At 37.0% G+C, this 144179-nt stretch overlaps 5 protein-coding genes, 2 long non-coding RNA genes and 2 pseudogenes across 10 annotated transcripts; 6 read left to right on the top strand and 3 right to left on the bottom strand.

Annotated features, from left to right (window-relative positions):
* Nucleotides 1-13693: 13693 nt before the first annotated feature.
* LOC147497829 (uncharacterized) lies at nt 13694-14982 on the bottom strand. The gene is made up of 3 exons (XR_015194153.1): nt 14910-14982; nt 14227-14464; nt 13694-14134 (listed from the first exon to the last, which is right to left on the bottom strand). It is a non-coding gene; the product is annotated as an uncharacterized LOC147497829 (long non-coding RNA).
* Nucleotides 14983-19402: 4420 nt separating this feature from the next.
* On the top strand, nt 19403-33723 carry LOC147497830 (paired amphipathic helix protein Sin3-like 4). Of its 3 annotated transcripts, XM_086560148.1 has the most exons (27): nt 19489-19628; nt 19759-19781; nt 19926-19970; nt 20067-20146; nt 20679-20834; nt 20952-21135; nt 21241-21339; nt 21481-21645; nt 21760-22102; nt 22263-22399; nt 23559-23634; nt 23724-23753; nt 23995-24254; nt 24354-24508; nt 24909-25036; nt 25145-25399; nt 26765-27197; nt 27276-27433; nt 27559-27644; nt 28531-29166; nt 29259-29359; nt 29589-29727; nt 29822-29974; nt 30098-30261; nt 30349-30460; nt 32446-32603; nt 33396-33723. In XM_086560148.1, exons 4-26 carry the CDS (start codon nt 20073-20075, stop codon nt 32581-32583), a joined length of 4182 nt encoding a protein of 1393 aa, XP_086416274.1. In that variant the 5' UTR covers nt 19489-19628; nt 19759-19781; nt 19926-19970; nt 20067-20072; the 3' UTR covers nt 32584-32603; nt 33396-33723. The 3 variants fall into 3 exon arrangements, with proteins under 3 accessions (XP_086416273.1, XP_086416274.1, XP_086416272.1); XM_086560147.1 differs by having other exon boundaries at nt 19403-19628; nt 26765-27433; XM_086560146.1 differs by having other exon boundaries at nt 19935-19970; nt 26765-27433.
* A 986-nt stretch (nt 33724-34709) lies between these two features.
* Nucleotides 34710-36372, top strand: LOC147497831 (uncharacterized). Its single transcript, XM_086560149.1, has 3 exons — nt 34710-34959; nt 35033-35099; nt 35232-36372. Exons 1-3 carry the CDS (start codon nt 34888-34890, stop codon nt 36095-36097), a joined length of 1005 nt encoding a protein of 334 aa, XP_086416275.1. The 5' UTR covers nt 34710-34887; the 3' UTR covers nt 36098-36372.
* Nucleotides 36373-48666: 12294 nt separating this feature from the next.
* Nucleotides 48667-49170, top strand: LOC147497832 (protein FAR1-RELATED SEQUENCE 5-like). Its single transcript, XM_086563023.1, has one exon. It carries the CDS (start codon nt 48667-48669, stop codon nt 49168-49170), a length of 504 nt encoding a protein of 167 aa, XP_086419149.1.
* Nucleotides 49171-50167: 997 nt separating this feature from the next.
* On the top strand, nt 50168-54564 carry LOC147497833 (large ribosomal subunit protein P3z pseudogene; annotated as a pseudogene). Its single transcript, XR_015195266.1, has 5 exons — nt 50168-50252; nt 50324-50455; nt 50592-50632; nt 50738-51952; nt 52734-54564. The product of XR_015195266.1 is annotated as a large ribosomal subunit protein P3z pseudogene (transcript).
* A 414-nt stretch (nt 54565-54978) lies between these two features.
* On the bottom strand, nt 54979-66325 carry LOC147497834 (aminoaldehyde dehydrogenase 2, peroxisomal-like). Its single transcript, XM_086563024.1, has 20 exons — nt 66098-66325; nt 65117-65370; nt 63929-65035; nt 63756-63835; nt 63210-63281; nt 62792-63087; nt 61972-62045; nt 61720-61800; nt 61489-61637; nt 60572-60664; nt 60354-60477; nt 60207-60260; nt 59422-59553; nt 58751-58870; nt 58366-58379; nt 58217-58275; nt 57838-57914; nt 57158-57270; nt 55728-55857; nt 54979-55634 (listed from the first exon to the last, which is right to left on the bottom strand). Exons 7-19 carry the CDS (start codon nt 62008-62010, stop codon nt 55851-55853), a joined length of 1062 nt encoding a protein of 353 aa, XP_086419150.1. The 5' UTR covers nt 62011-62045; nt 62792-63087; nt 63210-63281; nt 63756-63835; nt 63929-65035; nt 65117-65370; nt 66098-66325; the 3' UTR covers nt 54979-55634; nt 55728-55850.
* A 1234-nt stretch (nt 66326-67559) lies between these two features.
* On the top strand, nt 67560-68348 carry LOC147497835 (uncharacterized). The gene has a single exon (XM_086563025.1). It carries the CDS (start codon nt 67560-67562, stop codon nt 68346-68348), a length of 789 nt encoding a protein of 262 aa, XP_086419151.1.
* A 17281-nt stretch (nt 68349-85629) lies between these two features.
* On the bottom strand, nt 85630-92008 carry LOC147497836 (peroxisomal fatty acid beta-oxidation multifunctional protein-like; annotated as a pseudogene).
* Nucleotides 92009-110074: 18066 nt separating this feature from the next.
* LOC147497837 (uncharacterized) lies at nt 110075-112037 on the top strand. The gene is made up of 2 exons (XR_015195268.1): nt 110075-111481; nt 111747-112037. It is a non-coding gene; the product is annotated as an uncharacterized LOC147497837 (long non-coding RNA).
* Nucleotides 112038-144179: the final 32142 nt, after the last annotated feature.

Genomic DNA, 144179 nt, shown 5'->3' on the forward strand with positions numbered 1-144179 from the left:
CACACCTTGAATTTCGACAGAATTCGGAAAAACAATATTTGTTCTCGACTCTTCGATCTTCGAGGTGTGACACACTCTCAACTCCCAAAAACCCATAAACAGTTTAAATATGCGGATAATTTAAAAACCAGTAAAAATTTCAAATTAACAAAAGTCCTCTTCATTACAAAAATTAACAAATGAAAATGCAAATAACCTTATCTCAACTGAAAATCTATATCACCTCAAAGGAAAACAAAGCCTATCTTGAAATGCGACGCTAACGCAAACCGCAAGCAGCAACCAACCTTCTTCAACATGAAACCTGTCAAGACTTATCAACTATGTTCATTTAATGAACACACCCGATAAGCAAGCATGCAAATCGGGTCAGCATTATAAAAATGCTAGTGTGAGTAGCTCTAAAATACAACATATATGTATACATATATATACACAATCCATAAGGCAGTTAGTTCCTTCCCCGAGGCGCCTTAACTTTCAACGACTAAAACAGCATCCTTAAGTACAATAATTAAGGCAGGTAGTTCCTCCACTGAGGCACCTTAACTTCCCACTAACCACACAACAAACTATCGCATCATAAATAAGGCATGTAGTTCCTCCATCGTAGTTTTAGGTTCTAACTAAACAAATAACCAACCAAACATATTATATCCGTACTGCATTTCATGCTCAATAACAGAGTGGGTCGTCTCTACCCAAGTAATTAGTTTGACCCACCCTTATGCCAAACCATATACAATCATCTGTCTAAAGATATATCATTAACTAACATATTACCATAATTATATTATTTAAGGCTTTCTTTGCGTGTCCCAAAAACATCACGTCGTATCTATGTCTTACCTAGTTTCCTTGGCTACCACAATCGCTTCCCAACGCCGAACATGTACATCCACCTGTCTCCCCTTACATAATGAACCACTCCGTGCGTAACTACCCTGAGCGAGATGCCGCACACCAGGTAACCCTCACACGAAAGCCATTATGTAAGTCCTGCCATTATTCGGCATAAAATATCGCGCGTCTCGTTCTATTTTGCGAACGGAATAATCAAGCCACTATTCGGACTCGCCCGAAGGGCCATTCAGCTTTTTGAAGCGCCCGGAAGGACCAATCACATTACTTACGCCCGGAAGGGCCATTCAGATTCGAAACGCCCGGAAAGGCCAATCAAATTACTGCGCCCATACGGGGCAAATCACATGAGTTGTGGTAGCTAGGTTCTAGGATTTTTGTTACGTAGTTTATTCAAGTGTCATACATTTATGACTCATAATAATTCCACTATATCACGTGCAAGTCAAATACCTTATTGCACTAAGCCACAATCCCGTGGGAAATATTCCCCAATACTATACTACCTCATAGTAGCATCTCACATATATAATAATGAAGTGTTTATACATTTGTTTCTCCATAACTATTGCATTTAATATATATATCCCAACCTATTATATAATGTCACAATATCAACGTCAAATCTTAATTAGATAATGACAACCAAATCTATACAAGCTTCCACAGCATTTTTGCATTTGATTTGTCCATACAATTTACAACATAAAGTGTAGCACACTTAAACAGTCCACAGTCCACATTCAAATCCCAAAAATCTAAAGTCCATGAATCTAAGTCCGTATGTAGTTTAATACTCATAAAAACATATATATCAAATTCTTATTATCAGAATTTCCCTCTAGTTACGTGCCAATATTTATATGCTTTACACACTACTTACGTCAAATCTTAATTAGATAATGGCAAACAAAGTTATACAATATCGACAATATTTTATTACTATATTTGTCCATATTCTTTAATATGTGAAAAACTGGAAAAAGTCAGCATTCCACAGTCAACGGTCAAAGTCAAAGGTCAAAGGTCAACGGTCAAGGTCAAAGTCAACACGTCATGGTCAAAGTCAAACTATCGTTTCCATGTCCACTCATGGTCATAGCCATGGTTCATGGCTAAGGTCAAGGTGCATGGCTCATGGGCTCATGACCAAGGTAATGGTTTGGACCCAACTGGCCAAGCCCAAACCTTAGAACCCAAAAAGTCTAAATGTTGAAAGACCCATTTAGATCTCTATTTTAAGTCTTATGGACTGGCCCCGAACAATATTAGAAACTGGCCCAAAAACTTTAAACTAAACTGGTCTACAAATTAAAACAAAACCGGGCCCAACAACTTAAAACAAGACCGGGCCCAACAACTAATAAGCTAAGGCCTAAAAACCGAAACCCATTGGCTTTGGCCCAAGCCCAATCCCCAGGCCCAAACCGGTCATCTCCTTCCTCCAGCAGCCTCCACCACCATCCCAAATTTTGGCCACCACAATCTCCACCATCTCTCCTCTTCATCATATCGGTTTTGACCCAAATAAAAAACCAACCAACTTTCATAAACACAAAATCCTCAAATCATTCAATCTATATTTTTCTTCAAACTAGATCTAAAATTTTCCAACGGCATTAACAGCTTCTTCAAGCTTCAATCCGCCCCTTTCCAGCACCCATTTAACCAACAATAACCAAACAAATCTAACCTCACCACAAAAAGTTCAAACCAACGAACAGGAGGATGGGCGACGCCATTAACGCCTGTCGAAGCTTCAAGCTTCCAACAGTACTCAAATTCGGCATTCAATCCCCCACTAACCCACTACATTACCCCATCACCAACAATCCCTTCCAAGCCAACGAATTTAGAATCAAAACAACATAATTTCAAACCGCATCAGGACAGGCGACGCCATTACTGTCGGATACAAAGCTTCGACAACCCCATCCAATTTCAACAACCAACTTCAAATACTACACCCCCGACATCAATCAACAAATACAACACCAACTAACAGTTCAAAATAAAATCATAACACCCCATTATCACAAGAACGATCTGAGAAAACCATTGTTGAGCGAAATGAGGCATGAAAAAATGCATGAAACCTGTTTCTACAGTAAAACCACCTTTGTGTATATACGAGAAAAAATGCAAACTAACTACTCACAATAACAGTTTATATATATGGACAACCGACAGAATATATCGACATCGAACAGAACGAACTGGAAGAACGAGCAAACTTATATAGTTTGGACAGTAAATTCGTAAATGCTAAACAGACAAAAATTATATTTTTAGTAGTGGTGAGAGATAAGCTCTACTCACCTGTATTATAACCCGACAAATCCTTCATCGTCCGTACCGTCGCGCTCCCATGCTCTAGCAATCCAGCTTCTATTTCTGCCTCCATTTTTATTATTTTTTTATTATCTAAGAACCCTATTCTCTAGAACAATGTGATTATATACTTGGGTTTGAAACTCAAGCCCAACACAGACTCGGGCCCAGAAACCAGGCCCACATATCTCAAATCCAATCCAATCAAATATTAAATAAATAATTAAATTAATTAATAAATAAATAAATAAATACATATTTTAAATACGGGCGTTACAGTTATGGTGTGGATACTCTATAAAAAGATCAATGAAACGATTCCAAGCCTTTGAAAATGATTCATGAGGATTCTGTCGAAAGAAATAAATCTTGGAAAGCATTTCATCGGTCTTCAGTGGTAGGTAAAAATGTTCCATAAATAGTTGAACAAGTTTAGCCCACGAGTCCACAGAATTAGGCGCTTGGGCAGTTAACCAAGACGTCGCCTTATCGGCTAAAGTGAAGGGAAATACCCTCAGTTTAATTTGTTCAGCACGAACCCTCAGATGGTAGAATGTAGTAAGGACTTGGTCAATCCTACGCATGTGCTGATAAGACTTTTCATGGTCTAACCCATGAAAAACGGGTAACAAATTAAATATATTTGGGAGGATTTGGAAATCCCCCACTGGGTCTGATAGAACGATGCAAGATTTGGGGCTATCGTTCAAGGCTTTGTAAAAGTCAGAAAGATAAGACTCTCTTTCTTTAGCCATTATTTCAGGTGGTGTGTGTGGTATATTAGCTAGAGGTGTAGTGAGTGGTATACTAGAAAGGCGTGTTTGTTGATGTTGCTAGTTTATTACGTTAGGCGTTTTTCTTCGGCCTGACCTTAATTTCATGCAAGGCTAAGACCAATCTTAACTAAACACGACAACACTCCAAACAATCCTGATATGCTAGTATGAACCTCTAACAGGAGATGCGAGGTGTTTGAAGAAAGAAGTACCTGAATGCCTCCTTGCTTCGCTTATGAATAGCGTCTTGTATACATCGTTTCGTGTATATAACAAGTTAGAACACTGAAAACCTTGAAGAAATGGAAGTTTGAAACAAACCCGTGGAAATCGGGCGGTTCACCGGTAGGCTTGTCGTCGCGGGTCAAGCTGGAGTTCAGCGTTTGTAGCTGGTATTTCGAACTTAGCCTTTGTAGGGCGTGGGTTGTGCTCAGGGAAAAACTCAAGGTCCAGGCGCTTCAGTGCGGAGGGCGCTCGAGTTTTGCCTTGGCAAGGCGCGGGTCGCACTTAGCTAAAAACTAGAGTTCCGTTTGGGGCAGCGGTGGCTCAATTTAAAATTTGCCTAGAGGCGGCGTCGGCTTCCGTAATAATTCAGCGAGGAAAATTTTAATCTTTGAAACACGGACAACCACGGTTAGAATCAAACAAAGGGTGGGTGGGTTTTGGGACTTTGGAAGACTAACAATTCTAAAGAAAACAATACTAAAGGGAACTAAGATGGCGGGTAGCCATTTGATAAAACGTAAAAATGATATTTCTACCTACGAATAAATGATGAAATTCAAACGTAAGTAAAACTAAAACTTTACGAAGACTAATTTATCAAAGATTATTATACTCTGGAATCTATCGAAATAGAGTGGAGTAAAAGATTCGTTCCACTCCTAATTCTTTAGCATTCAAAGTTTTCTATATATTATCAGTCCTAGCCAAAGTTAATGAGAGTAATGGTGGGAATTTATACTACGATGTGAATTCAACTAACAAGATACGAATAACGAAATGACGGAAAATACTAAGGTTTGAATCTAGATAAAGAATTAGGGGGGATTGAATCCACCTTGAATCAAACTTAATAAACTAACATAGATTGTTGTAATCAAATTCTTATGTTCTTACGATAAGAATTGGGTGTTCTAATCCCTAATCATTCATGGCAATCTCTACCAACTAATGACTAGCATGTGAAGAAGTTCTACCCATTCTCATGACGAATCAACTACCTTCTAGAGTGGAATAGACTCTTACAACGATTCTACACTACACAATCAAGTTTTCATCATGGCTTCATCAAACCCCTCTAATGGAGGTTTAGCCTTGATTCATAAAACTATCATTTCTCATGGAATTCAAACAAGACATCATATAAAGGTTCTAACTTTACTAAATTGAACTAAATAATAATTCAAATCTAAATTAACAACTAAGAATCGAAATTAGATCTAAGTACTTAAATAAATCAAAATCGAAATTATGAAGAACTAACTATTTTATTGATCTAATGAATAATAAAACAATGATTCAATTAACTAAGTTCAAAACAAGATAATAAAAAGTAATTAATTTAATGTAAAACTAGATATAAAACTATGCTCTAATGGCTATTTGCTACCTAACCTAATTATTCTTAAGAGCTAAGTCTTGTGTGTTGTTTCTGCCCGTGTTGACTTTGACTTTTTAGTTTTGACCGGGCTTTTTAAAGGTTTTTTCTCCTTGAATCTTGGCCTTTAATCACATAATTTCTTAGCAACCAACCCTTGCTCCTTTATCTCGCCAAAGTGGCGTATTTCTGCACATAATTGACTTCAAAGCCTGAAATACATAAAAACACGTAAGCAGCATTAACTCTTATTTATTACTCGCATAATTGGTCTAAAAGTATTATTGTTAAAGGGTTAAAACTACAGTTTTTGGCTCTTATCAACACCTCTAAAGGATAATTTTCTCTCTCCTAGGTGGAAGTCTAATATGAGAGTTAACATTTTCTAATAGCCCTTACAATGCCACGTAAACTTCTTTCTCAATTAAAACTCTTGACTTCTTGAGAAACCTAAAGACCTCCAAATCGGCAAAACATTCTATATTGCCTCCGCTTATCTCTCTCTCAAGTCTCGATGTATATATAGTAAGAAATTGCAACTTGTATGTGCAAAAGGTAAGATAATAAACTATAGAAGATCCTTGAATTTGCAAGCTGTATATTGTCTATAGATAGTTGATAAGTATTCAAGAACATCAACACTTTGAATGGGCCCCAAAAAAAATAAAAATAAAAATAGTAGTGAGAATTAGTGTTAGTAGCCCTCCTTATTGTTGAATCTTGCATCCACCCCTACTTAGCTTCAAACAATAACTCCAGCAAACTTGGAGGTCAACCATGGGAATAGACAAACAGTTGGTCCTCCCGACCTTGAAGTTTGAATAGTCCACCAAACACAGAAGTCATTGGTTACATTTTTTTTAAGAGGCAATGTTTATGAGCTGGGAACTTTTTGATATAAACATTTACATGGGAGAGTATGCATAAACGTCTATTGGGATCCTCAGAAATTGTTAACCTTAACTCTTTAGAATTTTTTTATTTATCTTCACCACTGGTAATTGATAAGCACTCAAAACTGTAATATTAAACTCCATTGAGACATATACATTTAGTTAATTATATGTTTAATAATCATGAAATAAGTATATTTTCATACTTTTGCAGGTCTTTGCAGTAAATATGAAAATATTGGTTAAACCTGCGTTAAAGCACAGGGAACGATGTATATATGAATTATTCAAAATCAGCCATGTGAAGCTAAACAAAGACAGATCAAAGTCGGGGACTCAAACATGACAGAATCGAGTCAGAACGGGACTATGTAAAGAAAAGCTTAAACTTTTGAAGCTCATATCTCGTTAACTTGGACTCCGATTTCGGCAAGTAAGCTGCCCAGATGATCAGCACGACTAGCTCTACCGTAGGCTAGAAATTGCAGAATTTGACGTCCGACATATCACATGGACCCACTTTTCGGGCCCACAAGAAGAGATGAGTCATCAATCATGGAGCATGTTAAAACAAAAGTGCCAAATTATTGGTGCAAAGTTGATACCTTGCATGTAATTAATAATATTAGGTGTTAATAGTGAAAAAAAAAAAGCAATGTGTCACTTTGTTTTAATGTGGTGGATAAAAGTGAATTAAATGTGTGTGTGTGTTTTCACGTGGGATGAGGGGGATAATTCTAAAAGGAAGGAAAAAAACAAAACAAAGGGGGATGCACTCCATTTACTCTCTTAACTTCTTTTCCTTTATCATGCATTATTTGTTTGAGTTCCTTAGTAGGAGTAGGAGTAGGAGTAGGAGTAGGGTAGGAGTAGTAGAACTTCTTAGTTTAGTTTAGTTTTGGAGTTTTTATGAAAAAGTTTGTAATAGTTTTAATGGTAGAACTTTTTGTGCTCTTGTTCTAAATAAAAATCTAAACTTCTTAATGCAAGTGAGTTACTTTATTATTCTTCTTCTTCTTATTTCTCATTTTACATATCTATTTGCTTCTTTCATTTATATCCCTAGGATCATGAGCTAAAACCTTCCCTTTGTGGGGGGTTAATGATGCTCATGTGAGGGATAACCTTTGTGATGTGATTTTAGTAAGTTGTTTAAGAAGAACAACTAGACCTACATCTTATCCCAAAATGGTAGTTAGTGTAGAGTCTAGTTAGGAATCAAGGTGATGATCTTAGAGATAAGTCATTGCTTTGGTTCTACATGCTAGCAATATGAGCTTAGAGATGAGTCATAGTGTTAGGGATCAAGTTAATCTTATTTAGAACTTGTCTATGAGTTCAAGGAAGGTTAAGATACAAGAATCTAAAATCATACAATAGAGGTTATCTTCACATGAGGAGAACTAACTTTCTACACATATCTAGAAGTCAATTTTTATCTTTGTTTAGTTGAATGTTTACGTAACTTAAAGTTTTTAGTTTTTGCATTAAAAGAAACTAAGTAGTTAGTATCAATTAAACCATAGCTTAAAACTTACTAACTAGTTTTCTAAAATAGCAAAAACAAGTTGTAAGTTGTCTTAGACTTAGGATGGTTTGAAATCCCTACTCAAAGCTATACACACGAATATCGTGAGTAAGGAAAAATATTTGTATTCGCACTTTGTCAAATTAGATAATCAAATCTCTAACATACGCAAAGGTGAGCACCAGTAATGCATAACCGACGACAAAGAAGAATTCATCAATATTAGTGAAAATTATTGAAGATTTGCATTGTTTCAATTATTAGTTTGTTTGTTTACTTAAATTTACACAAAACAATAGTCAATTAAAGAAATTATATTATACGTTCAAAAATAGTCTAAACACTATGCTATTTGCATTAATTTTTGTTTAACATGTTATTGTTCCACTCAGTTCGACATTACATGAATCACACATTATAAAAGTGATATGTGAGGAGAGAGATTGTGCAAATGAAGCAAATTGTTAGTAATGTTAGTAGTGGGTCACTAGGTTTAGTAGCTTATACTCATAGGAGATTTCCATAAAAGAGCCATATGACCAAAACCACAACTGGAAATAGATGCCTTACCTGGACTGCATTGGAGCATAAAACACATTTGATTTTAATAGTGTTTCAGTATATAAACAATGTTTGAATATTAAGATTTATATACGCAAAATACATAAAAGATCTCCCGCATATGTCCGGGTTCAAAATCTAGTGATTTTCCTACAATAAACTACAACAAATAAAATATTGGGTGTCCTCTAATGTTCCTAAAACTAATTAAAAATCAAATCTTAGGAGCTGAAAGTCGAGTTATTATGTGAAACTAGCCATTTGGCCCGGCCTATGGCCGGACTTGCTACATAGATAGCTAATGACTCAAAAGCTTAAAGTCTATTTGAATAAATAATATATGTATATTGATAGCTAATAATTCACTACATACTTTGTTTGAAGGGTTTATGTTTTTCTATTTTTTTTAAGAGATTGCAATCAAAATACTATACACACACAATACTTGTATAGATGAAAAAATTCCGATTAAAGAATAAAATATCAAAGAGAATAATGGATTACATGCATGAGTAAATAAACCTATATTAATGGTACGTCGTTGGCATATATTCAGGGTTTAACTAAGAATAGGGAGGCATGTTGTCTTGGATTGCGGGAGCAATAGCATGTCGTCACTTTCCGGTAGAATTCTTTCAAAGTTTTAAAATCAAATAACACATCAACAACCATAGGCAATACCACCATCTTGGCAATCACTTTCTTTATGACCAACTATGAAGTTGATTGATGTTAATTTAATTTGTAATCAAATTTACATGTGCAATGATTTGGAATATAAATTAGCCAAGAGTGATGAAATCAATGCGAACTTTATTACAATCTGACGCAACTGAATGCAACTTATTGCAACCTTGGGCAGACCCATAAATGATACTCTGTGAAATGTCATATATTCTTCCTCTTAATTACAGTCTTACATCAGTTTACTATGTAGGCAGTAAACTACAACCAAGATATGGGCCATATACTACGAATCCATCATCGTTGTGAACACCCAACCTTCCTAGATGATCTGCTGCTTTGTTTACTTCTATGTGAACATTCTTGTAAGTAACCTCCTCCAAGAAGAAAGTAAACAGAACATATAAAATATAAAGTGCTTTGTATGGGTTGCTTCTACAAAAGATGAAGAAAAAAACTTTGGTACAAATATTAACACATTTGTATGTGGGTATGTCTTTTTCATACAGCCAGCAACATCAACTTCAACGAAGCATTTGCATATATTTAGTAACATTAAATTCAACAAAGCATTTGCATCCAATGGCACGTTCAAGATTGAAAGAAATCATAACACCAAAGTTGTCAGGCATGTAAAAGTCTCCTCCACCAATGCATGAACCACTACCAAGAACTTTTCGGCGGTTTAAGATCCAACTTTGCAATGAACTCTTTTCGTTGTCTCTCGCCCAATATATGAAAGTCCACTTACACATTTATCATGAGACAAAAGGCAAAAAAATATAAAATAAACTCTGAAAGAAAAGAAAGTTCAAAGAAACGGTGCATGCTCGAAATAGCACCAAGATGTCAAGACATTTCTCCTTGATTGGGCTTACGCAAGTGCTCTGTTTCGAGGATTGAAATCCCAAGGCAGTGTCTTTAAGTGGAGCTCCAAATATGTTGAAACAATCATAACTGGTACTTTATTGTTTACCTTACTGCCTTACTAAGGAACATGACACATAGTGGGCTAAGAGGTATGAGCCTAGCTGGGATGTCTTAGTTATCAATATAGATTCCTTAAGACCCTTTTGTTGATTGTTACTTATCTATTATTACCAATCAACAAATTGATCTGGTTCTAGGTAGAGACATCTTAGCATTTTGGCCCCTAGAGACCAAATCCCATCATCTCGACCACATATATTTGGTAATTTATGACATTTCTCTTCAAGTCATACTTTTTTAAGAATTGGAAGGAATATATTTGGCTTACCAATTCTGCCAATTTTTACAAATCCTTCTCGAATAGTTTTTTCACTATCCTTTAGTTTATATTGAAAAAGGATATATCAAATAAGTTAAAGCAGAAGATGTAATAGCAAAAAGAAAAGAATGCAATTACATACCATCGTCTCTTTTCAAGAAACTCATAGAAACTAAGATATAAAGGAAGCTAGTGAATTGAATTAAACAAATGGGTTGACCACCCCGTTTTCTGTTGGGATGAGATATTTCTTGTGTTTGGAGAATGAATTGCTATCTAGGGGATACTTGACTGATCTTGCCTAAATGGTTTGACATTTAAAACAATTTCTCGACCAGTTTGAAGAAATAAGCAATTGTAACACATATGGCATGTAATATGGTTCTCACATTACAAATAGTTCTACATATACCGCAAAAAGAAATATATAATACTTATATCATTCTCATAAAAAAAATCTCACACAATGACCAATTTTACAATAAAACATTTTGAAAAAATACCTAAGAGAAAGGAAAACACAAATATCAACATGTAGAGATTCTAAATTAAAGCATTTTATTACCTTTGATAACTTTTCGATTTGGCGCAGCAGCGATGACGATTCATTGAATCCCATAGACTCCACCATATGAATCCCAGGTGATGCACATCATCTTTAAGTTACCCTAGTTCCATTTCTGAGTTGATGGCCATGACTGCTGCTCCCAAAACCTGCTACATATATGCAGCACCACACTAAAAGTAGAATCTTGGTATCTCTGCAGCTCCTTTATCCTGTTCTTTGCCATCTCAAGCTCCTTTCTCGCTGCCGCTCCCTCTGCGATCTCTTCTTGAAGCTTTTTCCTCTCCGCTTGCAATGAATTAATGCTGATATTCAACATGTTGATCTCAACTATTTTGATCTTGAGTTGCCTTTGTAATTCCACAATGTCTGATTTCTGCTCCTTCAGACCATAGTATTCGAGTAACTCACCTTCGAGTTTATCAAATAGGTCTCTACTAATGTACAATTTACCAGAGGAAAGAAACCAAAAGCTCAGGGTGCTATGGTCAATTCAAGAAATCTATGGGAAAACCTATATCGTGCAAAATTTCTTTGCACGTTTCACAGGAGATTCCATTCATCAAGTAGTTCGATTCCCATTCATCTTGCACTCTTCGACTCCATTCACCTAGGGTAGGGTAGTATAAATATTACTCTTTCTGCTCCAAACAAAAAACAAAAAAACCTTTCGGAGGAGTTAAAATATTTTACTCAACATACTTGCACAGTCGTAGTTCATATTTACCTCATACTTTCAGGTGCCGGATTTTAGTGTCCTAATCAGAGGTGCTTGTGAATGCCTAAAACGAACTTTGGGGTCTAGATGAATAATCTGTGTCAAGTTGAGGGGCCAAAACTACCTTTTTTCTGAGTAATGTCTATGTTGATCGATCAACCAATATACCAAATAATCAATTTTATTCGAAATAATGAACATTGACAAAAAAAGGATTAAAAAATAATGTAAACTTGATGACCTAAGGAAATTGCAATCGCTTTCCTAACCATAGCTAACATTATAATTTTGTTGTTGATCTTGTCCAAATATTATGGACTTATTATATCTGTGGAGGCAGAGCGGACAATTGCAATGACAATAATCAATCCAAGTCATCTTCGCAATAGTTTAGCTGAAAAGAAATTACATTGTTTTCCCAATCATAGCCAACATTATAGTTTTGTTGTTGAAAGCTTCCTAATACGGACCTATCATCATTTGGAAGCATAGCCGGCATATTAGGATCGGTTTGTATCCATGTATTCCATAATGGTAATGCAATATCTGCATCTTTGAAATGAAACGTTACCGATTGAGAGGGCAAATAAGCAGTCCTATAGCATAGTTGGAACGATTTATGTGGATGATCTACTCTGACATAATCTACTTTTTTTACCATCTCATCGATCATTGTATGTTTGATTCTTGTTGTATGTTTGATCATCCATGACCTGCATTTTTTTTATTATAGGAATAAATTGTTTATTATAGGAATAAATTGTGTTGAGCACGTATGTCGTTGGTATATATATATTTCATAGGTTGAAGAGTCCATTTTGTTTTGTAATTTGAGTGTAATTAAAGGATGACTATGAGATAATGATACTATCCTAAAATATATAGTTATATCAATCTTATACGATTTTATTGCAACTAAGGTTAAGACTCATTTTTTTTACCAGTTATTTGAGATTTGAGTGTAAGTAGAAGTCTTCGTATTTTACATTACCTGACAATGGTCTTCTGACAATGCTTGCTTGGAGCGAATTATTTGATGAAGATCAGTGTCCATTAGTTCTGTTACAATGTAGACATCAGAAAATGCTCTGCGTATGGGTGGTGTTATCACATCTCTTATACCTATCACCTGTTTCATACACAATTTATTGGGACCAAAATTAACACACTGTACCTTTTGAATTAGATACGGATGTATTCTTGTTATTGTGTTGAAAATGATCGGGGAATAAGTTTTACGCAGAGTACATGCAACACCTCGTGCATTGATCCGGATGTGGGAGAATTGGAGAAAACATCAATACAATTTGGAAAACCGGATGTCAATCACCGGAGGCTTACGAGAATGTGATGAGACATTTGAGGGATACAACCAAAGCGTCCGGGGGATAATTGGGTATAACTCTTTCGTTAGGGTTAATACCAATTCAAACCTGAGACAATATTTGAGAAGCTAAAGGGTTGGTTTATCAAGAAAAAGAGAAGCATCTGCACCATTTATCCAAAGTGAATGTGATGCAAAGAAAATAACTATGGGCTTAGCTATCTGACATTTTCAAGGTAACTCCAATTATCAATCTGCAAGGTGTGTCAGCTGCGACAAAATTCCTAAGCCCAATCAGAAAGGACCTATGGAACTTAGGCGTTGCTAGGAAACAAAGCTGTTTTCGCGTTCACCTCCGTCATCTTCAAAGCAAGTCCTGCAAATGTCGTCTCCCACGGATAATAGCAATCAAGGCCAGTGAAGTAGTTTACAGAATCAAAGAATGCATAACTTAACATGATTTGCGAAACCTGCAAGACTATACCGAGAACTCTTATGAGTAGCAAAAGGTTAAAACACACAATTTCCAGATGAAATGACCAGGTAGCTATTACCAATTTACCATCAAGAAGAAAAATTGGTCATAGATGGGAAGTACTGCATACTGAACCAAATTATAGCCTACCCAAACATTGTTACCTACCTATTTAAATTGAACATAGTATAGTGTCCTACCCATCTAAATTGGACTACACATATTATTTGAGAACTACTCTTTCTTCATATTGAATTCAAGTACCATAAAGAAACAGGGGATCCTGCCCAGTTCTTATATGGAATATTTTTCCTTAAAAAATCGAGTGGAAGGTTGCAAAGGATAAATTTGAAAATAAGCATCATTTAGAATCAATATCGGCATTACATACACATACTCCAACCTTTCCACCTTTCCAACAAAAAACTTCGGGAAGCCTGTCAACTAATTGATTATATTCTTTGCTTGCTCTTGCCATTTCAAACTCAAATTTCGAAAGTTTAACTCAATCACTACCCTCATCTCTCCTTTCTTCGTGTTTTTGTCCACATCTATATAGGTGTGTTCCCCTGTAGATACCATACCATATACTCTTAGCAGATGACTCCAACAGCTCTCATTTTAATTACTACATAAATGCAAATATATATGCTATGTTTACCTGATGGAATATCTGGCGCGCTTGTCCATTTGGATTTGCAAATGGCACTATTGTTGTCTTGAGTGCTTCTTTCGTGGCTTTCCTGATCCTAGACTCCTGAGAATTAGTCCTACTTAAGGTTTACTATAAGAATTATCACCAAGTAGCCGCCGGCTTTGTCTTTGAAATTCCACCCTGTCAATTCCTCGAATTGCATCCTCGACATCTCGCTCATCATCCATATAAACAAAAGCAAATCCTATAACATAAACAAAAGGAAATAAAATCTGGTAGATACCACACAACTACCAAAGAGGAATAATAAAAAATCCAGGATCTCTATGTAACATACGGAATTACACAACAACAACATGAAAATGATAAAATAGTATACCTTTTATATACCTGACCAGGGGCACCAAAATTAAATCAGTTGAATAAATTGGACCCCTCTCTTATAGATAAATATCAAGTATATAGTGGAATATCACATTGCGATAATACTATTCTCTTAAGTTTCTTTGAAAAGCTTATTGGGTATGAGGCATACTTCTCGAACAAACAACCGTTAAATCAATCTAAATTGAGGTCCGAAAGGTTTACACCAATGCACTCCACAAAAAATAAACCAACATAAAGAATTCAAGGTGGGGTTAAATTCGAAAGTACTTATCGATAGAAAATAAGGAAAATGTCTCTCCTACCTTCCTATCAAGCCGCAATTCCAGTCATGTTTAAAATTTTCAGAAACTCCTCCCTTCTTCTTAGTGCTGCACTACATAGAAGCTCATTGTTAGGGGTAAAGGAACCAAAAAAAAGCTAAAGCTCTTATAGGAGTTATAGCCAGATGAAAAGTACATGTTCAAAAAACTTTCAATGTTTGAAGATATTAGGAAAGGAGTGAAACCATAGATAAGAAGGAGATCAAATTGGTATTCTCAGAAAAAAAAAAGACTCAAGTTGATGGAGGTGAAAGATGATCGACTTCTCAACATGCCCCAATAAATCCTTATATACTAAATGGCGAATACCTGGCATGAACACATGGATTCCAATGCTACTGCTTAGGTTTCAGATCTGGTGTGAAAACGCGGAGATCGATTTCTTAAGAATTTGTCGAAGATAATTTCTTTTAGGTGTATATCCATTATCGGTGTTAAGATCAACTCATGAAGCGTTGCATTCTTTATTTGGTTTGTCATGAAATAGACACAATGTGGAGAAGAGTGGCTTATCGATGTAGCATTCATCTCGAACCCCAAATTCCACAAAAACACTTTTATAAAATATAAAAACTTCAAAACAAAACAAAACAAAGAATATTTGATAAGATACCGCTCTTAATGATGTGTTGAAGCGTGGAGACACCACCAACCAAAATAACCGCATCGAATCAAATCTCTCTTCTCCACAAATTACTTTTGAAATGCATCAAGTTTCCTCGTTGAGTGAGAAATCTGTCACCCTTTTCCCCTCCACATACTTGAAATAGAAGTAACAACAAATAAAACCGATCTCAAATGAATCCAAGAAGATGATGACGCCACCGAATAAGAAGAAGATAAATTTGAAGTCTGGGTTCTTCTAATATTAAAAAAAAAATGAGCTTTTAGCTGTTACGTAAAGGACACGTTGATTACCGTATTGTTAAACTAAATAGAAATGTAAGGTTGCACTTGGTTCAGAGGGAATCAGCATAAAATAAAACAGATTTCATGGACGTCTGTAACATTTGTGTGTTTTGGTGCATTAGAAAAGTAAATCAAGAGCTAACTGTAAAATAAACATCATATCGAATCGAACTTGTTATCCTAAGGTCGATTGTGGGATTTGCTTTGTATTTCATGGTTCGAACCCTACAAATTTACCACCTCAACAGACGTGTACATCCTAACGTAGCATGTTCATTAGGCGTACTCATGAGATTGTAGTTCTTTGGTACCAATTACTTTTGAATTATTTATCTCAACACACTCACAAAGTCACAAAGTTGCTTACAAAGAAGCAACAACGATATCTGAATGGTAAATGCATCCAATGCCTAACTATCTCAAACATGCATGATGTCAAACACGATTGTGCAAAAGCACATGGAATTTCTTTCTTCGCACACACTTGCAATTTAGGTATAGGTTCCAATTCCAAGAATCTACGGGGAACTACCTAAAGCAGCCTGAAACCATCACAATATAACTTAGTTATTATGTCCATATTCTATCGTAAGAGAAAGATGACAAAAACACACCTCAACCGCTTCTTTGGCGTTGGATGATGATTCGAAATATCGGGATTGCCTTTTCCTTTCTTGGAAGTTGGTCTAATAAGGGGTCGCCATCCAAATCTAACATAAATTATGCTATATGGTAGGCCTTCTCCCCTAAATAGGAATAAGGAATTTAGTATATGGCAAGCTGCTCCTACGGCCACCCTCTTTTAGAGTTCTTTCGAGAAGTCATTGTTTGGTCTTTCCCTTTTGGGAAGTAGGAATGGCATCTCGAAAGGTGGAGTCAAGTGTGGAAGCTTTTCTGGTGATTCTTTTTAGTGAATAGATCCGATCGCAACTTCGAATATGGAATTAAAAGGGATCAAATAGAGCTAGGTTTTTCTTTTTTTTTGGTAAAGGTCGGTGTGGGGTTTTGATTTTGATGAAATGTTTTTTTTTATCCTTTTCTTTTATTTCATTTTGTTACTTAACAGTTCCAAAGATCAAGGCGTGAGTTTTTTTTTTTTTTTTGCCGAATCATTATAAAATCTGAGGTGCCCACCTAAGAGAAAAAAGGGGGCTGACGTGTTTCAATGGGAGCATTTTCGATCGTCCAAGATTAATGGTCTTTGATATAAAGATCCAATACAATACTCAAATCTCCTTTAACATACTACAAATAACCCGCAAAGTTTCTCCTAATAACCCTCAACACGGTATCGATTCCTCCCGTGCCTAAACGCGATAAGACTTCGCGAAAACCGCATTCCTAAGAGCTAACAAATCTTCCAACGCAGATTTCTCGTATCGTACTTTTCGGATAAATGTACCAATCTCATCAGCACTAACTTTCGATAAGCTAATACCCACAATTAAAACGGCGTAAATACTCACTTAAATTATTTCTGATCTTAGGTTCACTTAAAAATTGTCAATCCACATTGTTGAACATATCGATACACCGTCTTCTCTCATTAAGGTGGATACATCATCTGGGGTCAAGAATAACCGCCCTTTGCATTGCCATATTCGACATACTAACATTCCACATCATCGGCTCTCACGGCTGAGTCGCAGAGCCTCTTTATTAATTATAGTATAGATAAATACCATTATAGTTAAACACCACGATTATGATAGTATTTTGTATGCAGTCATCCATCCAATTAAACAGGCCAGAAGGGTATTCCATTTCACATTTCAAGGTTGAAGAGGAAATATTGGTGAGCAAAGACTCTTCCACGATTAATGATGTTATGCAATGTAATATAAAATAAGTAGAAACAATACCTTGTCCTGACCCCCCCACATCCCAAACAGTGAAGCAGATGTTCTTGTATTCGACAGTCTCCACATTGAAACCTGCAAATAATAATTTCACAAAGATTTAGATAATTTTTTGTATATTAACTTCCAGATTTTTAACTAACTGTTACATCTAAATAATAAACCTGAGCAATAAAGACTCACCACATTACGGGTGCGCAGTCCTTCCGAAAATAAACCTACATTGTTCCGTCCGGATTGTGGACTTCATGAATCTGTCTTCCCATTAGGTGCCACCTTATCGGACATATGTTTCAATATGTGGTCAAGAAGCCCAAGATCCCCAATGTAATTCGAGCCTCCATCCTCGATTACGCCATGTAATTGGCTTCCCAAGAACAGCTCCATTTGCCTTCAAGAGATATCCAACATCTTCACCTCTGCATTCTTGTACCTTCATCAAGAAAAAAATAATTTTAATCAGCAAACTATAAGCACCAAAACTAATTTAGCCTTTTCGCTTTGAAAATTTTGATGCCTCACCTTTGTTGGGACCACCTTCCATATGATAGCTTCAGTTTTTGCTTACCGACTTTGCTGCTAGTATCAAAGTTACACGTATCACTTGAAGACTTTGTAGGAATCTCAATGACTTTATCAACCTCATCCTCTCTCTTCCATAAATAAAGCTCCTGAACATCTCTTTTGAGGGTAAAAAGCAAGCAGTTAAGACTCATATTTTGGATAACTTCATAAGAAAACAGCTAAAAGGTGAAAATGTTCATAATTGGTAATAGGATTTTTGTTAATGTTAAAAAAATGAAAGCCAGTTTCAATTTTTGGTTCTTCTTCTTCTTTGGCGACAGGCACGACAGTTTCTTCAATTGCAACGATAGTTTTAGTACCATTTTCTTCCACCACAGCAGCAGATGATGGTCTGTGTCGGCAGATGGGTGGATAGAGAAGAATAAGAGAGAGGGTTTGAAGAGACGATTTTTTTTTGAGAGTTGGGAGTGTTTTGTAGAATTGAAAAAAGATGATAGAATGAGGTTTTTAACTATTTTGGGCTACGAAGAATTGAAATCGCCAAAAAAGAGCGTAGAATTGATTTTTTAAGGTAAAATCTGATGTGTCAGTATGAGAGAAAAAAAGGGGGTTGACGTGGGTCACTGGGAGCATTCTCAACTATTCAGTATTAATGGTCTTTGACTACGCTTGAAACCACTAGCACTATATATGAAATGCGCTCACAAATTCACAATCATAAGCCAACCCGTTACTCCAAAAATAGTATATAATTCTGGAAACAGTGGAGAACAAAATACTTGAAATCAATTTGAACGAAATCTATAGTTGTATCTCATTAAAAACCGCTACGAACATCAAATTTAGTCATAAACAACTAACAATTAATCAAATACCACAAACATAATAGAGATTACTGAAAAACCCTAGAGAGGAATGAGTGAGATTATTTATCTAAATATTTTAACACACACCGATATGCATGTTTACGCCAACACGGTATACGGTCATACACATTACATAATTGGAGCGGGAAACTACAACGTAAAACCCGATCCACGAATATGAAATTTACCTTAAAACCAACAATAACCCTAACAAAGCGTATTAAAGTTACCGGGGTAAAAAAAGTAAATAACCGTGTAATAATAATCCTACTAAAAAATCAAACATATATATATATATAATAGTTAGTCATTTTTTGTCCTTCTCCTCAAAACTCAAATCTCTTCTTCTTCTTCTCTTGTTGTATTCTCTCTCTCTCTCTCTCTCTCTCTCTCTCCTTCTCTTCTCTAATCACCACAACTACTACACCATTACTTCAATCTGTTACTTTCTATCTTTGCTTACTTGTTGGTTTGTGGTTTTGGACTTTTAGTTACTTACTTGATTGAAAAGAAGAATTTTAAAGTAAACGATCTTTGTTTACGTAAGTAATCTCATTCTATTTACAATTACTTTCGTTTTTGTTTCAACTTTGAAGTAATATATTCTAATCTAATCTAATCTAATCTAATCCAGTTTTATTTATTTATTTATTGTGCTTGTTTGGTGTTTAGTGAGAAGGATTGTTGTTTGAAAGGTAACGATCTTCCTTTGTTGTTTTCATTCTAGTATAGTTCGATTTTTTACTTTTGTAATTTGTTTGACTGTTTACTTGTAGGATTTGAACTTGTTAGAAATTTGAATATTCGTTGTTCGATTTTATTTATTTATTTTTTGGCAGGAATTGAAGTTGATGTAGTTAGATGAAACAGTTGATTTACCCCAGGTTAGATCTGTTGTTGATTTTTTTAAAAATATACTTCTTTTTTGTGTGTGTGTTTTTAGCGGTTATTGAGTTGAATTGTTTATTTTTTTTATGAAGTTTGATATGAAAAAGAGTAGAGAGGACATATACATGGGTTCTCAACTTAAACGACCTTCTACGTTTGCACGGGGCGAACCGTAAGTTATCTTAAACTCATTGGGAGTTGAATAGCATGTAATTAGTTTATTTTTATGTTGATTACAATTACAGTGTATTGCATTTGATTGTTTGGAATGTTGCGAGGATGTTTCGGTAGAGTGTTTTTCCAGCATTTAGGAATAGAGAAAATGTATTCATATTGGTGTCCATTACTTTTTTTTCTTCTATTTATTTGAGAAAGCATGCAATCTGTTTGCTACTAGTGCCTTAGTTTTGTTTCGGAAAAGTGAAATTTATATTATTGTTAATGAAGAAAAAAAAGTCAGGAGAGAAAAGAGAGAAAAAGAGGATATGGCCTTAGTTCACTCCAATATATATAGAAAAGAATAGGGCTTTACATGATAAAAAATTGCTAAAAAACCTCGGGAGATGTTCCTTAGAACTCTTAACAAGATGAATATTATTATATATATATTTTATTTTGTATGGAATGTTTACGGGTTTGGTCTGGGTTTATCTCTTGGCAGTTTTACTGAATTGACATTTCATATATTTTTCTGATAAATGAAGCTCTCGGCAACCCCAAACCATGGGAGACGGAGGTGCCCAAAAATTAACAACCACTGATGCCCTAGCCTACCTCAAAGCTGTAAAGGACATATTTCAGGACAGAAGGGACAAATATGATGAATTTCTTGAAGTCATGAAGGATTTCAAGGCCCAAAGGTGAAAATTTACTTTATCACAAGTTGCTTTCTTGAAGGTTTACCTTCTATGGCCCCATGACGTCTCGATTGACTTAGTTGCTCAATTACCTTTTTATTTTCTCTTTTGTTGTTTCAGAATTGATACCACAGGGGTTATAGCAAGGGTAAAAGATTTATTTAGAGGGCACCGTGACTTAATTTTGGGCTTCAATACCTTTTTGCCTAGAGGATATGAAATTACGCTATCCCATGAAGATGAGCACCCCCCTAAGAAGCCTGTTGAATTTGAGGAAGCTATCAACTTTGTAAACAAGATAAAGGCAAGTCTCTATTCCTTTTAATTTATAAGAGGTTACTGCCAGTGTTGAAATCTTCCAATTAATTGTTGTTGTTGTTGTTTTTTTTTTCTCTCCCTGTGCCTGCAGACACGGTTTGAAAATGATGATCGTGTATACAAAGAATTTTTGGATATTTTGAATTTGTATCGAAAGGAGAGCAAGTCCATTACCGAGGTCTATCAAGAGGTCATGTGAAACTGTGTTCTTGTTGCTTCCTTTTTGTGTTTCTTTGACATCTTAGCATTTGTTCATCTCCAATTTTTCAGAGTGATTTCCTTGATCAAGCTTTTTTCCAGTACTAATGGTTAAAGTAGTGTATTATTGCAGGTTGCTATTTTGTTTCACACCCATCCTGACTTGCTTGAAGAGTTTACACATTTCCTACCAGAAACTGGTCCTTTCCATCATGGGACACCTGCCAGAAACCCTCTTCCTCCACGCCGGGATGATAGGAGCTCTGCTCCTTCGTCACGTCCAATGCATGGTGACAAGGTCATCTTTCTTTCCCCTTCTCTCTTTCATTTTTGCTTTCTTCTCAAGAAGTTTGTTATGGTTTTTTACTATGACTCAAGAAGCTTACTTTTGTTGATGTTCACTTTTATCCAGAAGGAACGCACTATGACATCCCGTGCTGACTGTGACCTTAGTGTTGATCGTGGTGAAACTGAGAATAAAACACTGATAAAATTGGAGGAGCAGCAGCGCAAGCGTGCTGAAAGAGATAAGGAGAGGAAGGATGATAAGGATCGGAGAGACCGTGATCAAGACGATAAAGATCTGGAGTACGAAAACAATAGAGATTTTAACATGCAACGTCCTTCTCATAAGCGGAAGTCTGCCAGAAGGGATGAACACTCAATTTCTGAGCAATTACACCATGGTGGGGAAAGCACTGTCAACTTTGGAACCATTTTGTCTCCATCATATGATGACAAAAATGGCTTGAAAAGTGAGTATGTTGTACGATTTGATATTATTCGCACATAGATGAAGATTTTCCCTATGCATTTTGTGGTTGAGACAGACCGTAATATGTGATATTCATCTTATATTATCCTTTTGCATGATGTTTTCAACCATGAATCTAGTGGCTCTTCATTTGATGGCAGATGTATACCAGCAAGAGTTTACGTTTTGTGAGAAAGTGAAGGAGAAGTTAGGCGATTCCGAATACTTCCGGCAGTTCTTGAATTGCTTACATATCTATAGCACAGAAATCATTACAAGAACTAACTTGCAAGTTTTGGTACGTCTTACATCTCCCGTGTTCTCAATTTCTTGTGTTTTTCCTGGCATGTTGTTTTTGTCAGGTTTTTAAACATGTCGGCATATGTATGTGTGGGCTAGTGCCAGCCCCTTCGCTCTCCCCCAGTGCCTACACCTTTAAGTGAGTAGACTGGTTTTACCTTCACATTTGAAACAGGTCACAGGTGTAGGCTAGTATTAGTTATGATAGAATTTGTGTGCACATGTACAGAGCCACAGAGCCCATATATTGTTTCATAGTTGTTCCCTGTTGCTGTGTTTTGCATTTAGGTGGAGTATGTTTTTTGGGATAACCCATTGTCCATGGTCACACATTTTATGAGTATAGTAGCTTGTTCATTTTCTAAGTATATATGCGACATCCAGATTTACCACTGTTGAGGTCCATGGGGATCTTAATCACTTTGTTTTTCAAATACATTTTAAGTGTCCACGCCTACTTGCTTATGGGATCTTCTGACTTCGTCGTTGTTGTTCGTTCCAATTTGTGCTTCTTAGACTAGCTAAATGAATTGTGCCTTAGAATTTCCTCCACCCAAGAGATTTTTATTGCTTAGATGCTGCCTAATACTGCGAATGCAGCAACTTATACTAGTGTTAGTATGAGGTTCCTTATTGATGTCAATACAGATATCATTATAGATGTATAGGGGAGATATGAGGACTAATGGTGCTCCTAGCTGTGGCGAAGTCATTAGGCTTTGTACCCTTGACTTTGATAGACCACCTTCACTAGTATCCACTACCAGATTGTATCCATTGGGCAGTGGTTACGAGTACAGGCTTCTGTTCAATATACGCAAGTATGTTGTGTCAGACTTTGTAAGGCAACAAAATGAAAGTACAAATTTAACGTACACACAAAGCAATATATGAGAAAATGCTTATAGTGGTGGTATTGTATTATTACTAAGTGACATTGACACAGATACGTGTGTCCGTAACCGACATAGATACGAAGTGTCTGACATGACGAAATATCAAAATTTGAGGTATATCACATACAATGTGTGCCTGTGTCTGTCTGACACAGACACGCGAACACATATCTGACACGGATTATTTTTGAAATATGGCGTGTCGAGGTAATATAGTTTTGTTATGATTCTTGTATTCACAAAAGTTCTTGGTCCTTCCAGATGCAGGACATACTTGGGAAGTATCCGGATCTTTTGAATGGTTTTAATGACTTTTTGACTCGTAGTGAGAAAATAGGTAAGTATTTGGAGCTCAAATGATTTCTAAGCTTACATGTTGTATACTTCTAGTTTTTTCGTGAGGTCTAACTGAGATCTTTCCTGCAGATGGATTTCTTGCTGATGTAATGAGTAAAAGTACGTAAACACATCTTCATTATTCTCATGACGATAGTGGTTCCTTCTAGATACATTATCTGTCTTTTTTCTTGAGAAATTTGTCATTTTTGTCATATTATGTATTGATTAAAATTTGAGTATGATCTGTTTGAATGTTCATTTTCAAGCACTTCTTTTAGATGCGCCAATAGATCAATTTTGAGTTGCATGAATTTGTCTATGAAGTTTATTAATTAAATTCTGATTTTGACAAACCCAGAATCCTTGTGGAGTGATGGAAGTCTACCTAAGTTGTTGAAGGAGGAGGATAGGGACAAAGACTGGGAGTATGAAAGAGCTGAAAAAGACAGAGACCGTGAAAGGGAGAGGGATAGAGAACGAGTTGACAAGAGTGCAGTTCCTGCAGGTCACAAGGTTCCATCTATAAACAGTAGCAAGCATATTCCTAAACCTATATCCGAGCTTGACCTTTCCAACTGTGAGCGCTGTACCCCGAGTTACCGGCTTCTGCCAGAGAACGTAATTAAACTTCACCGTAGTGCTCATTCACGTCCATAGTTGATGTCTTACTCGATTGCTTAATTGTATTGATTCTCTTCTATTTCTATAAATTTACAGTACCAGATGCCTACAGCAAGCCAGAGGTCAGAACTTGCTGCCCAAGTGCTAAATGATTGTTGGGTGTCAGTTACTTCAGGAAGTGAGGACTATTCTTTCAAACACATGAGGAAAAATCAATATGAAGAGAGCCTCTTTAGATGTGAAGATGATAGGTATGGAGCTTAAGATTTGTATTTGAAGTTTTTTCTCGTGCCTGTGTGGGGTTGACTGTTTTACAAGACATGGAAGTGCAATATGCTCCATCCAATACACATGCACAAACATACACACAATTTTCCAAATTTTGACTTTTAGTGTTCACCTTGTGAACACGATGCAAGAAAGGGGAGGTCTGGACGAGGTCTGGACAATATTGAGTAGTACTGTCTGTATGAAACACCATGCTTTGATCACTTTTCACAATTGTGTTCTCTATGATGTATGATGTTCCTACCAACTTTTGTACATATGATCGTTCTATATATCATGTGTTTCCTAATAATGGTGTATCACAGTTCTAATACTAATAAAAAGAATGTTATAATATCTTATAATCCACATATCATGTATCAGGTTTGAGCTGGACATGTTGTTAGAGTCTGTCAAAGCGAGCACAAAGAGTGTAGAGGAATTGCTAGATAAAATAAAAGATAACACAGTTGATCTAGACAGTCCATTTCATATTGAGGACTATTTTTCTGGTATGTATACTAATGCCAAGGAGTGTTTTGACTCCATTTCATCAGTGTAATTGATCTGATTTTTTATATGTTCTTTCTAACTAGATTTGCTTTATTTCTTACTTGTAGCTCTAAATATGAGATGCATAGAACGTATATATGGTGACCATGGAATGGATGTGATGGATGTCTTACGCAAGAACCCAGCTCTTGCTTTGCCTGTTATATTAACTCGTTTGAAGCAGAAACAAGAGGAGTGGTCAAGGTGTCATACGGATTTTAATAAGGTCTGGGCTGAGATCTATGCCAAGAATTATCACAAGTCACTTGATCATCGTAGCTTCTACTTTAAGCAACAGGATGCAAAGAGCTTGAGTACGAAAGGTACATTAAATCTTAATTTGGACATGCCATTAAAATTAATAGTTAGCTGGCAATGGAAGTACATAAACCGGTTACCTTCTGGTTATAATTTAAATTAGGAACTTAGTCGACACAAACATATAGTATCCTTAGTCATCCCAATAGGACACCCCAACCCAAAAGTGTTCTTACACAAGGAATTAATCGTTGATTATTTTTAGATGTGATCTTTCCGTCATTGAGATCTTCCATACAAAAACCAGCTCATTGGAGTAAGTTTCAAAGGTGTTGCAAAACTGTGCCCCGTTAGATAAATCTAGAACTTGAACACGTCTTTTGACATTGTTATAACTTATAAATGTTTCAGTGAGTTGATTTTGTGCGGTGGATAAACTCTGGCATTATGGTCTGCCCGGCTTCTTCATTTATTTTAGCTATCTACAATAACCATGTCAAAAGGGCTGATAGCTGTTGGGCATATTTCTGGTACTGAACTAGAAAGAGCATGTAGAAGTCAGAGAGCTGATATGATAGGCATCTTTGAGTTAATCCTTATTTGTTTAGAAGTTAATAGCGATTACCTAAGGTTTACATCCCCAATTGGAAGGGTATTTTTGAGTTGGTGGTGTAAACTTTACATCTTATGCTGTTGTAATCTTTACATCCCCCATTGGAGATTGCCCTAAGGTGTAAAGTTTTTTCACTTCTTTATCAAACACACCCTAAGTAACTATTTTGATTTTCGGAAACATACTTGGAAGTAGTCTTGGGTGTCACTGCTCCTTTAGTTTCCGCAATGGAAGATATTTGACAATTTTAAAGTTGTTGGTTGGTGATTAGCATACATAACTCTGTCTTCAATGGCTTTTCTACAAGCAACAACATATATTTTTCTTTCTTCTTTTCTTCATCTTTTACCCTCGCAAAGTGACAATGTGTGTATGGCACACACATTATTATTGTTTATACTGTTATCATACTTGTGTGAGCTTGAAAGGAACTTGCATGTATGTTTAGTGGGGACATTGAGTATTGCATATGTCAAACTAGAAGTATATTGGTGTATGGAATACCAAGTACGAACTCTTTTGCAGAAGGACAAGTTGATAATCCTGTATCCAGTTGAGTAGTTGAGTTGCATAGAAAAGGCTTCGAGGTGTAGTCTTATAGATGATCTAGGGAAACTTATATTGTAACTTTTGATACTGCATAATTAGATTTGAGAGGATCTAGAAATCCTTTTCTTGTAAGGCCTTTCTGGTTCGGACCCATTTGTTTCTTTGTTATATTTCATGGTATTTACACTTAATTGATTGTTTTATTACTTTTTCAGTGCAGCTGCTATATCTACTATGCTAATATTACTTGGTGTGTTTTACGGTACAGCTTTATTGGCAGAGATCAAAGAAATCAATGAGAAGAAGCGTAAAGAGGATGATGTGCTTCTTGCCATTGCTGCTGGGAACAGAAGACCTATAATTCCAAATCTCGAATATGTATACTGTGATCCAAATATTCATGAAGACTTGTATCAGCTCATAAAATTCTCATGTGGCGAGGTTTGCTCAACTTCAGAGCAATTGGATAAAGTTACGAAGATTTGGACAAACTGCTTGGAGCCGATTCTTGGGGTTCCCCAGCGGCCACAGGGTGCAGAGGATGGTGAAGATGTTGTAAAGGCTAATAATCAAGTTATTAAAAATCCGGTAGGAAGAAATGATGGACTAGGTGCGGAAGCTGCTATCACTAATAGGCCAAATACTTCAAGCAATGGGGATGGCAACATTCTATCTGAGCAAGAAGGTTCTTTCAGGGACAGGTTGGTAATTGGTAAAACAGCTAAGGAAAATGGCCATGACGCCGGTCGAAGTGCTCATAAGAGCCGTTCTTTATGCAGTACACCTCAGCGTGGTGATGCGCAGAATAATGTTTCCATGGCTGGTGATAGGTCTCGAGCTAGCAAAGAAGCTACATCTATTGAACGGCTAACTGATTCTAATGCTTCACCATCATTTAGAGAAGAACAAATTTATGGTGATGTTGACATTTCATCAGGTTTGTATATTGACTTGAAATATATGCAGTTGCCCTCTTTACTTTGGGTGGGATTGATCATCCCTACATTCTCTTTCCTTTCCTGTAATCTGAATTATGGTACTGAGGCTCTGTTTTGTTGCAAGGGCTTAGCACCAGACCCTCCAGAACTTGTCATGTGGTTGAGGCTCTGGAGCCCAGAGCTCATAATGAAGCTTTACTATCACAAGAGGTAAGTTTTCATTGCTTTATGGCTTGTTCTGTTATAGTTTCTTTTAGTCATTAGTGTGTCATTTACCTAAAGTTTAAAGCATTCCTGTCGCACTTTTGTCATAATCATGTGATATATTGCTGTTGGCATACCTCTATGAATTGCATTGAGAGAACATTTTGTAAGGAAAAACCACACAAAAGTTGAGGGAATCAGAGTAGTTTCATAATATGAGACATTACCTAAAGTTTCATAATATGAGACATTACTTAGGACCAAAACTTTTGTGCAACTAACATTTATTTGTTAAATTTTAAATTAAAACGTGTTGGATCATGAGGCTTATACATTATTGCCCTCCGAGTTGAGGGTTATGGCTGACAAATCTGAGTATGCCAGTGGCTTACTCACTTCTTTGTATTTAAGTTGATCAAACCTTATGTTAGTGGGAAAAGGAAATATCATAGATCAATAAAGTTATGAAGATAAACATGTCAATCAACGGATCAAGAAATGGTGGGCCACTTTGTAGGTTTCAATGATCTATCTATGTTGTTCTAACCTTGCATAGCACTGGTGAAGCATGATCAGTAATTAGATGTTTAAAATTATATCTGGTCCAAAATTCAAATGTCTTAGCTTTTGAATTTCCCTATATTGATTTTAATGGTGAACTAGGATGTATACTTGCTTTTATTATTATTTATTTGATCCATGAGTTGAGAGGGCATACATACAAACTCCATTAGTTTTTAGTTTTTATTGGGCATGGATAAGATGATTATCAATTAATGTCAAGTCTCAGTGGATTTCATTTTAGATAACTGCCCAGTTAGGATGTCATTATGCTTATAAAATTTGGTGGTATGCAGAATCCAATTTGTTTGTGAATTTCTATTATGTATAGGGTGGCAATAGTAGGAGGAAAGTTTTGACGGCAGAAGGAACCAGGAGTAGCAAATGTCAGGTAGAATCTGGAAGTAACTTGAAAAATGAAAGAGAGGAAGGTGAATTCTCACCCAATGGAGATATTGAAGGGGATAATTTTGCTGTCTGTCGAGATTCTGACATACTTGGTGATTCTAAAGCAAAGGATAGTGCTGTAAGCAGGCAATATCACGATACCCATGGAGTAGACATATGTGTTGAGGAAGCAAAAGAGAACAATGGAGAGGCTGATGATGAGGGTGAGGAGAGTGCTCAAAGATCTACAGAGGATAGTGATAATGCTTCCGAGGCCGATGAAGATGTTTCAGGGAGCGAGTCTGGGGATGGTGAAGAGTGCTCACGTGAAGATCATGAGGAAGAGGAAGAAGATGCTGATCATGATGCTAAGGCTGAAAGTGAAGGTGAGGCTGAAGGGATGGCTGATGTAAATGATACTGAAGGCGATGGGATGCTATTGCCAAATCCAGAATGCGATTTAAATGCCATGAAGCCTCTTGCCAAACATGTTCCTCCAGCATTATCCGATAAGAAAACGGAAGAGTCTCGAATTTTTTATGGGAATGATTCCTTCTATGTTTTGTTTAGGCTTCATCAAGTAAGTTACTTTCTTATTAAGATCATAATTTAAACTACTCTTGAGTTTTTCTCAAAGCTGAATTGTATTATTGTTATATGATCTTTGGTCAGACACTTTATGAGAGATTACTGTGTGCAAAGATGAATTCATCTTATGCTGAAAGGAAATGGAGAACCTCCACAGATGTTAGCCGTTCCGACCTTTTTGGCAGGTTTGTTGGTTAACCTCGCCTATTTGATTCTTATTAACATATAAAAGTATGCACTAGATGCTGTACTGTGTTGCATATTTCATATATATTATGAAATGAGACATGTAATACTGATGTATTTTTATTAGTTGGGGTTTTTCTTGCAAGAAATGGTAGACAGGTTCATGCATGTGTTCTCTTCTCCCCTTCTCTATGACAAATGAATTGGGACGTTTGTTTCCGTGTGCAGATTTATGAGTGCTTTACACAACATACTTGATGGTTCGGCGGACAATACAAAGTTTGAGGATGAGTGTAGAGCTATTATTGGAACTCAGTCGTATATGCTGTTTACTTTAGACAAGTTGATTTATAAAATTGTCAAACAGGTAACATGTGACTCTTTTTCTTTTAGTTATTTGACAAGCACCGTTTTTTCTCCTTTCTGGTAATTAACTTTCGGTGATCAACTGCTCACTGCAGCTGCAAACTGTTGCAAGTGATGAAATGGACCATAAGCTTCTTCAACTTTATGCATATGAAAAGTCGAGGAGACTTGGGAGGATCGTTGATTTAGTATATCATGAAAATGCTCGTGTTCTTCTTCATGATGAAAACATCTACCGCTTTGAATGTGTAAGCCTCTCCCATTAGTAGTGGTATATGTAGTTTGTCTAGTTTGAAACCTCGTTTGAATTTCATTGTAAAAGAGGGAATCAGTAAATGGACATCAGTTTATGAATATGTGCATGATTGCAGGCATCCAATCCAACTCGTTTGTCTATCCAGCTTATGGATTACGGCCATGAAAAGCTTGAAATAACTGCTGTATCCGTGGAGCCTACTTTTGCTGCTTATTTACACAATGACTTCTTATCGGTGACTCCCAACAGGAAGGAGATGCGTGGTGTTTTCCTGAAAAGGTTAACAAATGATAAATCAAGTGGTTAAAACTATTATCAGCTCTTAGTTTACTGTTTGTGGTTATTTGACATTGAATTCTATTGCAGGAATAGAAGAAAATTTGCACGAGGGGATGAATTTTCTGATACATGCAAATCCATGGAAGGAGTTCAGATAGTCAATGGTTTGGAGTGCAAGATATCCTGCACCTCATCAAAGGTATTTAATGTGCCCATTACCCTTAATTTTTACTTTTACCTATGCAATAGTGCTACAGATTTTATTGGTGTCGCGTCACTACTCCAAAGAAGTTGGAATACAATCATATCCATGCAAATGCATCAAAATGCTAGGTTACATTGACACGGGCACGCGTGTCGGTGTCTGACATGGATATGGGGTGTCGGATACGGCGAGCAGTTGAAGATCGACACGGGGACACGGATAGGAATAATTAATTAATTTTTTAATAATTATAAATTTATTAAATTAGATGGTCCATTTACACTTTTATGGTAGAGTAGAGTTTACCTGCCCATAAGTAGAGTTTTGAGTTTTGAACCACGTGTTCTTAAAAGAATTGTATGTGGGTTGTTTTTAAAAGAAGCTTGTTTGCAATGTTTAGTTACAGATATAAAACACGACCCATGTAAGAGAAGCCCAATAGGTTTCTTTGTATACAGGCCCAAGTTTTAGTCAAGAGTCACAACCCACCCCCTCAAATGCAAACCCTAGATCTGGTTTGCAGTTTCAACTCAGCCACCGCCACCTCAAGAGGAAGAAATGAGAACGAAGCTAAAGCAGGAAAGTCGCACACCAATCTTCTTCTTTTTCTTCTTTCTTTACTTCTTGGTCACACCAATCTCATACCAATATTCTTCTTCTTCTCTCTTTGCCGTATTTTGCCGCTTTTAGTCGTGTCGACACACATATCCGTGTTGACACACATTTTTTTGAGAAAGTGCCGTGTCCATGTAACCTAGTCAAAATGTAATACCTGAGCTGTACTAACCCAATGTTTTTCCTGGTCATATCAGTAAAGGCAGATCATATACTGGTTTGAGTGAAATAAATGATGGAGCTTAGTGAATTACAAATGGGAATAAATGAGATGATACATTAAATACGCTATAATCTACCGATGAACAAGGAGGTTTATTAAGGAAAATGACTTGAGGCTAGATAAAGCTGCCTTGAGGAAAGTTGTTATATCTTGCTTAAGCACCAATACTCTTTAGAGATCCGATGAAGGCGATGCCTTCAGTAGAGTTTTGCTTGCCTACAAGCACTGTAACATGTTCTTTATTTTTTCTGAATTTTGTGGACTTGAGTGGTCTATTTTGCAATGTTTCTTCGTGAGCATTTCAAAAATACAAATTTTGTCGAAAACCTACATGCCGATCAGAAGTATGATATTTGAGTTTCGTATCTGTGACCTAGCAAAAAGAATGAAAAGTTTCAAACAAAAATGAGGTAGGAAAGTAGATGAGAGAGGGAAGCTTAGAAGTGGCTCCCTTCTCTCTATTACATCAGGACCAATACACAAATCTGTAGGAAGCACCCTTGTAAGTGTCTCCCTTCTCTCTCTATTCATTTAGGTCTGTAGAAACCAATTTTTAGTTGTAACATGTATTTTTGCAGCTTTCTTTTATGCAACTCGATAAGTCACAAACCTCAATGATTTTATACATGTCTAAGTAATTTTTTCATATGTTATGAGTTTGATTTTATTTGTCTCGAGTTTTTCATTATTTTTAAGAAAATAAAATAAAAAAATAAATAAAATTGAGGCTTATGCATCGTAAGCCTTGGAGGCTTGCCTCGAGCCTCAAGGAGGCCTACCGCGGCTTTGAGGCTTAAAGGACTTTCTTTAAGCATTGGTTGTAGTTATTTTCTACTTCTGATATGTTCTCGGTACATATTGCTAGTTCATTTTTTCCAGCTCTATTCTTGAATAAGTAGTATGCTTTTATTATTGGTTTGGTTTCAAATGTGCTTTGGTGTATTGGAAGTTTGGAACTGGGAGGTTTGAAGTACGGAACTATGTTTGTCTTTGAACTTTCACCCGTTGGAATGTTATTGTGAATTCTGATGTCATCCCACACTGGCTATTGAAATTCCCGCTTTACAAAGATAGCCTTCAAGAATTGTTGGATCAAACTAATACATCTGTCTTGGAATAACATATGATGTGCATATGGCAGGTATCGTATGTTTTAGATACAGAAGATTTCTTGTTTCGCATGAGAAAGAAAAGGAGAGGCTTGCTTGAAGCTGGTGACCAGGCAAGTATAAACCGGTATAGAGTACAACGGTTTCACAGATTACTTACTGACTTGTGACATTCTTGCGAGGACTTAAGGTGAATATGTTTTTCTTCTCCCCCCCCCCCCCAAATATTATCACAAAAATATATTATGCACTGTTCTTGTGTGTGTGTATGTGCATTTCTACACTTCCAGAATGATGCGATGCTTGATGTGGATTTTTTTATTTTATGGTGAGGCATTTGATCATGACGATTTGTTTTCTGCAGCCTAATGGAAAGTGCTTTACAGGTTTAGGGGATTTTGACTTTTTTTTTTACTGATTTATGCCTTTTAAGGGGCACCCATTGGATGGGCGTTGAGGTTGAGCCTTGCGCCGTCTAGGGGCAGTGAAATTAAATTTTGCTAAGAAGAAAGTTGAGAGAGAAAAGAGAGTTCGGCCTCCTCTCACTATTCATATATAGGAAAATAGTCTGTTTACAATATGGAAAACCTCAAAATAATCTGGGTCTATGCATGAGGCTAGGTGTTCCTTACGCAAGGCGTGAGCTGAGGTGATGGCAATTGGTGGTCTCACTTTTGATTTTATAGTGGCTTTGAACTAGAAAACTCTTTTTGATAGCACTGGAAGTTTAAATAATGGTTCTTGTTGTCTGTATATGCATGTTTTTTCTCGTGATAGAGTGGGGGGCGTAATTTTTATGGTTAGGCGAACATTTCATTGTTTATTATGTCTTCTGCAGGTCAAGTAGTTTTTTTCTTTTGCCAAGCTGGTGTTATAGAGCAAATTACAACCAACTAAACAACATGTGCCTTACTGCTATTATTTGTATCCCACATCCTATTTAGCTGAAAATAGAATCCATTTCGTTTGGCATTTTTTGCAGTGGATACCTGTACTGGCTGAAAAACACAGGGATTATTGCTGCAGTCAGACACAGGTTTGAGAAGGATAGGTACTTTTGCCTTATCTTACATTCACGTCAATGTTCCCCTTCAAGCAAAATAACCACCATCAAATGGATCGGGGAAGTGCTCTTAAAGTGTAATATTTTTGTTCGTTTGGTTTCTGCGGCATTTTGTGCCCACAATTGTGTAAATAGTAGCAATTTTAAATGTAAAACTTTGAGAAGTATTCTCATTTCCGTTTTATGTTTCGTTCAATCGTTTTTTATCTTCGCCAATTCATTTATAGAATTTCGTTGTTTCTTTTTCCGAAGTACCTGTTGCTAGTCCTCAGTAGTCGGTGCTATTGTGGAACTCCGGACTTGAGATGGTCAAGTACTCAAGTCTATGAAAAGAAGTCAGACTTCGAAAACTCTATTTCATTTCAGATGAGCCACATTGATTAAAGTTACTATTTCATGGACATAATCATGGACATAATCTCGTGATTGTAGGGAAGTTTATAACCTTATTTGACTTGAACATGGTACCTAAGGCAGGTGCCGTTGGGTGATGATACCAGAGGTTTGGGGCTTGAATCCCGTCAGCATCAAAGAGTTACTGATCTCATTTAAAACAGGCTTATCAATAAACGAAAAAAAACATAGTACCTGATATGCAATAAACTAACTAACCAAGCGGAAGTAAAGTACGAGAAAACAAGGGATGAGAATACGTGAAGACCCGATCACTTCTTCCTGCTCAGCTGCTCAGACCTTTAATTGATAAGTGATACCCAAGTACTCAAAACAGTTGGCTTGGTAAGTGATCTAAACCAGAAGGGAGTCCTAAATCAAAATCGGTTCAATAGTAGGTTCAAAGAGTGTCAACTGACCATCTTGCATCTGGCATATTCTTTTCAGTATCAACCAATGGTGGAACTATAGACACAATCAGCTGTATGCTAGGCCTAGTTCAGGATTTTGGAACTTCCGGAATTCCGGCACTATTTCGGATTTGATACTCATGAGTCATGAATGTAGAGATATATTTTTTCAAGTGTGTAAACATTGAGAAATCCATGGTTTGCAAAGATTTGAAACCATTGGGCTTTTGATTGATTTATTTTATGTCCTTCAATTCACAGTTTGTGGAGTGGAGGATGTCCAATTGATCACATGAACAGTTGAACCATTTAATGATCGAGCAATTGAGTGAACCCCAAGTCCCACCAAGTACATAAATTGGGTTGGGCCTTAAAAAACACCAAAATCCTCCTGGTCTGGCTAGTGGTGCACCGTTGGGTTCTCCGACATCCACATATATAACAAACTATTTCTCTCCCTCACACTCTTCTCCCACAAACCACAAACACAAACACAAACAAAAAGCAGAAAACAGGACACACCATTTTTCTTTCCTGCTCTTTACACTAACAAAATTTTAAATATCTCTTATCCAAATTCTCGAAACTTTTTTTTTACCCAAAAAACCATGAGCACTGATTCAATTGTTTTCGCATTCTCCAAAGAATCTTCCAAGGACAATTTCGGCAAGAAAAAAAGGGTAAAAATCCATTCTTTATTACTTTTCCAATTCCAACTTTTTTATGTTGTAATTAATTCAATTATTGTTTCAGACAAACAGGTCTGCAAAATTGAAGCAGTGTAAGCTTGATGCAAGGCGTGAACAATGGCTTTCTCAAGGTATATATTTTTTTTAAACTATTTTTTTGTTTATATTGTGTTTTAATAGTGCAATTGGTTATATGTGTTGGGTATGTTTTTATTTTGAAAAAAAAAGATGAAATTTTGATTGGGTAAATTGGGAATTTGCAGTGAAGAATAAGGGGTGTAAGGAGGAAATGAATGGCGGGGGTGGGTCATCGTCATCGATGTCCTCGTGTTTACCCGGGAATTCATTGGGGAATTTGGAAATGATGACAAGAGGGAAGGATATTGATAGTGATTTTGAGAGTTCGGTTAATAGTTCGAGTAATAGTATTTCGGGGAGTCATGATTTGGGTAAGGATAGTGTTGGGAGTAGTTTTGGGAGTAGAAGTAGTAGTGTAAGTGGTGGATGTTCTTACCAAAGTGGTGTCGAAGAAGAAGAGGAAGAAGAGGATGAGTGTGCGGATGATTGGGAGGCTGTTGCGGATGCCTTGACAGCCGATGACAAGCAGAAAAATCAGGAAAATTTGAATTCATCAGTTCTGGCTGCATTAGATGTTCCAGCGGCGTCTAGTGATGGTAACTTGCCTAAGACCAACAGTGAAGTTGGCGGTTTGAAACTGCAGTCTGATGGTTCGGCTCGTAAGGTGGTTGGAAAGGGTCATGCATGGAAGCCTGATGATGCTTTTCGTCCGCAGAGTTTGCCTACTTTGTCAAAGCAGTATAGTTTTCCAATGAATGCAGAACGGTGTTGTGGTCGTGGAGCTAGCAACTGGGTCTGCCACAGTGTTGTTTCCCAGCCTACTTCATGCCCAATTTGTTATGAAGAACTTGATCTTACAGATTCAAGCTTTCTCCCTTGTTTGTGTGGGTTTCGTCTCTGCCTGTTCTGCCATAAGAGGATTCTTGAGGCTGATGGCCGTTGTCCTGGCTGCCGAAAGCATTATGAATCTGCAAAAGGAGAGACAGTTGTAAATGGAGGAACGCCACCGTTTCGGTTTACTCGTTCTTTTAGCATGAGCACAAGTTCTTAGAAGGAAGTTACTGTTTCTCAAAGTTATAATGGTTCCTCCTTTCTTTAGTTGTATGTGCTGTTCGCTCGTTGATCTCTGATTTTCATTGAGAACGCTGTGAATGTTAGGGATAGAGATTTAAGCACTACGGGAACTGAACTGAACTGAACCTGTTATGAGTTCTTTTCTATCTGTATTTTGCATGTGCTGATGTAGAGGATCTATGGGGTTATGTGAATAGATATGGTTATATAAAACTTCAAAGTTCAGTTGCAATATATATTCTTTTGTCAGCATTCCTTATTCTTCACTTTCTCTTACTGTGTTCATGTATTGGAATTTTTGTCCAGCCCATTTGCAAAGCAATTGAATAAACATTACTGGACTAATCACCGATTCCTGATTTGTGTTATTTAAGAAGCATTTCTTTGATGTTTTTTTGTTTCAAAATTGGGGATGATAATTTCTACATGTTTTACCTTCATTTTTTTTTTATACGATTGATGAACTTGCTACAAGATGTGTGTTATGGGAGGGGAAATTTCATATCCAGCAACACCAGATTACTTCCAGAGGTACTTTATTAATCTTTATTATGTTGTTCTTTTGGCAATAGCTTCTTATAGATCTGGAGATAATTGTCTGGAACTATTCATTTTCTTGTTACATCCTAATACGTCTATAATGCATATTATTTTAGGTAGTATCAGCAGAGAGTATCAGCAGAGATGGTTACATTTGGACATTGTTGCTGCCTTTGGAGGATACCTTGTTTCGTTCTGTTTCATATTGTCTCTTGATCTTGCAATAGCAGAAGGGTTGATTCTTGATGGTACGTTTGCAGTTTCTATTTAAATCTGAACTTTAGTTATTTACCCTTACCAAAGGATATATGTGTTATCAATTTCATCATGTACATGGGATAACCTACCTAAACAGTTCTAGTTAAGTCAGTTAACAAACTAAATGAAAATTTATCCGACTAAAATTGGACTAATTTGAGGATGTTCCCTGAGGATAACACTAGTTAGACATTGTAATTGTCTGTTATTAGTGTTTGGATTCTCATAATCGCGTGTCCATCATGTAGATGTTCAAATATAGAATTTTGCAGAATTATAGTATACCTGCCTCTACTTAAGCACATAGTTTCCAGGCTTTGCTTGTACGTGGACTGTAGTATGATTTAAATTGTGTGATTATGTTTCTCATAGGTGTATTTTCCTTCACAAACTATATGAAATGTGACACAAAGAAATAGGCTGAGAAGACCTACCTTTTTTTAGGTATAAATTGATTGATTGATAAAACATAAATTGTACCAATGCCTACGAAAAGGGCTAATGTAAGAGATGCTTATAGGTCTAGAAACATAGAAAAAGATAGACCAAAACATAATGCGACAAAAAATAGGGGGGGGTGGGGGTGGTTGTTCAGGGGTTAGATCTATACCTTGGGATAGGAGCTCATGAATATAACTGTACTCAAAAGAACAACCCTTCTCTGCCCACTTTTCCTCCCTCTTGTTGTTGCCCTTCTCTTTTGGCCTCTCATCTAACTCTATATCTTCCAGCAAAGACGAATACAAGCCACACTATCTCTCATGCATCTTGTTCTCGCACTCCTACTTTTTCTTCCATACCCTTCTACACAACCACTAAAATGGTGTTTACCACCAACATCTCGTACCATTCCGCTGTGTGATGGAGAGCGGACTTCATTCTTAGAGTGGACATTATGGGAACGAGCAAAGCGAGTGATGCTTGGATTAGGAGGTAAAAACTAGTTTGAATTGACGTCTGTCCTCAGAAAACGTCCTCTTCTTCCCTTGTTCTCCTCTCCCCCTTCAATCTTTCACGCTTTCTCTCCTAAAAAACTCTTCTCATCTTCTTCTTCTCCCCTCTGTCAATCTACATCTCTCCTCTTCTCTTCGACAAACTAAATCTATCTTCTTCCTCCATTCTCTTCTGAAATTTTGAGTATTGAAGGGAAGAAAGCAAATTTTGCCGAGGGTTTGCGAGTTCCTCAGCATCTCACGGTACGCTAGTGATTGCATAGCTGTGTTGTTGAGATATGGATGTAACTTGTAAATGGGCTGGTACAACCCTTAAAGTCTTGCTAGCGTGGCGCATGCCTATATATTTCTTTTCCCTCCGTCAATGAAAATGTGTTTTATCAAATAAAGATCTCTCTTTATCACTCTGGTTAGACCTTTCTGTAAGAGAAGTAAAGTTAGGGAATATGAAAGCAACTAAAAAAAATTGTTTTAAGAGATTGTTAGATAAAATTAATTGGATAGTTGAGTGCATAAGGTGAAGAAGGGTACAGAGCTCCAGATTTTTCTAATAAATGGAAAAAAGGTTATCAAAATAAAAAATAAGTGTTAACTGGCTGAGTAAAGTAGTCTCAACCACCAAAGTTTCCCCTCAGATTCCAACTGCTAGGACGAGAACTAAAGATATATATTTAAATTGATAGCGGTGGCTAAAGTAAAGTGGAGTGGGTGGAAAGAAGCAGCTCTGACAACTGCTAGGGGATTCAGTGCTTCCTTAATGTTGAGGATGGTCTGTGGAGTATTGTTCTACTGAGCAAGGTGCCTGTCTGCTAGAGCCAAATTCTAGATTGAGTAATGATGGCCAATGGGTGCTCGTTGTATACTAGGAATTTATGTGTGAATTAAGAAACACGTGCTGTGTTAATAGGCACTTTCTAGATTCCTATAGGATAGGATGAAGAATTTGGTGACAATGGAGGTCGGTGAAGATGTGTCTATTGGAAAATGGACTCAAGTGAGGAGGTTTAGATGTCAAAGAGGTCCAAGGTTAGGGGCCAGGACTCTGTCATTGGAATGTAGATGCTTGTGCAATTTACAGAAAACACAGCGGAGGGACTTATTACTTATTCATGGCTTTAAGGTGTAAATGACATTTCCATCCAGTTTACAGCTGAAATGATTTTCTTCACTTTTATTATCAGAAGAAAAAAAGATCTTCTTCACTGAGGTTACCAGGGATTTGAAGTCCGCTGCTTTATTTATCTACCACTGAAACAGCGCTAGGGGTAGTTCTAGGCTTCTAGCTCAAGATGACGAGATTTTTCACTGAGATTGATTACACTGTTTGAGTCTACCTTAGGTTTGGAACTCATCAAACTGATAGTTTGTTCTATGTTGAAGATTTCATAAACCATGGAAACTTGTCAGACTTTACTGGTTGTAAAGTCAGCTCTCCCATTCCCAAATGAGTGGCTCTTTGATTAGTGTTCGTCTTCCTCAAAAGGGAAGTTGTGGTATAAGTTTACTTGCAATTGGCATTGTTTCCTGTTGAGTTTGATCCGCTTCAGTCTGTAGGGACGATGACCTTTTGGCCAGCTGGCCATCCAGTGTTGGGAGCAGTTAGTTTGTGGTCATATATTGTAGTGAATAAATGGATTGGGATAGTTTTAGCTCTTTATGGTTGCAGAGGGAAAATGTATTCCGTTATTAATGCTAGTTTCAGGCTGCAGATTGCTAATAAAGGACCCCTTTTGGCTTGATACTTGGTGTCAGAGGACACACTGAACACAACATTCACATTTCTCTCTGAAGTTGCTGTCATGCTAAAAAAAGAAGTATTCCCTGTTAAAGGAATAAAGGTCGTATCTTGGAATCTCAACCTCAGTTACATCATCAATGACTGGGTGGTTCACCTCCAACGTGACAACATCAAATGGAGAGGGAAAATGGCGTTGGAAGCATGGTCCTAGATTCCCGCCAAGTTACTGTTGTTTAGCATGGTAGATGAGGTAGAACCTACTACGATCAACGGCCTTCCATACCTTGAAGTAGATTATTATATGTTGATATCTGGAAGTGTCAGATGGTTACTCTGCTAGTCTGAGAGACATCATTTTTGTTACTTTAATTTTCTGTCATGCTCTCTCCTTCAGGGTTTGTAAAGAGATGATGCGACAGATTACATACTATCTAGCTTTATCCACTAATGATAGGTTATACAATTTGCACATAAACCTTGGGCATACCATTTAAAATTACTAGTCTGGTACCCGAGCCGTGTGGCATGATAACGTAGCCAAGCCTCTGTGGCATGCTCGAAGGCCTTGCATTTAGAGTAGTTTGGCAGTAATGGCTTGGTGCCTACTTTAGAAACAATTTTTTTTATTGGCAAGCCTGTTTTAAATGAGATCAGTAATTTGACCTATGGTATTATCACCCAAAGGTTTTACCAACTTTGCTAGTCGGCACTTTGGCTCCTGTATTGTGTCTTTCTAACTATTCTTTTAAATAGAGCTTTTTCAAATTATTGTTTGTTATTTTACCCTTGTAACATATGGTATTACAGGATTTACAATAAATGGCTGCTGTTTTTAATTGGATTGGAACAGAAATGTCGAATGATTTGCATAGGACTTCTAGTCAATGTGTTTTGTTGGTTTTTTTTTTCAGGGAGCGACTCTAGAGGACAAATCGGCCAAAAGAGGAACTCTAGAGGACACGTTATTTTGTAATCACTCACAAGGACTGGGTGGATGAAAGTTCAAGTTTATCTTTGACGCGAAATAAAAAGGGTTCGGGTAGATGAATGATACATAGGACTTTTAGTCAATGTTTTGTTTTGTTTTGTTTTGTTTTGTTTTTTTTAGGAAGCGACTCTGGAGGACAAAATGGCCGAAAGAGGAACTCTAGAGGACACGTTATTTTGTAATCACTCACAAGGACTGGGTGGATGAAAGTTCAAGTTTACTTTTGACGCGAAATAAAAAGAGTTCGGGTAGATGAATGATTTGCATAGGACTTCTAGTTAATGTTTTTTGTTGGGTTTTTTTTTCAGGGAGCGACTGTAGAGGACAAATCGGCCGAAAGAGGAACTCTAGAGGACACGTTATTTTGTAATCACTCACAAGGACTGGGTGGATGAAAGTTCAAGTTTACCCTTAACGCGAAATAAAAAGGGATCGAGTAGATGAAATGTCAAGTATACCCCTGAAAAAAAAAATTGGCCAACCCAACTGAAACAATCCGGTTATGAACATTGATTGTTCATACTCCCAATTATGAACAATGAGTGTTCATACTTATTTGAGTCATGAACAAACATTGTTCATACCTATCCATATATGAACATTGATCCAGTTATGAACATTGATTGTTCACCAAGCTGAACATCAGCTATAAACATTGATTGTGGCTATGAAAACATGAACCCAAAACAGATATGAACAATAACTATTCATATTCCAAATTATAAACGTTAGCTATGAACAATAGGTATGAACAAAACAAATATGAACAATAAATGTTCACACCCAAAACAGATATGAACATTGATTGTTCATACCTGGATTGTTTATACCTAAAAAAAATATGAACCCAAAACAGATATGAACATTGATTGTTTATACGCAAAACATATATGAACAATAAATGTTTATACCCAAAACATATATAAACAATAAATGTTCATACCTACTTAAAAAAACATGAACAAAAAACAGATATGAACATTGATTGTTCATTCTCAAAATATATATGAACAATAAATGTTCACACCCAAAACAAATATGAACATTGATTGTTCATACATTTTTTAAGTATGAACAATTCGTGTTCATAAAAAAAAAAAACATGAACCCAAAACAGATATGAACAGTGATTGTTTATACCCAAAACAGACATGAACATTGATTGTTCATACCCAAAACATATATGAACAATAAATGTTCATACCCACTGGGCAGTTAAATCACTATTCGGTGGAGGTGCGAGTAGTGAGTAGACCTATTCGGTCGGGGATTAATCGGGATTACTCGGGCGATTTTTTAAACTGCTATTTGGTTGCTACTCAGTGGAGGAGCGAGTAACGAGTAGGTCTAGTCGGTCGGGGAGTAATCGGGATTACTCGGGCAATTTTTCATAACACTATATTTTTTTATAAATACTTGTTAAATGTAATTAACATTGACATACTAACCTAATATAACAAATTAATAAATATTACCCTTATCAGCTAATTAATTGCACATTACTAATCACTTGTTTTTTCTTATTTGCACAGCACTTGAAGAGTTGTGGATACACTGTGGACATAGGCACATAGAGTTATTGAAAGAATGTGTTGCCAAAACTAGTGTTGTAAACTCGTAATGCTATTGAATCGAAAAGATTATATATATTGTAATTTCTTCAAAGATCTATTTATTTACTTCATTCAAATTCTCAAAATTTCGGAATGCTGTTGTGATATTGGTCAAAATTTCATAAAAAGGCTGAAATTAGTTGAAATTTCAATGAAAGAGGTCTAATTTTTGGAAATATGGATGCGACCCAGGTCTGGCTATGTTGGGCTGGGCTGGGCTGGGTGGGGTTGGTCCATATAACCCTCGTAAGAAAGAAAAACAAAATGGAATCTGAATTCCAAACCGAACCAGAAAGGAGGAGAAGGAGGTGTTTAACTCTAGATTCTAGACCGAACCAGAAAAGAGAAAAAGGGAATGGAGACTGAAGGGGAATCAGAAGAAATAGAAATTGAAGGGGAATTAGAAGTAGAATAAGAAGGAGAAGAAGAAGTAGAAGTAGATCGAAGAAGAAAGAGAATTTTTTTCGGACTTACGACAAGTTTTATGATCTTCAGAGTTTTTCTCTTCTTTCTTCTCTCAGCTTTTTTCTTCTTTACTCAAGTTTCACGACATGTTGCTATTTTTTCTCTTTGTTTTTTTTCACTACCTGTTAGTGAAATCCACTAGCTCGATTTCCACATGACTAATCGCCCGATCCCGATCCCTTATTAATCGGCAACTCGGTCGATTACTCAGCGATTTTTGGACCCCGATCAGTCATGGGGAATAATATGTTGGTCAGATCGGCTAGGTACCGAGTAGAGAGTACTCATCGATTACTCGGCAAGTACTCGCCGATTTAATAGCACAGCATATCCAAAACATATATGAACATTGATTGTTCATACCTACTTAAAAAAAACATGAACCAAAAACAGATATGAACATTGATTATTCATACCCAAAACATATTTGAACAATAAATGTTCATACCCAAAACATATATGAAAATTGATTGTTCATACCCAACAAAAACATGTTCAACCAACAAAAACATGAATATGAATAACAATAAATGTTTATACCTAAAACAGATATGAACAATACGTGTTGTTCATACTTAAAGTAGGTATGAACAATACGTGTTCAACAATAAAAAATGAACAATCATTGTTTGATTAACATTAAAATTTTAGAGGATCTTGGTGGAATTGAACCACCATCACCTTTGGATATCTCCAAAGTGCTCGCCCATTTGAGCTAAAGACCCACCGGGGTTTAATTAAAAAAAAAAAAAAAAATGATAATGGTGTGATACTTCATCTTCAATGTCTTTGATTTTTTGGATAATGGTTGCCATCTTTCTTCAACTTCTTTAAAATAACTGAAGCTTCGCACAACTTCGTCTATTTCTCGACTTTGGTTTTATGTTTTTTCTCTCGTAATTTCGTTTGATTAAAACAGGGAAAGGGTTTTGGGTTTTCTCTCTCGTAATTTCGATTAAAACAGGGAAGGGATTCGATTTGTAGTTTGATGAGGTGCGTTATGAATAAAAAAAGTCAGGTCAGTTGGAGAAGAAAGGGGTTTTGGGTTTTCTCAATCGTAATTTTGTTTATTAACAGGAAAGGGTAAAAGTGGTATTTAAGAAATATAAAATAAACCGGACCAACTTATTTTGTCCTTGAGGGTTATTAAAATAAAAAAATTGGTTCCGTGAGTTATTTCATTGATGAAAATGGTTTTGTGAGTCATTATCACAAAACATTGTCCTCTACAGTTGTTTTGCATTGAAATTGAAAGCCCAATTTCTTGTTTTTTTTTCATATGATTTCTTTACTCGAAAAAGAAAAAAAATATTATTTATTGCTTTCTTCCTTTTATCTCCATTGTTTATGGGTAAATCTTAAACCGATGACCGATGCATATAGACTGTAGAGAACATTTACATCTTAAGCTATCCTTTAATGTAGCAATCATGTAATCAGCATCAAAATTATTTCGAGTAGCCTTTTATGAATATGGGGAGACTGGAGTTGCTTTGTGACGCTGGAGAGAAATAGAATGTCATCGTAATAAAATAGTGGTTTTGCTGATAATTAAGGAGTAACTTCTGGTTTAACAAATTTGGTGTTTGAGGAATACTGTGCGTGGCATTAGTGCTAATGTGTTAAAACTATACAGATTAGCACCTAATTGTGCATATGAGCATATCTCTCTTTTTTTTCGTTGGTGAGAGCATATGAAGCATATCTATTCTGTTTAACTGGTGTTTAATTCCTGGGAATGTTTAATTTGTGTAAACGTTCATATTTAGTGTTTTTTTTTTTCATATTTAATATAAATGCTCATATTTGATGTTTATTTATTATGAGGTTTGCTTCAATGCACAGGCATTCCAATGCATTCCAATGTGCACTAATCTCAGCCCCACATTTGATTTTTGTTGGGAAATCCATGATCCAGTACAAACTTGTTAACCGGATAAACTGATTTGAGAAAAAAACAAATACATAAAATACCAAATTTACCCAAAAACTAATCCACCCTAATAACCATCGTGGAAATTGGAAAGTGAAATAATACTTCGCTATTTACTTCGGGCTAGTTCGAAAAAAAAAAGGAAAACAGTTAGCGCCAAACTCCTACTTTTTTCGGGTTCATTTCCACTAAACTGAGTTCATCTCCATTGTTTTCCCTTTCTCACTATCTTCCAAGAGAAATCCTCTGCATTTCAAACTCTGGATTGGGCATATCTCAAATACTCCTTCAGTACTCCTTCAGGTTTGGATATGAGTATTTATAAAAATCTAAGATCTGAAGTTTAAGCTGTAGGGTATAATTTAAATTCTAGCAAAAAGGTTTTCGGGTTTCATGCTTGATTTCGTTTTTGGTGAAAGTTGTTTCTCATCTGTCGAATAAAAGAAATTTGAACACTATTGATTTTTATCTGAAGCGAGAATAGCCATCTTTTTGCAACTTTATATTATTCTTTACATATTTCTTTTTAAACTGTTTTTCTTGTTTTGGTTAAATCCCATTATCGTTTGACTTGATTTGGAATAGTCATATTGGATCTTGAGCGATGTTGGTATTATCCATCGTCCATTACAGATATTGAAGACTCTGTTTGAAATTGTTTTATTTGAGGATTGTGGCAACCAATGGAGTCTTAGCAGACCAATGCTGAGCTTGATATACTCATTAGTGAACAGGTAAAACTGTAAAACTGTGCAGTCCTTTTCTTTTCTACTTTGGAACTTGAAATAATCATAATAATAATAATAATAATAATAATAATAATGATAAATGATTTCACTAATAAAGATAATGATTTTATTATCACTAGTTCACTACTACTATACCATGATTATTATAATTATACATTATTACTATTATTATTATGGTACTACTATTACTCTAATTACAAGCAACAGTAAAAAGTGTTTAACAAGTAGCACCTGGTCGTTGTATCCTGGCATTATGTGGTTTGTGGGATCTTGATTCAGTTTTTTGGTTTGGGGTTGGTTAGTCTCCCTACAAATGAGGGATATCTGATTGTATCAAAAAATAAAAAAACACACTTACCTTGGGCAGAGACTAATTTTATTTAGTTTTGTTTTATCTTAGTTTCTTATTTGTTTTTATTCTTGCCAATCTATTACTTTCGAAAAAGCCGATGTTGCCAAGTCTTTGGTACAAAAGTGAGTAGTCAACACTTGCTTGACAACTGGATCACTCTTGGTAACTTTAATGTCGTTAACATACACTGTGACTCTGTAATGTTGCAATATCTTCCTCAACTCTTTTGAAGAAAGCGTGTGACCAACCTTACATCTACCGATTCCATGAAAAATAGTATGACATCGTCAAGTCTGAAGGGTAGTTGCCTTTTTATGTGATAAACTAGTGACCTTATAAGTCATTGTTTCTTGCGGCAAAATTTTGTGGCTGTGTATGAACAATCTCTATCGTGGCGTCGACACCGTACATTTTAACATCCAATTTGTGAGGAGCAAAGGCGTGTGCGACTGCCAAAGCTAATTGGAATAGAATTTAATCTAGCTAGATTTAGTTTCTTGGCGATCCATACCATGCATTTTATATTCTCACGGGATCTAGCCCGACCTTCTATTAATCACGTTTTATATCCTTTGGTTCTTGTCATGACTTTCTATCAATCAATGTCCCCTAATCGCGAAGAATTTTTATTCTTGAAACAACCAACTTAACGCTGCCCTCGGAAGTGCCAAACTTTTTAATAGCATAATGTTTTTGCATAGGGATTGTACTAGATGCACCGGGTTGTCCGGAGATCATTACCACAACATAGTCTTCACCTAAAAGTGTACCGATTAAACATTACGCTCTCAACAATCTGTGTATATTCTATAATAGTCGGTGTGCAGAACGCATACTAATGTGTTTATGAATTAATTGAGGAGTTAAATCATACGAGATTGAAATTGGCATTATATATTATTGTTGTTGGGGAGTATGTATGTATTGCTAACTCAAAGGTGGCCCATTATATGGTGGGATGTGCAGTAGACGAATGGCGGGATTGCAAAATTGAGTTAAAGTAGGTACCAGATTATAATCTAGAATATTTATGTAATTGTTCTAAAGTGTGTACAGTAATAATGTGGTCAAGTGAAAAAGAGTTGAGAGATATAAACCCTGATGCTTCATGGCAAAAAATGCGAGGAAATAAATGAGCAAGTGGTTGAGAAAAAAGAATTATTAGTTAGAAATGTGATTTGGCATAAGCATACACAGGAGGGGGAGGGTGGATCAGTTAAACAGTTAAAAGTGTACCAGTTAAACAGTTGAACTGATTTACTTTCATCCCGATATCACTGCTGGCATTGTTAGTCGATCCTATAATTTTAGCGGCACACATGACACATGCAAGAGCAGAAACAATCCTTGAGACTAGAGAAACTGAATTGTCACTTTTTCTAGCATAAATGTAAAAAAAAAAATGATGTTAGAACAATATTACCTCCTCCTTTCTAGTTCTGGAATCACATCTTGAAAGAACTATAGTACTATACAACGTAATAATGAGAGTAGTGATAGTTTATAAGTAGATTCCTGGCCTGGCCGGATTGCCAATTATGTAGGTATTCTACTCCTTGAAAATTGAAATTGATCAGATTTTCAATACTAAGATTCAAGACGTGTAAATATTGAGCTCCATAAGGGGAGTTTAATCACATATTGAACTTGCTTATCTCCTTATGTCACATAATAAGGGGAGTTTAATTTTACTGCTAGTTTCTTTTGACTTGCTTCATTTGCTTAAATTATCGTTACGCATTACTCACCTTCACCTTTTGTCCCTTCATGACACAAAGGTGAATTTTTAATTGTTTATTTGTGAACCTAAAATGCTATTTTCTGTTTTATTTTTTATTTTAAAATAAAATTTTAACTTCAAATTAACGTTGCTTCACGTGTATGCTCTTTATTTGTTGTTTATTTTATTTTCAACTTATAGTGCAAGAAGTAATGAATACATATTTATACTATAGTGATCAAGTGATGGTGGATATCTCTAATGAAGGAGATTGGGCTACAAATATGTGTAATGACGCATGTCCGTATGAGGAAAGTGATTCTTTAGACACCGAAATAAATGTTGTGGAAGGTTCAACCAATGTGAGTTTGGAAGACGAAAATGAATCAGATGACCATAGCGTTAGTGAAATTGAAGGTTTTGAAGAACAGTCAAATGAAGCAGATGCAAGAAGTGAACAAACTAATGAGAATGATTTCAATCTATTCAGTGGTAAGTTGGGAGGGGAAGATCTAGATGAAAATGCAATCATGTTTTCAATGCGTTTTAAAACTAGCAACGAGGCATTTGAGTTCTACAACGAGTATGCCAAGGTTGTTGGGTTTAGTGTACGCAAGGGTGTCTACCGATTTCATAAAGATATCCCGGTTAAAAGAAATTTTGTGTGCACGTGCCAAGGTGAGAAAGAGGCGAAATATTTGAATATGGAACACAAAAGGAAACAACGTGAGTTGTCTAGATGCAAGTGTCTTGCGATTTTTGAAGTGATTTTTGATATTAAATGTAATATGTGGGTTGTTAATAAGTTTGTTGCTGAACACACTCATCCACTTGTGCCTTATCCCAGTTTGATATTTGGTCGTTCACATAGAAAGATGGGCAGTGAAGATGCAACTTTGGCAAAGAGTCTAATTGATGTGGGCATTAGACAATGTCAAGTGATGGATTTCCTTGTTTATGGTCGGGCCGATTTTGTAAAGTTGGTTACATAAGAAAGGATTTGTATAATTATATGACCAGGATGAGGAAAATTTATTATATGAATGGAGATGCTAGCACACTTGTTTCTTGCATGAAAAACAAGTCGAAGATTGATCCATAATTTTACTACTCATACGAACTGAATGAACTTAGCCAATTGGTCAGATTATTCGGGCGATTCGACGCCTCGCGCGATTCTGATTGTTTTGGTGATGTGTTATTGTTTGATTCAACATACCGGACAAATCAATACAAAATGCCAATTGTCGTATTTGCTGGAGTGAACAATCATAGACAAACTATTGTATTTGGTTTTGCAGTTATGACTAGTGAGTTAGAGCAGTTTTACATTTGGGCGTTAGAGCGTTTTCTTACAGCGATGGGCGGTAAGGCACCTAAGTCGGTCATAACAGATGGTGATCATGCAATTCGCAAGGCTATTAAAGCTATCTTACCTAGTGCTAGACATCGCTTATGTGCTTGGCACGTTCTGAAAAATTGTATTGACAATGTCCGTGTCTCTGGGTTTCAAAGGGACTTTTGTTCACTCATGTTTATGAAATGTTCAGAAGAAGAGTTTGACCAAATGTGGGAACATTTGTTAGAAGCACACCAGGTCCATGACCATGAGTGGGTGAAGAAGATATACAAAAAGAGGATGAGGTGGGCAGAGGCATATCTTCGAGGCGCATTCTTTGGTGGTTGTAGAACCAACCAACGCGTTGGAAAGCATGAACTTTCGTTATACGGCTTCATGTAAAGCCTGGTTTAAAAATGGTTGAGCTCTATGGAAAAATGGAGCTAGCACTTGAGAAGATCCGGCACCGTGAGCACGAAGAAGAAGTTATTACTCTGACAACCAAGCCGGTAATTGTGACCCACCTGACTGAGTATGAAAATCAGGCGAACTCCATCTATACACGGGCGGCTTTTAATGTGTTTAAGATGCAATTGCAGCAAGAGGCATTGTACATTGTTGATTCAATGAAGGATCATCAAGGTGACAATATTCGTTACTACACTTTGCATCGTCATCTGTATAGGCACTGCAAGTCTATTGTGGAATACAATGTTATTGATCAAAACGCTAAGTGTTCTTGTGGTCTATTTGAGTAATTTGGTTTTCCATACCGACACATAATTTTCGCCTTAAAAATGAAGACGTCATTTGAAATACCCTCTAGTTGCATTTTATTGAGGTGGACGCCGAAATGTGAAAACAATCATTCCTCTTTGCATTTCCGGTTAATGTTCATAATGAAGCAACTTCGCTATTTGTTATAGTGAGCTTATGGGGATTTGCAAGAATATCTGTTTGAAGGCCTCCAAAACTAAAGAAGCTGGTGAAGAGTTCAAAGATTTCCTACATTCTTATCTTATGTCAAAAGAGATCCTATCAACTGCTGAAGAAAATCCTCAAGTTCCCGTTGAGGAGCCATCAGATACTCACGGAGATGCGGCCTACTTAGAACTGATACGTGATCCACCCCAGATAGCACCTAAGGGTCGACCAAAAAGACTTAAAGGACACAATGAGACAAGGAAGAAAAGTTGTGGCGAATGTGGTGTTGTTGGGCATACAAAACCCACGTGCCCAGAATTACATCGAGAAATTGGGGGTAACTAGTTATGTTCACCGCTTTAGTTTTTCCAATACAAGTATCTATATTATTAAAGAACTATAATTTTTAAACATGTTCGTTGCTAGTACTTCTATTTTTTTTTAATAACTACAATGCTATATGTGTGTGTAATAGGTCCAAGTACAAACTCAAACGCGTGTGAGGAAATGTGCTCGATCACCGATTTGAGCTTAAGAAGAGGAGATACATTCTACGAGTGGTAGGTGCGCCATTTGCTCAATTTTGGTTTCCAAAGCTCAATATAATTATCAAATTTTTGTTCTAATATAGGTGCGTGTGGTTTTGTTGCTACGGAGAATTCTGATAAAAAGAAAGGAAGATCTCGAATCAGCAGGTGTGGAAATTGCAGTGAAACAGGGCATACGAAGACTACGTGTACATGGCCTAAACCTCAATCACAAGGTAGGTATTGCATATTGAGTAGTTATATTTGGAAGGTTACAATATCCTTAACTATGTATATACTTATTTAATATTAGTATTTTCAAAATCTTAGTATTTCATTATTGAATTTATTGCTTGAATTCTTTTCAAACAGCTTCTTCTTCTAAGGTTCCAACAGCTCCTCCACCTTCTCAGGTAATTACATTTATCTTCTAGGATATATTTTCCCACCAATCGACCATATTTACTAAACGAAAGTAAACTTAGAAGGCGTTAACTGTGTTGTATTAGTTTTTGCAGGGTGATCAGTAGTGAGATTAGATGCCGTTGGAAAGGTTTTTGCAGGGTGATCAGTAGTGGATATTAGCTGCAGTCTCATGACCGTAGGTTGATCAGTTGTTTGTCAAAGTTGGCAGTTCTAACTAATAGGCCTTGTATTGAGTTAGTGGGACAGAAGAAAGATAGAAGTGAAGAAGTACTCAATTGTGAAGAAAGACATTGTCCCAGTTCTTGGTCATTGCTACTAGACCTGATGTCTTGGCAATGCCCTAACCCTGCTCTGTGGGCCAGCAAAAGCATGTTAGATAAGAAGCACTTGTTTTATTGATGAACTTGGCCTGTTGAGAAATTTCAGTGTAGTAGTAGTTATCTTATTGCACTAAATTTGTTTGTAAACTCTTGAGATTTGAGACAAAAGAGGTTTGAGAATTTCACCATCATGTCATAATAACAATTCTGTTTTTAGAAGAAGAAGAAAGAATGGGAGTGTTCACTTTTGTCTGCAAGAGTTCTGGGAAAGTATGGAGTTGAAAGCAGTATTCAGGTAGGATTTAGAAGCATCGGCTTCATCAACTTTTGAGTTGCAGAGGAAACTTGTTCAAGCTGCTCTTTCTGCTGACTCAACTGGTGGTGTTTCTTCTTCCTTTTCTCTTGTCACTCCTTCTTCTGCTGTCTTTCAGGTTATTGTTGGCGGTGGTGGTGGTGGAGCTGCTGTAGCCGCAAGTTCTGGTGGTGGGGCAGCAGCTGCTGAAGCACCTGCAGCTGAGGAGAAGAAGGAAGAGAAGGAAGAAAGTGATGATGACATGGGTTTCTCACTCTTTGATTAGTTCTTCTTAGATATAGCTTCTGGTGAATAGCAATGTTTAGCAGAGTTTTCGTGATGGATTATTATTGTGCTTTAAGGGCCTGCTTGATAACCCATTTTCCCACTTAAAAGGGTATTTGCCGCTGCTTGTTGTTATATTTCCGACCGGCAAAAAGAAAAGAGATTTGCCGGCAAAACAGTCACGTGACCGAATTTTCCCACTCAAAGCAGGAAAAATATACCCATGTGGGAGCTGGATAAATTTTGCCAGAGGAAAATGCTTGCGTCGATCAATCCTAGTCTGTGACAAACCCATTTGCTTCTCTCCCTTAATTTCAATTTAGTTGACTGTGATTTCTAGTCCAGATTTGAGGATTTCCTCATCTCTTTCTTCGTTCTTGGTCACTATCCTTTTCCTCGCATTCGAAGAGGTAAGGTTTGTTCGATTTTTTGCGACTTTCATTTTCTTTATTTATTTTAATGAATTGAGTTGATTTAGTTGATAGTTATTGTGTTTTGAGACTTGGGTGTCTTTGATTTGGTTGGTTTATGTAGTTAATTGAAATGGGTGTTTGATTGTTTCGCTAGTTAGAAGATTGTTCGAGTGGTAATGATCATTTTGTTAATTTAGGGCTCGAATAGATTTGATTCTAGATTGTTGTGTTTGAGAAAAAAATGTAGATTTTATTGCTTTCTTCAATGAAAGCTAGATTCAGAAGAACTAGTTCGTGTTTGTGTGCTCGGTAAATCGGTATAAGTTTTGAGAAAAATAAATCCTCGCTCTCCAGAAAGCTTGGCTGGTGTGTCATATTCCACTATATATTCTTCTTGCAAATTGATAAATGAATATAAATATCAATTTCTCTGTCATATTTATTTGTTTTATTAGTTTGATTACTTGTTAAATTTGAAGTTTGATTAGTTTCACATTTGTTAAAAACTTAGCAGTTGATCGATCTTCTGTTCTTTCTTATTACTTGATCACCTTCACCTACTTTGGTACTACTACTGGTGCTAGTGTAGTTAAGAAAATAGTAGTAGTATTGCTGACCTGCAGATTGAAACCTAGCTTAGAGTAGTAGTAGTAGTGCTAGTATTACTGTTTTGGTGTGTGTCGGTGTTTAAAACTAATTGATTACGGTCTAGCTAAGATTAATGTAAATGTTGCTATGTATTTTTGAGTGTTCTGATTGTACATGATACTGGATGCAGGTCCTTTGTTCTACAAGGGTTGGTATCATTTTTTTTTCTACCAGTACAACCCAAATGCAGCAGTATGGGGCGACATTGTATGGGGTCACTCGTATCGAAAGACCTGATCGAGTGGTGGTGATGTGATAGTGTGTGTAGTTTGGTGTGGTAGTATGGACTGGTGTGCATTGAGTGGATGGGTGTTGGTTTTGTCGTTGGTTCCAGGTGCTGCTGATGCTGCCAAGTGTTGTTACTGGCATGCGGGGGTTATAGATGATACTGATGTGGTCACTTTTGTTATTGTTTTTTGTGTTTGGTTGCATTTGCTACAAGCCTTCAGCCACTCATGCGAAAAGGATTGGTGAAAAAAGGTGAAGGAAAAAGAGGTTTAGAATGTCATTGTATTTTGTCTTCTGATGTGCTGCAAGTCGCAAGTATAATCGGGTCATGTTATCGTACATGGGATAGAGCATAAGATGAAATTAACACAGCCTAGACTAGCTTTGATGGAGGTGGTAAGACTCAAAATGATCATCAAGTTTTCTTCATCGTATCGCAATTAAAGGATTTGATTGGGTAGAATATTGAACATGCACATAGCAGAAAACATGAGAGAAGAAAAGGCTCAATCAGTCAGTTGTTCAAGCAGCTTCTGAATTCTTTGGTAGCCTTTGAAATTTGATCAGTGTGTCATTAGCCTATCTGATTTCACTCCCTAAGACAAGCTAAGTTAAAAGTCCAAGTGATCTTTTGTCACTGAGTTAATTACGAGGAAAGCACATTCTGAACTTCTGATTCACTTGCGTGTTTTAGTTTCGCTACTGCATTTCAGTAATTCATACCCGAATTTTTCTATCAGAATTCACACAGGCCAGGTGATAGGAACACTCATAGGAGGTCTCAGGATTACAACCAACTATGTGGCTGAAACAGTTGATGGCCGAATGAGTACGTTTCTACGAATGGGTAATGATGTGGGTTTTAAAGACGGGCAAAAAATACATCACACTCTATTACTTCCAGGTGAATCACATTACTTTGTGACTTTGGAGGGGATATCCGTCCAAGGAGTGCGCCTCCAAATTGATCCAGGTGCTTTTGCACGTACACCGGATCACAACGGTGGGTGTCTTCCCAATACTGGATCCCCGTGGACAGCAATTCATCGAAAAGAATATGACATTGTGAAATCTGCAATGCAAGCACACTTCTCGGCTTTTCATTTGGAGCAAGTACCTGGAATGTTTGATTTATGTTACCTAAACCGAAATCAGCAAAGACTTCCATATCCGTGTATGACATTCCATTTTCATGGGGCAGATTTAACTTGGTCCTACCCAATTATTCCTGCGAACTCTAGATGGATTCTGCTTCATAGTTGGTTTCCATGATCATGAATTTTTTTCTGTTCTCATTGGAAGTTATATGCAGACCCGCATGTGGGGGTTATGTTACTGCTGCAAGGTGTTGTAGGTGGCATTTTGTGTATTAGGTGATAGTGTGTTGTGTGGTGCAGGTGGTGTGTGCTGGTGTTTGTTGCAGGTGGTGCGGTGTGTGTGTGGTGTGTGACTATGTGGGCTGCTGATGTGCATGAGTACACATTTCCAGTCAACAGTTCATATGTGAGAATCATAAATATTGGATCGTCGTGTCTCAGATCTGACATTCATTCAAGGATCCACATCAATGTGCATTTTGGAATTTATTGTTCTTGAGAAGGGAGATGGAGTTAGTTTACCAATCAGAAATAATTGTAATGTGAAAATAGTTTACTAATCAAGCGTTAGGTAGAACAAAGTGAGGAAAATTGTCATTCTTTCTATGGTAAATATATCATTCAGTGGATACTTAAGATGGGCTTGAAATGTTAGCAACAGGACTCGCAACAGAAATCTTGCAATTCTTTTCTTTTGCAGATTAGTAGTCCGTTTCCAATATCCTTTAGCTTCTATGCAAACAGACCAACTTAATCAGTTCTTTAGGAAAGGCAGAGTCATCGAAAAGAATATGACATTGTGAAATCTGCAATGACATCAGATTCACCCGGGAATTAAAAGAATAGGGAGCAGCGCATGGAGGAACCAGCAGCTTGTACCATTCTTACATTCTTAGGAGGCGTGGTGTTGGACAAGATCGATAAAGTTTCTAATATTAAGATAAATATAGTTTACTTAGGACAGTACAAATAAGGTTATGTTTTGGGGAATCCATTATCTGGTATAGGGAATCAGCTCATATGAGCTGATTAACAGGACACACTGCGAGGAGCACTCAAATGAGATTATTAACACAACATATTATAAAAAAAAAATACAAAAGAATCTCAACATTCTTTGACAAAAGTGTTGTATATGCACTGGCAACACATAACAAGAGACATTACTGATCCACAGTGGGAGAGCTTGGTATAATACAAATGAAACTTAAAACATTTTTGACATAAACTTATATTTCAAGTGCATTCAAAGCTTCTGTAAACTCTTTTCACACACAACCCTCCCACTGTATCCCTTGGCCAAAATCAATAGCACTCAAATCCCTCCCATTGCAGTTTATCTTTTTTATTAACTTGACTTCTGAAATCCTTTCGGGCAGCGATAGATCTGAAACCACTGAATCTGGTAGATGCAGTGAGACCCATCTGTTGTTCTGAAGTTATATGCCGTTGAACTAACCCGTGAACTAAATTTTGGGATAACATTTGAACGTCACAGAGTAGTAACCACATGTCCACAGCAAGAAGCTAGGTGAGATTCCCAGATGAATTGCTCAAGATGACTTTGCCATCAGCTCTGGAAATCCATGATTCCAACAGCTCAGATAATCCGAAAGTAATAGCTTTATGCGATGCCTAGAAGCTTTGCTGCTTGTCAGCGGCACAACTTATTCCTTAAGCTTTGCCAGATGTTGCTTTGCTTACTACTGCAAAATTATAAAGTTCAGTCCAAAGTCACACATCAGATAGAATTAGAGAACAAGAGAACAAGAGAACAAGAGAATAAGAATAAACTTAACCGGCCACAGCAAGCAGCATGGATTTGTCTTCATCTGCAATGGAGCTTTAGTTTGCTCTTGCAGCACCAGGATTACGGCCAAATTGTATGATCATTGGTTTGCCTTTGAACACATATCCGTTCATTAGGTTCTGCATTACTCGAGGACAAGAGGAAATAAAAGATAATAAATACATGAACACAAAGAAGTTTCCGAATAATAAGACTAAGAATGCTTTGATTGTAAACAAAAGAGTGAAATTTATAATGGAAAACTCTCTCATGATTTGCATAATAAAAATCAGACAGGGGCACTTAGGCAGTTGGTTTTTACAGGCAGACATTCGTATTTTTCATGGGGATAAATCTCTAAAAAGTTCATGTACTATAGAACCTAAATCACATTGACACACATATGCGTGTCAGAGTCCGACACGGCGACACAACTATTAAAAAAAGAAACTATAACTATTCTTTAGTTACACAACTAATTCTTGGACTCATAACCTTAGAAAGCGCCTCCTTACAAATAAATAACAATGAAAGTGGCATATCATGGACTTGTAACTATGATAATAGATTTTATTTTCTTAGTTTTTTAGGTTATAGAATAAACCCTAGTTTGAAAGTGTATGCATGTGTTTGTGTTTCTGACACAAGTGTCTATGTGCATGCGTGTCTGACACGGATTTTTTTAAGAATATGAAGTGTCCATGTTTCTTAGTATAGAACTCTTAATTCTAGCAATTTTTTCCAGTTAATTACCATATATCATATATGACACCGTTTTGAATAGTGTAATAGAGAGTAAAACACAAACAAAAAATTAAAAGGAAACCAAAGAACTTGCCACCCTATGGAAATCCACCAAAGAGATAAGAGTTGAATTACTAGGACTCGCCACTCGATGGAATCCGCCAAAGAGATAAGAGTTGTTGCACCAAGAAGAACTCCTTCTCAATAAAATTACTATAACTTCATTCAAAATACATCTCCCCTTCCAATACAAGTCTTGGAGAATTTATAACTAAACACAAACTTCGAATATGAAGAGACAAGCATTAAAATTGATCATAATTTTCACCTAGGTTCACAGTCAAACCTGAACCTGCATAGGATGTCTCTCAATACATAACACACACCACTAGAAAGCTCATTAAGTCTAGTTTCTAACCCAATTTACGGTTCGCAAAACGAAGGTTTTTAGAGAAAGTTATGATCATTTTCCCATAATGTATCAAACTGGACTACCAATCTGAATTACACTTATTTGGGCCATTTCTTGGACTTTTGATTGGATGTTTCGTAATCATATTGATGTGGAGTTTAACGAGATGGGATTGATGAGTAAAATATAGCCGAGTAAATAAGTTCGTTATTTCTGAAAATAAAATTTTGGAATTCAGAACAATTCTCAAAGAAAATAAGTCCGGCATTAGAAAATTACAATACCTGCCCTCCACTAACAACAGGCCAAGCCTGCACCCCTCCTCCAAGGGATCTGCAATCTTGATGTTTTTGGTCCAGCTGACAAGTTTCTGTAGAAATTCATCTGCAATGCTTTCCTGATATAATACAACAATATAAACGTAAGCTCACTAAAATTTTGTTTACAACAGAGAACAAAACGAAACTATTAAAGCAGCTGGTCTGAAACATATCACACCAGCAATATTTAGCACCCACTGTCAAAGTCTTTGTGCCACATAAAGTCACAAATTCAATAATGAATGAGAAAGTGGAGTTCATGTAGGGTTACATGATATTGCATGTCCTTTAGTTTCACATTCCCTCATTTCTTCAAGACTAGACACAACCAACTATTTCTCTTTTCTTAATGAAATGCACCAAGAAGGCCTTGAAGGCAAAAGCATGTATGTATAGTAAACTGACTAATCCTATCAAATTGTCAAAAATATTATTTTGCGCCATGGAAAATTTGCAAATTAATCATGATTCCAATAATCACATAAAAAATAACAAATAGAAAGAAAAAGCAGAATAGCATGAATCAAGTGCTTAATTGTTGCAACAGGTTAGCACCATTTGAATAAAAAGTCTGTTATAATTCATTTAGACCAAAAATATGCATTAGAACTACACAAAACTTTAAATCTACTTCGAACGCTTACATGTACAAGAAGACGAGATGTTGCACTGCAGATTTGACCATTTGTCCAAAAGCAACCAAGAATAGTCCACTCAGCAGCTGTTAAAAACCCGAAACATCATCATTATATTATAGAATTAACAAGAAAGTTTGTTTAGTATTTACTATTTATACAAAGATGCGATTGAGGTGACTCTGGGCCCAAAATATAGCATAATAGGAACTTAGGAAGACAGTCAGATGCTACAAATTGAATGGGGTGGGTTATAACATGCATTTGATTCCTATTGTAAATTTAAAAGCAAAATAGAAAAATACACTGCATATCTTGTGAGGCAATGCACAAATTGCTGCATATTTATCAAATTAAAAAAAAACTTTAACGACAATCAGACACTAACCTTTATCAAGGTCTACATCCTCAAATACAACGATTGGACTTTTGCCACCAAGTAACAGGCTGTGATCAACGAAGCAATAAGGGGTGAAGATAAAGAGGATGCAAAGTTTATGCATAAATGTCAGAGAAAAATTGCATGCTTTATCACACCTTGACCATTTGAGCTGCTGCAGCCGTAGTGCTGGGCCTTATTTTCTTACTGTGACGAGTAAGAAAAGAAGGTTGAAGTACTACGGATATCAGAGCTTTAGTTTAAGTGATTCAAATCAGTGAACTGTACTCGTCCAAGCCAGCGGGTAAGATGAAGCAGACAGGGCAGGTGAACGAACAAGGAAAGTAGAGGATTCGGATAGGCGAGTCAAGGCGTTTGTGTGAAAACTCTATCTGTCTCAAATAGAGATGGGGAAGGTGTTCAGTGCAATAAAGCATTTTCTTAATTGCCGTAGATACGAGAATTGCCAGCTCACCAAATTGGCAGAAAAAGGGAAACTCACGGAAAGTGAACCACTAGAAAAAACAAGGATGCAACACTCACCGAACGAGGAAAAACCATAGGCAAAATCGTTCTCTCTGTCAACTCCTGCCTCTGAACCTCTTGTTGGTCAACCTCCCTCCAGCATTCGCGGATAACCAACTCTGATGCTGTAGCCGCCCCCTGGAGTGCGATAGCACTTTTCAAGGTATCGAGGAAAGTGGTTCCAACTTTCGTTTCTGAAGCAGTTCCCCTTAGTGGAACGAGTCGGGAAGTGCATACGTACAGATAAGGCCTGGTTCCGCTAAAGGAACGTCCCCTCAAGCCAAAGTGGTAACCGTTTTTTCAGTTGAGGTTCTACTCAAACCGGGGGGCTTACTCAACTAATAGGCGAGATCTTTCGATCTCAAGGCTGCAGGATAGTACTTTCTAAAGCTGCTTTGTTCTGTCAGGAGGGTAGGTCCATCCATCTGTAGTCCGCTTTACCCCTCGCCTCCGCCTTCTAATCCTGATCCGTCTATGGAAGAAGACCCCACCCAAGCTAGAAGAGCAGTGGCAGTTTTGGAAGATTCTTAAGCGGTTCAACGGGAAGCAAACAGCCGTTGTCGAGGACACGGCGAATAGGGACCAAAGAGAATCCCCAAAACATTCCTATTGGTGCTGGTTTGTCCCCCAAGGAATAAGATGAGGAAAGGGATACAGGCGATGACGGGGAAGAAGATATCATATATTACCTGGGTACTCTGGGTCAAGGCTGTGTTCAATCTGGTCTCTTCATGCGAAGGAAGAGCGGGGCTGAAGCTAGTTCCTGGACTATGGGCATACGGATCGGATTTGGCTGGCTCAACCAACATAAAATGGGCTGCCTGCTTCGAAAGGAGAAGGAAAGATATCTACTGGCTAAGCGGAAAGGGACGAGGTCACTCGCTAACATCTGCGCCGAAAGAGCATAGGTATTCTCCTGTCCTCACTTTAGGGAAGTCTGATCACACTAGCCCGCCCTATTAAGTCAGTTCGAAGCAAGGGAGGATACGAAGAGGGATATCCTACTCGTCAGCCCTTTTGGAAGAATAGTGTGATGGACAACTGAAGCCCTAAACGAGGGTCAAAAGGAGTTAAAGCTACTATCCTTAGTGTAATTTTTCACTAAGGTCGAGTGTATCTCTTTCCGATCTATGTTTAACATCCTCTCTTGACTTGCCGTTGCCTTAATTCAAGTAGGAAACTGAAAGGCAAGTTTCATCGATCTATCTAGTTGAAGCAGATTCTGTTGATGAAGCAGATCCTCGTTACGCTTCTCCTTCGGACCCTTGCTTTCAGGTCTTGTCTTCCTTCGCTTGCTGGGATAGTTAGGTCTTCCTCTATTTCATATCCTCTCTGACTAGTAGCATTAATTCGAAAGGAGAAGAACTCCCTTTCTTAACTCTATTGCTTGGTGCTGGGCCTACTGATATCAAGTGTAGTGTAGTCAGGGCCGTAGTGCGCTAGTAGATAAAAGTAAGAAATGTCAAGCTCTTACTACTATCAGGCTAGCTATCCTGCTACCGGTTGCAGTACTTCCAGTAAAGGCAATCTGATTAAGAGCCAATGTTACTACAAGGACGAATGCTAGAAAAGAAAAAGAAAAAACACAGACGAAGGATACAAATCAAGAAGACAACTGGACCTTGTCCATATGAGGATGAGAAGCCAAAGGAGCGCCAGCATCTGGGCCTAATCCAGTCAGAATATTTAGGACGCCAGGTGGAAGTCCTACTTCTCTACAAACATCTGCCAACTCCAAACAAGTCCTGAAAATGGAAATAAAAATGAACATCTATAGAGATAATTACAACTCCTAAGAGCACAAAAAGGGACAATGAAGGGAAGGAAAGTAAACCATACAAGGACGACAATTCAGAGGGCTTCAGTATAGCTGCACAACCAGCTGCCAAAGCTGGAGCAACTTTCCATGTAGCCATCAAAAGAGGGTAATTCCTGCAGGGAAATTAAATAAGTTAAAAAAACGGATAAACATTAAGAATATGATTAAACTTTAAACGCAATTCTTAGTAAACATCTGTGGATGAATAAATAAATCGAAATCTAACATGGAAACTCAGTTCTGTAATGAAACAACTGTTATATGGTAAATTTTGTTTAAACCCTCAAGCTGAAGTCTTGTGATATGAACGCAGCCATTCAAAAGTCGAAGTCACTGCTCAACACGTTAAATACATAACTTGATATTTGGCTAATAAAAGTATTTATGAAGCCGCTTCACCATACAGATAGTTCTGATATATAACAGCACAAATCACATTAGTCTACAAAGATATGTATTTCTTCCTTCAGCAACTACATGTAACCCAACAACCATGAGAACCAAAGATCAAACGAAAATACAGTCTTTTCTAGTAGATATGCAATACGTTTCTTCAAATAGATTACAAGAAATTGAAAGTTTTAACCATAAAAATTGAAAGTTTGAACCATAACCTTTCCTTTATAGCTGACCTAGAATCCTTATAATGTATTATTCTGCACCAGAGTGTTTCATACAAACATCTAGTCTTCAAAGGTGAGAAATGGTTCGTACTTTTAGCAATGGAATCATATATGATATATATAAGAACCAAACATCACAGTTTACATGTGTAGACTTATAAAGTCACAAAGTCGTACAACGGGACAAGATCACACACCGTCCAACAATTGTAAACATTATTATAACGGAAGTCACAAACGATGTTCTCTCTATGTAGTAATTAGATAAACATGTAAATCAATAACAAAAATAAAATTAAAAAAAAAATGAATACCAAGGAGTAATTAGGCCAACAACACCAATAGGTTCTTTAAGAACATGAGTCTTAAATGTCTCCATAGGAAGAGTAATAGGAGCCTTTTGCTTTGCATCTAGACCTTCAGCAAGTTCCGCATAATACTCAAAACATCCCGCCACATCATCCTACAAAAAAAAAAGGATCAAATCAGAAACATAATATATGTGCATTACATTCAAACAAAGCTATAGTTTAAGTAACACATACAATATCCCATGATGCTTCATCTAGTGGCTTCCCTGAATCTATTGACTCCAACTTAGCCAACTCAACTTTTCTTTCTGTCACCTACATAAACCCAGTAGCTGCTAATGTGTTCATCTCTAGAGGGCTTGTTTATCTTATGCATTCCGACCAAGATTTGTAAGTTCTTGCAGTTCACTAAAAATTCAAAAAACTTAAAGTTTGTTTCTACTTTAAAGAAAATAATGTATGTAACTGAAGCCATAAATTTAGTACCTCCACTGTGAAGGAGTTGTCACTTTGGAACTCGTCCATGATACCTGACTCATGTTCTGATAGCAGGCAACAACCTGTAGAAAATATAGTAACAAGGAAAACAGGGTTCTAATGCATCAACACTAAAGTACTGCCTGGATAGGCATAATCTGTACAGATTGGAAAGAAGGAACAGAATCCATACTGTGATCCTAGACTTATATAATTAGTTAGTAAGGATTCCAAGTGATGTATGCAATAGGGTCACATACAATAAAGTAGATTGAAAGAAAATGTTCCGTGTGTAAGACCTAGAACGAGTTATGTTAACGTTCTTCCTAACGTACTGATTGGTTTAGAAAACAAGAACCATCTACATTTTAGTATTAGTCAATGAATGATGGCCAGATACACTAATTTAGGAATGTGGGAAATTATGGGCATACTAGATCTCAAGATTCCAGAAAGAGAAAATGAAGGAACTAACGAACTAGATTCGAGATTAGCATTGGACTCTGTCTACTAGCTAACTACTGTAGTTCCATGTATGGCGTTCTAATTGCATATACACTTTTTTTATTCATTGGAACCGCAATACACTTATTTTACTAATTAGCAATATGAAAATAGCCGAGGAAAAAAGGACTGAAAAACAAGAAGAAGGTAAGAACCAAGATCAATGGAGTCAACTTCCAAGAGATGTTCTAGCTTATTTCATATTTGTTTTAAGACACTAGCTTATTTCATACATGAGGAGGCGGAAGCAAAGAAGTGGATATGCCACTGCAAAAACTAGGGGGAAAAAAACAAAACAAAAAAACGTAGCAATCTAGTAACAAACCTGATCTGGTTTGTTAGCTGCAAGAAGCACATTTGTGAGACCACGCAGTACTTCAAAGTTAATAGATTCACACACCTAGCACAAGTGAGAATACATTTATGGGATCTGGTCAGAATTCAGAAGTAAGCCAGTACTTTTGATTTAAGCGAAAGCAAGATTTGTAAACTTAATCTCAAATTTCATAAACCACTGATAGATGCAGAACTCCTATAGGCAGCAACACTCCCTTCATAATCCTTGACCTCATATTTAACTTCGCCAAGTAAACGATAAACATCAGGATCGCTTGGCTTTTCCTAAAATACAAAAGTAAATTTTTTGGAAAGTAACCTCCAGAACTGTCCAAACAACTGGATATATATAGCAAATTCTACTTGGGTTCTACTCACTGATAATTGAGAACAAGTGCAGAGCAAACCTTGGACAATTTCTCAAGTAGAGAAGCAGCTTGGCCATATTCTCCTAATTCTGAAAGGGTTACAGCAGCTGCCTGAAGACCATTATTCCTTTAAAAATTAAATCCACACTAAGGTACTTACCCACAAAACTTGGAAAGAAGAAATTTGTATTGTGTTAGTTGTAGTTAGTTGTAGGTGTTAGTTGTACTGTGTTGTTTGCTAATCGCATACTGTAGGTTTGTCAAAATAACATATTAACAAACAAAATATTTCTCAAGGAAATTATAACATTAGAGTTTATTTAACCTGGAAACCTGCAGTGGAACTGTCCAACAACTACTAGCATAGCTGCTTAGTTGCTTAAGTCCTTTAGCTTAATCAATAAATTTTAAGGATATTATTATTAATTTAATAAATATAAGTATTGCATAGATTTTTTTTTAACACAAATGGTACATCTCACGTTTTTCTAAAGGTCCAGTGAAGTACAGGGCACTCCTAGGTCAAATCCCCGCTAGCAATATCAAGAATGAGGGTGTAAGTGTTAGTACAGATATAACTTAAACCTCAAAGCAATTTGGAGTTCTTTGTCTTCAGGATCCCGCCTCAAACCCTCAGAGAATGCATTTGCTGCCAAGTTGAATTTCTGCACTTCCGCAGTATAGATTAACAAATCCCCAGTTGAGATATGAGCACATATTTTTCAAGGATGATGAAAAGATTAAGAAAATTCACTCACTTTTAGTGTGGCCCATGCAACTCTTTTCCTATAGTACGCCTCCAGCCAGTCAGCTCTTAGCCTTATACACGCGTTGAGAACTTGTGGAATGCAATTGGACTAGGATTTGATTGGAGGCAGACTCCTATGCTGCAGTGCTAGCAAGTAATGGTGGCTCTATTACAATGGACCTGTAGAAACAGGAGGAATAATAGCAGGCAACAACCTGTAGAAAATATAGTAACAAGGAAAACAGGGTTCTAATACATCAACACTAAAGAAAGACTATAAACAAACAAAATAACTCAAATTCAAAAATTATAATATTGTACTTATTAACACTAATGAAAGATCACTAAAGAGGACTATCTGTCCAAACACCTAGTTGAAATAAAGACAACATGAACTAGAAACTTATCTACACCTATGAAATAAGTTTTAAGAAACCAAAACAAAGAAGTAAAACTGCTCCTATCCAGTCCATCAAACTCCACCACTACCACGCTTTTTCCCTCGAGATTCAGGACTTGTACCAACAACCTTCTTGTATGCATCAAAGCGTGATTGAAAATAAGTTTCCCAATCACCGTTAGTAGGATAATGATAGTCAAACCAAAGCTTCGCAATTTCTGGCATCGGATAGTTTCTTTTGAGCTTGAGGTTTAACATTTTGTTCTCGACAAGTCCAATACTTATAACTTTAGGGCCATTTTTTGGGATAGCTGATCTCAGTGGGAGAAAAGTGACGGACTTTGCCTCTGAGAAAAAGACAACGGCAGTATGATACTTTGAAGCTGCAAGATAACCAGTTTCAGGCATCTTCATAAATTCATCCGTACCAGATTTTAAAAGGCTCTCCACACAATTTTTAAACCCATGAACACTGAACATCTTTACATACTCTTGCTTAAAGCAACTCAACTCTACCAACAGATCTGCTTGTACTTTTATCCAATTCTTTTTACGATAACCCAATGCTAAAGCCAAGGCAATAAAACCACCGGTTCCATCTCCCATTGGTTCTTCAATATCCAATGTGAATGGTCTCACAACTTCTGGAACTTCATCCATATAGTGAAAGTAGCAATGAGTATAGGAAGGTATTTCAACATCCCCGAGATACTCTACCTACAAAAAACATCTCACTATTCAACAATTTTTTATTTTATTAATTCTTACTTAATCATAAAAACATTTACACGAATTTACCTTCTATTTTCTTTTCATTGCCTCCTTCATCAGTCCAGGAGTGACGGGTGAAGCATCGCTAGCTCCTTGATCTGTAATATTTGCATCATTTGCAAATTTCTGCTTTTCTTTAATCACCTGAATTCTTTTCTCAATATTGTTGATATGAGACATTATGCCAATAAAAGCCTCATCAAGGTACTCTTTTATTGCATACAAATTCATCTTCAGACCAGCCACCTCCTCCTCTAGTCGATCCATTGGAACTTGGAAATCTAAGAGAAAAAATAAATAAATAAACATTTAGACCTAGGACAACATCAGCATTGCATATACTATCTAGCGAATTTTTAGCACTGTAAAATAGTTAACTAGTTACTCTATTTTCATACCTTATTGAAATTTTCACGGGAATAGTGAGCTAAGTATAGTCTATCTTTCACTCTTAGAATAGATTAGTTATGTCAGGGACGAACAGACTTGCTTGATTTCTGGTAAGCTTTTCTAGTCTCAAATCATGCTTACTGAAAACAACCTTCCATCCAAATATAAATTCAGGACTTGTTTAAAAGTCAGACAGTATGTTAACATAAATAAAGGCTCTCTTTAAAAAAATTACAAGAGTCCTACTCACATTCTCTCAAATCAATAACTGAAAGGAATAAGATTCAGCATAACATCATTACTGTACAGGGCAGTGAATTCCCAAGGGTTCATTGACATAAGATCAGTTCCCAGACTAGAGACTACAACATATAAAACTCAACTTAAAAGCATATGAACCAATTACCATGGTCAACGTCTCTTATCAAATTGATCACTATAACATAGACAACAAACTAAAATAAACACTTACAGAACTAGATTACGTTTTTGGGTAATATGCTATGGTCTCGCATGCATGAATATCAGAATAATTGCAGAGAATAATTGATAACAGGTGTTCATTAACTAAACATGAAGAACTAAAGCATTGAACATATAGAACATAGAAAATATTACCTTTTAGTGTTGACACGCGAGCTGAAAAAGAAACAGAGCAGAGAACAACTATTGGCTGTTGATGGTTGATGTCTCCAATTGGGAGGGGAGGTAATAAATGGAGTGGAAATAGATAATGTGCAGTGGAGATACATTCAAAAGTGGAGGGAGGAAACATGGTGATCGTGGGTTTGGACGTGGTGTGTGGGGATCGTGGGGAAGCCGGGAATATAAATTCTCGAATTTTTTTGAAATTTTGAAATTTTGAAAATTCCGATAAACTGAAACAAAATTGAAAATTGTACTTCATCCGAAATGTGGGTAACGGGGCAATCCACAGGGCCCAATGCTTCCATATATGCCGATATTCTCCCCACCCCCAAAACCGAAATATAACGGTCTATATTGATATTTTAGAGATTCCAGCTTTTTTGAAATAGTTGAAATTTTGATATATATATATATCACTGATATATAATGACATATGTCAGAATTATCTATCAACAGTAAATATAATCGATCAAACAGTCAACAAGTTAATCGATATATATCAAATATATCAGATATATTGCTAATATATATCGATCCAAGTCAATCGATATACATTATTTCCATATCGTGTACCCATATTCCGATATATTAATATATTAGACGATATTTTCGACCTTGGTTGAAGAGAAAAATAACTAAGAGCATCTCTAGGTGGACGTATCCGTGGTCGCATTCTTCAAATTTGAAGAAATGCGTCGGAATTTCCCGGAATTCCAACTCTAGGTGGTCGCATCACCTGCTTGTTCGCATTCTTGTTCGCAAATTTGGCAATTTGGATGCGGATGCGAGCGACAATAGTAATGTCGCTGGCGCCATTACTAATAATGTCGCTCAACTTTTTGACTTTGACCACAAACAAGGAGGCCATTATTATCGTCGCTCGCCGCGCCATTACTCTTATCTGCGCCACCACTCCTAATGTCGCTACACTCCTAATGTCGCGTGCTCCAACGCAAAAACGGGCAAAACGCCCGATTTCTACCTTCTATATCTACACTCATCTCCTTCTTCATTTTACACACACTCAACTCAAACATTTGTATCAAACAACTCAACCATTTCACATCAATCCTTAACAAACAACACACACATTGCGAAAAAATGGATCATGAAGTATATGAGATATTTCCGCTTTAAGTCTTCATCTTCATCTTCATCTTCATCGTCGTCTTCTTCTTTCATCTCCTCCAAATGGAAGACTTCGGTAGATAGTCTTGATGAAGAATTTGTTAATGCCATGCCTCTTATGAAACACACTTTGGCTGTACTTTGCACAAGCACAAGTACATGCTCGAAGGCACCACATGGTGGTTCAAAGAAGGGTCGAAAAATTAAACATAGAAAATATGCTCTGACTTTGGAAATCTTGAAGAACAACTACTTCGTCGATCATCCTGTCTTTCCGAAAGAGGATTTCAAACGGCGCTTTCGTATGAAAAAATCTTTATTTGTTCACATCTTCAACGATATTCAAACTCATTTTAAGTTTTTTCAGCCTAAAGTTAACAATGCTGGTAAACCTGGTATAGATCCTCTGGTCAAGGTGGCTGCAGCTTTGCGTATTCTTGGTTATGGCACGGTGTCTGATCAACTTGACGATCAATTATACATTTTCGAGCAAAGTGGAAACCCAGGCGTTGAGGCATTTCGTGATGCAATTATCAAATTATGCGGTTCGATCTACTTGCGAAGGCCAAATATTGCGAATCTGAGCGGCTTGCTTGCACATTCTGCCACACGTGGATGGCCGGGTATGTTGGGAAGCATTGATTGTATGCATTGGGAATGGCATAATTGTCCAACTGGATGGCAAGGTGCTTACAGTGGTCGTTCTGGAAAACCATCTGTTATTCTCGAAGCTGTTGCAACCGAAGACCTGTGGATATGGCATTCTTTCTTTGGGATGCCAGGATCACACAATGACATCAACGTGTTGGACAACTCGCCGATATTTGAGCACGTGATCAATGGTACTTCTCCACCTATTTCTTTTGATGTAAATCAGCATAACTATAATATGGGTTATTATTTAGTCGATGGTATCTATCGACTATCGCGGCATTTATACAAACAATTTCAAACCCTAATGCTCTTAAGACGAAGTGGTTCGCGAACGATGCAAGAAGCGCAAGAAAAGATATTGAAAGAGCTTTTGGGGTTTTGCAAGCTAAATTTAGTATTTTGGCAAAAGCTTGCAAATTATGGCATGTGGAGACAATGATGCTTGTTATGAGAGCATGTATCATATTGCACAATATGGTAATCGGAGCTAAGAATAAAAAATTATGAAATGAGGAGGTACATTCGATCCGAAGGGCAACCACAAATTCCACCTACTCGGGAACATTACATTGAAGGGACTCTACGAAGTTCAATCAAAGACTATGCATGATAGACTTAAAAGCGACCTTGTCGAAAGCATCTATGGAGCATTAGGGGTGACCGACATTGATTGTTGTAATCTTTTATTTATTTATTATATAATTAGAGTAACTCTAGTAGTATGTAATAAGGGTGATATGTAATAGTTATCTTTTATTTATTTATTTTTTATTTTATGTGTTTGCAATCATGTATTAGTTGTCGTTCTATTAATAAAATTGTAATTCATTTGCTAAATCAAATGAAGTAAACACATATGAATCACACAACATAATAATAACCACACAACATATCACACAACATAATAATAATGACACAACATATCAAAATGATCAAATGAACAATTCTAAATCACACAACATAATAATAATCGTTATACAACAACCTCCTAGACTATCCTACATACGCCTCCTCGCGTGAACTCCTCCTCATTTGTCCTTGTCTTTGAACTCTCCGTCATGTCCATCTTTGTGATGAACTCACCCTTGTGCGATCAATCGGGCACACGTAACTCATCAATCTGGCGTTGCAAATCGTCATAATCCACATGAGCACAGGAAAGAGTCTCTCTCTCTCAACATCAGAAGCGAATACCGAGGGAGCGCAAGCCATCATTTACACGAATGCTTGTCTCATATCTCATGCGTAGGTCATCCTGAAATAATTATTCATTAATAATTTTTGACATTTTCATAATAAACCAAAATAATAAAACAAAACCAATAAAAATAATTACCAGAGATAGATGTCCAAGGTCAGGCTCTAACTGTACGACGCGAGTGGCATCAATAGAAGAAATGGGCTGGTAAATCGTCCCGCCACTTTCGGATCGCTCAAACTGAAAACCCAAGGCCACTCTGACTGGAACAAATGTGTGCACAGGTCCATGCTGAAACGTCGGCTGTGACGGCTGGCCAATCTGGAATTCACGTCTGACACCCAAATTGCTAACCGTATGAATGTTGCCTGTACGACCTACAGCTGGGAGCAAATGACCAATAGACACCCTGAACCAGTAACGGTAGTACTGCTCATAAGTCTGCAATGTAACTAGGTCAGAAGCCTGTAGCCAAGTCCAATGCACGTTACTCTCGATGACTTGCTCTAAGGTCATGTCCTTAGCCTCTGATACATGGGTAGGCGGATCAGGAGGGATACCAAAGTATGGTGTGAGCTGTCTGTAACATCTATCCCCTAAATACCACTCCATATCACTCCCACAAGTGAATACCATCCTCCTATGAGAAATGAACAATGCATATCTACAGTCATTCGCGCCGATGTGCACAGATGTCCTCCAAGGCCTCCAAACAATAGAAGCCTGTGTGCTAAGCTCAATCTGGGTTCGGACAGAAGTTATGTTATGACTGATCTCACTGGTCAGACGCGCTCGACAAGGTCCGTGCCAAGCCCTAAGCCTAGGCCTCTCATCGGTATACTCTGTGAGGATAGGATTTGCAGCACGAAAATACTCATAAAACCATACCTCTAAGAGAATGACAAACCCTCCCATCTGGGGACTACTGACAACACCAGTATGTCGAGACGCCCTATCTAAACAACGCAACAAATGACAATATATGGCTCCACCAAAATCAATACCGCCCAACTCATGCAAGTGCTCAAAGTTAGCTAGATATCCCAAATTAATCGTGGAATGACCAGAAGGAAAAAAGAAGACACCCATCAAATACATACAGAAAGCTCTTACATACTCATCAACATGTGTTTGACCATCATCGGAATCAAGTGACAAATAATCTATCAAAAACTGCAATCCTGAATCAGTAGTCAACGGTGTAATGTATGCAGCCTTGATACCAGAAATCCTAACACCAGCACTGTCATACGACTCCTCGGTCAGACAAGGGAAGAAAGTCATCATTTGGGCACAACTCGAATTCAGTTACATCTCAACGGATTACCTAATCCTATACTCAAACCAGATATCATGCAAAAATCTAATGGAGTGAAGCCCAACTCTCCCCGAGGGAAGTGAAAAGTATGTGTACTATCCCACCATCTCTCAACTAAACCATTAATAACTCCCTGAATGTCAGTCTTATTGTAAGGGATGTCAACTAGATGAGCAAAAGGAGTCGCTAAAATTGCATCTCTAACATGGTCAAGTGCACCGACTTTCTTAATATCATCCCACCACGTCCCTAAAGCGCGTGGAGTGCACCGAACTTCGATACATAACACATCTCTGATGTACGCAAAATGAAACTAAAATTAAAAAAATAAAAATAAAAATATACGTATTGTATTGAACTACTAAAATTAACTACTACTACTACTAATTTATGAAATTAAAATACATACCTGTTGTTCAAGAACAACTCTTGAGACATGCCTTTCATGAAACCTCTTAGACACCGCCTAAGATGGTGAAATCAATAGCCTCCGCAGAGGAAATTCAAAATCGACTTTGGCGATATTGAAGCAAAGAATGGATCGTCGACCCTCGACTCCTTGATTTCCAGCTCCGGAAGTGGTTGGTTCATCATCTAGATCACCACTGGGATTATCCCAAATGTATGCACTGTTTTCTTCTTCCTCACCGCCACCACTCCATCGTGTTTGGTTATTATAGACGGATTCGATTCGTTTGGAACTCATTTTTTTTCCTACTAACTAGAGTGAATGAGTTGAAAAAAAAAAATTGTAAAATGACAAAAGTCCGATCGTCGTAGCGACACTAAATAAAAACAAAGACGCGACATTAAATCGGGGCTGCGCCCGATTACATTTGTCAGCGACGAGACAATCTTGGGCGCCAATACTAATAATGTCAGTGGGTCCCCAATAAATTTTCGACCGACCATTTAATTTTGCGACCACCTAGAGTTGGTCGAAATTTGCTATCAAATTTTGTGGTAGCATTCTTCAAATTTGAAGAGTATGCTACCACCACCTAGAGATGCTCTAAGTTAGGGGTTCAATAACGTTTTTATTTTATAATTTTTGGTTTAGGAGGGAAGTAAAATCAGCTTATGTGTTTGCTCAATAACCCCAAATAGATATGAATAATGATTGTTAATATGAATAGTGATTGCTCATAACTCATGTTAAGGTATGAACAATCATTCATACTCATATTGAGGTATGAACACTCATTATTCATACCTAAAATAGGTATAAACAATGAGTCTTCATATAAACAATGATTGTTCATAGCTCAGGTTGAGGTATGACCCCCCTCCCCTCCTAAATAGGTATTAACAATCATTATAGGTAGGAACAGTCATTGTTCATACTCATAGCTTGTGTTGATGTATAGTACGAACAATGAGTGTTCACAGCTCATTTCGTCCTTAAATGTAGAGATTGGGTTTGTGAGTGATTATAAAAAAAAATTCATATCCTTAAGACTAGACAATACCATGGTGGTTTCTCAAGCTTGTTGATTGCATTGCTAACTCTGGTGGAGTCAGATTCCAATTCAACCTCTTTATCGCCTTCTTCAATACATTGACCGAAGTATATATACTTCAATAGCTTTAGCTCTTGCAAGTAATTTTTTATGTCTCTTACCTTCTTGTTATAGACAATTGAAACTGGCATAGATGTTTGCTGAAGTCTTCTAGTATTTTTTTCCTTCCAAATTAAATCTCGTCCACTGAAGCTCAGATAAAGACTTTATATATCTCTCCTGTAATGACAAATATCCCGGATTTTAAATAATTTTTTTTCGATTTTGCATTTTATGCCGTTTTGGTCATTGCTCATACCTTATGTGATGTATAAATAGTGATTGTTCATACCCAAATAGGTTAACATACTTCATACCATAGTACAAAATATCAAGATATGGCAAATATCAATTCCTGATTTATGGATATGTATTGTGGATATATCCCCTTCTTTGGGGATATTTGACATTGTTTCATATGCAAAAATCGTAGATATATCTAAAATATCAACATATATCGTTGTGATTATGAATAGTTCTTGATATATCATGATATATAATTTATATTTATTTGAAATGTAATGGTAAATATTAAATAAAATTGCTATATACACAAAATATCCATAAATATCGCAAAATATCTCAAAATATTGGTAATATCGCTGATTTTTGCAGTTGTAAATATCTCTAAGCATATCGCGATATTTACTTATCCTTTGTTAAAATCTCGATATATATCATAATATATCACGATATATCGCGATATTTTGTACTATGCTTCATACACTATGTTGATGTATATTCATACCCCAAATATGTACGAATAATGATTGTTCATACTCCAATATGTATTCTTACTGATTATACATTATGTAAGGTATGAACTTACGAACAATGATTGTTCATACTTCAATATGTGTTCTTACTGATTATACATTATGTTAAGGTATGAACTTATATTAAGGTATGAATTTATACATTATGAATAGTGATTGCTCATAACTCATGTTAAGGTATGAACAGTGATTGTTTATACTCATATTGAGGTATGAATGAGTATGAACAATCATTTCATACCCCAAATAGCTATGAACAATGAGTATTTATATAAACAATGATTGTTCATAGCTTATATTGAGGTATGAACCCCCCCAAATAGGTATGAACAATCATTATAGATATGAATAATCATTGTTCGTACTCATAGTTCATGTTGATGTATAGCTCATTGTTCATACTCATAGCTCATTGTTTGTGAGTGAATATAAAAAAAATCATATCCTCTAGAGTTGTTTTGAAACGAACTTGTGCCCTGGGGCTAATCTATTGTATTTAGAATATATTGCCTTGGCTTGACCTGTTTTGACTAAAGTAATTTCATTGTGTATCTGATAAATAAAAAAGCATTGTGTAATCAAGTCAACTGCTGTTTGGTAATACTCAAGGTCTGCAGGTTTTGTTTGATTGTTTTTTTTTTAAAAAAATTTAACAGTAATGCTACACCGACCCACTTATTTGACCTACTATTTGAACCTACTGATGTGTCAAAAGTACTAATCATTGATTTACATAGAGATATGTGTCTGTGTGTATTGCAATGCAAACCAACTTCATACAAATAGTATAGTAGATCTAAAAAGTAGGTCCATGTAGCAGTACCAGTGTTCTAAAAAACGCTAGGCGGTAGTCGGGTGGTAGGAGAGCGCCTAGCGCCTAAGCCTTCTAGGCAGTGCCTAGACGGGCTAGGCGCTAGATGAGTTTTTTTCCTAATATATATAATAATACACATATACTACAAGAAATGAAGAAAATCATTTACCATAACTCAAAAAATAAACACAAACAAATATATTTATTACAAAAATGCGTAATAGTTGAGGAATATTGGCTTCATATAAAAACATACTCTTTGTTATAATGACATATAATTTACATTAGACTTAAGTCTTTTAAACTCATTCAAATCTTAAGCCTACACGGGCCTTTATTTTTCGATATTTAATCATTAAAAGAAAAAAAAAACAAAAACAAACAAACTTGACTAAATCGCCTAGACCTGCCTAGTCGGTCCACTGATTTTTTAAATGACTAGGGCCTAGGCGAGTCGGTTGGGCACCGCCTAGCGCCTAGAGGCGGCCGCCTAGACCGATTTTTATAACAGTGAGCAGTACTCAAATTTAAGTCCACAAAAAAACCCAAAAGATAAAAAAGCCCAAAAGAGAAAAGCCCGCGAATACATATATTGAAAACGTTTACAAGGTAAACGAACTCAATGTAAACAGACGCTAGCTAAAAAGAAACTGCTGAGGTTATTTTGGAGGTATTTCGGAACTCCCAGCCCCCACGTTCAAGATTCAAACCCCCCCACATCTCTAGTCGTTTTTTCTTTTGTTTCGTCTTCAACGATCATTACCCTTAGAGGTGACAATTTTGTTAGCATTGGTTCATTAAAGGATATCAGTGGACTTAACATTTCCGAGGTATACACGTATCCATTTCTCGTTGCTTAGGAGTTTTTAGCTTTTCATGTTATTTTTCTTTTTGTTCCTACAGTCCAGAAATTTTTTATTTTCTACAAAATCACTTTATGGATACAGAATTTTATTTTTAATCGGTGATGTCCTCTTTACTGGTAAGCTATCCTATATACATTTTTGAACTGTAGGCCAAATTGCTTGTTCAGGAAGGGTTAATGGACTTGTGATTTCTTTTTATTTCCCATTTTGTTTGTTGTATTACCAAGTTCAAGTATGTTAACATTTACATTTTGTTCTCATATTCTAAGCCATGCATCTCTCTCTTAACAGTCCATTCTCACTTCAGCAATAGCAACCATGGAGATGAGTGTCAGTGACTGCATACAGACTAAAGTAAAACTTAACTCAACTATTAACGGCTTCACTTTGGTGTATTTGGAATCAGTATAATATAATATAGTTGACTTGCAATTGCGGGACAAAAATTCGAAAGCAAGAACGTGATTGAGAATCATAGAGTTTCTATGGAGTCGCAAGGGCCTCTTTCTCATCTTCCTCTTGTTCATCTTCATTCTCCTTAGTTGAGTGTAACAGAACAAGCCAACCAGACCTACTCCTTTGATCGAGCCATTAACCAAGAACAAGCATCAAAAGCCCCGTCTTATGGGCAAGCAAATTCTTTCGCTCATTTGAGGAGGAAATCTTCCGATTTTAGAGGCGTGGTGAAGGATTCAATATACAAGGAAGGCCGTGCATTATCGGTGAAAACTACAGCTCGAGGAAGGATCTGAGTGAGCCATGGTGTGAAACACAGAGATTCCCCCAGGCCATTGCAGGTGACAAGATCTGTAGATGAATCTGTTGAGAGGGGGATCAATGGGAAGTATAAGGTGCCTGTTGATCCTCTAAATGGCCTCACTAAACTTCAAGAGGTGCCTCAGTATTTTCATGATACAAGTGAACCGCCAAGATCATCACCGTATGAGAGGTTTTGACTCAGATTCCAAATCAAACTCATTTTTTGGGGGATTTCCAAAACGGTGGTGGCAATTCGAATAGAACCTCAAATACACATCAAGGGTTGGAAAGTCACAAGCACAATCACAGTGTTGCGGCGAAATTGATGGGCTTGGAAGCTATCCCCAAATCCTTAGCAGCCAATGAAGGCTCAACGAGGCCGACTAGGACCTCTATCTACCCAGGTGGTAATCATGATTCTTTGTCAAAGTCATCAAGAACAACAAGTGATTGCAAGCAAAATTCAACCTCCCCCAGAAATTACCTTAAGGAGTTTGTTTCACCACGATTAAGAAATCCCGATGCCATCACGAAACCATTGCCAAATTCACGGTTCTCTGTCGAGCCAGCTCCTTGGAGGCAGATGGATAGTAGTCATACCGTCCGAAAACCTCTTCGAGGAGTCGTGATAGCCCTCCTAGGGGACTAGTGGCTCATCTTCGTGGTAATGCGCTAAGATTGAGAAAATGTTGAAGGAGCTTGAGTTCAAGCAATCGGACAAAGATCTTAGAGCTCTTAAGCAGATCTTTGGGACGCAATGCATGCCAAAGGGGTGTTGGAAACCGAAAAGCAAGAAGATCAATGTGTTGTTTCTGATAGAAACTATGACAATCTAAAGCAGAATATCCTTGATCAGAATGAAAGATTGGCACGACAAAATCCTGTAAGTAGATATCCTGTTTCTACCACCGCCAAGGGAAATAGTTCACCAAGGACATTCGAGTCTCCAATTGTGATAATGAAACCAGCCAGACTAGTTAAAAAGTCTGGCATCCCTGCTTCCTCTGTTATACCTATTGAAGGTATATCAAATCTTCGAAACCTTCAGAGAGGAAATATCATTGAAAACAAGAAGAGCTCGGTTAACAATCGAATGGCTAAGGACTTGCCATATACTGTCAGAGCATCCAAGACTAATACACAGAAGGCATCCAAGACTAATTAGCAATTGGCTTTAATTTAATGAACAAATGTAGCCTCATACCATTGCAACTAACATAGATAAACACAGTTACTAGAAAAGCCTTATACTGTTAGAGGAATACAACTAGACCAGACTGCCCTATTTTATTCAAACAAGTGCGGATAATCAAAAAATTTATGACAAACTACAATTTAACCATGATCGGAGACACCTCGCAAGGCTTACATAAATTGATCTTTAGCTTGCTTTGCCAATACACTGATAACCACACCTGTACTACATCCACACAAATGTTCCAACTTTACTCTTTTTGATGGTTGGACATCCAAACACATTTTTGGGGCCTCTCTAATTTGTGCATATTTGTTTGAACACGGAACCATTTGCAACATTGCGTTCTTACTGACTTTGGGCAATGCATAAAAAACATTCCTTTTGGATTTGATGATTTGAGATAGAAGTGATCCCGCCTCAGTACCTGCAAATTATTTCAATAAGCAAACTCAAAGCACTCCAACAAACAGATCTAATTGCATGATAATATCATCTAAGAGGTAGTTAGAGTAAAATCCATGTAACTACAAATCTAATCAACAAGAATCAAAACATAAAGAACTACCTAAAATTAATTTGATAACAGAACGTGCACCCATTTGTTCTGCTGCCTTTTGCTTCAAGGGAGTACCAAGATATGTTTTACCATGGAAATCCAAAGTTGAGATGAACATTGGAATAAGACAATTATTTGGGTAGTTGTATAAATAGGCATTTCCAAACCAATCTTCACAGCAAATTCATTAAGGATGGATTTGCAATAGGTCATATCCTACAAGAGTGACAAAAACAAATAAAAATATATAACCTAAGAGGAAAAAGTAGAACAAAGTTTAACATAATAGTAAAATAACACACACAGACACACGCATGCATGCAACACACCTCATTTATTATTGGACATTCTTTGTCTTTGACCTTCTTCAATATACATTCCAGAGCAACTTTAGCAGCATTCTGTTCTGCCTCTTTCTTATGTAGAAATGTCTCAACGGACATATATAATTTCCCCCATCAACAGAAACAGAAGATCTAAATTGTGGCACAGTTCCAAAACATTCAGTAGTATAGGTTGGAAGTGGCAGTTTGGATTTCTGAGCATACTCTTGTAATCGGTTCTTATGCATCATGACTTCAATTAGACCACGGGGTGTTCCCAATTAGACAAAAAAATAAAATCCATGTCAACAACTTTTTTGCATTGAGTTAAAAAGTATCTAGACACAAATAAAATTTTAAGTCAGAAGGGAAAAATCAAAAAACCATTCCGCAGATTTGATCTATGATACTCATTGTCAGACAAAAAACCATTCTGCAGATTTGATCTATGATACTCATTGTCAGATGTAATGTAATAGGTGACTTTAAAACCTAATCAGAGTATGTCTTTGTATTAATAGGCCATAATTATCCTCAACAATATTTGGTAACTATATAACTCATATATATATGAACATGCAAACTATAAACTATAATAGTCAGAGTTTGTATATTAACTATTAACATGCAGACACATGAACCACCTCAAACACAACCAAACTTAACGAAAATAATCACAAGCTAATCTATCTTATCAAAACAAATATATTTTTCTATGACAGTCAATCTCATTTAAATCGAAAACCTTGAATTGTAAATAGAATCAAATCTTAGTTAAACGATGAAATCTTCAGAAGAAATCGAAGTGAAGGCTGAGAGAGAAAGAATACCTATGAAAGAACTCTTGCCTTCCTAATCAATCTAAGGGCGATTGAGGATGAGAATGAACTCAAAGAGGTAACTGATGAGCTAATGGACTCTAAGAGGTAAACAAGGTGATGAGCTAAACTGAATCTAATCAGTTAGGATTAGATTCGGAGGTTGACAAGGGTTGACAAGGTAAACCGAATCTAAACAGGGTTGACAAAGTAAACAAGCTTAAAAAAAAGAAACTGCTGAGGTTATTTCGGAACTCCCAAACCACCCCCACAACAAGCTTCAAACCCCACGTCTCTAGTAGTTTTCTTAATTTGTTTCCTCTACAACGCTCATTACCTTTAGAGGTGACACTTTTATTAGCATTGATATCATTGGACTTCACATTTCCGAGGTATACACCCATTTCCCGTTGCTTAGAAGTTTTTAGTTTGTCATGTTATTTTTCTTTTTGTTCTTTGGTTTTATTACTTAGTTTCATTATGTCTCCCAGGTAGTAATTATTGTTTTTGTTCAGATAATACTCGTACTTTCTTCTTGGGAAGTAATAGAAGTAATAAAAGTTTGACTGTTTTCTAAATTTTGCTATGTTAGTTCTCATATATTCGTATACTGCACCTTCTCGTTTGCGAGTCAAAATGAATGTTTAAAGGATGTTAAGGGTCAATTGTTATGCTCAACTAGAGTTATCAATATGTCGTTGAAGCCTCAAATATTAATGTTTATTTATTTAGTTTTGATTTTCAGGTTCTAATAGAAAAACTACATAAGGAGGTGGTTGGCGTGAAGCTAGATTTAAGTGCAATGAAATCGTATCTTGATGAGAGTTTTAAAGGTTTAGAGTCCCATGCTAACCAAATTGAGGATAGAGTTAAGTTGGAAATATTAGCAAAGAAATGGGAGAATGATCCTGAGATGAGACATTTTGAAGCAACTTTAATGGAACTAGCGAATACTCCTGTGCCAATTATTAGATATAAAGATGCTTTACCTATCACTCCTGAGCTGATGAAGGAGACAATGAAAGCAAAACGGAAGGTAAATTCATGCTATGCTAAGGATTTTATGATTAAGTAGAAACTATATTAATGAAAAGAAAAATAGTTGCATAGTGAGATGTTGTTATACCCTTGAAACGGTGTGTGCTAGAGATTCTTTAGACAATACCCCATTGTAACAACGAAAAAGGTGCATTCACATAATACTCATTTGACTTGTTACAAGTACGAAGATAACCATTTGTTATTGTTTTAGGTTGAGTTTGGTAAGGATATGGGTGATTGCTCCTTCTATCGCTATCTGGATTACTTCCCGGACATTCTGCAACCTTTAATTTTGGATATTGAAGATCCAAAGGGCGACGGCAATTGTGGATTTAGGGCCTTGGCCATGGCATTGGGGTATGGCGAGGAGGGCTGGGTCTAAGTACGAGTTAATCTGATTTCAGAGTTGCACGCAAGTAAGGAAGAGTACATACGGATGTTCGGTCATGAAAACGTGACTCGTTGTGAGGGGAAGTCTAGTACACTTTAAGGGTGATGCTCCTGAAGAGAAATGGATGTTGCTACCTAAACATGGGTATCTTGCAGCATCAAAGTATAGCGTTGCGATTGTGTATTTCTCAATGGCAGGTTGTCACACTTTTCTGCCATTAAAGTTAGCATTCAATGAGAATGACTATAAAGTCATTGGTATTGGGCGTGTTCCAAACCACTTTTTAAAGTTGAATTTGGAAGCAAATTGTCCAATGCCAAAGATCGCGTCGTTTTGAAAAAAAAACATCATCGCGGAAATCGCAAATGAGTGGAAATCATATTTCATGTCTCGCTTTGATGCATTTCCACTTGTCTCTTGCAGAGATGATCATTTGGGTGACCATGTGATTCTGAGTGATTCAGACTGACTTGGTAGGAGGCTCCTACATTGTGCGATATTTAAAATTTTATTTTTTCATTCTACTTTTTGCGCATCTAACTTTATGACTTCTTTACACTTATTTTGAACTAATATGGTTTTTGTGTAAACCTGCAGGAAGACATTTCATATATTATTTAGGCCATCTCAGAGTAAGGATGGTTCGTCATCCCAATGACGTGACAAACATTCTCTTATTGATATTTTCAGTTAGTATTAAGAAAATGTTTTTTGTTATTGAGTAGAAGTGTATGCTTTTGTTTTCTGGATTAGACTATTGACAGACATTCTCTTGTTGATGTTGTCAGTTAGTGCAACAACATTGAATTTTCTATCTGGTTGTTATTGTGATGTACTTGAGTTAAAATTTTATTATTTCTTATGCCTAAGTTGAATTCCTATCAAGTTCTAAATTGATGGTGGTCAAATAATGATATTTGATACAAAGGAAGGATATGGTACGGACGTACGGTGCTAGTGTTCCAAGTTTGTCATAACTGTGTTTTACATTGGGTGCAGATAAGTTTCTTTCTTTATTCATTTTTGTGTTTCCATTGCTATTCTGTGGCAAGTGTTTTCCTTCAACTCAATTTGGTCATTTAAATAATCTCTTATTGCATATGCTGTTGATTTAGTCTGGTCTTTGTATATGGTTATGCCGATGTTACTTTGTAGTCTTGTACTGTAGAATCACTAATATTGTTTAATATTTGCCTGTGTGTATATAGAATCAGATTAGAGCTTTCTATGAGAATTTTCTCAAGTGGGGAAAACTAATGTATGAGATATATAGGGGCTTGGCAAAAACGTTTTTTGAGAATTCAGTGTCTGGGATTCTGGCTGTTTTCTCCCATTATCAGTTAAGAATGATACTCAGGGCAAGAAATAATAAAATGGGTTAAGTTGTAATAGTTCCAGAGGGTAGAGGTGAAATGAGACTTGTCTATTTTCATAGCCTTAGTGCTTAACATGTGGATGCCTTGTTCAGTCTCAGCAGAGGAAGACCTCTTTATTTCATTATTGTAAAGATGTACCTGTTGAACATGCTTTAGCGTAGTTGTTTTTAAAGTGTTTGCGTCCTGTCCTCCTACTTGTGTCCACCATCAATGGAACTCTTTGGCTACCTCTTTTTTCTTTCTTTCTGTGTCTGTCTCTCCCTAATGGTTAGGTTACACTAGCTATATATTTTTGGGTTAACAAGTATTACCCCCCCACTAGATGAGCCAATTAGGACCCCCCCCCCCCAAAAAAAACCCTAAACCCTAAACCTAAACCCAAAAAAAAGTCAAAGTGGGGGAGACCCTAATTTCCCATCTAGTGGGGGGAAATCCTAATTGGCTCATCTAGTAGGGGGGTAACACTAGTTCACCCTATATTTTTTCTTTCTTTGAGATTCTTGATTCCCTGTTTTGGAACTCTTTGACTAATAGGCTTTGTTATACAGAAAGAGTTCAGCATGTCGGGTAAGCATTGTTTTCTTCCTTAGATACCATATCTAAAAGATGGTTTACTACATATGTCCTCTTTACAGGCAATTATCCCGATCGCTATCAAAGATGGTAATTACCTTCAGGAAGCTTGGGAGCACATTCTGATGTGTCTATCTCGATTTGAACACTTGCAACTATTAGGAGAAGGTGTACCTTCTGATGCATCCTTTTCACGGGACATCAATCGAAGCGAGAGGACAAACAGAAATCCTCGCTTTTTCCATCCTTGAAGAAGAAAGGGAATGCTCTTGAGAATCCAATTTGTAATGGTGTAGTTCGAGTGGGTTCATATGATAGCACTACTTGTTGGAGCTCATACCTCGGGGCTAGTAACTCGAGCAGGTTAATAGTTTTATTTCCAACTTGAATCTGCTTGGCAGATTGGAAGTTTTGAGCTTCGACCACATCTATGGTCATAGCCCGAGTGAGCAACAAATGAGGCAATAGTAGCTTTTGTTAAGGCCCTATGCAAAGTTTCCATGGTAGAATTGCAGTCTCCAACAGATCCTCGCATTTTTAGCCTCACAAAAATTGTTGAAATAGCGTATGATCCTTGCTTTTTCCTTTTCCTTTCGTTTATTTTCAATTCTTTCTACTCTCTGTCCTGGATATCTTTTTATCTTCAGAATTAGTGCATGTTTAGGAAACCGACTAATAGTGGTAGTCGGTTGTGGAGATTTTTAAATTTTGGACCAAATTAAACTTGATTAATTTTGTAGTTTGGTCCTTTTTATTGCCACATTAGGCTGTTATGATCCTTGCTTGTATGGAAAATGATGAATTCATAAGACATCATAAAGCAACCTTAGTTTAGTTTTAATAAAGGATCTGATGTAAATATGTAATGGAGACTTTGATGTTATATTGCCCAAGAGAGAAGATACACAAGGTTTGAGGCTCTTCGACATGAAAAATTATTGGTAACGATTATTTAAAATAATTGTTATTAGATTTGTTGATATAAGAAGCTCTTGCAAAGATTTTCAAATGACAATTATGGTTGAAGACAAACTTTGAGAAGAAAAAGATCATCTGTCGTAGGCATGTGAGATGTCCTGCGTACCAAACGTGGAAGCAATTATAAAGTTTCATGTACTTGTGGGTTGTGCAAGAGCCACACATGTCCCTTTGAAACTTTCATGTACACTTTGAAACTTATGCCATTCTGTGTCACTTTGAAACTTATGCCAGATTAGCTTCCACGTCCACTTTTCTGTATGTTTATTTGGGGCATCTATTATTGCAGAGTACCTATGGATAAAGAGCAAAAGGTTGTGTTGGATTACTCCTGCGACTGATTGCTGAATGATAAAGGCTTCCAACGTTCAATATCTTCAAAAATTGCGGAGGTGGGCAAAATAATCGAAGACCTTTACTGTTTTGCCCAGGACATTGAAGGGGTAGTGAAGGACGGAGAAATATGTGGTTCGGACAAGGCCCACGAGATATAAGCGTCTAAGCAAGTGACAATTGAAGACAGGGTTTCAAATCAAGCTGCCGCATGTGCACGGAACTATTCTCGTTCTCTGAATATCTCTTGAGGATCCGTGGTCTTATTGATTTATAGGTGCAGAAAGCATCTAGTACCTTTGTTTAATTAATACATTAATAAAAGTTTATGCTTCTTAATGAAAACTTTGGAGTAAATAAGAAACGGGCATGTCATCTTGAGGCATCGCCAACTTCATTACTGAATGCTTGATAATATACTTGATTGCCACTACTTGCTTACTTGCTTCAAAGATTGCCCTGTGGCATATTTCTCACTATTTATATTAGGACTAGGATCTAAGTTTCTAACCTCAAAAGAAATATTTTCGTTGTTCTCTATATAGCACTGAATTTCTTGCACCTACAAATCACCACCATGTGTATATCAATTGCTAGACTGTCAATTTGAGTTACTCACATGTATATAACAAGTCAACTGCTGTTTGGTAATACTCAAGGCCTCTCAAATAATGAGCGCTCTCAAATAATGCTGGTAAGTCTGCAATATAGTGTAAGTCAGAGAGGTCCTTTTCCATACTACATACAAGGTGGAACCGAGATGTCTACAATCTCGTTTTTTCCCTTCATATTTCTCATTTACAGCATCCACACCTTACTTGAGGTTACACTCGCGCTTGAAAATTTTGATTGACGAAAAAACAACAATTTGATTGACGAAAAAACAACAATTGCAAAAGTGCCTTCTACTATAAAATTAAAACTTAAAAAGAAATTTGACAAGATGGGATTTGTTAAGGCCACATTACTATGCCTTTTTGCCTGCAGCTGCACGAGATGATCAATTGCATTGTAATGGGGCAATTTTCCATGCAGAAACATCAATTTGAATTGCACATTTATGTCATTTCATTCATGAGAAATTACACAAGGCTTAAACATCTATTTTTTACATTCCTGGGTGAGATACATTCAGCTCACCCATTGTAACAATTGTTTACAAATCCTATCTTTCCTCCTCAAGTTAACCACTAAATTAAGACTTGGCTAAATGCATCCAATACAAACAAGGATGGCAAAAATGTTCCTACTCAATGTGGACTGAAGAAATGGAAGATGTGATTTCACTGGCTCTAGGATCATCTGTCTCTATAGAAACACCTCGGGGATCCTCTGTAACCAACATTGAAAGCAAAAGCTGAGTTTGTGATTCGGGCTCAATCTGCAATTTCAGAAAGCAAAAGGTTGGATAGTCAGTGAACATATTCACATGTACACCATCTCATAAAGCCGGCCATTATGTAAAGTACTGATGTTAGCCTTAATAGCCTCTGTAATACCATCTGACACGTCAAATTCAACATAAACTATTCAAATATTGGAACACCACTATCTATATTCCTTTCATTCAAAAAGGATGAGGATTGGCACTATCTTTGTCGTTTTTCTATACATTTCAAAGATGGGAAACATGGAATATCAAATAAGTAGATACGATGGTGATGGTAGACGCCATGCACATAACAGAAAAGGCAAAGCATCAACCACATGACCGCTATAAATCTATGTTACATGGACACACCATATTTCAAAAATAATTTGTATCGGATCGTATCCATCCACGTGTCCAGATCGGACACACACGGACACATATTGTGTGTGATATACCTTAGTTTTTGATATTTCGCCGTCGTCGGACACTCCGTATCCATTAGCCGGGATATGGACACACGATGTCCGTGTCAATGTAACTTAGCTATAAATAAAAACAAGTCTCGTTGTTTTATTAGTAAATGAAGGTATTATTTTAGGAACAAGTTGGCCATTTGAGCATTTAGTCAAGCTTCACTAAATGCTCAAACTAGGAAACAACAGTTAGCTCAGCAACAATTACGATTTGAAAGTTGAGATAAGATCCATTCCTCGGACGGTAGGGATTACTAAGGATTTCTTATGCAAGGGGTCAACAAACGAATATCACAAGACTGCAAGGAGTTTATACATTTCAAATTACCATTAACACACTTGAACGTTATAATTTCTTTAGTACTAGGGTATGCCCTTGCCTATGGCCCGCGAGGCCTCGACGTGCCTGCGGCACTAGCCTGACACTCAATCTTTTAACGTACGACACTAATAAGCTCATCGCGCCTTCGGTGCGACCGTAAACACGACATAACACCATGCACCACGATCCGCATCACTCTAGTAAATATGATGGCGGATCGCCGCCGCGCCGACACGCATCTACCCCCGTACGGCACAGATACGGGTGCCTTTGGCACCCCTAACGCGCCCCATGTGCATTCGCACCCTCGACTCGCATCCGCCACGTAAGCGCGCCCAACTAATATATTGCCAAATTGCTAATTTGAATCTACTCACCCAACTAAACTTAAGAAAAGTGCTTTTCAACTTGCTAATTTGATAAGTTCCAAATTTAAACTGATTTTGATAGAATCCTGCAAAAAATCTCAGATTATCGGTAAAAAGTCCCCCGAAGTTTGAGGACTAACCAGGTTGGAAACAATGAGAAACCCAAAATTCAGATAATGTTAATATCGATTAATAAGTATCGTTTTTCCTCATTATGCAAGTTTTTCTCCCGTAATCTATGTAATATCTCAGTCCCGAAAAAGGGAAGCTCGCTTATTGAAGTCCGAGATAAGAACCTTGTAATGTTTTCATCCCTTTCGCAGATAATTGGGATTGATTTCCTTAAGAACAAGCGATATGTTGATCGGGACAAGAGTGTAGCAATTCGAACCCATTAGGCCTCCACCAATCACAAAGAACTTTCTTTATCTACCTTGGTTTGAGTCCAACATCGGTAACACGGGGAACACGTACAAAACAAACATTAGATAATTAGATGAATAAAAATTGAAAAGAATAATTCAATCCATACTACACTCCAAAGAGAGAAAATAAAATGAAGTATGTATTAGAGAACGAAAAAGAGAAAAGAGATGAACCAATGCAATAAATGGCGGTGAACCAACTAATTACCTTAGATGTCAAACGTTGTGCAAAGAAGGCATGAACAAGACCTTTTGAAGTGCTTGAGAGGACCAGTTCGTCGGACACTTTTGCTTTCTGCAATTGGCATATCTCAATATAACCTCATAGTAAGATAAATTAAAAACTACATTAAATTAAAAATGAATTGTATATACGTAACATCTCAAAAAAAGAAATTATTGAAATAAATATCAGGAACTAATTTTGAACGTCGGTGTTATACTCAATAATATTTTGAGGACTGAAACTTGGAAGCACCGGGACTCTAGTAAACACTGTATCAATAATACGACTCTCTCCTTGTCAACGAAGATCAATAAGGATACACACACATACACACACAAAGAAGAGAGGGAGGGCAAAAGGAAACCACAATAAAGCAAAGAAAAGTGTGGGTACCTTCAAAACACCAGCATAACCTCCAAAGATGCCGCCCTCCTCAATCACGTCAAGACATGCATGGTGCTGAGGCATATTTGGAGCAGTTTTTTTTTGCTTGTTGTCTAGCAACTTTTATTATTTCACATGCTTCAGATAAGGAACCAAGTCTATCTGTTCTTTGAAGAGAACTTATCCAAGGTTTACACCTCTCAACAATGTCTAAAGTTTTTTGGCGTGCAACTTTCAATAATTCTTCAGAGATACAACAAAGATCGATAAGACCTAGCTTCTTCCCTTCTTCGGACATAATCGACTGACATCTAAGAAAGAGTACAATACCATTCAGTCATGGAAACAGATGTGATTGCTATTGTATGGGTACACAAGTAATAAGTGAACTAAAGGACACATTTTGTGTCAGATGTACATATAAGGCATTTTAAAGAAAGTATGATTATTGCTGCAGCTTAAAAAGTGAGAAAAATGATCAACATAAAACTCCATACAAAATGTGATTTTACTGGAAAGGTCAAGAACTGACAAACATATTTACAAAAATAAAGAGAATAGCTAACAGTTCAATATGTGCTAGTCATTACAAAGAGATGAAAGATACTCAATATGCACAGTTACAACAACAGCAACTTATAGCGACCATAAAATATGGCGGATACGTTGAATATTTCAAGTGCGGAGTGTTTTACATTCAGAATCTTATTCCAGGTGAAACGATTGGGATCTGTTCTCAATTGACAACAATGAATAGGAGAAAATGACAAATACTGACCCTAATAGTGAATAAAATCATAATTTTTGGATAATTGGATAAATAGAGTGAGCAAATTCTTTTTCAAATAGCAGCATAAGTTAAAGACTTCCATATTTAGAGTTGGATTAGAATGGGGAGCAGGCTTACCAACATCATTTCAACAGCCTTTGACAGCCCTATGAGCCTTGGAAGTAATTGAGTGCCTTAAAAAGTAAGGAAATGTTTAGTGGCGTATACGTTTACAAGAAATAATGGTTTCATAACAATTGATGACATTGGCAAATAACCAGGGAATAGAGAAAGGAGATGTACCTCGAAATCCGGGGAATAACCCCGTCGTCGCCTCGGCAAAACCTAGTTGAACTCTTGGTATGGAAATGCGAGCATGGCATCCCTTCATTAGATTGATTTAAAGATGCAATTAGTGATGATTCTGAAAATTAGATTCATAATAAAATGATATAGACGTAGTTAATAATCACAAACTAGAGCCAATTCTAAGCCACCTCCAAGTGCAAGACCTTGAATAGCAGCAACTGAAGGTTTTTTGCTATCTGTTGAACAGCAACATTAAATCGTTATATACTTCTGGTGCAAAGAAACAAGAAAAAACAAATAAGACATAAAAGAGAATAACCTTCAACTATGTTAACCAAAAACTCGACAGATACATCGGGGAAGAGTTGAAAGATCCCCCGCCGGTCAAACAAAAAAAATCTCAATAGGCAAAAAAAAAAAAAAACCAAAAAAGCACCATTACTTTCAAGCGCAGAGTAAGATGTTTAAAGAAGTACCAGTCTTGTGAACAGTCCTAAACACGTTGATGTTAAAACCACCAGAAAATGTCCCGCCCTCACCTTTGATGCAACAAACAGAAGAGACACAATCAGAAACCAGGATGCAAATATTACTGTAAAACTTAACATTCACTATAACACCCCGTGTTTTTTATACGTATTTTTTTATTTAATTAATTAATTTAATTGTTTATTTTAAAAATTCGTCGGATTGGACTCGGGATACGTGGGCTTGGTTTTGGGCCCGAGTCGGTGTTGGGCTTGGGTTTCGGACCCAAGTATATAAACACGTTGTTATAGAGAATAGGGTTTGGAAGAGAATAAAAATATTAAAAATGGAGGCAGAGATGAAAGCTGGATTTCTGGAGGGTGGAGCGCGACGGCTCGGACTCGGAGGAATTCGTGGAGCTGTTAAGACAGGTGAGTAGTTAGTCTTCTACCTCACCACGTAAAACAGATTCTGATCTCATGTTTTCATTCCATTTTACTGTCCATTTTTCTTCGCCATGTATCATATTATTAAACTGGCTAAATATTAAGCCTATTGTTTTGGTTATCTTTGAAACTGTCGAACTGGGAACTGTGGTTTTGGTTGAGCTGTTCAAGCTCTAAAGAAACATTTCTGGCGGCACCAAGAAATCGCCGACACAATATTATATAAACTGTTGGTGGTAGTAAGGGGATGAAGGTTGGGTTGATGTCGGGCTGTCGAAGCTTTGACATGCGTTAATGGCGCCGGTGGAGAGTCGTGAGCAAAACTCGGTTAGGCTGTTTTTGGGTTAGAATCGGGGGTGGCTAGTGATGGTGAGTGGAAGGTGGCTGTCGATTTGTTTGGTGGTGGTTGTGGGCTGGACGGAGGTGCTGCCAAAGCTTTGAGGGAAGCTTTAATGGCGCCGATTGCGTTTACTGTGTTACTGAAAGATGCGATTTTTGTCTTTATTTTTCAATGTTTTGAACTGTTTTGGTTAGTGTTGTTTGGGGTTTGATGAATGGTGGTAAGGGGGGGAGTTTGAGAGTGGTGGAGAGCTCCAGGAAGCCATTAATGGCGGTTGTGAATTTCTAGATCTAGTTTGGAAGAATTGGGATTGAATGATTAGGGGATTTTGTGTTTGACAAAGTTGTAGGGGTTTTTGCAAGGATTAAAACCGATTAGTTTAATTAGGTGGTCGATTGGAATTGTGGTGGCCGGATTTTTGGGTGGTTGGTGGCTGCTGGAGGAAGGAGATGACCATTTGGGCTTGGGCACGGGTCGGTTTCTCATGGGCTTTGCTTGTTGGTTTTTGTTTGGGCCGGTTTAGATTGTTGGGCCGAAATGTTTAAGTGTTTGGTTTGGGCCCAAATTCTATTAGTGGCTTGGCCGAAATTTCGATGGTGGTTGGCCGAAATTTCAGTTTTAGTTTTATGTGGGCTGAAATCTATTTTAAGTGGTTGGGCCCTTTTCTATTTGTTTTGTAATCTTTGGACCAGTTTAATTAAGTTTAGTTTGGGCCCAGTTTAAGTTAAGTTTTTGGGCCAGTATCTAATATTGCTTGGGACCAGTCCATTGGACTTAAAATAGATCTATGTGGGTTTTCCAATGTTTAGACTTTCGGGTTCTAAGGTTGGGCTCGGCCAGTTGGGTCCGAACCATTACCTTGGTCATGAGCCCATGAGCCATACGCCTTTGCCCTTAGCAATGAACCATGGCTATGACCCTGGAACTTGTCGAACATGGAAATGACAGTTTGACTTTGACAATGACATTTTGACGTTGACCATGATGTGTTGACTTTGACCAGGGTTGACTTTGACCAGAGTTGACTTTTAACTCGAATTATGATTTGGGTTATTAAGATAGGTCTAGGGCTATTAGCATACTTGACTTTAGGCTAAGACCTCTATATATACGTGTGTATGTGTATTAAATACTATGTGATTTTGCAGTATTTTATGATATGCAACGTTATGACACTAAGACATCCCTGAAATTAATAACGCGTAAACCAAAAATAATTGAATCAAGATATTCCTACGTTCTCTGAAATAATCTATGCAATAAAGTACAATAATACGTAAACAAAATTTACCGCACCCTTTTAGAACTCTCCACGCCTCAAGTTTTGGAATTGAGTTTTATGACTGATTATGTCATATGTTAGGTGGGCATTTATTGAATGTGCCATAAATGGCCCGTTAGCGTTATATAAGAGTATTCATTGAATGTGCCATGAATGACCCGGGTATTCATTGAATGTGCCATGAATGACCAGATTGTAGTGGACTGCCCTAAAGAGGAACTAAGGTATTCGCCTTGCGGGTTAGTTGTATTCCTTGAGTGTACGGGAATGTAGGATTGGGTATTCCTTGAATGTGGCAGGAATGACCCAGGGCATTCATTGAATGTGCCATGAATGGCCCGTTAGTGATATGATAGGTATTCCTTGAATGTGGCGGGAATGACCTAAGGTATTCATTGAATGTGCCATGAATGACACGAGTTTTTTGTGCCCAAAAGAGGTGTGAAATATGTGTATGAAAGCCCCGAGATGGCTATGATATTGTGGTATTCGGTGGGAGAGAGGCACCGCGGGGAATGTGTGATTTGGCAAATGTGTGGAGTGCAAATCGTGGAGTAGGTACTAAAGGGTGGGTGTATAAGAAAAGTAATTGATTAAGTGATAAGAGAAATTTATTTGATGATGCAAGTGTGTTTGGGCTTACTTTTGAATACATATAGGATATGTACATATGTTATATACAAGTTCTAACTTTCTTTTTTGGGGAGGGTAGGACTTAATAATATTTTGTCTTGGGGCCGGTCCTACCCTTATCAAATGCGGATATCGGTAAGTGTAATTCAATTATTTAGATATTAAAACGAGTGATTTGAATGAGTTAAGATAATATAAGTTTTGCTTGGGAAGAACTATGCCGGTTGAGATGACGGAACTACCTGTCTTCCAAGCTGAGAATGATTAGGTTATGATAGAGTTAAAGTGTTGTTTGGATAATTAAAGTATGATAATGTTTATATGTAGTTAGTCTACTCATACCAGCAAATTCAATTTGCTGACCCATGTTTGCTTTGTTTTGGCAACGTGGGTGTGTTCTTGGGAACATAGGTGGAAGGCAGTGGAATCGCGGCGTGTGATTGGGATTCTCGCCTGGAGCAGTCTGGGAGTTTAGTTTATTAGGTATGATCTTTTGGAAAGATGTAATAATGTAGGTTACATTTTCATATGACATGAAATACAATGTTGAAGACCTGTTATTCTTAAAGTTGTTTATGTTTGTATTGGGATGGAAGAAAGTTTTTAATAAAGTGATAGTTGAGGAATTTGGAGATTTTTGTTGTTAAGTTGATCCTGTTGTGATGTGGGTTTTAGGTTTTGACAGGTGTTGTATCACCCCGTCATAGCCTGGGTTTTTAGACAATTGAACATAATGATGTTTGAGATATTTATATTTCAAATATTCATTATTTTTAATTGTTTAGAAAATCGGGCTGTGACATTCACATTCCAGAAAGGACAAAATATGTGAATACTGCTGAAGATTAAAAGAGCCAGCAAACATGTACACATTCATTGGTGAATTCCAATTTCAATGACGCAGAAACACATCCTATAACACAACTAAGATGTAAAATGAGAGTCAAGGCAAAGTAGGTTTTTGGTTATGTTTCACTATGATTCCAAAAGGTTTCTCCTAATTTTATCTTCCACCAAAAGTCCAAATCCAATAATAACTTCGTTATTTTTTTATGGTAATTTCTTAAACAATTGTATTCTTGATTAATCTGAAAATAAAAATATGAAGAAGCTCACCAAATATGAAGAAAATAAAAATAAAAATATGCTTTAACATCACTTCTTTTCATAGCTTCCAAATACTTATCCTTCAATCCACGAATAGGAGCTAAGGCATTAACAAGTGGATTAGAGATCTTGAAATTGCACCAACTTTCCCCATCACTTCCAACTTCCATCATTGCTACTCCATCACTTCCAACTTCCATCATTGCACCAAATTTCCCCATTCTTTCGATTCGAACCGATAGATTTTTGCAGAGAGAGAAAAGAGAGATGGATTTCTGTGTGTTAAAGTCGTCGTTGGATCTCCCCCGTACTTTGAGGGGAGTGATCTTGGTTAGTTAGGCGAGATGTTGGAAGAGAGAATAGAAAAGAAGATCTGATCTCATGGATCCAGACGTTATGGATGGAAGTAGCATATCATGTGGGAGTCGTTCTTTTTGCCATGTCACAACTTGTTAAAAGACAATGACAACCATTAGATGGAGGCCCTGTGGGCCCCACACCATTGCTTTTTATTAGATAGATATTACTTTTTGTAAGAATGAACATGTTTTTCCTCCCATCCATTAGTTTCCCTCTCTTGCCACTATTCTTCAATTTAATAAGGATGGGGCACAATAGTGAACAAGCCAATCAAAACTGAGAAAAGAACAATTTAGGTGCAACAATAAGCTAATGTTAGAACCCAAACCTTTGTTCATCGGTGAAAAAAAAACTGCAGACTACTGCTAATAATTCGGTGGCAAAGTCAAGTGTTATTTTGGCTTGGCAAAATTTACTCAGCTCCCCCCAATGTAAAGTTTGTCACGAAAATGGTGACGGATTACTATAATAGTCAGGCAATGCTAGTTTTGATGTTTAAAGTGTTGCATATAGTGTCTGGGCTTGTCGGTAAACTGACAGTGGAAATAATGGACAGGATTATCTACAAGTAAAGTATGATGTGCTCGACTGAAAATTCCTTTTGAGTTCCCAGGTAATGCCATTGCAGCTTGACTAGAAGGTCTAGTATGCGAGCAACAGTAGCAAGTAGTATGAAGGAACAAGTTTTAGCACCAAAGTATACAAATCTATTTACACTCTATATGGTGGATTTAACATTTATGACCACTTAGTATTTGTAATAGTGCAGTTTCACCCTCAATTCTTTTGTAGGCAAAAACTTAGCTAGCAGCATAAGTGCATAATGTACCAATCAAATCTAAACACATAAAGTAACCTGAGCATGAAGTATGCAATCACGCCCTGATAGTAATATCGGTAAAGCTTCTCTCTGCACATCAGTTGGTTCAACAAATCCAACTTCCTCGATACTGCATTGCACAAAAAATTACCACTACTCAAAATCTCAAACACAAATATACAACCCCTTCTTTATTTTCTCAACTTTATGAGTTCAACACAATCATATAATCAAAATATAAGACAAACAAGAAAGAGAGTATCACTTTTCTTTGAAGTATATGTTTTGGAACATGCCCTTCACATATTTCTCTAAGTGTTAAAGCTCTCTCTGCAATCTCAACTGTGTTGGGGACACAAGAAATGGGGAGAGAGGTTTGTGAAGGACTGAAAGTAGTGGAAATGAGAGAAGTATTTGGAAATTTAAGGATTGGGATTTTTGAAGGGGGTAGAAAATGAGGGAGTCCGGGGTTGTTGTCGGAGAAAAACAAGTTAGAGAAATTGAGAGGGAAGCCATTGAAGAGGAGTGAAGTGAACAGAGCAGTAACGGGATTAGCTTTAATGTTCAAAGACCATTATTCCAAGTGATAGTATATATACTAATGTGGGAAAGACAAAAACAGCAATTACCACGGCGGATTGAATTGGTTTAGTTGAAACTACAAATACTTGCAAGCCTATGAGACATAACCTAATTTTTGGGATTAAAAAGAAAAGAAAACCATTTAGTTTAACATGAATTCCAGAAATATGCTATTCAATGCGGGGGTTTTCTCTTTTCTTACCCATTAGGGTGGCGATGAACATATTGAGCATGCCCTGGACTGGATTTATGAAATCTGAAAACAATAAGGAGGAGATTAGAGCTATCAATCTATGTCAGCTCAACACAAGACACAAACAGAGACAAGAAATATATAAGTAAAGTAAAGACTAACCGGGGTTAAATATGTAACAAAATTGGAGTGGAGTGGATGAGGGAGAATCGACCGGGCGATCGTCGATATTGGGTACAAAAAAGGCCATGCAGCTCTTCGTCTTCTTCCTCTTGCTGATGAGGTGACGCCGTTTTGGTATTTTTGTGCCCGTCGTTCATTGGATTATCTAGGACACTGAAAGAAGAGAAGAGAACACAAGCGAGAGTGCTTTTTCAGATTTAAAGTCATTCGGTGAAGGAGGAGGCGATGAAGGTTGACAATCAAGAGTAATATTTTTTTTCTTTGGATGTACGTAGAGAATTGGTAACTTGGTGCAGCCAGTTACACAACTGATCTACCGGTTTTACCCTTTATACATTTTCTCATCTTTATAGTGTAAGATGATAGATATGTGGTCCGGATATGTGCGCATGGAGAATTATTTCAAGCCTTGCGGATTGTAGATTTGGTAATTTATTATTGTTATGATTTTTTTTTCCCGTTTTAGTGTGTCTGGAATCTGGAACTGCTCATATATTGTTGGGCCACATATGTTTTCCTTTTTACGTACTGCTGAAGATCAAACTATTATAGCTCTAGGGGGGAAATGGCCTCCGCTCTCGATCTCCCTCAAGCTTGAGGGAGTAGAGATACCCTTCCTGCGGGGAACAGCAGACCTCTCCACTTCCCCTTCCCCTTTCTCCTTTAAACTCTCCTCTCCACCTAGAGCTACCCAAATTAATTAGTTTACCACAATCTAAACCTTACCATTCCCAGCCTCCACAACCCAAAACTCTTTGATTCCAGTAGATCTACTAATTGGAAGTGATGAAGAAGAAAAAAAAGAAAAAAACTTCCTCCTTTCTGTTGGTATGTAGGAGTGTTTATATTGGCCAACGTTGGTCTCCATCTTCGGTGGATCTGGAGGTAGGTTTTGGGGTTGTCTCCTTTGGCGCAGCCACCTTCCCACATTTTGCAGATCTTATACTATCTCAAGACTTTAAATAAGTTGGGTTTAGTTGGTTTTTGGATGCAGCTGGTTGTGGTAGTTTCAATTTGGCTTTACCTAGTCCAATATCTCTCTATCGACGTCAAGGCCATGGGTTCAGCCTTTTATGTTCGGATTTCTGGTTTGGCACTATGATTTGTTTGTTCAAAGCCATGGCTCTCTCCCATTTTCTATCCCCTCTCCGGATTGCTGGTTTGGGGTTCTTGGTCAGGCCACCGCTCACTAGTTGGGCCTTTGGCGGGGCATTCTAGTTTGGAATTGCTAATCTGACTTTGTTGTTGTGGAGTATTATGCTGTACGACCTGATGACTCGTGAGTCGTTACCATGGGAGATCCAACACGGTGGAAGAAGGAGCAACTATAAAGCTGACCCAGAGAAAAGGATGGGGTTTCCAATGTGGTCGGGGTGTCGCCGGTGGTTGCTTGGAGCTGGTGGAGTCTATGTCGAGACTACCATATATTTCTGACTTGTTGGTTTCAACTGTTTTAATTTCAGTTTTCTTTTCTTGTTTTCAGGTTGATGTTAATTGTTATGATTGTAAGAATTTAGGTACAAATTAATACAATCAGGGCAGTTTATCAAAAAAAAAAAAAAGAAAGGATCAAACTATTATAAAGAGGGGTACCCTATAGAGAGAGGCTGCGCTTGTTTTAACTGTAAATTTGGAAACCTTTTCAAAGAACAATTTGAACCTGAATAGGGAATGGTGGGGTACAAAATATCCCGATATATCGCGATATTTGGGGATATCTATCTATATTTCAGAGAAAGATATATAAATATCACGATATGTACAGAGATATATACGACTGCAAATATCGGTAATATTTCTATGATATTTGTGATATTTGAAGATATTTTGCGATATTTGGTGATATTTTATGTATATAACAATTTTATTTAATATTTACCATTATATTTCAAATAAATATAAATAGTGTATCATGATATATCAAGAAATATCTACAATATCCACGATATTTGTCGATATTTTAAATATATCAACGATATTTGCATGTGGAACAATGTCAAATATCTCCAAAGAGGGGGGATATATCCACCATACATATCCAGAAATTGAATATCGATAAATACCTATATCCTGATATTTTGTACTATGGTTTCCACCACTAAAATCCTACCAAAACGGATTGAAGTCCAGTAAAAAATTTGCTGCGACCTCAAAACTTGCAAAGTCTCATAATTATTTGCATTGTTTTGTGTAGGATTTTAGTTGTGGAAACACTTACCATTATGTTTTGGTAGTAACCTGCTTCAACACAACAAGAGCAATGGTAAAGAACGCACTAAGAAACAGAAAAAATTTATGTTGGGGGAGATGAAACTGAACCAAATAATGGCTGCCTACGTACCCAATTCAACGTAGTTCACATTATTAGAATAAGTAGTTTTTATATGAATGAAGAGATTGAGTCCTACGAGGACTGTGTTTGTTTTTTGTCAAAAGAATTCTTATCCCTTTGAACCTCTATCCTTATGTTCTACAATAATGAACCTGGACATATTCTGACATAGACCAGTTATTGGGTGTAGCTAGGATTAAGCCATTGGGCTTAATTGATTTGGGTTAGATCCGTGGGCTTAATGAGACACAAAGTGGGGGTCTATACATCGCCCTCTCTTTGATGGATGGGCAAAGCCCATGTGTCAAAGAAGTTAATATAGAAAAAAGAATAGAAGAACATCGATTTAAAATAAAAAACATAAAATAGAATAAATGTTACTAAGTATTGTCGTGTGTAATCGCATTGTCAAAGGCGACAATAGGCGATGACAGTAGACGAAAATTATTGGTGACAAAAGACGAAAATAATTGGCGGAAGTTATTGGCGGAAACTATTGGCGGAAGTTATTAGCGGAAATAATTGGCGGAAATAATTAGCGGAAGTTATTGGCGAAAATTATTGGCGGAAGGGTAGAAATAATTGACGGAAGTTATTGGCGAAAATTATTGGCGGAAATAATTGGCGGAAGTTATTGGCGAAAATTATTGACGGAAGGGCGAAAATAATTAATGGAAGTTATTGGCAGAAATAATTGGTGGAAGTTATTGGCATAAATTTAATAGATTGTGTAGGGTTGGCTAAAAAGCTAAGAATAATAGAGCTGTAAAAGTAATAATATGGGTTTAGAACTTGTTTGGTTATAAGAAAAAACAAATGAAATAGGTAAAAGAGTAGTAAGACCGGCCTAGATGATTTGTTTTGTGTACTCTTGTTTGACCGGCCTTAATAAGTAAAAGTGAGTAGACTAGGAATAGAACTATTGAAAAAGTTGGAGTGCTAATAAAACAAAAAAGAATTGGTATTGGTAGGACCGACTTTATGACAAAATATTTGTTGGAAGAGGAGTTAGATTAGGTAAGACCGGCTTTAATTAGTAAGAAGGGCTAAAAAATTTTCCATGTGAAAAGAGCATGACCGGGACCCATGTAAAAAGAGAATGAAAAGAGCAAAAAAAAAAAAAATTCGCTAATGAAATGATTGAAAAGAGCAATAGGACGCATGTAAAAGTGTAGGGCCGACTTATATTCTTGACTGATGTTAATGTAGGAGTCGGTGTTTTGCGAAAAATTTGGATGGGCAATAAAAACAAAGAAGTTAATGTATGAGAGGGCGGGTTCCATGGTCAGGAGTCCTAATTCACAAAGGAATAGTACTAAGAATTGTTGTTTAGCTAAACTATCAGAACCCACTATAAATCACTATAAATACAACACACCAGGTGGGGTTGGAGAACCAAATTAAATAGAAAGAAAGAGAAAAAAAAATTTGAGAACGAAACTGGTAATAAGGTTTATTATTATTATTTGTATATAGTGCGAAGTGGAAGTGAAAATTTGAAACGGTAATGGCGAGAATTCAACTTCAACGAAGATGGACCAAAACAAAAGGTACTCTATACATACGAGGTCAACCAAGGAAGACTTCAATAACGGAGATGAAGAAACGGTTTGCATTACAAGAATTCAATATGGACAGTGTGAAAAGTGTTTTACAAAAAGCCAAAGAAGATGAATTCAACCAAGGAAGACTTCAATAACGGAGATGAAGAAACGGTTTGCATTACAAGAATTCAATATGGACAGTGTGAAAAGTGTTTTACAAAAAGCCAAAGAAGATGAAGTAGTAGCAACATGGCACCAATTATCATATGGTTTGAAATTTCCCTTGGATAATACTGTTGCAAGGATCTTAGAATGGTGGCATGTTACACCTGCATAGATATTAGTTCCATTTTGGTTAATAGTCTCAAGAATGCGAAGATTACAATTACAATACAAACGAAGATTTGGGTGTCAAGAGCTTTATGCAATTGCAAGGCCTCGTGTCACTCCGAAAGACAATTTCATAATGCTCGGTGTGCACTTTAAAAAAAGAAGGGAAAGATTTAGTGGTCTTCCTGATAGCTACAAGTATTGGGAAGATTATCCGTATCGCATACGAGGGAAGTGGAACACGACAGGAAGGGACGTTCCAAACAATTTTACTGGTACGAAACTGTATTGTGTTTACGCATAGGTCGATACTATATTTGTGTTAGGAAAGGAAGATTTTGTAATAACTTAATTACTAATTGTGTTTTTGTTGGTGGATGTATTTGTAGATGAAATTCCGTCGATTGATATGGTAGACATGGATAGCAAAACACAGGATAACTTGAAATTTTACTTCGATGGAAAAATATCATCTGAAGTATTTGACCTAAGTTTTCCAGATGATATTGTGGACTTTCTATGTGAGGTGGAGGAAGATGCGGAAAAAGAGGATGAGAGTGAAGGGCAAGAGAGTGAAGAAGAAAGTGATGAGGGAGAAGAAGAATGAAGTGTTGAAGGAGAGGATGAAGTTGAGAGTTGTAGGAAGGAAAAATAGTAAAAGAGGTGTGGAGATAAAGCGAACTAAAGAATTTGAAGTTATGAGTGGACAACTAATTAGACAAAATAAGATCGAAGATCAAAACAATATTATTAGGAATAAGCGAATAATCGTAGAAGATGAAGATAGTAATAGTGATACAGAGGAAGAAGAGAATACTTAAAAAAAGAGGAGAATGTTAAGAAGAAAAGATTATGAGTTACCGTTAAAGGACGACGGTGAAACTTATAAATTTTTAGAAGATGGTTATGGGAGAGAAGAGAGCGTAAAAGAAAAGGAGAAAACTGTGGTTAAAAATTTAGAGAAGAAAGACGATTGCATGAGGTTGGAGTTGGCATTTTAGCACTAACGGAAAATCACAAAACATAAAGGTGAATCCAACAATTTAATCCAAGTGACAACTAGCATGCAACGAGAAAAGAAACGAGGTAAATTATTTGTTCTATTTGTTTATTTGTTTATTTATTTAATCAGTAACACGCGTTTTAAGGTTATGTTAATGTTTCAGGTAGTGAGAATAATGGAAGAATTAAATGAGATGGAAGAACAGATTTGAACGCCATCGTAAGGACCGAAGAATTAGAAGATTTGAAAGCCCAAGTGAAAACGCAGGAAGAAGAAAACGAAAAGATGACTGCAAAAGTGTTGGGGTTAGAAAAGAATTAAGTCTTTGCTAAGAAAGAGAATGTGGAAAATAAGAAATTGTTAACACAAGCTTCCTAGAGAGATAGGAAATAAGGAGATGGAGAGGATGCAAGCAATTATGCAAAAGGCAGATGTTCTGGAAGAGAATGAAGAGAGAAAGAAGACCTATAATAAATTATATCTAATGTATATGGAGATTGTTAAAGTTGCTCCGAAAGGTGTGCCTTTTCCAGAGGGAACTTAATAGACAGTTGATTTTGAAATAAATGTAGTAAAAATACTACCAACCTTGAATGAACATGCATTGTCGACAATAATTTGATAATAATATATCATCTTGCTTTTGATCTTGCGTTCTTTGCTGCATTTCAATACGTAGTATGGACAGAAAAATATGATAGCGATATAACGAGGGGAAAGCAGACGCCCCCAATATAAAATCTATTGGAGAAAGTGTGATTGAAAGGCAAAGGGGCCATGATCGTCCTTAATGAACCTAGCTATTCAAGTGTCAAAATATTTATACCAAACATTAGGCAAGGTCTGGAATTTTCCTCAAGTGCAAGGTTGTCATTCTTGCACTTGGACCAAACACAACGCTGTTGCCTTAGTAGTGGAATTCACACGGATATTAAAATTTGAGAGTATTCCAATAACCGTACCGAGCAAGAATAACCATCTTATTGACTCGGATTTCCTTCAAGCAGACATGAATGCGACATACTTGGACCGAAGAAGGCATAATATGGATGACCTCTTTGGAATTAATGCTAATGAATGACAATATTGTTGAAAGGAGGAGTACAGAAGAATAGAGTAATGTAATAAAGGACAACTAAACATATGAGAATGGAAATTGAATGTCTTTATTGATGGATAACATGTAAAAATGTAAAAGAACTTTGTAACGGTACGGTAAAAAATGTCGTTTGTCTATTTCAACAGCAACCATTGAGATGTACTGGAAATCAGCTATGTGGATGAAACTGATTCAGCACCATATTCAAGGTTGAAAGGTGATAACGCAGTTAAATACTTCGGCGTTGTACTATAAGCCTGCAGAATTACAGGTAACTCCTTTACTCAATTCCCCTTGAGAAATGACAAAGCTCTTCATGCCCGTGACCATTATTTGTGGAATTTACATCAAAGGGACTTTGTGTTAAGCGGGGTGAAATCCATTTCATCCAGAAGATTTAAACAAACAGACGCCCCTGGTCGAGCCTATGTGGAGGATGACACCTGCCATTATCTCTTACAAAAGTTGGAGATTTTAGGCGGTTCATATTTTCGGGTCCAACTGGAGATTGTCTTTTTCTTTGTGTGTAACCAGCCTATCTAAGTCGGTAGCTTGTTTGGGATCGTGGTCTTCCCTCTAGTTGCTTCTGTGACACCTTCTTTCCCAATCGGATCAGACCTGTTTAGGATGGCGATTTTCCTCTAGTCAACGAGGTCGGCCTTCCCTGTCACATCGGTCTCGTTAGGGATATTGTTCTTCCTTTAATTTTCTTCCGTGACACCTTCTTTCTCTATTTGGGATGGTAATTTTTCTCAAATCTGTGAGGTCGGCCTTCCCTGTCAGGTCGGTCCGGCCTGGGATGATGGTCTTCCTTATACTTTCTTTCGTGACACCTTCTTTCCCGGCTTGTCTGGTCGGACCTGTCTAGGATGACGATTTTCCTCAAATCTACGAGGTCGGCTTTCCCTGTCAGGTCCGTCTGGTCTAGGACGATGGTCTTCTTTATAGTTTTTTCTGTGATGATATTTTTTTTGTTAGGTAAGACCTGTCTGGGATGGCGATTTTCCTCAAATCAACGAGGTCGGCCTTCCCTATCAGGTCGGACCTATCTAGGATGTCGGTCTTCCCTGTCAGGTCAAACCTGTCTGGGATGATGTTTTTTCATAACTTATCAAGTACATTTCCTTGATTATCGTTAAGTTCTTTTGCAATCAACTATTTCAATTGTTGTTCCATCAGAGTTAAAGTATTTGCTCAAACAAATAGACTCCCCCGGTCGTGCTCATGTGGAGAAGGATACCTTCCATTGTCTCTTATTGGAGTTAGAGATTTTTGGCGGTACGCAGGATTAGCTCCGACCGGTGATTGTCTTTTTCTATCCCTGTAACCAGCCTGCCTAAGCCAGTAGTTACCCTTGGCAGGGCGGTCGGTATAATTATACCGCTCTTCCATGTTTGGTTGCTATTGTCTGCGGTGCCTGCCTTCCCAGTCATGTCAAACATATCTCGGATGGCGGTCTTCCCTGAAATTGATTCTCTAAGGTAAATCTTCCCTTTGAGATCGGACATGTCTAAGGTAGTAGTTATCCCTGTCAATCCGATTCTCCCCATAAGTTTGGGTAATAGGGTCATTACTCTTAGAGCGTGCACTAGTTGATTGTGCTTGAGAAATAACACCTTGCGGTGGCGCTGCTGCAGTTGGATGTTGAGAATTGATCCTACCACTAGGAGCAACTCGATTGTTCAACGGTTCTTGCATTGACCGAGTTGAATTTCGAAGGTTACGATTCCTATTAGCAGGAAGAATATGTTGATAGTTCGGTCTGCTTCTTGTGCTTACCATCTTGATTACTTCACGTGATAATGGATTCTAAAAAACCCACAGACGGTGCCAATTATGTTTTGGCAGTAACCTGCTTCAACACAACGAGAGCAATGGTAAAGAACGTACTAAGAAACAGAGGAATTTTATGTTGGGGGAGATAAAACTGAACCAAATAATGGCTGCCTACGTACCCCAGATCTATTATCTAGGGATCAAGTTTCAACGTAGTTCACATTATTAGAATAAGTAGTTTTTATATGAATGAAGAGATTGAGTCCTACGAGGACTGTGTTTGTTTTTGTCAAAAGAATTCTTATCCCTTTGAACCTCTATCCTTATATTCTACAATAATGAATCTGGACATATTCTGACATAGGCCAGTTATTGGGTGTAGCTAGAATTAAGCCCTTGGGCTGGATCTGTGGGCTTAATGAGCCACAAAGTGGGGGTCTATACACATTCTCCTTGCTCTAGTTGAAATTGTTCGTGAAAAATTTCGATTCAAACAAGTGAAACAATTTGAACTTAATATAATGTAGAGGATGCAACTTTAAATATGGAGTTGAGGATGCATAATTTTGTTTCTATAATACAGTGCGGACCACAGTGAGATGGAACTTATTTGACCTCAGGATTTGTTAGTACAAGTCACACAGGATGGGTAAAAGTCGCATTGAGGGGGTGGGGTGGGGTGGGGCGCAAGGGCAAGGGCAATAAGAAGTGCCGTTAAAGGAGTGTGTTGACATTGAAGATCAACTTTTACCACTCATACGATATTAGTAGAAGTTCTATCTTATGGGTGTCTTGTGTCAAATTTTGCTACGTTAAACTTTCCTTCGTCACAGGACCTAAAACAGTGTATGATTGTGCAAGGCTTCAAGTCAACTTTCTCTAGAATGCACATCATGTTTACGATTCTAAGTTTGGCAGCAAATGAACCTTTTCTTTGTATTTCTAAAATTATTTATTGAGACTAGGTTGGGTTAAAGCATCTCTATCCGGATACATGGTGAATCCTTTTCATTCAGTTCACCTTAGCTATAATCCTATATATATAAGTGTCGTCATTATTAATTGTGTAGAAGTGTATCTGTAAGATATGCCATAGTTTTTGCTAAGTAGGTTGGTTGGAATGACACTACCTTTGGTCTTATTCTATACTAGCATAAGTGCATGTCGAGGGCAAAAGAAGCTTATGGCATTATACACCCAAAAAGCATGCATTCCAAAATTAATTTGCTATGATCTATTTTAAACGTGTTTAAGTTACATATATAAACTAGCTTGTAGGCCCGTGCATACACACCGGCTCTTTTGAAAATATTTAGATTTTTTTTAGAAAATTGGGACTACTGTTTTAGTCACTAACCCGTTTTAATTTTTTAACAAATTGTTTTAATTAAGTTTTAAAAACCCGTTTTTTTCAATTGGGAGAAAGATCATGTTTTAATAGAATAATTCTCGTTTTAGTTAGATATGCTAGATTTTTCCTTTTTAATAAGGGAGGAATTCTCATTTTAATAGGAGAATGATTCCTGCTTTAATTAGAAGTGCTAGAATTTGTTTTAATAGGAGATGAATTTCCGTTATAATAAGAGAGGAATTCCCGTTGTAAAAAAAGATTCCCGTTTTTCAAATAGGAGAAAAATTCCCGTTTTAATAGGAGATGACGTGGAATTTTAATAGGGCTCGAAAGATACCCTTTGTGGGAGCTTTAATGTTAAGATATAGATAAGTAAACAAATTTATTATATTAGGAGATGTACACAAAAACAACTCAGATAAGAGTTTTTAACTTGCTAAAATGTAAATATTAGAATTATTAAATTTTATATTAGATACAACTGATAGTTAAAGGGCAATACATTCAAATTACAACAAAACACTACATAAAATCACACAAAAGCCGTAGAATTTGGTATGTTGTCTCCATATCTTAGTAACAATCCATGGCCTGCAACATAATTAATATGAATTAGCTGGAGGAATGCAGTGAGATAAACATGATAGTAACATTGCTACAATATAAAAACGTGCATGTTAGTTTAGAGCATTACAATTCAACTAATTTTCAATAACACATGTTTGATAAGGTCAGTAAAAAAGTAATGTAATCACTATTTGACTACCAACCACCAACAACAATTGAGATTACCCAAAACTTACAAATGCGCTTAACAGAGATTAATCGGTCTATATGGAAGCTTTCAATAGATTGTAGTTGTCCAAGAGTTTACACTACATGAATATTGGAAAACATCTTAAAGACATGATAAAGACGACTCGTAATCTCTATATCATTTGAAATTGGAATCTCTCACTCCTCCCACAAGTTCATATGTGAAATTTGAAGTTCCATCATATTTGCAAATGCTATTATAACCACATGAAAATCCACAAAAACTCCTGCATAGTCCCACTTCCTCGTTGCAAAAGCATTGGCTGCTGCAACTAATCTTGCATGTCTTTTCACCTGTTCTCTATAGACATAACCAGTGGGTTTAAACAAGAGATAAGGTGGAAGCGATTAATCAAATAACAACTCTACAATCAGTGCAAATGCAAAAATTTCAACAATAATCGTGAACTAGTTCCCATTGCATCACCTGTGCAACTTTTTGTTGATAAGATGAATGAGACTTTCCTGGCTAATATGAATCAACAATCTCAAATCCTAACATCTATCCAGCAATCGCTTAAACAATTAGTGCAAGAGAAGAGTAAAAAAGGCGTGTTTTCTAGACAAGCAGTTACAAATCCTAAGCTAGCAAACACAGCCTTTGAAATCAACAATGCACTAGGTACAAGTAATCCAAACCAAGGGGAGATTAATGTAATCACTACTCTTTGATCTGGCAAAACCATAGATAATAAAATACGTATGCCAGATGATCACCCAACTAGCTGAAACTCCAAATGTACCTGTTTCTAATGTTGAACCTACGCTTGAAGCACCAATTCCAACTAAGTCACCATCTAAGACACTAGGAAACGAGCAAACGGATCCGTATGCCAAATTCCAACCTAAGACACCGTTTCTTGCATATTTGGCAAAGAACATACCTGATGAAAATTTTGATGAGATTCGAGAAACTTTTAAGAATTTGACGATCAACTTACCATTTCTCGATGCCCTCAAACAGTTGCCAAAACATGCAAAGTTTCTGAAAAATATGTGCACTACAAAAAGAAGAACCAATGTTCCTCACTGAATAGTTCCCTTCCATCACTGAATCTAATGGTATTATCAAATATAAGGACCTTGGTAGACTAACTGTTCCATGCACATTGGGAGACAAATATACTGCTACTACACTATTAGACTTAGGAGCAAGTGTAAACTTACTTCCATACTACCTGTTCAAACAACTAGGTCTGCATGAGCTCAAACCTACCAGTATGACTCTGCAGTTAGCCGATCGCTCCATCAAGTATCCCAAAGGCATTGTGGAAAATGTCCTCGAAAAGGTCAAAGACTTTTTTTATCCAGTCGATTTTGTCATTCTAGATATAGAAGTCGTCTGTGACTCCATTTCCATCATCTTACGGCGTCCTTTCCTTGGAACTGCAAATACCCTCATAAACTGTCGGTATGGTTCCATGACCATTTCCTTCGGAAATCTTTATGTTGAGTTGAATGTTTTCAAGTTAATGAAACAAATTCCAAATGCTAACATTGATGGTGAGATTAGCATGGTTGAAGGTCTAGCGCAAGAGTATTTCACAAACTCTTGTCTAGGTGATGAAGTGCACCAATTCCTTTGTTTTGGTGCATCTGAGTTTGATGTTGACTCATACGTAAACGAAGTCAATGCATTATTAGAGTCAGTACCACTGTTTGACCGTACTACCGTGATGTCTACTACTGAAGAAGAACATCAATCCGTTTTCTCTGTTGAAGACAACTTTCATCATGAATCTTTGATCCCCACTCTTCCCCCTCCTGATTTAAAGCCTCTTCCTTCGGATTTGAAGTACGCCCATCTTGATCCAAATGGCAGTCACCCATTTATCATTTCCTCCAAGTTGACTGCTGATCAAGAAGGCCGTTTAATTCGTGTCATTCAAGAACACCGTTTTGCGCTTGGATGGTCTTTAGATGACATCAAGGGTATTGACCCTAGTGTGTGCACCCTTGAAGAAAGAGTGAAGATGTCGCGTGAACCGCAATGTCATCTGAACCCCGCCATGAAGGATGTGGTGCGGGAGGAAGTTTTAAGATTACTTGATGTGGGTATTATATACCCTATCTCTGATAGTGTTTGGATAAGTCCAATCCACATTGTCCCTAAGAAGTCTGGCATTACAGTTGTGCAAAGTGAAAATAATGAATGCATCTCTGCTTGCATCCCAGTGAAATGGAGAATTTGCATTGACTATATATCGTAAGCTTAATGCAGTAACACATAAAGATAATTTCCCTCTTCCTTTCGTTGACCAAATGCTTGAACGATTAGCCGACCATGCTTATTATTGTTTTCTTGATGGATATTCCGGCTACTTTCAGATTGTCATTGATTCGGCTAACCTAAAAAAGACCACATTCACGTGTCCCTTTGGCAGATTCGCATACAAACGAATGCCTTTTAGTCTTTGTAATGCCCCTGGTACTTTCCAACGCTGCATGCTTCACATCTTCAGTGATATGGTTGAACGTTTTATGGAAGTTTTGATGGACGATTTCTCCATATATGGTAACTCATTCAATAGATGCCTATCAAATCTTTCCCAGGTTTTTGCGCGTTGTGAAGAGAAAAATCTAGTCCTTAACTGGGAAAAATGTCATTTCATGGTTACCAAGAGCATAGTTCTAGGTCATGCGTTGTTTCAAAAGATGGTATAGAGGTTGATAAAGCTAAAATTGATAAGATTGCATCTCTTCATATACCACAAACGGTTCGGGACATCAGTGCCTTTTTAGGCCAAGCAGGATTCTACAGGAGATTCATTCAAGATTTCTCCAAGGTCGCTCGACCTTTAACAAATCTCCTGATTAAAGATGCCATATTCTATTTCAATTTCAATTGCAAACAAGCTTTTGAGACTCTAAAAATTGCCCTGACCATAGCTCGTATCATTCAACCACCTGATTGGTTTAAACCATTTGAACTTATATGTGACGCTAGCGACTATGCTATTGGAGCTGTCTTAGGTCAACGCCTAGACGACAAACCCACCATTGTCATTTACTACGCTAGTAAAACTCTTAATGAAACTCAACGTAACTATACCACCACTGAGAAGGAGTTCCTATATAGCTGTTGTATATGCCTTGGATAAGTTTCGTCCATACCTAGTTCATTTTTCGACAATAGTCTACATTGACCATGCCGTCCTTCAGTACCTACTCGCGAAAAAAGATGCGAAACAGAGATTGATCCGATGGATCCTTCTCTTGCAAGAGTTTACTCTCAAAATCAGAGATAAAAAAGGTAGTGAGAATGTTGTTGCTGACCATTTATCAAGGCTTGTCAATGATGATGATAGATTCTGAACCCATTTGTGATTCCTTCCCCAATGAACACTTGTATTCAGTGTTTTACTCTCCCTGGTACGTTGATATAATGAATTACCTTGTCACCAAGGAAGTCCCTTCCTTTTGGTGTCGTTCTGACCGTAAAAAGGTATTCTCCATCATGAAATATTATTTATGGGATGAGCCCTACCTCTTTAAGTATTGTTCAGACCAACTCATATGCCGTTGCATTCCTGACTAGGAACATAATGACTTTTTATCCTTCTGCCATGAACAATCTTGTAGTGGTCATTTCAGTGGCAAGAAAACTGTGGCCAAGGTTCTGCAATGTGGTTTTTATTGGCCAACACTGTTTAGAGATGCACATGAGCATTGCAAGGCATGCACTAGCTGCCAGCAGCTGGGCCACATTACTCAACGCAATATGATACCCTTAAATCCAATTCTAATTATGGAATTTTTTTATGTTGGGGCATCGACTTCATGGGTCCCTTCCCAAATTCTCATGGCTTTCTCTACATTCTGGTAGTTGTTGATTACGTGTCAAAATGGATATATTGAGGCAATAACATGTCGGGCTAATGACCATAAGGCCGTAGTAATTTTTGTAAAAGAAAATATTTTCTCTCGTTTTGGTGTTCATAGAGCTATCATTAGTGATGGGGGAAAATATTTTTGTAATAAATTTTTTGAGTCGTTATTAAAGAAATATGGAGTAACCCACAATGTGGCAACTTTGTATCATCCTCAGACCAGTGGCCAAGTGAAAGTATCTAATAGAGAGATAAAGTCCATTATGGAGAAAATAGTTAATCCATCTAGGAAAGACTAGTCTCTCTATTTATTTGATACCTTGTGGGCATATAGAACGGCCTTTAAGACACCTATATGGATGTCTCCTTACCGCCTCATTTTTGGAAAACCTTGTCATCTGCTGGTTGAACTTGAGCATCATGCTCTATGAGCCATAAAAAGCCTCAATTATAATATCAATACAGCAGGCGAGAAGAGAAAGTTGCAAATAAATGAGCTTGAGGAAATTCGAAGTGATACATATGATCTCTCGAAATCCTATAAAGCCAACATGAAAAGAGTTCACGACAAACACATTTTGCAGAAGGATTTCAAAATTGGTCAAAAAGTTTTGCTTTACAACTTAAGTACATATTTTTCCAGGAAAACTAAAAACACGATGGTCCGGTCCTTTCATTATTTATGTAGTCACCCCTTATGGGGCAATATAATCTCTTTGAAAAATCAAAACGATAATAGTGAATTTCAAGTAAATGGTCAACGCCTCAAACATTACCACGAGTTATGCTCTCCAGATGTCGAACAAACACTTATACAAGATCCAGTCTACAGAGACTAATGGATTTACTGGTGTACTTCCTTCAATGTGTTTTAAAATAATGGAGTACACCATTTTGGTAGTCGGGCCCTCTTTTCTTTTCTTCTCTTATATCACTTAGAGTGTGTGGTTGCAAGCGCTGGAACCGTAGTCTACAACAACTCTTTTTAGAACTGAATATAAATGTCTTTTCTGATAATCGAGCAAACGTTCATTCTGGTACGCGATGGGTACCTAAAATTTCCCCTCCTTCCTTCTCTTCCCTTTTCTACTCTCTTTCTCACAAAATTTAGCTAATCATTTGGTGTAAGTCTCACTCATCACGGATAGATAATGGTCATAGTACTTTTGCTCGTAAACGACGTGCACGAAGGATGGGGTTGTATGCGTTGTCAAACACCTTTTTGTCCAGATCTTCAACCATTAGGATATACTCGCTCGTACAAGGTATATATACACATGCCTGACACCAGCTCATGAGCAGGATAAACTTCGTTGCCGCGCTGTTGCTCCAACTGGATGGAAATCGTCTTGAGGGTTTGACGTTAAAAGACTCGAATCGTCTTGATGATCTGACTTTAAAAGACTCAACATGTATATACTCGTGTCTTTTACAATTCACCTTTGCCCTATTGCTGCGCACAAAAAGATTTTATATAGGCTAGCATATGTTATCTACTAGGGACACATGCAATGGATTCCACCCAGACCAATCCCTTCTGGGGCGGTTTGAGGTTTATCCCTATGTACTAAGGGTAATATTAGTCTAATGCACTCCTCGCAAGGACCAGGACAATATTGTCCTACAATGTAGGCCCCCAAAACATAAAGGTGAAGCTATAGTCTGGCTGGATTGGGTTCGTTTATGAGTCGACGTGAAAGTTGTCAAGGATCATTGCGATTGAAATGAGTTCAATAGCCATACCAGTGATGGTAACACGTTAATATTCCCTTGTACGTTTGTTTAAAATAATAATAATAATAATAATAATGAATGAATGAGTCCTGTTTCCACAGACTCAGCCCTTTCACGACTTGTATTGTTCTTCTTCTTCCATTTTTTTCGAAAAAAAATTTGACATTGAGCATTCCATATACCATTGGATTGAATTTTTCATGCTGATCATTTTGGTAGCTAATTTATCAAATTTGGATTTGAAACGAATCAGGAATCCACGTTTGAAGTTTCCAGAAGAATTCGGGACATAATGAGCATTTCTGAATTTCATTTGGGCTTGGGCCAAAAATTTCACCCCAATCCAAGTCACATGCCCGCGTCATAAATCACCCACACGAGCCATCACACGCGTCATTCCTTTCATTTTCTTCCCCACAAAAACCGGATCTTGAACCCAACTCTTTCCACTCGCACACGTGCACCCATCCATAGAACCAGACTCGCGCACACGACTGTAACAGGCCCAATCCCAAATCCGTTCCTACAGCAACTTCCTCCTACATACCTAACCTCACAGCCACCTCACGCGATTTAAACCACGCTCTCTATGGCTGCGAACAGACGCATAACAGTTGAGATAAATTTTTTTAATCTCTTCAATGGTGGTATGTTCCACCACTTTTTGATGAGGAGATTGAGAGTAGAGACTGGGAGTATCTCCTACACCAAAATGAGGAGTCTTACTCCACAAATTTGGTTTTGAAGTTTTACAACAACGGTGGTTTTTTGAGGGAATGAATTTTGGATTGCGGGTGTTATTTACATATGATGGCTGTTTTGAGCTTATTGTGTAGTTTCAAGTGTTATCCTAGGAATCTTGTCCAGTAAAATACTTGGCATGGTTGAGCATGAGTTTGTCAAGGTTAATTAGGAAGTGAGATTAATCTGTTACCATGAGCAAGTCACTGCCTCATTCGAAATTTAACTAGTTTGTTAAGGCAACTCGCAGATAGGCCGGCCTGTAGCATTCAACTGTGAATTTTGTTAGTTGCTACTTGTTCACAGTCACCAAGACGATCATACTGTAATCTCAAGTAAGAAAGTAAGATATATATATATATCTAATCCAACATATACTAAAAGCTAGCTTTCTTGAACAAATGCTAATACCGAAAGACCTCTAGAAATAGAGTTTTGCTGCCATTACCAAATAATTTACACTTCTCAATTCTCCGGTTCTCTGTTGGGCATTATTGCATTACCAAAAGACACCTTAGTAAGAACTTTCTAATGTATAGATACAATTATTTCAAGCTGACTATGTTATCATTATTTTTTTCCACTGCATTAGCTAGTATATATGTGTAGTTCGATCATAATAATCTGGAAACCCATAAGAATTGCCATTGTATTGGAGGACTTTATCCTTCACCAAGTCGTTTCGTAAGCTTTGTATCACTTGTTAGCATTTGGTTGTTCTAATAGGAATTTTGTGGCATAATGTCCAGTAGTCATACGTTTTGCAAAGGATTTTTATGTAAAGCCTGATTGAAATTGTACATAATGTCTGTCTCACCTGAATGATGGCTTGCGCAGGCTAGATTAAGTCTAGTAATCAGCCTGTGTTGGTTTCCCTTTTTGTTCCATGTATCGGAATTTCATGTTGCAATACATTTTGGTGGTGTGCATTTGAATAACACTTGGTAGTGAGCTGCAGGTACACAACGTGGTTGGGCTACGTCAAGCTTTTATTAGATATAACTTTGTTGGATAGTACACCTCCTACTTGGTGTTTGTATAAGGTGGCTCATAGTTTTGATCAAGATAAATTTTAAGGTGCTACCTTTATTAAGGGATCATTTATAAGGTTGCATGTTATTTTACTGTGACATTGTTATTCATCGTCTTATATCAGATTAAGGCACATCTTAAAGTTCTTGAAATAATGATTGGCCCATGTTTCAAGCACCACTTCTTTAGATACATCTTAAACTTAATGTAATTATTTATAGTTCATCGGATTTTAATTTTGATCTGATGAAACTATTGTATTTTTGGTTTATCATTTTTTGGGTCTAATAGATAACATTTTTGTGTGCAGATAATCTTACATCGAAAGAGGAGTGGGTTGGTATATATTAATTTTTTGTAAAGAAATAATGGCGGTTTGGAATTTGCAAGAGCCTCGGATGAATCTATATGCTATTTTATGTCTATTTTTTTAAGTGAAGACAGTTATATTTGCAAGCAACCTACTTGAGGGATGTTTGGATTTTTTTTTGTTAAGTTAATACTTTAATTAAGATAGAGTTTAGAAAAAATTATGCAACTCTATTTTATTTGAAAATTTGTTGTTTATTATTAGATAATTGATGTTATGGTTGTATTCTTTTAGGTTTATTTGTTGAATAGCAGTTTTGGTGGTGGAAGGGACGGGTGAAAAATAATTTGTACAAATAGTGCACAATTGGCGGGTGAAAAATAATTTGTACAAATAGTACACAATTGGCAACGTTATTATTGATAAAAATAATCTTTCGAGCAAGATGTAACGTCGGAATATGAACACAGCAATCAAATATTTTTTGCCTCCAGTGACAATTAGAACGTCACTTGTAACACCAAAATTTCAAATTTGTTATAATTTTTGTTGACAGTAGAAGTGTCGCTAAAAACTTAAAAAGTTCAAATAATTAAGACTTTTATCGACAATAGAAGCATCATTTATTTTAACAAAATTTCAAATTACTTTTATATTTAATGACGACAAAAACGTTGCTAATAAAACCTATTTTTTTTAAAAAAAAATTGGACTTGTAGTGACGATTATAATATCACTAATGATGCTAAAATTTTCAAATTTGTTAGAGCTTTGCTGACGGTAGAAACATTGCTAATAAGGCATTAATGGCGACGATTTTGAAAATGTTGCCAAAAATATATCTTTTGCGACATTATTGTTTGAGAGCACGAAAATGAGTTAGCGACGAAAATAAAGCAATGGCGACGACAAAAATCATTGGTAAAGATCTCATGTTTGGCGACATTAAATAATCATCACTCTATATCATTGCCGACTATATCATTAGCGACGACGATACGACACTTCAAAAATCATCACCAAATCCTATCAGCGACGTTTATGCAATTTTCAGCAATAATTTTTTTTGTCGCCAAATACCCCATTTCTTGTAGTGACAGTGAAAAGTATACCCCGTCCTTGTCGTCTTGGTTTCTCTTGTGTTTTGAAGGCGGCTCTTTATGATGTTGTTGCTGAACCTACTTCCATTATTCCATGAGTTCGTCTGTTATTGCTCCCTTGTTGCAGTTTCCAAGTTTTCCAACCGCAAAGTCGTAATGAACGTCACTCTGGCACTAGGAGGTTTCTTCAGCAGAAGCAGATCCTCCAAGCATTGACTACTTGGAACGAACCGGGGGGTATTTTTCAGTTTTTAGAGTTAGTTTTGGGTTCCTCTACACCGCTTGTACGACAGCAACTTTCCTCTAGCTATAATGTGCGTAGGTGTTTGCAGAAAATCTCTAATGGGCACTTTTTAGCAGCAGTGAAAGCTTTGTCTTCTTCAGGGGTAGCCCTTAATACCCCAGAGACTTGGGTTATGCTAGAGGCGAAGCACCCTAGGCGCCCACCACCTTCCAGACCAACCATTCCTCTTGATGGGCCTACTTTGTCAGTTGAGAAAGACATGGTATCGACATGCATTAGGTCCTTCCCTAAAGGGATGTATTGTGGTCGATATGGGCTTCGTGCTCAACATTTGTTGGATGCTATGAGTGGTGCTGCTTCTGCTATTAGTACATACATTCTAGAAGTTGTGACGCTTGTAGTGAATTTATGGCTAGCAGGTCGGCGTCCACATGCTTTGGATGAATTTGTGGCTAGTGTGCCACTTACGCCTCTCTTAAAGCCAGATAACAACATTCGTCTAATAGAAGTAGGTATAGTTTGGCGTCGTCTTGTATCTAAAATTGCTATGAAAGGGGTGGCTAGTGATATGGTCCAATACTTGGGTGATTTTCAGTTTGGGGTTGGTATGCCTGGAGGAGCGGAAGCAATTCTACATGATGTTAATCGATTTGTACATGACAATGCGGATAATAGGTCTTTCTATATGTTACTTGTGGATTTTCATAATGCTTTCAACCTTGTTGATCAAGCATCTATGCTAAATAAGGTTTGCTTACGGTGCCCTTCTATTGGTCGGTGGGTGGAATACCAATACAGCCAACCAGCTAGGCTATAGCTGGGGGAAGATCATATTTGGTCCGCAACAGGAATTCAGCAGGGTGACCCATTAGGCCCACTTCTTTTTGCTCTAGTTTTACATCCACTAGTGTTGCGTATTCTGTCTACTTGTCATCGATCTAGAGTTACAGCCATGGTACTTAGATGATGGGACTGTGATTAGTGACACAGAGCAGGTTGCGACAGCGTTACACATTATCCGAGAAGCAGGGCCGTCATTAGGGATTGTCCTTAATGAGACCAAGACAGAGATCTTTTGGCCATTAGTGGGCCCACGACGCTCTAACCTTGCTCTTTTTCCTGCTAGTATATCTAGGCCGCAACTTGGGGTCAGGTTACTTGGAGGAGTTGTCAGCATGGATGCATCTTTTATCTCTGGTCTGGTTCGTAAGTGTGTTGAGAAAAGTCTTAAACTGTTGGATACACTTGCGCAGTTAAAAGACCCACAATGTGAGCTGACTCTTTTACGAACATGTACGTGTAGGGTTGCCTAAGTTGATTTTTGCTCTATGTACTTGTCCACCTGCTTATTTTAGGGAAGCAGCTAGCATGTTTGATTGACCATGGTCTTCCGTCTTCTATTTAGGGAATTGTTGTTCCACTTCGTCTTGGTGGCCTTGGCATGGTATCTGTTGTGCAGAGGATGTCATAAGATTTTCTTTTGTAGCCTCACGGATTCAGACTGAGGAGCTCCAAAACCACATTCTTAGATATCGTAACACTACACCTATGGGTGGTGTTTTTTTATAGTGACACTGCTAAATTGCATATGCATCTTCTTGATTTTGACCTCAGAGGTCGCTGCCCCCAGCAAGCCATAGAATGTCTTGGCGGAAGCTTACTATGGTAAGATTATTACAGGACTTGAGAGGGAATTTGATTTGTCTGATCGGCAGAAAGTTGTTATTAGTTGCCTACAGTCTGGGCATGCCAAGGAATTTCTCCTTGTTATTCCTATGGATAGTCTTGGACAACGCATGTCACCGGTTGAGTATCGGGCTATCCTGTGTGTCTGAAGAGTTGCCTTGATGCTTTTGGAGATCATGCAACACAATGCAAAAACTTTCAGGGTTTAAATACAGACATGACCATGTACATGATATTTTGTATGATGCGGTCTGGCGTGCTAGTATACAAGTGAAGAAAGAGGCTCCTGTCAATTTCCTCACTGATCCTAGAGAAGGTAGATCGACGCTTCGCCCTGCAGATATCTTGATATATAGCTGGTCTGATGGAAAGCATGCATGTGTGGATGTCACCGGGGTATCCCCTTTTGTTGGTTTTGGTAATGGAGTTTTTAGAGTAGGGCAATCAGCTAGTAGTGTAGCTACAACAAAGTTGGAGAAACATGAAAGAGCGTACATGGCTAACCAACACTATTTCATCACATTTGCGTTTGATACATTTGGTTTTTTAGCTCCAGATTCGGTTGAGTTCCTTAGGAGGATGCAGAAAGTGTTAGACAACAATGTGATGACAGCTGGTTCTCACGAATATGTGTTTAGGATGATTGGTTTTTCCATTCAGAAGGGGCTAGCGGTGCAATTTGTAGCGCGCTTGACCTCTAATTTGTTTGTTTGATTTATTTTTCATATCAATAAATATATATTGCAAAAAAAAAAAAAAAAAAAAAAAATTGAGAAGGTGGAAGATGGTGGCAGCTCAAATAACTAGCCATGTAGTGGCAACTTAAAAATTCACCTCTTGCAGATACCATTGTCAAGAAATCAGGAATTAAAAGTATTGATGTCATACTTGAAATTGGTCCTGGTACTGGGAATTTAAGAAAAAAGTTATTAGAATTTTGAAGCAAGGAAAAGGTAGACTCTTCTGTGGCGAGAATTAAGTCTAGAAAACCGCTTCCTCATTTAAACTTTAAGGAATGGGATGGCAGTCGAGGTAGTTGCTTTAGGTGAGGTTGATGGCGAGGACCCAAGTATGGAGAATGAAGATGATGATATGGAGCTGGAGGATAATGATGCAGGGACTTTGAAATCAAGGAGATTTCAAAACGAAGTTTTCCAAGCTCACACTAGTGGATTTCTTGTACCTATTATCTTTGTTCAACAAGGTTGCATACATACACTTCTCCTGATTTAGTTTTATGACATTCAACAAAATAAAGAAAAAATGGTCGGTAAACTATAAATGCAACACTACAAGTCTACAACACACATGTCTAATTTTCCAAGAATTTGTCGGGTTTTGGGGTCGGGTTAACTTGTTGGTTCGATTTCGGGTTAAAAGTAAAGGTCAGGTTCAGATACCTCCCGGGTACCAAATCGGGAAATCCCCAAGTGGGTCAGTTTTTCGTCGGTTTTTTGTGTCGGGTCCAAATGAACACCCTAAATGTAGTACACCAACCCTAGAAATAAATGAGTCCTATTACTGACGGACCCCATATTGTGTTGGGTAGACCCCAAAGAAAAAAACAATTATTATAAGTGTGCCATTGGTCTCAAAAAATCCAAAAAAAAAAAGCAATTATTACAAATGTGCCGTTAGTCCCAAAAAGTTGTTTTGTGTTGGGCACCTCCCAAACTAACGTTAATTTCTTCTTTTCAGCCTTTCTCTTTTATTCTCTTTTATTTTCTTCCACCATCTTAAATCTTAAACTATGAAAACTATATCCTAACACTAACATTAAACACTACGGCTGAATATGCACGTGACTAGGGCTGAATATGCATGTGTACAGTGGCTGAATGAGAAAATTCGAAAACCCCAAGCTTAAACGACCCGGCTAGGTCGTTCGTTGTGCAAACCAAACGATCTGGTCACACCGTTTGGACTGAGTCCAAAACGATGTGGCCATGTCGTTTGGGATTTGGACTTAGAAAAATCCCCAACGATATGGCCACACCGTTTGGACTAAGTCCCCAACGATATGGCTACACACTGTTTGGACTAAGTCCCCAACTATATGGCCACACCGTTTAGGATTTGAACTTTGAAAAAAATATAAGGCTTAAATACAGAAATATGCAACGTACTTAGGTCCTATTAACACTTGTATCAACATAGAATTTTTTTCCACAAACGATACAATGTACTATGCCCGATTTCACAAAAATAGCAATCTGTTAGGTTCCGTCAGTTAAGTGATGATGTGTCATTGTTTTTTCAATTTCGTTTTATTTGTATTTTCCACTAGGCATACCACCTCAGCATTTCTACCACCACAGCATTTCCACCTTAGCATTTTTGACCAACTCGGCATTTTTAACCACCTCAGCTTCGCACCCTCTAAAACATGTGACCTCTAAAACACAAAACCTTCTCCAATTCGAAACAATTTAATCCCCTCAATGTCTATCTGATGAAGAAAACCCTAAATTGAAAATTTGCCCTAAAAAACGTGATATTCGTTGGAATTGGTAAAATTGAAGACTCAGGTGAAGAAGTAACACATTTTCCTTGACCAAGTAAGTTGATTTAACTGATTGTTTGTTTAAAATTAGTTCTTCATTCATTTTATTAACTCAATGCATTCATTTTACTGTGCAGTGACTAATTATGTGTTAGAAATACACCATGGGGGGAGTTCTGTAATACCCCCATTATGCATTATAAAAATGGAAAAATGGAGTATTGTTATGATTTAAAATTGGAATTGTACACATTTTCTGGGCTTTGTAATGTGGTCAATAGTTTGGGGTACATAAATTATTTTAAAATGTATTATTGCATGCCATGGAAGACTTTAGAGTCGGGACTTAGGTTGATTGAGTCTGACAATGATACAAATGCTATGCTTCAGTTGAATATCACGTTTTTTAGGGCAAATTTTCAATTTAGGGTTTTCTTCATCAGATAGACAATGAGGGGATTAAATTGTTTCGAATTGGAGAAGGTTTTGTGTTTTAGAGGTCACGTGTTTTAGAGGGTGCGAAGCTGAGGTGGTTAAAAATGCCGAGTTGGTCAAAAATGCTGAGGTGGTAGAAATGCTGAGGTGGTATGCCTAGTGGAAAATACAAATAAAACGAAATTGAAAAAACAATGACACATCATCACTTAACTGGCGGAACCTAACAGATTGCTATTTTTGTGAAATCGGGCATAGTACATTGTATCGTTTGTGAAAAAAAATTCTATGTTGATACAAGTGTTAATAGGACCTAAGTACGTTGCATATTTCTGTATTTAAGCCAAAATATAAAGTTCTATTTTTTGGCTTCTTGACCGGTGTGGGCACATCGTTTGGACTAAGTCATAAACGGTGGCCACATCGTTTTGGACTTAGTTTAGACGGTGTGACCAGACCGTTTGGTTTGCACAACGAACGACCTAGCCGGGTCGTTTAAGTTTCAGGTTTTCGAATTCAACTTTTTGGGACCAATGACACACTTGTAATAATTGTTTTTTTTTGGGTCTGCCCAACACAATATGGGGTCCGTAATTAACAAATACCAAAAAAATAGGCAAACAAATAGAGGAAGTAATAGAAACCATCATGTATAGGTGTCGCCAACGACTTGATCGAATTTACCCGACAATCATCCTTTTTACTCCCAGCTAGTCAAAGATTTGCACCCTAAGAGCATTTGCAATGCAAGTGATAATTATCCCCCCCTCTATCACCGCCACCTCATCACTTTTCACCCCCCTTTTCACCAACCCGGTGAAAAACAAGGTGAAGTTGTGCAATGCAGAGGTGATAAAATATTATTCGGACGGGATGTTGGATTCCGTGCGGAGGTTTTGATAATCTGAGGCGGAATGTAACATCCCGTCTGATATTTTCTCTTGAGGCGGGATGTAACATCCCGTCGATGTATAATATCAACGGACGCGAGCGGGCTCCATTTTCACTTCATTTCCAGCCAAAATTCGATTTTGTTGCCTCCATTAACAACCTTTTAACACAAATTTCCATTCATAATGACTTCTCCATCCCCAACCCATCCCCACCAACCTCACCACATGAAGAACATTCCCGATGGTTTGGAAATGTTAAAATTTCCAAAAAGGGGCAAAAGGATCGTCGTCGAGAACGCGTAATGTGGGCGAGGAGGACCTAAATTGAACTTGGGTTTAATTTTCCACAGCGTTGTGAAATCGAGGACCACCCACCATTAAGCGTCAACATCGGTCCGACCGCGTAGCAAATCGAGTGGCGGAATCTCAAGTAAGTTTTTGATTTTTTTTTTATGTTAATTATTATTATTTATGTTAGTTTATATCAAGTTTGTTGTTGTTTGAATTTGTCATTATTATTTTAGTTTGAATTTGTATTAGTTTATATTAGTTTATTTTAGTTTGAATTTGTCATTATTATTTTTAAAAAAATAGTTGTAATTATATCGTATTGCGTGTTTGTTGAATGTAGGAAGTACACTTATGGAAAGTCGTTGTGCACTTTCAAATGTTAATGTCGTGGTGGCGTTGTATGAAATCAAAAGCGGATCCTAATTTTGTCCGCGGTTACCGATATTATATCCGCCACACCATTTAGGAGTTTTTGAATTCTAATTTAGGACAAAATGATCCGGCGTTGTTGTTTGGGATAGTTGGCGGTGGTGGCAAACTACCCACACATTCCATTTCCCATGGGGGTGAGCTTGGGATTACCCCTCTTGATTTCACAATGCTCACGGGTATCCCAATTGGTTATGGAGATGTCGTTCCTTTTGATGAAACTTTAGAGGTTTTACTACGGGTGATGAGTTTCTTTGAAGGTTTTGATTTGGTTGAAGATGATGAGCAAGGCGAGTTTTGAGATTATCGGTGGCGGTTTAAGGGAGGAGCTATAAATATGAGTTGGTTTACTTGAGATATTTGAATAGACTCAAGGAGAAGCCGAAAGACTATCATATTGGTGAGAGTCGATCCACGGTATGTGCGTGCCTTCCTCTTCTACTTTGTTGGTGCGGTATTATTTGGATATCTTTGATAGTTATTTCGCATCGGGTGGATGGCATTTGTCTCGGGCGTAGAGAGGATGTGGGATTATGGTGGGGTCAATCCATCTTGGCATACCTTTACCGTGGCTAGACCTCATGATTGAGGCGAAAGCCGCTAAAGGCAATTTAATGCGGCTTTGTTTGGATTATACCGGTAAGTCTTATTTATTAAGTTATTGTTTCATTTCATTTATTTATCTAATTATTAATGTTGACATGTTTATATATATATTGATATTGTATTTTATCTATTGATGGACAATATTGGTGATACGAGCATTTTAGGTGTGATGCATCCTGTGTTGAAGAGGTTGGAAGAGGATGAGACTCATGACTGATTCCCATTATTCAAGCATGGGGGCTTCATCGTGAAGCGAGAGGGTATGGGGACCTATCGCGTAATATTCATAACACTTCGTCGGCCAGATTGAGCTTTTAGGAGCTAGTCGAATCGAATTGAGTGGCAACCACGGGCGAGTCCTTCATCTTTCGGACCCACTTATCGCGGATATTCGGATGTTCGAGAGAACACCGAAAGTGAACTATCATATATGTGTCATAGAGCAAGGTTTCTTTTCGTGGCGGATGATACTTATAGGTCGATCCTTTGCATGGTACCTTAGGGACGGATGTTGGCGGCAAGTATCACGGAGAGATTGTTATACCTTACCCGCCCACCCTATAGATATAATGACCTCGATATTCTTCTGCTGTTCTTTCACACTATAGAGCAAACCCGAATGAGTGGCGGACGCATCGACTTTCGGTTTTCACGAGCGACTATGACTTATATTGGAAGAGGGTTGGTCGAGGTCTCTTGCTAGGTCGCGTTATCCGGGGCACCAATTTTGAAGGGGTTATACGGAGCATTGAGGCCGACATTCATTTTCGGGGAGGAGTGGAGTTGCCACGATCCACGACCCGAGGTGTTTCATGATATTCGGATGCATGAAAAGAACTCCACGGATATTTGATGATGATGACCTTTGGCATTGGAGCATGATTACTTCGGGGGCAAGATATGAGAATACCTATTCCACCGGTAGATGCGCGGTGATGGTAGCAGATTTGTCGATCTGATTCGGCGATTAGCGAGGTTAGTATGATTTGAATTTATTTATGATTTGTTATTATTAGTATTCACTATAACCCCTAACTTGCATTTGTTTTGTTAAGCGGGATGAAGTAAAGGTCGAGCTCCTTAACTACAGACTCTCTCACTTATGCCATCGTGAGTCCTTCATGGAGTCTCTCGTCGCAGTTTTGAGTACTTACAAGAAGAGCGTGTCGAACTTTGCGGCCGAGGAGGCGTGTGCAAGAGTTGGAGAATCTTTGGAAGTGGAGTACCTCAAGCTCAAGCTCAACCCGGAGAGGCGACAACGGCGTAGGGGGAGAGCTCTTCGGCCCGACCTTCGTACAGTAGGGGAGGAGGTCTCGATAGATATTTTTTTGTAGTTTGTAATAAGCGTGCGCCATTACTTGTCTTATGGCGTTTGGGATTGTTGTTTGTAATGAATTTTTGATTAGCGAGTTTTTCTTTGATGAGTTTTGGATATGAATATGTCATTAAACAAAGGAGGTTATGTCAATTTTTTTAAGAAATTATAAGTTAGTTTTTTTTACCGAGTTTACGTGTTAGACTTGGGTGTTGTTCATGATTGTTGTTTGTCTTCTTTATTATTTTCAAAGTATATTAGCAGGTTTTTATATGAATATGTCAATAAAACAAATGAGGTTATGGCCAAAAAAAATTAAAACTTATAAGTTAAGTATGTTTCCAAAAATGGAACATTCGTTTTCGTTTTCGTTTCACATTTGTTTCACTCATTTTCTGTCATTGTTGAAGCGGCAAATTTTAGTTTGGAATATCACATTTTTTTGCGGGCGGTTTGGTTATTGAGGGAATAGTGTATGGGGATCTGAGAGGCGGAATGTAACATCGATGCGTTTTTTAGACCGAGGAGCGGAATGTAACATCCGTGCGGTGTTTAAGCCCTCCTCATTTGCACATTTTACTATTCCAAACAATGCAATTATGGATGGGGATGGTGGCCCATTTGGAATTATTGAGGGGTACATGGATAGACATTTGGATACAATGTGTTGTCACTTGGAGAGTGAACAAAAATCGAATAAAATGTGTTGTCAATTGGTAAGTGGACCAAAATCAAAGTATCACATGTGACCTTATCATATGTGACCTTACCTTTCATATTTCGTTTTACTCTTCTATCTTTTATATCAAACAAACAACATAGCCATCTTCTTCCCCACAACCAAGCTAAAAATAGGAAAAATGTCTAGAGAAGAAAGAATTACATATAACCAAAGGTTATGGGGAGGATCTAGTAGTAATAGTTAGTCTTACGGTTTCACGAGATTAGATCTTACAGTACCTGGCTGAAGATGACTACATGGAAAAAGTAAGAGATGAGCATAATGATATGATGATGAAGGAGGAGGAGGAGGTTGCAGTTATTATCCTTCTTTGGGGCATTAATGACTCAAGCAGCCATTGAAATTGAAGATGTGGATCTGAGACAAACGCGGTGGATCTGTGAAGGGAGAGAGTACCCGTTTAGAGATGGTGGTGATTCGGTAAACAAAAGATAATGAGGGATTACTTCACAACACCTTGTAGGTGGCCTCCTCATAAGTTTAGGCGAAGGTACGGGATGACAAGAGAGCTTTTTATGTATATGTTGCATCTTTGTTGCATCATTCGGCGATTACTTTAAAGACAAGGTGGATGGATTGGATTCGGCAAGCAATTTACGGGTTACAAAGGGACTAGCTGCGGTTGCACAATTAGCAAGTTGGTTGTTCTTCCGATTCAGCGGATGAGTATTTACAAATTGGAGATTCCACGACAAATGTATCTATGAAGCGTTGGTGCAAGGCAATTATCGGCGTTTGAGGAAGAGTACTTGGGGAGACGACCAAGTGAAGCCCGGAATTCTTGCTAGGATATTAGCTGAAAATCGCGACAAGGGTTTTCGAGGAATGCTTGGATCAATCGATTTGTATGCCTTTGGGTGTGGAAGAATTGCCCAAGTGGATGGGCTGGAACACATGTAGGGTACAAGAAGGAACCAACTTTGATACTTGAAGCCGTTGCGGACAAACATTGTTGGATCTGGCATTGCTTCCCGGCCTACCGGTTAGCATAATGACATTGCGTGCTTCATCGTTCTCATGTTTTTGAATCATTAGAGCAAGGTGAGGCTCCTGCTGTTGCATTTAATGTGAATGGTAATGACTATGATATGGGATATTATATCTTGCGATGGTATTTACCCAAAATGGGGCACATTTGTTCAAGCCATTCGTTATCAAGAAATAAGCATGAAAAGATCTTTACTCAGCGTCAAGAAAGCTGCAAGAAAGGATGTTGAAAGGGCGTTTGGAGTTTTGCAGCACGATGGCATATTGTTAAGGCTTTCTGGCGTTGTCATAGTGTTGTTGTTCTTGGAGATATAATGAAGGCATGCATTATAATGCATAATATGATTGTTGAGAATGAGCGTGAAAGTGGAGTTTGGAATTGGAAAGGTCGAGGAGGAAAGAAACAATACCGCTCTTTCGGGGAAGATGATGGTTTTCATTTTGTCTATCAGATGATTGAAGCAAGAAATAAGATCAGAAATGAAGTTACACATACTAATCTTCAAAAGGACTTAGTTGAACATGTTTTTAATTGGACTGGCATTGAAGAAACAGCAGATCCGGTACCAATTTATGATCCAAATTGGTGGGATCGGATGAGGGAGAAGGAGGCGAAAATTAAAATGGAAATGAAAATGTATTTCCTATGTATTTCCTAACGTGAACTATTAAGTTCCAACGTATTTCCTATGTATTTCCTATGTATTTCCTAACGTGAACTATTAAGTTCCAACGTATTTCCTATGTATTTCCTAAGCGTGAACTATTAAGTTCCAAGCGTATTTCCTATGTATTTCCTAATGTATTTCCTAATGTATTTCCTATGTAGTTCCAAGCGTATTTAATGAGTTGTATTTTAATGAACTATATTACAATGTATTTTAATTTGATTGGTAATTGTATTTCTATGAAAATAATTATATTGGATGAGAACATACATAGTGCATTAATTAAAAAAAAACAGTTAGATAAAATACATAGTTCATTAATTAAAAATACAATGAAATTAAAATACATAGTGCATTAATTAAAAAGACGTGAAATTAAAATACATAGTGCATTAATTAAAATACATAGTGCTTTAATTAAAATAAAATACTAGATAATTAAAATACATAAGCTTAGTTAGAGCTAGAACCACCTCTAGCCCTTCCCCATTCAAAGACGTATTTCAGCTTGTTGTTGCTTTCGATTATAAAAGCGGTATCGGGATGGAGGACACTTGTATCGGTCGCTAAAATCTTAGCTTCATATTGCATCTTTTGAAGCCGATTTTTTTTCCAATTGAACCTGATTTTTTTCTGCTTGAATCGATTTTTTTTTTTTCTTCTCTTGCCATCACGGTTCTTTGACCATATGCAAGTTCCCTTTCCCTAAGTTCTAAGCATTTTTGTGTTTCATTTGCATCTGTGCAAATGTATCCTCTAAGCGATGTAAAAGTAACCCTCCAACATACCAAATGATTTTTCTTGGTTCCTTTTGGACTTGGCTTTCTTGATCCAAGAGGGCGCTCCATTTCTTTTGGGGCTCTATTTCTTGAGAACCCTCAATTCAACTCCACCAACACTTGGTGAATTAGAAGTTGAATCTTCACCATCATTTTTGCGACCTTTTTCCCTTTGTGGGGCGGCTTGACCTTGCCTCAAAAGCGTTACTCCACTTTGGATTATCCTTGAGTATAGCGTAACAATGATCAAGTGAAAAAGCCGATTTTTCTTGTAGTTGATGCGTCATCCTTGCCTCGGACAACTAAAAAAAAAAAATGGTGGTAATTAGACTAAAATAATCACTAGGACTAAGATAATTAAACTGCAATAATAATTAGACTAAGATAATAATTAGACTAAGACTAAAATGGAAATAATAAATACACTAAGATAATTAGGCGAAGGCGGAAATAATTAGACTAAGACTAAGATAATCAATAAATTCCAAATTGACAAGCGTTGTAATTACCCGGCTTTGTATTGTTGTACCACTTGCATGTCGAGCCTCCACCGCATTCACAATTGCAACAAATTTGTTCATCATTTTTGAAATATATTTCCACCTTCCGCTAATTGAATCGGAGACCTATCCGACCCGTGCTTGATTGAACTTCGTTTGTTACACGATTCCAAAATCCTTTTGCATTTTGGAAAGCACCAACAATAGAGTCTTCACTAATTTTTATCCAAGCAAGACATAGAGCTTGATCATCGGACATGCTAAAGTGAGCTCTCGCTTTTGCTTGAGTGCTACCACTTGCTTGAGATGCTTGAGTTGATGGCATTTGATATTTGGTTTTTTTAAGAACTGATTTTAAAGAAGAAGAAATATGATATATGATTGTTGGAAGTGTGAGTTGAAATGAAACAAATGTTGTATATATACCAAAGTTTTTTTATTTTGACCGTTTTTTGACCGTTCTGACTTTTTGACCGTTGGTAGCCGTTAGGACTCCGGACGGGATGTTGGATTCCGTCTGGTGAGTTTTGTAATCCAGACGGAATCCAACATCCCGTCCGAAGTTAACAAGTCAGTGATAAACTCGGTGGTTGGTTTCACCTTGTTTTGAACTCGGGAAAACTATCACCGAGTTTATCACCCAGCATTGCACAGCACTTTTGGAGGAAACAAGGTGATAGTTATCACTTCCCCCCCTCTATCACCTGCATTGCAAATGCTCTAAAAGACTTGAATTTCTGAAATGTCCCCTCACAAATCTCCCACTAAATCATAAACCATGGGAAATCCCTTCGAATTTATAGTTTATGGCGAACTAAAACGGCATCGAAAACTGATTATTGTGGAGAAATTATGCCCATTTTGGTAATAGGTGACAAAACTGGTCTTTTAGTACTACCCGCAAAAATAGGAATTGGGTGCCACTTAGAACATGGAGTCCAAGGAGTTACTAAGGTGAGCCGGAGTAGAACTTGTAATCCAAACTCTGTTTGGCAAGAGTTTTTAGTGAAACTTATAAATAGTAAAGTGATTATTGTAGTCCTGCTCAATTCACCTTCTTTGTTATACTGTTTATTCTTTTTAGAAAAGATGGAAATGGAGAAAATTGAGGGAACAGAAATAGGTACTTTTATGAAGAACTTTTTTAGGAATGTGATAGGTAAATGGTAAGGGCCACAATGTCATCGAAGGTCACGCTCTTCTCATCATTGTTGTTCATGCAGTCCTTTTGGAGTTCAGGTTCGTTTGTGTTGATCCTTTGTGTTGAAGTATTCACACACGGCTATGTGTGACTTGAGTCACAAGTGTTTCCTTCCTTGTGATGCAAGTATTTCTTTTCTTAGCTGATTTGGTTGTTCCTTTTATTGTATCCCTTGGGTAGCAAGTACTTTCCCTTATTGTAACCCTTGGTGAAGAAGTCACTCGCAGAAGGAGAAAGTTTCTATTTTGTATATTGTAAAGTTCATTATAAATACAGAGAAATTTAGTCTTCCAATATATTGGAGAGACACCAAAACTTCTTATTTAACATGGTATCAAGAGCTAAGTAACGATCCTTTCTCTTTTCTGTTTTTTAAGTCCTCTCTAGCTAGCTATCATGACTAAGCCCGACAATCACAAAACTCCACCATCTGATTTGTCTTCTAACAACTCTCTCAATGATCAAGGATTAACCAATGATCCTTTCTTTGTTTATCACTCTGATAGCCCCTCCGCTATTCTCGTTTCTCCATCTCTCTCGGGTGACAATTATGGAACTTGGGTTCGAGCTAGAACGCGATGGCTCTTACGTGCTAAAACAAGTTGGGTTTTGTGGATGGTACAATCTCAAAACCTGAATCTCAAACTGATCTGCATAAGTGGGGCGTTGTAATGATTTGGTTAGTTCTTGGATCTTAAACTTCGGTATCTAGCGACATTCGCAAGATTATCTTGTATGCTAACACCAACTTGCGAAGTTTGGGCTGATTTGAAGGGCGGTTCTCACAATCTAATGCTCGAAGATCTATCAATTGAAGCGATCTATTGCATCACTAAAACAAGATGAGTAAATGCAGTGTCCGCTTATTTTACAAAACTCAAATCTCTTTGGGATGAACTCAATTCATTATGTGTTATTCATCCGTGTTCTTGCGGTAATGGGAAAGCTAACATGGAGCGAACTCAACAAGATCAAGCAATGGAATTTCTCCAAGGTCTCCACGATCGTTTTTAGGCTATTCAAGTCAGATTTTGTTAATGGAGCCTTTTCCCAATGCCACAAAAATCTATTCTTTGTAATGCGTCAAGAGGAGAAACAGCAAAGAGATTCACTCTATGTTGTCTCCTACTGAAGCACTGCAGCACTCAACACCACAAAATCCGGATTTCATATGAGCAGATCCTCAAACCGGCCTAATGTTTTGGCAACAACCAAAGTGGAGGATATCGAAAACGCGACAAGCGCCCAAGACCGCGCGAATTTTGTGGTAAGGATGGGCCTTTGAAATCTACTTGTTACAAGTTACATGGGTTTCCTCCAAAGTCGAGGGGACTCCGTTGGATCTGCTTCAACATCAAAACTTGAAGATAAGCCTGTTGTGAATCCTCCGGTTATCACTTTCGGGAACAATACAATAAGTTGCTTGCAATGCTTTTCGTCAGTAGCAATAATTCTAATGCTCACCTAGCGGTATAGCTCTTCTTGTTCCTCCTAGTTCTATTTGGATTATAGATCTTGGTGCAACAAACCATATGTGTCATTCTTTTCTCTGTTTTCTTCATATAAATCTTGTTCCATGCCCTCTTATGTCCAATTACGGATGGAACTAATTCTTTAGTTACACATATTGATGCTTTATTATTCGCACCTACTATTAAGCTTGAAAATGTTTTCTACATTCCATCTTTCAAGTTCAACCTCATGTCGATTAGTCAAATTTGAAATCTCTTAATTGTCAACTGATTTTTTTACATGATCGGTGTGTTTTCCAGGACACATTAGCGAAGAAGAGGATTGACGGGTAGCTATCATGAAGGGTTATATTATTTTCAGTCTTCGCCGGCTTTTAGCGATTATCAAGCCACCTAGTATCGATCTTTGGCATTGGCGTTTAGGGCATTTGTCTTATCGTTCTTTAGAAATTTTAAGCCAAGATGTTCCGTTTATTTTGTGTTCAAATAAAAGTGTTTGTCAAGTTTGTCATAAGCTAAGCAACACCGTTTACCTTTTCCTTCTAGTAATATCACTACTAGTGAACCTTTTCAATTAATACATTGTGATATTTGGGGTCCTTTTTCTTATCCTTCATTAAATGGGTCGTTATTTCTTGACTATCGTAGATGATTATAGTCGATGTACGGATCTACGATGCATGTTAAAGATGGACAAATATGATGACCTATTTTAGATGATACTTAGGCACCAAGCTTTTTGGATAAATGTGTAACTTCGAACATAAATAATTCCAAAATATAGTATTTGGTTGAATATGGATTTTGTTAGTTGGTTCAAATTTTTAGGTTTCATATGATTTTAGGAAATTCGAAGAAAAGAGTGGAATCGGAAAAAGAGAAGCAATGAAATCCCAAGTAATGGCATCTAATCTCGAGTTCAAGTAAACAATTAGTAGTTAATCTTACTTATCGATTTTGTTTACAATCATTATCTCACTGTTTTTATTGCTCTACCTATCACTAGTCTGCAACATTTTACAACATATTAATTCTTGAACATGAACTAAGTAAAATACTTTACTCCAGGTAACTAATTGAAGTCATAACCATGGAAATTCACCTGCTTCAAGAGTCTTGAGCTAGACCTAATGCCCCTTGTAGGTTTTACGGTTTTAGCGAATCAACATTTAGAAGAACATATGAAAATGCATGTTTAGAATCAATAGTAAGAGCTCACCAACACCTAATGCAAAGACAATAGTGTTAAGGTATTACAAATCTAAAGGCTACATTCTATTGACTTGTTCAATAACCCTAGAAACCTAATACAAATATATACATACCCCAAATATATGCCCTGCAGTTGATTACAATACCCTTACAGAATGACCTAAATATCCTTATTATCGTAACAAAGGTAATGCAAGGAAAGATGCAAGCAATAAGCATTTCAAGTTTTTCTGATTCCATAGAGATGGAGGTAATCAGTACAATGCTATGATGCAAAGAACACTTTCGTGCAAACAATTAAATTACGTTGAGAGCGGTAAATGGGAAAGGCTTAGTCAAATCAAAGTGTTAAGAGATCCGACCTCTTATTTTCTTATAGTTAACTAAAGCTGCAAGAAATCGAGCACCACAAAGAAGCTCCAACATCTTGTTTAAGAAGTGTGAATGCAGTAAATGTAATGTTTTTGTTCTTTTTGTTATGAAAAGGTTAGGGGTTCAGGCTGACCCAAACCTGCATTCAATAAGTTGTATCCCAAGGCAGTCTTTTTTCCACAATACACTATAGGCTTTCATTCAGTGGAGTAGTAGAGTACAAAATTGCATCCCCAAGGCATACTCAAATACATTACAAATTGAAAAGGAGATAAAGCGATATGGAAGATAATATTTATAAGCAATATTGAGTATTTGATAGTTTAAGACGCATGACAATAGAGTATTAAAGCTTATTGTTTTAATACCCATTTTCTACCAATGTAGAATCACTTGCCTTTAGTTAGAGCTATACCAAGCAAAAGCCCTGACCTAGCATTGTTCCCAAAACACTATCCTCCAATATCATCAATTTACCTTTTAAGTGCATTTTGAAACCCTAACTACTCTAGTAAGTTAGCCACATATCCCAAATGATGGGTATGAGATACTAGGAACTGCCCAAGGATTAAAAAGAAAAGAAAAAGGTAACTTAAGTTAAAGAGAATGTACATCAAAATCAAGAAATTTAGATACAATTCAAACAAATGGGGATATTATATCCAACCATAATGGGTCAACCATCCCGTCTGTCTCAATTGCTCTGTCTCCCACATTCTTTTCTTTCTCTCAAAATAGACAACTCACTAACAAGACAAGTAAACAAACCTAATCTCACCTTCACAAACTTGAGGCGTGGCTATATGCAATGCAACACATCCCGTGCACCTAGTATAAAATGTTTGGTGCGAGAGTGGTATTGTATCGACATAGATATAACACCATGACATAACCGATGTGTACCCGATCCGGTCAACATATGGGGATTAGGTCAGGAAAGCAATGAAATCACATAACATGGAACAATCTATTTATTTTCCATGACTCTTAAAAACTAAGCAATTTATGCATAATTTATATAGAAAAAGTTATCGGGGTCCCCTTTGGGGCATATCTTGGTTATGGAACACAATGGTACTTTCGATGACCACGAGTCCTCGAACAAACCAAGTTGCCACCCACAACACAAAAAGATAACACAAGTGCGAAAGCTTTGTAACAAAACTAAACACCACTGCTTCATCGTGTGGTGCCATTTACACAAGTTAATATATATAACAAACTTAAAGAAACTACAAATTGTCCAAAATACATGATGAACAACAACAAAATTATACACGACCAGAATATTTAATGTAGTCCTACTCTAATTCACGAGAAGTATGGTGGGACCTGAGAATGAACACCTAAGTGTAAACACACTAAGCAAACATAGATGACCAAGTGAAGTAGTCCTAGTCTGCATCGGACTCGTCCTACATATATATAGCATTTTTTTAATTATTGGCTAAATATTGTAGATATTTTTGGTAGTACCCTATGCGGGTTGCATATTTATTTTTGCTATGTATACTTTGGACAAATTTATCTAGTTTTCTTGGAATTTAAACCTTTGTACCATATATGTAGAATGTATATGACATGATTTGGTCAGATGGTGAATTTTAACTAACTTAAATACCTGACACATTTTAATATAGCTATACATTTTCTTTACCATGGGTTGCAAGTGAATAAGTATTTGGTTCTACTATCTTGAGGCCTCGTTCTTGTGAGTGAATAGGTCCATTCCAGTACCAATGCTCCAAAGTGGGACGCTTGAGGACAGACAGAAACCAACCAAACTCCCTTTTGTCCCGGCCTGACCCCCATCCTAGATGGATTACGTTTTGCTCACTTGAAAATCGTCCAATTTACTCAAGAAACAAGACTTTTTTTTTTTTTTTTTCGCTCTATTATTTTTAGAGTTTATCGCGGAAATTGAAACACCCCATAATTTCAAAGCGAAATAAAATCATTGTGAAGTAAACACCCTTGAACCAACCAAAATTATAACGGTATGAAGATACTAATTTCAAACAAATAAGATAAAAATAAAGTATCTTCAAACAAAAAGCAAAACGAACGATATCGATATATTAAATTCACATCAATAACTAACAAAATATAAAACATCCTCATAAAACATACCTTTGAAGCAAGAAAATCAAAGCGAGAAATCAATGCAAGCAAAATCTAAGCAACAGAAGCGAAAACCATAAATTAAGAGAGAGATGAAAAACAATTTGTTAACAATTAATGGAGAGATGAGTGGAGTATTCTACTTACCTAGCTAGTTTAGAATATCGCATACACCAGCCAGTTAGAAAAGAGTGTGTACTAGCCCGATTGAAATGAGGGAGAGAGAGAGAAAAATGGAGGTTTTGTTTCCTCATATATGAAGCGATTGAGCGGGGATATTGAGGTTTCAAAAGGATTCAAAATAATGATAGAGCGGGATTTTTTGGTTTCCAAATTTCACCAAATTTTCGGGTTTGCTTTGGTTTCCCTCTTTAGGATAAAATTTTGAAATTTGCATTGACTATTATGACCACCTGAAATTTGAGTATTAGAAAACTCTCTCAGAACCGATGTAAAATTTGACTAAATTTTGTCAACCTTACCGATTTGGGTCAAAAATCGAACTGGTTTTGACCGGATCGGGGTTAGACCACTAGTTCAAATAAAACCAGGCGGTTCTTTGTTAGAGAAAAAATCGTAGCCATTAGTTTTGAACAGCCCCGCTTTGTTAGCAAAAATCGGCACATCGTAGATTTTTAGCGATATGATTATAACCTTGTAATTATAATGGCTCAATTATAATTGAGGCAACTAAAGGAAGTATTTGGTTGAATCAACAAGGCCGGGTTAATTGAAAACTCCAAAGTTAAACACGTTTTTAACATTTGAACAACCGAGTTGACCGGTTCACCGGTTCATAACTTGAATCGGGCGGTTCAAACTTCAAACCATAGTACAAAATATCGGGATATGAGTGTTTATCGATACTCAATTTCTTGATATGTATAAATGGATATATCCCCATCTTTGGGGACATTTTACATTGTTTGATGGGAGGGTTCAAGGTACATATCTTATCTTAACACTTAAACAAACTCAAAATTGTTAGGGCATTTATAAGTTTTGGATTAGGCTAATTTTTGTGGATATGATTTTCTAACTATTTTAAACATTGTCACAAATATTTAAAATTAAAATATATATATATATATATATATATATATATATATATATATATATATATATATATATATATATATTATAAGGGGGTGGGGATAGAGGCACATTCAACTGTAGCCACATTGTGGGCATAGTGAATCCACCACCAATCTATCTCCAATCCAACGGACCATCTCGACCATCTCAATTCTCAGGTATCAAAACGAAATTAATGAAATTTTGGAACAGTGAATCCACACAACTGATCTTAAACACGAAATTTTCAAAATTAACACCGAGAATGTTCTCTGAAACTCCTCCTCCCAAATTAGATCGATCGATCTTAGTGAAAAGTAAATCGACCATTTCTCATTCACTGTGATTTCTCAACCATTTCTCTTTCTAATCGACCATATCTAGTAAATCTCCATCCAAAAAAGTTAATCTTTTTCCTCATTCACTGAAATTCGATCTTCATTAATTTGAGGTAAACTTTTATTTTCATTTTCATTCATTCACCGAAAAAGTAAACCAGGTAACCCTTATTTCATTTTCTTTTTCCTTATTTATTTTTTTGTTGTCATTATAGTTGAGGAATTTTATTGAATTTTGATGATTGGTTGATTATATTGTTGTTTTAATTTTGTTTTATGTTTAGCTAATATGTTTATGGCTAACACATAACACATAATAGAATTGGCTCATTTGAAATGAAGTGAGTTAGGAGCCACCCTCGAAATATGTATATTTTTTCCTCTTTTTCTCCAGCGTGTCTGCCTGTGAGCTACAACAAGCTTTTAGATGCATCTGCATTGTGTAGTTAGGTTTTAAGTTGTTCTTGGATCTCTCAGTTTAGCCTGACTTTCTATATAAAATTAGAAAACTCAACTTTTTATTGGTTTGTTGGACAAGTGAAGTAGGGAAGAACTCACTTTTATGGTTGTGCATGGGCTTTCTTTTGTATTTAGTCGGATCAGGGACTTATGTGGAAATGTGTTTGAAGCTTGAAGGTTTGACAGTGGGGAGGGATTCAATTTGATCTGTTCAAGTTTGTGATGTTTTGGTTTTGAAAGACATTTGGTTCTCTTGCAGAAACCAGAGGCCTCTCTTTATCTCTTTCGTTCTGTTCACCTTAACAATCATTGTAAGAGACTGGAATCTGTACAAAGTTCGACATATGACATCGATTGCATTGATTTTATCTTAAGTCTTCTAAGCCATATTTCTGCAGGCCTCCTCTAACACTAGGTTTAAAGCACAAATGTTCACCAAACTCGTGTCAAAAATACTTTCACGATCTTGACCCAGATTGGACTAGGGTAATAGACTTGACCCCCTGTTTGTAAAGGTTACTGTAGGGAAGATACTTTATGTGGTTGGTTTTCCCTTCTTTTGACTATGTACTTTTACTATAGGCTAATGGAAGCCTTTTACTGTGAAGTTTTACTTAGTACCTCGTACTTTACTTCTTTAAAGTCTATATGAAAAAAGGAGCTGTTGATACAAAATTGGGAAGTTGAAGTTAGAATATCTAATGTGAAGGAGGGCTAATTCTTAAATCGTTTTAGAGATGAAGTTGCAAAGGAAAAGGTGATTTGGATAGTTATACAATCGAGGAGGTGTCCAAGAAGAGATATCTTGACTTGAGATTGATGGCCGAAAATCAAATTTTGGCTTTTGCTAAGTAACATGGACACTTTGTATATGACATATGGCCACTTCCATAGTTATTTATCTGTAAAGAGACACTTTTAAGGTCTTGAACCCAAGAATTAGTTGTGTAACTAAAGAATAGAAATAGTTTTCTTTTTAATTAGTCGTGTCCTTGTGTCCTAGTTCAAATAGGTTAAAGTAGTTTTCTTTTTATTGGTTTGTTGGACAAGTGTAGCTAAATGGATGTTTGTTTGTTTGGATTTTTGTTACTGTAGATGGAAAGAACTCTATGTGCAATAGGTGTGGTGATAACACTCATTCATCGAGAAATGTTGTTGGTTGTCTATGCTTTGTTGCATTCGAAAATGTCGTGGAAGTAGGATCACAAAGCAAGTCGAGCCAAATCCAATCTCTTGGGAAAAATTTTTTTTGACTGTCGCTTGCGAGACTTCCAATGGTTGGAAGACGCGAGAGCATCGTCATTAGTACCTCTGGAGAATCTAAGATGTAGACAGCTGAATTGCGCGGGGTTTAGAAAGGTTAACACAACAATGAAGAAAAATGAAAACGAAGGCAGAAAATTCTTGAATTGCACCGAGTGTGGGAAAGATTTTGAATGGTTGGATACGTTGTTAGCTTTGTTAAGGAGAAACATTGAGTTGGCAGTGAGTTCAAGCTCTTCCACAGGCACCTCTTCCTCGTCTTCAAAAAAAGATAAAAAAGTCAAAATTACATTTGAAATTGACGACGATGGTTTGTCGAAAGAATTCGAGTTTCATTGTAAAATTAGATGAGTGCGTGGTTGATTTCAAGTTCTTTGTATTGCGTTTTTTTGTGAACTTGTGGTGAATGTAATTATGCTGGTTAATCCATTTTGTGAACTTGCTGGTTAATCCATTTTGCTTATCTTGGTAACAACTTGTGGTGAACTTGTGGTTATGATTATGATGTAACTATGACTCTGGTTATGAACTTGTGGTTATGACTCTGGTTATGAACTTGTGGTGAACTTGTGCTTATCTACTATAACTATGACTCTGATTTATTTGCAGGTTAAGTGAATATCTGAAGGTTTTGACTTTGGAGGTTGAGAGTTACGACCTGTCGACAATGTTAAAGCAAAATTCAGGACAATGAGGGAATTCCACCCGGACCAATGAGGCGCTCATTTTATTTGGTAAGCGGCTTGAGGATGGTCGTACCACTGGCAGATTACAACATCCATAGGAGTCCACTTTACATCTTGTCCTTTGTCTACATGGTGGCATGCAGATTTTTGTTAATACCTTGACTAGAAAGACGATCACTCTAGAGGTTGAGAGCTCGGACACCATTGACAATGTGAAGGCTAAGGTTCAAGACAAGGAAGGGATTCCGCTTGATCGCCAGAGGCGATCTTTCTTTGGGAAAACAACTTGAAGATGGTCGCACTATGTTGTCTGTTTGGTTTGTTGTCTATTGGATCACGGATTACGTGCTAGTTTTATTTGCTCAGAATCTTATGTTGATGTAACAATGAATAAATTTGATTGGTAGTTTGTTCTAATAACAAAGAATAAGTTTGATTGGTAGTTTGTTCTAATAGTTCCTGTCAGAAAATAAAAGCTAAATAAAAGCTGTCACAGTTCCTACAACTTAAATAGTTTTGCTGTCATAAACATAAAGATAAACAAGTTTCTACAAGCTGTCAGACTTCCTACAAGCTGTCAGAGAACAAGTTTTGGTCCGAAACATTGGTCCTAAACATAAGCTCTCGAGAACAAGTACAAGCTGTCAGAGTTCCTACAAGAACAAGTACAAGCTGTCAGAGTTCCTACAAGCTGTTAGAGAACAAGTTTTGGTCCGAAACATAAACAGTTCCTACAAGCTGTCAGAGTTCCTACAAGCTGTCAGAGAACAAGTACAAGCTGTCAGAGTTCTTCCTCTCCTCATACTTGAGCTTAGGGACAGTCACCTTCAACACACCATTCTTCATCTCAGCCCGGATCTTATCAACCTTGAAACGATCTTTCCCAATCCACAAACTTAGTGGAGTAATTGTTTCCCTCCCTGCTTGATATCGGCTTCTCCTTTGATAATCGAAGGTCCTCCTCAACAAGAACTTTGACATGTTCCTTGCCTAGTCTGGCATATCAATCTTTAACTGCATTGCTTCATCCTCATCCTTTCTCGCTCCGGTTCTTTCCCGTGGTTGATCGGCGAGCTCACCCAACATGCCAAAAACTTCGCCTATGCTCTTAGGTGTGGAGACAATCAATGACATCTGCATATAGTAAGGAAGGAGATTTATAGAGTTCAGATCTTACACAAGAAACAAATATAATAACTACCCGGAAGCATAACAACATAAGCCATAGATGTTGAGAAACAAAAACATTTGAAGTAGATAAAAAACCCCAACATCGAGAAAATATGATACTGACCCACCGTCCCCACATAATCAAAATCATAAAAGAAGCATTGATGAAGTAAACCCCAAACACCCATCAAAGATAGCAAGATGACAATAGAGTTGCTACTTGAACAATGGAGAACCAGATAACTAGTCCATACAATACAATGCAAGGTCATATACCAAAATAATGTTGACTCACACAAAAAGGAGTACAAAAGACAAAGGTATTTGACAAAATGAAACAACCCCAACATCATATCGAATATATATGAAACATCAACCAACCCCAAAGCCCATTACCATAACAAGATGAATAATAGACCATTTCCATCGCGAGTTCAGATACAACAAAAACCTTGAATCACATAAAAGAAACTCCAAAACAGAGATATATTAGACAATAAAACACAAAGATATTATGATATATGAAGAAACCCCAAAATATCAGTACCACTACAACATGAACAACATAACCAAAACCCAAAAAATGAAAAAAACCCCATCAGAAACGTTGGATCAAAAACCCCAAACCCCAAAAACCAAAACAAACATGTAAAATAAAACATACCCATAACCCAATATACTTCATATATCTCCCATAACAGGAAAGAAACAAGCCAAATATACCATTATTACAAGATGAACCATAGATCTCATCAGTGAATGAGAAATGGTCGATTTACTTTTCACTAAGATCGATCGATCTAATTTGGGAGGAGGAGTTTTAGAGAACATTCTCGGTGTTAATTTTGAAAATTTCGTGTTTAAGATCAGTTGTGTGGATTCACTGTTCCGAAATTTCATTAATTTCGTTTTGATACCTGAGAATTGAGATGGTCGAGATGGTCCGTTGGATTGGAGATAGATTGGTGGTGTGGATTCACTGTGCCCACAATGTGGCTACAGTGAATGTGCCTCTATCCCACCCCATATTATAAACTTGCTAAATACAATATCAACAATGGTGAAAATGAACGGTCTACAATTAGCCAAATTTTGTAAATTGTTAACTACATTAAATAAGTTTTGAATTTTTGGATTTTTTTATTATTTGTGAGAATGTTTAAAATAGTTAGGAGATCATATCAACAAAAAATTAGCCTAATTCAAAACTTATAAATGCCCTAACGATTTTGAGTTTGTTTACGTGTTAAGCTAAAATATGTCCCTAGAACCCCTCCTTTGTTTGATATGCAAATATCGTAGATATATCTAAAGCAATCTACTATCTATATACTAAAGCAGAGACCTATTGTATTTTCTATCCTACAATCCCACGTACATGGGATCTCTTTGGAAGGTTTGAGTATATTTCCAATTCTTATATTTGGAGAGTTTGAGTGTATTTCCAATTCTTATCTATTTGATTAAATAAAAAAAAATACTAGAAAATATGTGATTTGTAGAAGGTAATTTCCTATTACGAATCAAACACTTTTAGTGTTCCAATTCTTATATATTTGATCAAATAAAAAAAATACTATAAATTAGGTGATTTGTAGAAACTAATTCCCTATTACAAATCATACAATTTTAATGTCTATGATAAAGCACCGACATATTTTGAATATATCCTTAACATGGCCTCAAAACATAGTTATTATACAAAAAATAACATCACAAAATAACAGCAAAACAATAATGACAAATATTTTAAAATATGTATTCTAAATGAAACTAACGTCAAAAAACAATTAATGGGGAATCGAAAACTGGATGCAAATGTATCGAACTAACCTCAAATAATATTTAACAGTAAATTGGAAACTGGATGCAAATGCAAGCATTAAACTAATCTTAAAAAGTAATTAATATAAAATCGGAATATGGATACAACTACATTAAACTAACCTCAAAGAATAATTAACAGGAAATCAAAACTTGGATGGAAATACATCAAACTAACATGAAAAAATAATTGTTGGAAAATCGAAAATTGGATGCAAATGCATTGAGCTAACTGCTAACCCTCGAAGATTAAATTAACGGGAAATCGGAAACTGGTTGCAACTGCATTGAACTAACCTCAAAGAAAAATTAATTATAAATTGGAAACATATAATGCAAATGTGTGGAACTAATCTTATAAAATAAGAGTTAGTCTTGTGCGCATCTTTGTATGGTATGCATGCAGTATGGGCCTTTGGATCAGTACTTCTTTGATGAAATACACCCACCCTCTGTGTGTGATCGAGTGGCCCAGATGTATCTCGCGCACGATACATCTCGCGCACCATAGATTTAGCCATAAAATAATTAACGGGAAATCAGAAACCGGATGCAACTGCACTGAACTAATCTAAAAAAATACACTGGATGCAAAACCTCAAGAAGTAATTAATGGGAAATCGGAAACTGGTTGCAAATTAATTGAACTAACCTCAAACAATAACTAACCTCAAATAATAATTTACATTTATTGAATTTGGATTAATACAATAATTATCTGGATGCAAATGCATGGAACTGACCTCGAAGAACAATTAACAGGAAATTGAAAATTGGATGCAAATGTATTAAACTAACCGAAAAAAGAATAATTAACGAGAAATCATAAATTTGATGCAACTGCATTGAACTGCTCTCAAAAAATAAATAACGGGAATTGGAAATTGGATGCAATTGCATTGAACTAACATCAAAATATAAATAACGGAAAATCAGAAACTGGATGCAAATACATTGAACTAACCTCAAAACATAGTTGGGTTATATGTTGTGGGAATATCTCGATAAATATAGTTTTGCATTTAAAATGGTGTTTATCTTATCTCTTTTCGTATGATTGGGATATCCTTGCTATTCAAGTAGCTTCAATATATATGAACTTCGCCTTATTAGGTAATCTCACAAAACTTCAATCAAACTTCTATTATTAAACAACAAAATGAAGTTGAGGGGTTTTATCAAAGGTGAGTTATTTTTTTTTAATGGAGAGTGAGATTTTCACGTTATAAGAAATTTGGTTGAGTAATCAATATAATATTAATATATAATAGTTATGCATATTTGCAAATATTTTTTAGAATAATTAATATAACAACACCCGTTTGTAGATAATATTTGAAGATTCCACATAGCGAGCCATGCATAATTTAAAAAATAATTAACGGAAAATCGAACTGATAATAATCTTGATGATCCCACATAGTAAATTAAGCATAATTTAATTTTTATGTCATGTTTGCAAGGGCATGCACTACAAATGGATTAGTAGAAGTTGGTATTACACACCACATTGGATAATTATAAGAAAATCGGAAACTCGATTCAAATACATAACTAAGCTCAAAGAGTAATTAACGGGAAATCAGAAACTTTATGCAAATGCAATAAACTAAACTCAAAAAGTAATTAACTAGAAATCGAAAACTGGATGCAATTGCATTAAACTAACGTCAGAGAATAACTAATGGGAAATCATAAATTGGATGCAAATCCTTGAAAAATATTTAACGGGAAATCGGAAACGGTATGCAAATACATCAAACAAACTTCAAATAATAATTAATGGGAAACCGGAAATTGGATACAAATGTATTAAACTTAACTCAAAAAATAATTAATAGAAAATTAAAAACCGAATGCAACTGCATTGAACTAACCTCATAGAATAATTAGTGGGGAATCAGAAACTAAATGCAAATGCATTTAAATAACCTCAAAGAATAGTTAACGGGAAATCAAAAACCGGATATAATTGTATCGAACTAACCTCAAATCATAAATAATCAGAAACTAGATGCAGATCTATTGAACTAACCTTAAAAAGTTGAGCATGTCTTTAGTCTTGGTCGTATGGGCCTTTGGATCAGTACTTTTGCATTGCAATACACACGCACCCCGGCCTGTGTATGAGTGGCCCAGATGTGATGGCACACCATACATCACGCGCACCATAGATTTAGCCTAAAAAGTTATTAACGGGAAATCGGAAACTGGATCCAAATGCAATGAACTAATCTCAAAGACTAATTAACGAAACATTGAAAAATGGATGAAACTGCATTGAACTAACCTAAATGAATAATTAACGGGAAATTATAAATTTGATGTAACTACATTGAACTAACCTCAAAAAATAATTAATGGGAAATCGGAAACTTGATGCAAATGCATTAAACTAACCTCAAAGAACAATTAACATTAAATCGGAAATTGGATGCAACTGCATTGAACTAGCCTCAAAGAATAATTAACAGAAAATAAAAAACTGGATGCAACTGTATTAAACTAAAATCAGAGATTAACTAACGGGAAATCAGAAATTGGATGCAAATGCATTGAAATAACCTCAAAAAATAGTTAACTAGAAATCGGAAGTCGGATGTAACTGCATCGCACTGACCTCAAAACATAAATGTCCACCTTTTTAGCCTTCTCACGTGAGTAATTAGGAACCCAAAATGAAAGTGAGTTTATGTAACGCCCGTATTTAAAATGGCTAAATCTATTGTGCGCGAGATGTATGGTACGCCCTCACATCTGGGCCACTCACACACAGAGGTGAGGGTGTATTGCATCAAAGAAGTACTGATCCAAAAAATATGTATTTATTTATTAATTAATTAATTTAATTATTTATTTAAAAATTCACTGGATTGGATTTGGGATACGTGGGCCTAATTTATGGGCCCGAGTCTGTGTTGGGCTTGGGTTTCAAACCCAAATATATATTCATACTTTTCCAGATAATAGGGTTCTTAGAAAAATAAAATAAAATAAAAAGAGAGGGGGAGATAAAAGCTTGTTGGCTAGAAGCGTTGGGTGACGATTAGGATTAGGAGGGATTAATCGAGCTTTTAATCTGGTGGGTTATATTTTTAAAGGTGAGTGGTTATATTTTTAAATTGGACTCGAGATCTCTACAACCGGGTACAGAGATCATCTCTGTAACCGTGTTATCTCGCCGTTGATCCGAATCCGAGATGTGTGTGTGTGCCTCGATATCTGTGTGTGTGCTCGATATGTGTGTGTGTGTGTGCTCCAAGATCTGAGATGTGTGTGTGTGTGTGTGGTACAAACTATGAGAGATCAATCTCGTACCGGTTATAGATTAAATCTGAAACTATGTTGTATTGACTGTCCGAAGCTTTATGGCGTTAATGGCGGTTAAAATGATAAAGAAATCGGCATGTTTGTCTTTTGAACTTTTTTTCTTTGTGGTTTTGGAATTTATTGATTGATGTCGGGGGAGTAAGGGTTTTATGTTTGGTTATGGAGGTTTGAATGGGTGGGCTTTTATTGAAGCTTTAAAAAGGACTGTAATGGCGTCATAAAGATCGAAACCGTCCGGATTATTGTTTGAACTCTCCTTTTGTTGTTGTGTATGGTTGGTTGATGATGTATGATTGAAATCACGGGATTAGGTGTGTGGGCTGTCGAAGCTGTGGAAGTCGTTAATGGCGGTCTTGAATTCTAGATCTAGTTTTGATGAAGTATATGAATTGAATGATTTGAGGTTTTGGTTTTGTTAAAGTTGTAGGGGTTTTATGGGGGTTAAAATCGGTTGGTTGAAATGGGTGGGCGATTGGAACTTGATGGTGGTTGATTTGGTGGTTGCCCTGGTTGGTGGTTGGGAGAGGAGCTGGTGGTAGGCGATGGAAAGATGACAAGTTTGGGCCTTGGGCGATTCAGTTTTGGACTTTAGTTTTTAGTTGTTTGGGCCAACATTAGATTGTTTTGTTTGGGCCGGTCCACATTAGTTTAAGTTGTTGGGCCAGTTAGTTTAAGTGTTTGGGGCCAATTTCTAATATTGTTTGGGGCTAATCCATAGGACTTAATAGAGATCCAAATGGGTCTTTCAAAATTTAGACTTTTGGGTTATAAGGTTTGGGGTTTGGGCTTGGCTAGTGGGTCCGAACCATGACCTTAGCCATGAGCCCATGAACCATGCACCTTTGCCCTTAGCCATGAACCATGGCTATGACCCTGAACCTATTGAACATGGAAACGACAGTTTGACTTTGACAATGACGGGTTGACTTTGACCATTGACCGTTGACTATGAAATGTTGACTTTTTCTAGATTTTCACATATTTAAGAATATGGACAAATGTAGTAATAAAATGTTGTCGAAATTGTATGGACAAATCAAATGATAGAATGTTGTGGAAGCTTGTATAAACTTGGTTGTCATTATCTAAGGCAGATGTGTGGCGTTGATAGTTTGTATTTTTGACTGTGACAAAGAGTGAAATTTTAGGAGATATAATATTCCTAAAACGCTATAAAAATGTTATCTTGGTATGTTTGGAGCTATTGTGGCGTTATGGGGTATGTTGAAATTGTTGTTCTGGTAAAGGATATCATATGATAAGATATCGATTAATTGCAATATCTTTGAGAAATTTATATAAACGCTCTATTATTATATATGTGAGATGCTACTATGAGGTAGTATAGTATTGGTGAATATTTTTCCACAGGATTGTGGCTTAGTGCAATAATATATTGGCACGTGAAATGATGAAAGGTGTTATGAGATGTATTGAGATATTTCTAAATAGTGTGGCTTAGTGCAATAATTAATGAGCATGTCTTGGTCTTGTGAGATGTATGGTGTGCGTAATAATGTGGCCCTTTGGATCGATACTTTTTGCCATGCAATACACACACACCCCTTGGTATGAGTGGCCCATATTTGATAGCATACCATACGACCTTTTGCACCATAGATTTAGCCATAATTAATTGGCATGCATTGATATAGTGAAATTATTATGAGTCATGAATGTATGACACTTGAATAAATTACGTAACGAAAATCATAAAACCTAACTACCACAACTCATGTGATTTGGCCCGCCTAGTGATGGGCGTATGTGATATGATTGTCCGCCCGGCGTTTCAGTGAATCTGAATGGCCCTTACGGGCGTAAATAATGTGATTGGCCCTTACGGCGTTTCGATGAATCTGAATGGCCCTTTTAGGCGCGTAGCGAATAGTTAGCTTGATTATTCCGTTAAGCAAAATTAGAGCGAGGCGCGATAGTTTATGCGAATAGTGGCGATACTTACATAATGGCTTTAGTGTGAGGGTTACTTGGTGTCGCGGCATCCCGCTCGAGGTAGTTATGTACGCCATGAGTGGTTCATTATGTAAGGGGAGGCATGTGGATGTACATGTTCGGCGTTGGGAAGCGATTGTGGTAGCCAGGAAACTAGGTAAGACATAGATCTGGCGTGATTTTAGGGACACGCAAAAGAAAGTCTTAATTAATATAATCATGGTAATATGTTGGTTAATGATATATCTTTAGATAGATTATTATATATGGTTTTGCAAAGGGTGGGTCAAACTAATTACTTGTGCGAGAGGCGACCCACTCTGTAATTGAGCATGGAATGAGATAAGTATAGAATATGTTTGGTGGTTATTAGTTCGGTTAGAACCTAAAACCCGGTGGAGGAACTAAATGCCTTTTATTATCGCATATGGTTTGTTGTGTGGTTAGTGGGAAGCTAAGGCACCTCGATGGAGGAACTACCTGCCTTAATTATGGTACTTAAGGATGTTGTATTATTAGTTGGAGGTTAAAGGTGCCTCGGTGGAGGAACTACCTGCCTTATTTATTGTGTATATATATGTATAAGTCTAATTTGTATTTTAGAGCTACTCACACCAGTATTTTTATAATCTTGACCCCGATTTGCATGTTTGCTTATCGGATGTGTTCATTAAATGAACATAGTTGATAAGTCTTGACAGATTTAGTGTTGAAGAAGGTTGGTTCTTTGCTTGTGGTTTTGCGTTAAGCGTCGCATTTCAAGATAGGTTTTGTTTTCCC

The sequence above is a fragment of the Coptis chinensis genome, chromosome 5 (genome assembly GCF_015680905.1).
Source record: "Coptis chinensis isolate HL-2020 chromosome 5, ASM1568090v1, whole genome shotgun sequence".
NCBI lineage: Eukaryota > Viridiplantae > Streptophyta > Magnoliopsida > Ranunculales > Ranunculaceae > Coptis > Coptis chinensis.

Excerpts from the sequence above, each read along its gene's own strand:
- LOC147497830 (XM_086560147.1), top strand. The coding sequence starts at position 20,073 with ATGAAAAAGAGTAGAGAGGACATATACATGGGTTCTCAACTTAAACGA. Across the intron at positions 23,635-23,723 it reads GACTCGTAGTGAGAAAATAG|ATGGATTTCTTGCTGATGTA; the intron begins GTAAGTATTTGG and ends TCTTTCCTGCAG. Across the intron at positions 30,262-30,348 it reads CGTGGTGTTTTCCTGAAAAG|GAATAGAAGAAAATTTGCAC; the intron begins GTTAACAAATGA and ends ATTCTATTGCAG.
- LOC147497831 (XM_086560149.1), top strand. The coding sequence starts at position 34,888 with ATGAGCACTGATTCAATTGTTTTCGCATTCTCCAAAGAATCTTCCAAG. Across the intron at positions 34,960-35,032 it reads ATTTCGGCAAGAAAAAAAGG|ACAAACAGGTCTGCAAAATT; the intron begins GTAAAAATCCAT and ends TTATTGTTTCAG. Across the intron at positions 35,100-35,231 it reads TGAACAATGGCTTTCTCAAG|TGAAGAATAAGGGGTGTAAG; the intron begins GTATATATTTTT and ends GGGAATTTGCAG.
- LOC147497832 (XM_086563023.1), top strand. The coding sequence starts at position 48,667 with ATGCCAATTGTCGTATTTGCTGGAGTGAACAATCATAGACAAACTATT.
- LOC147497834 (XM_086563024.1), bottom strand. The coding sequence starts at position 62,010 with ATGGACGAGTTCCAAAGTGACAACTCCTTCACAGTGGAG. Across the intron at positions 60,478-60,571 it reads CCCTCTGAATTGTCGTCCTT|GACTTGTTTGGAGTTGGCAG; the intron begins GTATGGTTTACT and ends TTCCATTTTCAG. Across the intron at positions 59,554-60,206 it reads GGATAGCTAGCCTGATAGTA|GCAGCCCATTTTATGTTGGT; the intron begins GTAAGAGCTTGA and ends CTTTCGAAGCAG.
- LOC147497835 (XM_086563025.1), top strand. The coding sequence starts at position 67,560 with ATGAAAAAATCTTTATTTGTTCACATCTTCAACGATATTCAAACTCAT.